The sequence below is a fragment of the Pomacea canaliculata genome, linkage group LG4 (genome assembly GCF_003073045.1).
Source record: "Pomacea canaliculata isolate SZHN2017 linkage group LG4, ASM307304v1, whole genome shotgun sequence".
NCBI lineage: Eukaryota > Metazoa > Mollusca > Gastropoda > Architaenioglossa > Ampullariidae > Pomacea > Pomacea canaliculata.
The window spans coordinates 21714572-21836467 of NC_037593.1; the positions used below are offsets into that span (position 1 = coordinate 21714572).

General features: G+C 39.8%; 9 protein-coding genes, 1 long non-coding RNA gene and 1 other non-coding gene across 15 annotated transcripts in view; 7 read left to right on the top strand and 4 right to left on the bottom strand.

The window, feature by feature from the left end:
- LOC112562453 (phosphatidylserine synthase 1-like) overlaps positions 1-100 on the top strand; it is a 10452-nt gene extending 10352 nt beyond the window's left edge. The window contains exon 14 of the mRNA XM_025235739.1: positions 1-100. This exon is cut by the window's left edge and continues 3242 nt beyond it. The gene's annotated coding sequence lies outside the window, so the exon portion shown is untranslated.
- A 1454-nt stretch (positions 101-1554) lies between these two features.
- Positions 1555-8942, top strand: LOC112562762 (galactoside 2-alpha-L-fucosyltransferase 1-like). 2 transcript variants are annotated; one of them, XM_025236233.1, is made up of 2 exons: positions 1555-2026; positions 6561-8942. In XM_025236233.1, exon 2 carries the CDS (start codon positions 6954-6956, stop codon positions 7869-7871), a length of 918 nt encoding a protein of 305 aa, XP_025092018.1. In that variant the 5' UTR covers positions 1555-2026; positions 6561-6953; the 3' UTR covers positions 7872-8942. The 2 variants fall into 2 exon arrangements, with proteins under 2 accessions (XP_025092018.1, XP_025092019.1); XM_025236234.1 differs by lacking the exon at positions 1555-2026 and adding an exon at positions 2432-3418.
- Positions 8943-10046: 1104 nt separating this feature from the next.
- LOC112562761 (aldehyde dehydrogenase family 8 member A1-like) lies at positions 10047-16713 on the top strand. The gene is given in 12 exon segments (XM_025236232.1): positions 10047-10355; positions 11403-11603; positions 11990-12201; positions 12552-12718; positions 13085-13155; positions 14013-14026; positions 14029-14082; positions 14085-14115; positions 14525-14696; positions 14854-14967; positions 15228-15323; positions 15708-16713. Coding segments are annotated over 12 exon segments (1467 nt in total). The 5' UTR covers positions 10047-10167; the 3' UTR covers positions 15855-16713.
- Positions 16714-17709: 996 nt separating this feature from the next.
- Positions 17710-41357, top strand: LOC112561456 (putative extracellular sulfatase Sulf-1 homolog). Its single transcript, XM_025233968.1, is given in 20 exon segments — positions 17710-17875; positions 18058-18176; positions 20567-20978; positions 21476-21715; positions 23465-23690; positions 25453-25502; positions 25505-25547; positions 26308-26458; positions 27267-27442; positions 27872-28000; positions 28510-28575; positions 28865-29033; positions 29343-29538; positions 32531-32623; positions 33135-33286; positions 34657-34772; positions 35271-35452; positions 35890-36032; positions 36221-36332; positions 38269-41357. Coding segments are annotated over 18 exon segments (2610 nt in total). The 5' UTR covers positions 17710-17875; positions 18058-18176; positions 20567-20722; the 3' UTR covers positions 38379-41357.
- Positions 41358-42577: 1220 nt separating this feature from the next.
- Positions 42578-49477, bottom strand: LOC112561458 (MICOS complex subunit MIC27-like). Of its 2 annotated transcripts, none has more exons than XM_025233971.1 (9): positions 49460-49477; positions 48661-48722; positions 48171-48290; positions 46974-47099; positions 46532-46586; positions 46205-46300; positions 43670-43813; positions 43490-43506; positions 42578-43257 (listed from the first exon to the last, which is right to left on the bottom strand). In XM_025233971.1, exons 2-9 carry the CDS (start codon positions 48673-48675, stop codon positions 43114-43116), a joined length of 717 nt encoding a protein of 238 aa, XP_025089756.1. In that variant the 5' UTR covers positions 48676-48722; positions 49460-49477; the 3' UTR covers positions 42578-43113. The 2 variants fall into 2 exon arrangements, with proteins under 2 accessions (XP_025089756.1, XP_025089755.1); XM_025233970.1 differs by lacking the exon at positions 49460-49477 and adding an exon at positions 48833-48983.
- LOC112561457 (ubiquinol-cytochrome-c reductase complex assembly factor 1-like) lies at positions 49299-58429 on the top strand. Its single transcript, XM_025233969.1, has 9 exons — positions 49299-49495; positions 50765-50875; positions 51318-51437; positions 51824-51896; positions 54626-54683; positions 55864-55972; positions 57122-57205; positions 57723-57839; positions 58208-58429. Exons 1-9 carry the CDS (start codon positions 49448-49450, stop codon positions 58343-58345), a joined length of 858 nt encoding a protein of 285 aa, XP_025089754.1. The 5' UTR covers positions 49299-49447; the 3' UTR covers positions 58346-58429.
- Positions 58430-59641: 1212 nt separating this feature from the next.
- LOC112562049 (trichoplein keratin filament-binding protein-like) lies at positions 59642-70005 on the bottom strand. Its single transcript, XM_025235028.1, has 12 exons — positions 69867-70005; positions 69474-69582; positions 69056-69218; positions 68276-68443; positions 67671-67925; positions 67367-67525; positions 66675-66788; positions 66349-66372; positions 65913-65986; positions 64146-65435; positions 62832-63075; positions 59642-62483 (listed from the first exon to the last, which is right to left on the bottom strand). The coding sequence occupies exons 2-10, from the start codon at positions 69521-69523 to the stop codon at positions 65009-65011; spliced, it is 1434 nt and encodes a 477-aa protein (XP_025090813.1). The 5' UTR covers positions 69524-69582; positions 69867-70005; the 3' UTR covers positions 59642-62483; positions 62832-63075; positions 64146-65008.
- LOC112562048 (COP1-interactive protein 1-like) lies at positions 69933-109293 on the bottom strand. Of its 3 annotated transcripts, none has more exons than XM_025235027.1 (19): positions 106356-109293; positions 104316-104474; positions 103276-103746; positions 96652-96720; positions 87999-88263; positions 87335-87603; positions 86478-86743; positions 85442-86214; positions 76067-76302; positions 74856-75005; positions 74461-74631; positions 74005-74103; positions 73210-73368; positions 72506-72652; positions 72099-72233; positions 71573-71755; positions 71286-71447; positions 70675-70932; positions 69933-70072 (listed from the first exon to the last, which is right to left on the bottom strand). In XM_025235027.1, the coding sequence occupies exons 1-19, from the start codon at positions 108144-108146 to the stop codon at positions 70061-70063; spliced, it is 5775 nt and encodes a 1924-aa protein (XP_025090812.1). In that variant the 5' UTR covers positions 108147-109293; the 3' UTR covers positions 69933-70060. The 3 variants fall into 3 exon arrangements, with proteins under 3 accessions (XP_025090812.1, XP_025090810.1, XP_025090811.1); XM_025235025.1 differs by having other exon boundaries at positions 73978-74103; XM_025235026.1 differs by having other exon boundaries at positions 73978-74103; positions 87335-87600; positions 106356-109292.
- LOC112562050 lies at positions 94006-96645 on the bottom strand. The gene is made up of 2 exons (XR_003098775.1): positions 94844-96645; positions 94006-94408 (listed from the first exon to the last, which is right to left on the bottom strand). It is a non-coding gene; the product is annotated as an uncharacterized LOC112562050 (long non-coding RNA).
- A 7094-nt stretch (positions 109294-116387) lies between the features above and the next one.
- LOC112562796 (40S ribosomal protein S8-like) lies at positions 116388-121002 on the top strand. Its single transcript, XM_025236292.1, has 6 exons — positions 116388-116505; positions 117067-117173; positions 117465-117564; positions 118062-118237; positions 119870-119999; positions 120852-121002. The coding sequence occupies exons 1-6, from the start codon at positions 116502-116504 to the stop codon at positions 120959-120961; spliced, it is 627 nt and encodes a 208-aa protein (XP_025092077.1). The 5' UTR covers positions 116388-116501; the 3' UTR covers positions 120962-121002.
- On the top strand, positions 117862-117936 carry LOC112563397. Its single transcript, XR_003099030.1, has one exon. It is a non-coding gene; the product is annotated as a small nucleolar RNA Me28S-Am982 (small nucleolar RNA).
- Positions 121003-121896: the final 894 nt, after the last annotated feature.

Consider the following 121896-nt stretch of genomic DNA (forward strand, 5'->3'; position numbering starts at 1 on the left):
GTAACATTATTTTAATTTCAGTATTTGTTAGTAACCTTTTTCATGTCATCAAACTATTGCTGTTTTGACCAATAAAGACGATGTTCAATCAAAGTGATAACTGTGTTTTAAAGTGAGGATCGTATGTTGTGTGCACGGGCACATGATAATGATCAACAACTGGTAGCCAAGAAGGGTCTATTGTAATAAGGTATTTCTACTTTTAAAGGTACATGACATAAGTTACAGAGCACATTTTATGAAATATCAGGAAAATATAATACTCTGGTAAAAAAAAATAATGGTTCAACTCTTCGGAAGTTTAGCAAATAAAGCATTTTAACAAGACAGTAGGTGAAGGCTGAGCTACATATGTGCGGGAAGAGCTTTGTTTTATTAATCCAATATTTTATTATTATTACTGTGAGGCGAAGCCAATAATTATTATTTTTTTGAAACACCACATTGCAAATATACAGTTTATCTGTTGTTTCTTTGGTTTTGTTTCATTTTTTTTTTAACATTCATAAACTGTTGCATTTTACAATTTCCATAAATGTACATGTGTCAGAATTTATCTACAGCCTGCATTCTCGTAGCTAAGTAAAACAAATGCTACATGAGTTGTGTGAATGGTTCTTTAAATATTACACCGAGTACTTTATGCCCTACTGCAGGCAGCTATAAATGCTGGCAGATCAAACAAACAATTATCTGTAAATTTCAGCGTCTTACGTGCAATTGTTTATACAATATCCGGTTTGCAAAATATATAAAGAGCGTCTGACACATAATTGGGCTGGAGGGCGAAAAAAAGGCACTAGGTCACCTTTGTCCCAGACTGCAGCTATTAGCACGATAGGAATTATCCGGCCAGTCTTCACCATTCAGGATATATTAAACAGTTTTAGTAAGAGCAGAAAGAGTGTATTAGCGACTTCAAACATTTTTTAAATTAAACTTACCGACATTTTTAGAAAATATTAGAGAAACCAGAGCAGGTGAACGACCAGATGACAAGAACAAAGCCCACCAACTGCTAAGTGGATGAATTAATTAAATACCTAATTGTTAAGGTATAGACCCAGCCTGAAGAAAACTTCATGGGTCAAGGGCCCTCAAGGAACCTATGAGTTCTTGCAGGCTGGGTCACCATACGAAAACAAAATTGATATACATTGTAGTTAGATAATTTAAGCCAGGGATGCACAAAATACGGCCCGCGGGCCATATCCGGCCCGCGAAACTTCTGCCCACAGTGCAGGAAATCGGCATGTTAGTAATAAAAGAAGACCTTAAAAAAAACGAAAAAAAAAAAAGGAAGAAGAAGTATTTATCCCCAAGTAGGGGCGTTTCTCAGTCTTTTTTTCGATGGACGAACATTTCGATTCAGTGCTCCGACTTGGTGTCTCTACGATGCAGCCGGACATTCAGAAGTTGGTTTCGGAAAAACAACCTCAAATATCCCACTAATTACCACATAATTAATGGTAAGTACAACTTGTTTCTAATAAAAATGGTATCTGCTCTATTTTTTTTTTTTTCTTTTTTGTATTTTTGCGGTGAAGTGGCCCGCGACACGGCTGTCCGAAATGGATATGGCCCGCAGGCCGAAAAAGGTTGTGCATCACTGGTTAAGCAAAAATGGCTGTAAATTCCGGATTTACCATGACTTGCACACGAAGGAAGTGTAGTTTGGCCGCTGTATCATGTTTGTCACCATTTGTACAGAACGCCATTCAGCAATGCCTGTCTACGATGTGATTTTCGGTCTGAATCCATGAAACATTTTGGAAAGCCGGATATACAGCGCATTATGCGGGCCGTTGATTTTTATTACCTTTCCCGTCCTTATCTTTCAGTCGGCTTGTCTTCCACACATATCGGATATCAACCCACTAGGTTGTGCTTCTAGGTCTTAATGCCCCAGTCAACTCTGAAATGTCAGCATGGCCGGTCACGTATTTGGCAACAGACAGTACATTTCTTCCCTGAATAACAAGCAAATTCCTTACTCCGTCTATACGCTGGTTTACCTTGTATTCAGGTATCATTTAAATTTTTTTCATTATTTTTATTTATGCCTTGTCGTATACACGTCTTTTTGGCAATGTATTGCGATTAGAGTCAATTGTGAGGGATATATGTCTTTAAAATGTTTTATTTCTTATCGTCTTCATTGTTGTTTGTGCTCTTCTGCTACTAGCGAGTTAGTTTTATGTGGCGATACTGATTTCTAATCTTAATACACTAAATACGTGTCACATCTCACTAATGATCTTGGCGAGCTTTTTATTGATTTTATTATTATTATTTGGTAAATAAGACCCGCAGCATTTCGTTACCAAACCTACGAGCGCTGATCGTTAATGGGATGATTGTGGAGATGTTCAGTGCCCCGATAAGTTATAAAGGCTGTTGTCACAGGGAACATTAAAAAAAATATATATATTTACATTATCTAGCAAGCTTTAACATTCTCACGAGATGTCTGCAACCGCTCAGACAATATGGAGGTTCTTATGGCGACGCTACCTTTTCCCTGACTCTTCTTTGATATTTGCTTCTTAACCGAGAATGTGATCGTGACATTAGCTAAGTGCCCTCTAGTTTAAAGTTTGTCAGTGAAAAAAATATTGAGCATAAAACAATTGTCATTGCCACAAAGAAACATGCGTAGTAAAATATGTCAGTGTTGTCCCTGAACTCAGCTGCAGTTTTTCTATGCATAAGTGCATGGATCACTTCTTCTGACTTAAGTAAGAGAGAAAGGTGAGGCTGGAATGTGGTCCCATCCGTCCTAGGGGTCCCCTTCCCCTATCCACTATAACGTCGCCCCTCCGATCGCACCTCCGCCCTCCACTTCCCCGTTGGTTAGCTAGTCACCTCAAACGCCCCACCTTCGTGCCCTCAGGTAATAGCCCTTTCCTAAGACATGCACTGAAAAGTATGAAAGCCTGCGTGGTGAGTCAACCTACAAGCAGAGTAAAAGTGTCCTGCAAATGTCATTCTATGAAAAGAATATTTCCCCCTAACATTTTCATTGCCTAGTTCTCATAATTGGTATAACCGCTCCCTGCGTACCCGTTACAAATACCCGACAGCCCGAGTGTGACCACAAGCGAGAGCAGTCTCTACGACCCTCACCTGCTTTTTGCGCTCGTGCCAGTTAACTTTCTGTGAGGACACTACACTTCTTTGGTCACGACGGGGTATAGCTGGTGTACTTGCAGTTCTTTCATGAGTAGTGGCATACATTTGTATTGACTGTCAAGCTGTAACGCCTGGCATTGCCATCACATGCTTATTGACTGTCAAGCTGTAACGCTGGCTTTGCCATGACACCCGACATACCATGCCATGACTAGGGTTGGTTACGGGAGTAATTAAGGGATGGCTACTTTGCTTGTGAAGTTTTTCGGCAGAAGAGCATTTATAGGTAAGTGACACCTGCTTTGTGCCGCTTTGTCACGAGTGTCGGGTGCGATGTCGAGAATCTTGCTTCAGTCTCACGCAGAGTCTTGTGTCGATGTTATTCCCGGCACCAAGAATCGTGCAACGGAAATTTCGATCCGCACCGACGCAGTGCAACACCAGCAGCACCATTAATTTCTAAATGTTATTAATGTGTCTATAAATTTTTCAGAATCAGGGTGCTAAAACATTTTTTGAAGTCCCTGCAAGAGTTGTTTTCGTCCATAAACTCGGCCTTTGACTCAGAAAAGTCCTCTCGTTCAGTGTAAACATTTAACGAATCATTTTGGTTTCATCCAGATTTCAGGAAACAAATTTTATTAACACAGCACACACCCCTAAGGACGTTTGAGTGGTTTTTTGTAGACAGTCTGATCACACCTGCTGTTTTCGGTTCACATTGCGTGTGTGCTTGTGTTCGTGCATATGTGTGTGTGTGTCCATGCACGTATCCTTTTTTTTTTTTTTTTTTTTTTTTTTTGGTGATTAAAGGAAAAAGGCAAGCAATCAGATATTGCCGCTTGATACCCACCCAGACACCCTTGCAGCAATGGTGTAGACTTTGGGGGTAGGTGGAAAACTCCATGCTGACAGTGAACGATGTTCACATTCTTGCCTCCTTAGTAGACTACAAGTCCTTACAAGTTTTTCATTCTGATATTTCTCACTTAATTCCTGGTGTGTTGGTGGCCTTTTTGGGCTTCACCCCCCTTCTTACACTTCATTTTTCTTTTACACCTTTTTCACTCACTATGTTGTTTTGTTTTTAAAGAAAAATGACTTGAGACGATTTACCCCAAAACCTTTAAACTTAAAACATTTTTATTGCCGTGATATAGCCCTAGTTGCTGGCACGGCATTAAACACCAACCAACAACAACAACAACAAAAGCCTCCTTAGTATCTTTTGTGAGTTGGGGGCTGCTACTAAGGTAACCGGCACGGCGGGTGTTCCGTACGCGTCCACCCCGGTTGAAACCATTCTTTCCTGCGAAACGCATGAATGGAGTCCTCGGTCCTGAGAAAAAAAGACCGACCAGAGGTGGACAATAAAATTTTCAATGACTGGGAAGGAACTAAAAAGCATGAGAAACTGAACATGTAATTTAACATTGCTGCTTACTGTTGACAGAAACCATGGTGACACAGAAAGAGCGACGACTTCCTCGCGCTAGCGATGTTTGAATTCTTTGTGCACAGGGCACTGAACTCTCGCTTTAATCAATAACAGGTTTGATTATACTTGGCAGTAGACACACCTAGTGTGTCAAGATAAGAGCTGTCAGCAAGCACAGTCGTGCCAAGAGAGCAGACGCACAACGCATCCCTAGACTCCGTGGCCATTGGAATGATCCAATACACACAATACAATCACAAATTCTTATTAGGGCATGACAATAAATTATATATCGTCAAATGTGTGACCATCATAAAAGCATATGGTGGGGTGGATCAGTTCTAAAATTACAAAAAGTAATTACACTAAAATTATACAGTATGCCCGTACATTTTCATAAAGACTTTACAGAAGCATTAATAATAATATGTGAGTGATATTAAAAGTAGTATCTTTATCTTCCATCCTTCCTTAATTTGCAGATTTTAGTTAATCCTTATCAAAATTTGCTGATGTATTATTAGGTTGCTATAAATATGCCTGAGCATGAAATCGCAAGGATATATAAAATTCCTGACCCAGTTACTTCACCAACAAATTGCATGAGTGATATATAAAGTGAGCATCACAATGCCAAGAAGTTAATATGACATACTACAGAGCAAATCAAAATTACAGGATTTACAAAAATGCCAGAAAAGGTGTCATACAGAGGGAGCAATGTATAACCATTCAATAGTCAAAAGTGAATGATGAGATAACAAGTCTGCAGTGGAAAATGACTACACAAAGGGTACAGAGTGCACGTACAATTTTGTCTTACAATCTTTGGTTGTGACTTCTTAGCTTTTAAACTGCATGTGCTGCAAAACCTTAATTTTTTGTCTTTTAAACACAAAAACACAGTAATTTATTTTTACAGTTTCAAACACCTTCCCCTTTCATCTCATGATTCGCATTACAAGGAATTCAACGTTTTATTAGTGGCAGGTGAAGTACAGGTATGCAAACAAAATCAGTTGCTGGAGGCACTGTCATTAATATATAACAAATATATACACATTAATATATAACAAAGCAAAATCACCAGTATAACAACGGAAACACAAAAATTAACCACTGCTACTGATCCTACAATTGATATCACAGAATAACAAACACGTAAAGTGAACAAGATAAAAATACGTTATAACATACTAGTGGGTCTTGCAGTTTTAGACTAGAATGAATGAACATGTCTATAGAAACAATACTTTTGTCAGTGTGGAACTGTACCGTGGTTAGAACAATTTCAGTTTTGAAAGTGCAGACATTGCTGGTAAATTATTTCCTCATTTCTCAATGATGGTGGGATTTTGTTATTTAAATTATAAATTTATTATTCGTTTCCAAATCTTCATCAGAACTACTTTTTCCTTTAACGTGTTTACTTCATGTTCGCAATCAAATTTGTATTGTTTAACGTCACATCTCCATATATCCTCTACTAGTTTGTTTTTTTGTTTTGTTTTTTTAAGTGTGTTGTCCAAGTCGTCTGGATGTTTATAGAGGACATGGCCATGAGAAAGTCGCTCAGAAGCTTGACAGCAGCAGGATCAGTTAGAATGATTAGAGGTGGTATATATAGCTATTGCCTGCATGGTGAGGCGTGGTTACACTTGTCATGGATTTTTTGAAAGTGTGTAATACATTCATCCAACAAGTGCCTTCATCTCACAGGGTCGCCTATCGCAATGCTCAATACACCAGTAAACACATGATCCCTGACCGCTGCTGTCTTGTCACTGTCTTGTGTTGTTCCATGTTATTAGTCTCTCAGGACTATCAAGATAAAAATAGCACAGGATTATCAGGTTGTTAGAACAAATTGTATCTGTTTATATTTCTACATTTTATGGGGTTTTACAAAGAGAACAAATCGTATCTATTTATATTTCTAAATTTTCTCAGGTTTTACAATCTGCACAATCTGTTTCTTTTGTGTTTCTAGCCCTCCTATTCATCTCTAGCGTCGCGTGTCTGGTCTTGTACTGGAGCATGTCTTCTCAAGCTCTTGGTCGGCAGCACTCCATTGGCTGGATGAGGTACAAACTGGACTCTTTGGACATTAACATCATCGGCATCAAGATCAACTCGTCAGCCCTAACATCAAACGAAACTGATGAAGCCGTCAATAACGAATCAGCGAAAAGTTGTTGTTCAAATCAGTCGTTAATGTTTGGGATCAACTCATCATTACTCGCATCATCCTCTCCCAAAACGACTTCATTATTGCCTTCAGTTCTGTTGCCCTTACAGTCCACCGTATTCTCGAGGAAGACTAAAGCATCAATCAATTACATCACTGCAGTCGACAACTTTTACTACAAACCCGACACTTCTGATGACCAAGAATTCACAGAAAAGAGAAGAAATGCTGCTTCTTTGTCATCATCTCTCTGGGAGATTGGGGAACCAGTTCTTTCAGAGTGCCAGTGTTCTAGGATTATCGTACTCCTCCAACAGGACAGCCATCATTTTCAGTAGCAGTTTCAATGGTATTCTCAAGAAACCGTTGTTAACACCCGAAGAAGAACAGCTGCATAAAAATAGATGCGCCGAGGCGAGGGTCATTGGCGAGGGGTCGTGCTGTAGATATGAGGAACATATTGTCCGTGAAACTGTCCAGGGACAGACTGATATCAGACTAGGAGGATATCTACAGTCATGGAAATATTTTGACAGATTTAGAGAGCAAATAAAGATCGCACTCGCTTTTTCTGAGCAGATTGTTCGACAAGCGACGGAAATTGTTCAAAAACTACGAGCAGAGCACAACTTCACTCTGATTGGCGTGCACGTGCGCAGAGGGGATTACGCACTAGACTCCAGTAAGAAATCTGGATACGTCATGGCAACGAGGGAATATTTCCACAAGTCGATGACATTTTTCCAAAAACTTTTCCCTAACGCCATATTTGTTGTTGCGTGCGAAACCACTGAATGGTGCAAGTCAAATTTATTGCAGAATGCGTCTACCACGTATCTTGAGACGCATTCAGCTGCTGTGGATTTGTCAATTCTTTCACAGCTCGACCATATCATCATCTCGACAGGCACATACTCCTGGTGGGCTGGGTATCTTAATCCAGGCATGACAGTATATTTTAAAGATTTTATTGTTCCAGGAACATTTATAGGAAAACAGTTTAATGAAGACGCAAAGGATTACCTACTTCCACAATGGATTCGTTTTGACCAAAACGTAAGAACTTTCTTGCAAACACGAGTTTGCTCACTGCTTGGGAGTGCCATCTTATGATTTTCTGTAATTTATAAAGACACATCTCCACTATTCTTTTCTCACGACATCAATACGAAGTCCAACCTCGCGCTGGTGTAAACTTCCAATCGACTAGACATACACTGAGTCCAGCAAACAACAACTTTTCTTAGGTCTCCTCGAGACGGACTTCCAGTCGCTAGCACGCAGATTAGGAAAGTGATGTTTCTCTCGGAGTCCGAGGGTGAGTCGCCTCTTCCTAAACGTGGGATGTTCCTGGTCATCCTTTGATCCTGGACCCAGTCAGGGAAGTTTCGCAGGTACTAAAACTCTTCCACCCCGATGTTCAGGCCAGCGTGTCCCGTGTCAGTGGTCAGATTATAGGCCTCGCCTTGACCATCCTGTCAGGTCATCAACCGGAGCGGTGGCAACTTGACCAGTGCACTGTTGGTGGTCTAAACTCTAAACAAACTTTGCTAAAAGTAGAAAATACGTTTTCTACAGATGGAACATTTTGACATGAGTTAATCAGATAGCTGTATAGAAATAATTCGACGCAGCTCTTTACAGTATGACAGGACATTCTGGACAGCCAAAACACTATTTTATGGAATACACTATGGGATTTTTTTTCTTCTACTCTGTAGAGAAGAGTATATATATAGTCCTAAACTTCACATCAGACAGGCAGGACTTTCCAAGTGATCCCGCATGGTGTAAGCGAACGAGTGAGAGAAACAGTGGATGAGTGAACGATGGACAACTGAACAAGAAAACAAATGGTGGACGGTCTGTATGCGAATACTATGTACAACAGCTCGTGTGAAGACGGTAATGAAAAATCACTGTTTTATAGGAAGACTTTCAGAGCAGATGGAGTTTATGTGAAGAATGGGTCAATGATGTTTATGCAAATCGGGTTACATAACTACAATGGAAACCTTTAATAATAAGAAATAATCGAAAATACACCCTTTTTTCTAACCTACCGCTCACCAATATTTCATACAGTTGAGATGATTACCAATCTGTCAGCCTAAATATCGCCAGTTTAAAAGGCCATAACGTATGGAGATGTTGTCTATAGGTGCATCGTCATCAACAAGCTCTATAAGGTATGTTGAGAAGAAAAATTACTTTTAAGATTACACATAAGATCGCATCCAAAATATTGGGATAGATTATGAAAAGTCTATACATTAAAAATAGGTTTTAAAATAACAATCTTTTTTGCTGTTCAGTCGATTTCACAGATGGATACGAGGTAGGCAAGCTTGTGACTAGATCCATAACATTGAGGTCATTCTTGTGTATATATTTATGGATTACAATGTCCACCGCATGTGTTCTGTGCATGTATGAAAATCCATCGATCTCAATTGGTCGAATATGATCATATTCGATCGAGGTTTGTTTACAACAGATATGAATGAACTACTTAAAGACGTATCCGAGGCACAAAAATTTATAAACATGCGTTATGAATATGGATATCTGTGGTATCAATAACAGCAATTTTATCTGTACAGAAAAAAGCTACCCCCTGTCGTGTGTTCTGGGATACATTCCATTTATTTTATTATTTCTGCGGTCATGAGCTTATTATTCATGACGTATTCTTCATTAATTTATATGACAACTCTCTAATGTAAAACATGTATTCAAAGATATGTACCTATAAATATTGTATTTAGGTCACAATGACCATGGTGCCAGAATCTCAGTGTACAGTATGATATCCTCTTTTTATATACTCACTAAATTCCCCTTGTCCAGGAAATTTTGTAATCGATTTTCACCCACTTCCCAATATTCTAGAGATATGACTTTCTTCATTTACTCATTTCCAGTGACAATTAAATAGCAACTTATTTTCACCAATCCACAAGTGGTAAAATATTTTTAATAAAGTTTGGGGGTTTCTTTAAATTTTGCGAGAACGTATAGACGATTAGGGGAGATAAGTAATTGCTCCTCTAGGACTAGTAAAACTATAGGTTATCTTCCTTATTTGGCCTATGCCAACGAAAAACGAAAAAATCGATAACAAAATCCAAAAAGACTAAAAAGTTTGAAATAAATAGGTAAGGAAAACTGAAACACTTTTATTTAAAATGCATTGCTAGGTGGAAGCCATTTTTACAAGCTAATCACCTCTCATCCGCCACCCTTTGTAAAAGGTTGAAAGTTCGAGGCATGGACGTGTATTTATATTATGTAGTTCATGCTCGAGGGGTGTGTTCTCACGTTCACCAATCAAAAGCTTAGGTTAAGGTCAACCTGCTGTGGCACAGCTGCTGATGTTCTCTCTTAAAACGATATTTTTCAGGATCTCATGATGGTTACAAGAACACAGGGAGATTTATTAATTGTCAAAAACTTTATTGGTGGTGAATTTGTGGAGTCAGAACGATTTTTAGACAGTTACAATCCTTCAACTGGCGAAGTATGGGCCAAAGTTCCAGACAGCGGAGAAGCAGAGGTAGATGGAGCTGTCCAGGCGGCCGATAAGGCCTTTGCGAGGTAAAGAGCACATGTCATATTTGTCTCCTCGCATTTATTTGTATGTGTATGCTTTAATTCCACTCGTACAAGCAATGCTGTAAATCTTTGTGACGACCCGATCATCGCATGCAACAAGAGCAAATAAGATAACTACAGGACAGAACACGTATACATGTTGTTGTACAACAACAATAAAAATGTCTACAACAAAAATCACGACAATGCTTTTGGCGTCTTAGTGTTTGATGTGTTCATAGCCGCGTGATAGAAAAAGAAAAAAGGCAAAGTCGTTTAATTTGTTGGTCGTGCATCCTGCTGTGGTCGAGTTAGAAGAAAAAGAGTTGGTTGAAATATTTTGACGGTCCACTTTTAAATCCTCGCTAACAACTTTTCTACTTTCCTTGCTAATTTTTCTGCTTTGCCATACAGACTGTGCATATCACATAACAATAACTGGAAAATACGGACCATTGGCCATATCAAAGAAATGTACGTACAAAGTACATAATGCATGCTTTGGTACATCCACACAACAAACAACCAACACCACTGCGTTCAGTGTTATCAGTCCTCGTGTAAAGAGCAGAATCACAGTCTACAGTAACGATTGAGTATTTTTTTAAATTTTACTTTAAATCTTCAAATAGTAGCTGTTTCCTTCAGAATGCTATTTGTAGTGGATACTTATTTTGACAATATACATTTATTAAATATCTTTCATTTTTATCATTTTGGACAAAAATTGCTTAAGAGTTACCACTTTAAAGCAACAGCTGATTTGCTTTTGTTTGTGTCATACATTATAATGATCATGTGAACAACTTGAAGTTGTAAAAATCAATTTAATTCGGCTGCCATAAATATGGGAATACCGAATTAAAATATGGACCAGTGAACATTTAACCAGGAGTGGAACTTGTACGAGACAATCTTTGGTAAAACTCTTTGTAATGTTTGTGCATACACAGACACATGTAGGTGTGTGCATGTATTGAGGTCAGAAAGTGCTGGACAGATGAATGATGATCTTATTAGATTGTTTGTTTGTTTGTTTTTTGCATCTAGCTGGGCACATTCATGTGTGTCCCAACGGTCTCAACTATTGTTTAAGATTGCTGACATTCTGGAATCACGGTTGGAAGATTTTGCCAAGCTTGAATCTTTGGATCAAGGAAAACCTATTTGGCTTGCCAGAACAATGGATATTCCTCGTGCTGTGCACAATTTTAGATTTTATGCATCATATATCCTTCACGATTTGAACAAGTAAGCAGTCAGAAGACTGAAGAGCTATCTTATATAGAACTTCAAAATGCTACAGCTAACAATAAATTTCACTTACATGGCACAGTTTCACAACCCCTCGGGCTAGCTCATTGTTTGAGGTGGGCAGATAGACAAATTTCAATTCAAAAACAAGAGGATATTGAAAATATATATATATATGAATAAAAAAATTATTGTAACAATTCATAACATCAATCATAAAAATAAATAAAGCAAAGGCTGACCCATGTGTTACTAAGCATAGTAGATCAGATAAATAATAAATCCTTAACTAGTAATAAAGCAACTGTTTTAGATATTGTGTATTATGAACTCCAATTTTTTTTCTGGTAAAATTTGCCTTTGGCATACCTTCTTTCTTCAAGGTCAAGCCTACAAGACCAGGTGGGGGCAATCCAATACACCTTGAAAGAACCAGTAGGTGTAGCTGGGCTTATTTCTCCTTGGAATCTCCCACTGTACCTCCTTACTTTCAAAATTGCTCCTGCATTAGCAACAGGAAATACTGTTGTAGCCAAGCCAAGTGAGCTTACCTCAGTGACAGCTTTTCACTTATGTGAAATAATTAAAGAAGCAGGTAAACAAAAAGTTGATGTTATACGGGTAAATAAAAAGTTGACATTATACCCTTTTTCAGACATTAGAGCCTTTAGTATTTGTATACAAAGTAATATTGATTATTGCTGCTAATTGAATATGGTAGTTTTTCTTTTTAAACAAAAACAGGCTTATCTTTTCTTTTGAAATTAAACATCTTCCCTAACTTTTGTCTGAGAATTTGCTTATATTATTTGTGTTGCCATAAGAATCTAGTTTTAACATTGTACAGCATTACTACAGATGATTGTCTGCAAACTGAAGAAATCAGTTTCTACTGCTTTAAAGGGTTCCTTCTGTTAAAATTATTAAATGCAATGTGTGTGCCAGGTGTACCTCCAGGTGTAGTAAACATGGTGTTTGGCCTTGGCAGCCGAGCTGGTGAAGCTTTAGTTGCTCATCCAAAGGTTCACCTGATTTCATTCACTGGCGGTACAGTTACAGCTCAGAGAATACGACAGGTGGCTTCAAGACAATGCAAGAAACTTTCTCTTGAGGTATGGAGTGAGTGTGTTTATGTTTAAAGATGCAGCCTTCACTTATTTCACACTGAACTAGACAAAAGCACTTGCTAAGCACGATGGCTACGTGACCAGTTTCTTTCTGAAAAAGCATCTTTTATGTTTTAGGTGGGTAGATGAACAACTGAATGCAAGCACTAGAGGATGAACATGAATTCAAGAATTTCTAGCTGTTCGTGGAGCTATTTAAGTCATAGCAAGAAAGTAATAGCAAAACTAATCTGGGATCTTTTCTTGACAGTAATTTTGCATGGAATGAACAAAATGATATGAATAAATGTAAAGCAGAATTCTATGATTGTTTCTTTATGCTGAAAAAGTTTATATTTTCTCTGCATCCAGCTTGGTGGAAAAAATCCCTCTATTGTCTTTAGTGATGCTGATTTGGACAAGTGCATTGCTACTTCCATCAGGTAGTGTCTAACCAGAACATCACAATTTATGATTATAGTCCTAAGAATAATATTTTTCTCTAGGCTACTCAAATTTATTGTACAGTCATATATGAGGATGGCATCTTCAAACAAATTGCTAACAATTATATTTATAGTACGATCAAATACTATGCCAAACAAGTGTTTGAAATCTTTGCATATATAATGTAGTAGTAGAACAAAATAAAATTTATATCACACTAGTCACTAACATTTTGAAAACAGGCAAGTGTCAAAGATGGCCATGGTGTAAGAAATTCAAACAACCATGATATTAGCAAATAAAATATTGTATTAAAATATTGAACATTTTCAATGTATTTCTAATCAGCAAGTGTATGATTTTTCAATAAGGATCACAATTTTTACAAAGCTGACATGATTCTGCAGATATGCAATTTGTTTTTGATAATCCTTGCAATCCATTCATAGCCTTGATAATTCCTATACTCATTTAACTCTTTCTGCTTTATTTTATTCCGTTTGCTGGTGCAGTATTGTTTAAACCCACATGAAAATTCTAATAAAACAAGAACGATTTTTCTCCAAATCCACCTTTCATTAGAGGCTAGAATATGTGAAGAAGTAAAATTCATTTATTTGCCAAGTGACTTCACACTAGGAATGTGACTTGATGATGGCTGACAATTACGTGACAAATATCCAATTGCACTCACCCACACTTGCAGATGTCACTACTTGTGAGCTGTTTTTAAGTCACATAAATATAAATATATATATTATATGTATATCTTTATGATCAATGATCTTTATGTAAAGAACAGTCATTCATTTCATAAATCTTAGTGATATATGTTAATGTTATTTCTTTACAGGTCTTCCTTCCTTAATCAGGAGAAATTTGCTTGTGTACTAGTCGAATATTTGTCCAGCGAGAGATTTATCAATATTCTTAGAGCGTTTTCTGACAGAAATGAGGTGAGTTTTGTAGGTACACTAGCTTATGAACGTATGCATAAAGATGAAGTTCATTTCTCTTTTCAAACATTATCACAGAATAATAACTATTTACCAGCTGTCCATGCATTCAAAACAGAGACATGTCCCAAGTCATAAATGTTGTGAAAAATCTTCTAGAAAAAAATATAAAGCCAACTTACTGGCTATAAGCAGCCTTTTGTGTCTAGAGCATAGCTTTTGAAAGGTATAATCCAACCCCCTCCCTCTTTCAATCTTCCCTGATAAATCAGCTATTTATTCACAAACATAAAGACTGCAAAGCTGTTAATAGTTATGATTTTAGCTGTATGCTTAGGTTGATGGCTAAGGTTCAAATTAAAATCATAGAGCTACCCTGACATGATTAAGGGTAATGTCTTTCATTCAGGAAGCTGAAAGTTGGGGATCCACGTGATGCTGACACCTTTCTAGGAGCTTTGATCAGTAAAGATCACCTTGCCAAAGTCACAGGAATGATCAAAGCTGCACAAGAAAACGGGGCCATTGTCTACAGTCAGCCAGGAGAGTTAACCCAGCAGTTGCCACCTCAGTGCAAAAATGTATATCATATTATATTCCTCTACTCTTTGGTTATTAATAATGAAAAAGTGAATAAATTTCAGAGATGTTTGTCATTGCCTTGCTAAGTTAATTTCTTCTGGTATTATGTTGTTATGTTGGGGACTGCATTAAAGATGAAAAATGAATATATTTCAGGGCTACTTCATGTCTCCAGTGGTTATAACCAACGTTGCAGATGATGCTGCTGTTATGCAGGAAGAGATATTTGGCCCTGTGACTTGCATTGTACCATTTGATGAAGAGAAAGAGGTACTTCACTTGAACTGATGTTTTACTGATAATGATTATTGGAATCCTGAGAATGATTTTTGGTAGCAAGTAAAACTGTTTGTGGCTTATAATACAAAAAACTCAGGATTTTGCACAAAAACATTTTTACATTGTAATAATTGTGTGGCAAAGAAAATAGTATTCGATTATTAGGTCTTACTATTCAAATAAAAACTAGTTAAATGGCACATTTTAAGAGATTATTTTAATTGTATACCAAACTAATTCTATTTCCACAGGTTATTGACAGGGCCAATAATGTGAAATATGGTCTCTGTGGGGTGGTATGGTCAAAAGATTTGTCAAGGGCTCACCGTGTTGCTGGCAAAATAAAGGTATTTGAAACAAAAATATTTGCCAAACTTCGCAAGTTTTCATGTTTTACGGATGAAATACACTCCCCATGCGTTTCTAACAGACCAGCTGGTCATTTGTTTGATCTTTTTAACCAGTTTGGATGGAAGAATGACTGGTGTTTGAAGACTTCTTGGAAGTAGTGTGTCGATTGGTGCACTAGGTTAGCTCAGTTGTTGAATAGAAAATCGGCTAATGCTGTCAGTCTCATCACTCCTTTAATCATTAATAGTATGCATGCTTGATAAGTGGTTCTTGGTTTTTACTTACTTCTTGTAGTAGGTCTTTACCTATGTCTTCTGAATAAAGCATGTCAACTTAAAAAAAAAAATTTAAACAGACTCTTTCTCGCTTCATCTGTTCAGGTTGGAACAGTGTGGGTGAACTGCTGGCTGGTGAGAGATCTTAATTTGCCATTTGGTGGAATGAAGGAGTCCGGCATTGGGCGTGAAGGTGCAGTTGAATCAGTGGAGTTCTTCACAGAACTGAAGACTATTTGTATCCAAATTTGAAGAAAATATGATTTGCAAATATTAGCTTAAAAAATAAGTTTTATACATTCTATTAAATATTTTATAAAAAAATAAAACCATGGATCGAAAACTACTATGCAAAATCTTTTTAATAACGTTTTGAAATGTAGAATATATTTCCTTTTGCATGACCATATATATCTACTTAAAAAATTATGGACATTTTTGTTTGTGTGATAAAACGAGATAAGAAAGGCCCATACTAACTGCTGGCAGGCTGCTGTAGAAAGCTGGCATCCACTTAATCAGTTGACATTCCTGTTGATTTTCTTTTTGTGGAGAAGCTACAGAAGCTTTCATTTGCTCCAGGATGCCACTTGAAGTTTTAACCATTTCTAAATGATTTATTTTTCCTTTTAACCAATTGTGAAAATAAAAGCAATCTTCCAGTTTAGTAGAAAAGATAGTCATTTAATGGTAGATAACCCTTTAACACAGTTGGCCAAAATTCTACTTTTTTAGAATCTAGTCCAAGTGACTCCCTTCATGCAAAACATGTTCAGAAATAATAAATGCATGACTTACTGCATTTTAAAGGAAATTTTCATCGATATATTTCTATTTATAAACTTTTTTAAAAATGAGTTTTCAGATGATTTTAACATGTATATTTCAAACTAGTTTTGTATATTTGTATCTGTTAAAAGATGTAATTGCTCAATGAATTGAAGCAGGAATTCCTTTGACAAATGTTTGAATTCTGCAGACTGATGGTTTTTCCCATAGATATGTTAAAATCTGTATCTTGCTCTGCATATTATGAAGATTTGATGAAATGAAATGAGGCTTTTGCATTCCTTAAAAGTTTTGCAATTGCACAATAAAACTGTTAATTTTTTACTGTATTATTATTAAATGTTTGTCAGGAATGGAAGTCTATGTTAATGTGCTAGTGTCTTCTCACATTACTGACAGGGGAAACGGGAACAACTGATACAAATTTAAATGTTCCGAAAGAGGCCATGGTATATTTAAATGGATGTAGATGGATTTTTTAACCCAGAAAGTTATTGTACAAAATGGTTCTCAATTTACCAAACTGGACCACTTTGCACACTTCCACATGAAGTGATTTTTATGTAATGTTTGTAATTGCCCCTTCACCCACAAAACAAAAGCATAAAACTATTACCTTCACACGTCATAAAATTTACTAGAATGCAAACATTAAATACTGTACTAGGATGATACATGGAATTATGGATAACAATTTAAACTTGAAGGACTGTAAAGTTAACATGTGTTCCTCACCCAATGCACTGATATACCTCAATACCATTAGGTAATTCATAAAAATATTAAATTGCAGACAGGTTAAAAGCCATAATAATTAACAGAATTACGAAATAAAAGTTGAAATACTGGTATGTTGCCTGTCCCAACCAACGTCACCTATTCAAAATAATAAGTATGCAAATATTGCTTTTCCATCCTAGTATATCTGATGCTAGCAAGTAATATTATTTTAAACCTTTCTTTGAAATTTTAAATATCTTGCGATTATCAGAAACCATATAATCAATAAAACAACAAAAAGCGATCACAAAATGTTCGAAAAAGTAACGAGAATGTAAAATGAGGGAAAGATCTGCTGCTAAAAGTGGATGAGAACAGTGAGAAGGAGTTGAGTGTCATGGAGAAAAACTGCCAGATGAGGATGAGCAAGCTGCTGCAAAGATGTCTTTGGCGAACTTTACTACAAGATCCACAGGTCTGTAGTAGAACCTAGTAGTCTACTTCCACCTACTATCACTTGCTCCCAAGCACTTTCCCCCATTACTTATTACTTCACCGTTTATCCAATCAAAAAGCTCGTTGCTTGTGGGTGTCGATGCACTCATTTCCGCCCGAGGAGGCGTGCGAGTCCCACTAGGAGCCTAGGAAGAGAGTGTGTTTTTTTTTAATCGATCTCGCCGTCTAGACAGATGCTTGCCGTGGCATTTTGGGAAGGGGGCCAGGGATAGGCCGTATGTCTACAGGCGTGTGTCTTCAATAGGGATGTGAGAATCTAATGATTTATTACTGAAAAGTTGTCACTTAAGTGATTTTCGGTTGTATTACCATAAGCGACCAGAGAGCTGAAGAGGTGTACGGGGATGAGGGATGGTGTAATCTACTGTGCTCGAAAATCGATCAGTAAAAATCCAGCAGTATTTACTATTTCTTTCATCTGTGTTTTCAGGTCTAGTTTAGTACAAGGATTTTCACGGTTAAAAGTGCAAGAGCTACATTAACGTACAGCAGTGGTAGCAGAGGAAGGCGCTGTAAAACATAATCGATACCAGTCGTAACAGTAGCAAGGTAAGTCTTTTTTCACGCGACTTTAAACAGTTTTCATAAAGTTTACAATGTACCAGTTTATGTAAAATACATTCTAGAAATTGCAAGAATTCCTGCAAGCACGTTTGCCAAGAAGTGATCAAATCGGGTTCAGAAATCAGATATAAAAGGACAACGAACCATTTCTTCCAGCAAAATTAGAAACTTTGTATTCCTCTTGTTCATAAACAGCTTTGGGGTTAAAAGGGAAGTGCTCTTAAAAGTTGAGCAGAGTGGTATATATACTTTAATACACATACAAAGGAATAAGGATGGTAATACAGAAAATGATTCAGAGACTTGATTTTCTCACATAGTCCTTCTCTTGTTGTAGTTTGACAGCTTCAGATATTTTGGGCTATGAAAATCACCTGTTATACTTTATAACATTTACCTAATCAAATGTAAAAGTAAATCAAGTCATATTTATTTACATCCTTATAGAAACAACTTACATGATCTTTTTCTCTCATTTTGTATGTGCAAGCACCTTTTTCCTTCCATTTTGATCATATTGTGGCAAAGCTGGCGCATGGTATGTTTTCTTCAGAAAAGAAACTTGTTGCTCCTGTGCATACCTATACCATTATTATAAAGCCAATAATAAGATTAGTAAGATGGAACTAGATTTTGATTTTAGTCCAGCTAGGAGAGAGGATTCGTGCTCTAGTATTTGCTACAACAACCTTTTCAGTCCCAGAAAATATTATCATCTCACATAGAGATGGTAACAGGCATAAGGCACTAGGATCAATTAACAAAGAGGAGCTTTAGCAAAGAGTGATATAATGAATTGTGAACATGCTTTTTAGCTTGCTAGATGTGGGTTTCTGGGGTTCTTGGAGCTTTGAGCTTGCTGTTATGATGTGCATAAACTTTTTAAGCATTGTTAGTGTTGTTTAACATTATATATAACAATGTTGCTCTTTAAGGAAAACAAAATGACAAAACTATCTTTTTTTCACAGCTAATTTTTGAAAAGTGGGGCATTTGTTTTAAAGCTCCTTTCATGTTTTGATTGATATAGTTTTTATAGACTAATTGGTTGAGACTTGATAATAAATGCAAAATTTGTAAAGCACCTAGTCACTCTCCTAAGGAGCAAGCTTTTAGTAAGAACGAAACATGGACAGCATACGAGGAACAGGAAAACAAGCAAATAAAATATGAACTATAAAAGCTATAAACAACCGTACTAAACGAAGAATAGAATCAAATATAGAAAAACACAAAGAGGAACCAAATAGCAAGAACAAGAGCTGAGACTAACATGATATTGCAAAAGGAAGGGTGTGAAAAAGGACTAGCGTTATGGGAAAGGGTGTTAGGAGAAATGTTTAGGGAAGAGGTGTGTCATGTAAAGTCAGTCTTTCTATATGGATCTGAGACAAGGCATGTGACAAACACCATCACCAACAAGATTCAGACATTCGTCAACCGATGTCTGCACCATATCCTTAACATCAGTTGGCCCAAGAAGATCTCCAGCACAAACCTGAGGGAGAGAACCAGCCAAAAACCTGCCAGCCAAGACACCAAGAAACGGAAGTGGGGCTGGATCGGTCACACCTTGCGAAAGTCAGCTGACAATTTAACAAGACAAACTCTGGGCTGGAACCCACATGAGAGGCACAAGGTTGGGAGACCCAGACAAACATGGAGGAGATTGGTCCACAGTGTTGCGGAGGCAACTGGCATGACATGGTCCCAACTGGAAAGGGACGCCCAGAACTGGATCCGATGGCGTGGTGTAGTTGCGACCCTATGCTCCACTGGGGGTGATTAGGAACAAGAAGAAGAAAAATGAAAACTATGCTCTTTGGCATTTCCACAATATTCTGGATGCATTCAGTCAAGGTCGTCCTACAAACATGCTGTGCAGCAACATACATCTGGCAGGTTACAAGTAAATGTGTGATGTACGGATTTTCACAATACTTGTTGAGTCAGTTTTGCAGGTATACAGTTATGACTATCTTTTGGTCTATGGATCTCATAGACTTTCTCCAAAATAATAATTTTGTTCTGTTTGATATCTACCATACTGAGTCTACCCAAATTTTAAAAAAAGCAAAGGTATTTAATCATCTACATTGGTCTTTGCTTCTTATGGCAGTTTTGGCAGTTTATTTGATGATATTTCTACTGATGTACTGAGAGGGTTTATGTATGTCTGGCTGAGTACAGTTTTAGGGAAATGATTACTTATGTAGTTTAAATACATGGTTTATTTACAAATTAACAGTCTACACTTTTATTATTACTTGTTTTTGATAACTATCTTTGTAAAGTATAGTGAACCCAACTGTAGCTGAGGAACTGCATGCAATGAAGATCATGATTATTATATTGAAATATAATTTTTTTTGCAGGGTTAATATCATTCTTCAGCTGGAACACTGAACTTTTGGATGTCAGAAACTTTTAAAGCAACAGTTTGGAGAAAGAAAAGCTATGAGTTCAGTTGTTGAAGACTCCTAGCCTCTGCCAGTGATTTACATATTCATTACACAGGTGCACTTTGTTCCATGATCACAATGGAAAAGACATCACATTGGCTGATACATCACTTTAGTAATATCCTAGCATTAGTGTTACTTACAGGCCTTGTGGCCAGTTCGATTTCTGCAGCAGACAATGCCAAAAGAACGTACTTTGAAGAAGAGATATCTCCAAATCACAGACGCCTGAAATTTTCAGCGCAGAAAGTGACAGAACGCCGCACTCATAGTGAACGACCGAACATCGTCCTTATCCTTACAGATGATCAGGATCTTTTATTAGGTAAGCTTTATGTGTCAAGACTTTCTTATGTGAGTTGGTATCAAAAATTGTTGTTGGATGATTTGTCATTGTGTGGTGAGCAAAGAATGTACTTTCACAAACATTATTTAATGTATTTAGTTATATGTGCTACACTTTTGTACGACTGACTGCACAGTAGTTTTGTTTACACCAGTTCCTATGTTACGGGGGCTTTGACATCAATAGATAATATTTTTCATTAAAATATGGGACCGTTGTATATGTGGTCCATCATTGACTGAAATGCATGACTGTATCGTCATTATGCCATGGGGGGAAAAAATGCCAAAATGCTAGATTTTTTTGTGTGAACATTTTGTGTTTTGTGTCCATAAAGGCATGCAAATACATAAACATTTTATAACATAGAATTTATTTCTGTGATATTTGATCATAATATAGCTGCTTCTATATATTCTAAGATGGGTCTGATATGCTTGGATATTTGCTGTTGTATAACTGATATTCAACAACAGGTTCAATGAAATACATGCCTAAACTACAGAGTCTACTGGTACGACAAGGAGCATTTTTCAACTACTCCTTTGTTTCAACTCCTATGTGCTGTCCATCACGAAGCTCTCTGTTAACTGGTCTCTACACACACAATCACAATGTCCATACTAACAATGACAACTGCTCATCTCCTCAGTGGATACAGCAGTATGAACCACGTACTTTTGCAGCATTTCTACATTCATCTGGCTATAGAACAGGTAAGTGTCTTGATCTGCTTGTTACTTAAGAAATCTGCTATGCGTTTCCCATTCATTGTTCATGCCAAGGCAGATTTAATGAATATTCATTATATTGCACACACGGGAGATTATGGAAAGTTATTCAACTAAATGAACTGTATTATGACTTAAAAATCTTTTCACTGATTTATAGTACAATTTTCATGGCCTTGGAGTTCTTTTTTTCCCCCTTTAAAGTATCTGCACATTTCTGTACACGTTGTTCTGTGACTGGAGTGGATTAAGGGTGAAATGCCAAAATATGATGCTGCAGCATTGACTGCTAAAGTAGATATATGTGCGTACAAGTCACATTTAGATGGCAGATATTTCTGAAATATAACTCCAGAATGTTATAAGTTCATAGTCTTCAAAAAAAAAGAGACAACCATTTGTATTAAACTTACTGGCTGTTCATATGCAACAACACTGCACTATGTGACACCAGAAAAGTCAGAAACAGTTCTGAAACTCCATTTTTCTTGTCATCGTGTTATAGTTACTTCAAATTGTAGCAGAAATATATTTATATCCTATTCATCAAACCAATCCAGCTGAACAGGCATTACAGTATGTCTTCCTCATAACCTTATATTAAAGCTTACAGTAACTAATATTTATTTTTGTCAACCACACAGTACTTTAGATGCAAAGCTTGTTACCTATAGCCAACGGTATCGGTACTCAAGGACTACATTTTCCATATTCTATAGTGGGGAAGGCAGATACCGCTGGTGTCCTAACTGAGAGCAAACTGGTTCAATGCTTGATTAGTGTCGAAAATTTCCCCCAGTCAACCCAGTTGGCGGGAATGGGTACCTGACACCATAAAGGGTTGGGAAGGTAAGGTAGCAAGGGAGAAGAGATGGGCACTGCCATCATGTAAAGCTGGACCCAAGAAAAGCGAGGTCTTCTAACACGTCACCCCCCTTCCCCCCCCCCAAAAACGATCAACAACCTGAAAAGGTTAGGGCATGACCTTTACCTTTTTACCTTAGTGGAAATCATATTTTTAATTTCTAGTTCATCTATTTTTTTTCATTTATACAAAAACTTGTCCTACAACAAACCAGGAAAGAATAGTTTTGGTCTGAGGTGAACCAGTATTTTGATTAGGTTACTATATTTCAGCACCAGAGCAGTGCAGTAAATGTTTCAGGACTCTGATGTAGTGCAGGTATTCCATTGTAGATGGAACAGGTGAACTTGCTTTGTACAAGAGGTAGCATTTTCGAAAATGTTTTTCCTTGAATACAGAAAAGACCTTGCATCAATTCTTTTAAGTATTTCTTTTCTGTTTTCCCCCATATCTTTTTTTCTGTTATTTTCTAGCACAGCGATGTAAATTTTAGTTCTAAAAAATGAAAAATGTGGATTTTCAAATTAGAATGTGGAAAATTTAATCACTGGTTATTGATTCCATTTGCAGTGGGTAACCAGCTCTGCATCTAGAGTAGCAGGGTTAGGGTTATGAGGAAGACATTCCCTGTTCTGCTAGACTGGTTTGAGGAATGGGGTAGATGCAAAAACATATGAAAGGTATATTTCTCCTGTTATTTGAAGTAACTGTAATATGATGACATGAAGTTTCATGAATAGTTTTGTAAACTTAAAAGCATCTTTAAAAACACTTACAATCATAGTAAATGTGGTGATATTAATAAATTTTAATCCAACAATAAAAGTAGGCAATGCAAGATGGAAAATTGAATGATTTCCCATTTTCAGGGTATTTTGGTAAATATCTCAACAAATACAATGGAACATATAAACCACCTGGCTGGGATCACTGGGTGGGCTTGATACGCAACTCACGCTTCTACAATTACTCTGTCAACAACAATGGAGAAATTGTTAAGCATGGTGACAATTACTATGCTGACTACCTCACAGATCTTGTTGCCAATGACAGTGTAGCCTTTTTCAAGCACAGCAAGCAGCGCTTTCCTACCAAGTGAGTGACTGCAGTTTTAAGTGACTGTCAGCTTGACTGCATGTTACTTCATACATTTGCAGACATTTTTCTGAAATCAAAAGATTATGAAACTTTGGTGTTTTACTGTTTGTAAACTATAAGACACATCAAATGGTGATCAAATAATTTGATAATTTGAAGATATCCTAATGGTTCACAGATTGATACGCAGTTTTTGAAAAATATAAACTTTGATTGGCATGCTACAAAACTGGCAGCGGCCTTGCAAACTCTGATACCATTGGTAAGTTGTATTTGGTGTGTTATAGATAATATATGGGGTTAGCAAATTGTAGCTGCAAAGAGATGGTTGTCATTCTGCAATACATGGCTGCAGACATCATCCAATCCACCTAACTGTTGGGGATGGGTACTTTACTCCCCAGAGATTTAGGGAAGGTAAAGCAATAAGAGAGAGAGGAAGCATCACCCAAATAAACAGCTGCCCCCAAGAATACTATGGTCTCTAACACCTCGCCCACCAACACCAAAAAGTAAACCCTTTTACTTCAAAGCCTTTGTGAAAATCATCATCAGATACACATGCATTGGTAATATATCTGTACCCGTTACTGATTTTGAAAGTGGTAGATCCAACCCTGCCAATAAAATTACAGACCAAAGTGACACCAAATGCTACTTTACAATCAATAACAGAAATTTATAGAGCAGATTACATATAAATACAGCTTGAAAAACATCATTCTGTAACTTAATATATGTGTTTACACCTAAAGAAAATTTGCTTTAGCATCTTATCAGATAAAACATCTCTCACAGCAGTTGACTAAAACAAAGCATTGAGCAGTCAGTGAGTCGTCTGCTTGCATTGTTTGTTTCATAAAATGATTTGTTTATCAAAATACCTTTCAGAAATGCATGTATTTTTGTATATTTAGTTTCATGATTTCAGGGCTCTTAAAGATTTTTTTCCACTCTATATTCTGAAAGACAAAAAATGAAGCTAACAAGCAATCTTATGATGGAATCTTAAACCATTTCTAGCAAATAACAGCAGCAACTGGTGGCATAACTCTAATGACATAGTGCATACAAATTGTAGATATACTTTGCCTGCATCTGTAAAAAGATTCAAACTATTCAGTCAGTTATTTTAAAAGCCTTTTAAAATCAGATTAAGAAGAAATTAAAAGTGTTTCTGATGTTAGATATCAGTAAAATTTACAAAATTTTATTTTAAAAAAAATAGTAACAAAGTCACTTGAGTAAACTAAAATCATCCAGAAATGAAGGCCACCACAGTCAAGAAATAAAAAAATACTTTCCAATTCAGATGACAGTGCAACTTTAAAAAATTTAATGCATGAAGATTGACTCGGTCGGACATGGATTTACTCACTTTGCAGCGAAAGGATGTGTTTGAGAAAGACTGAAATCTGATTGCATAATGTAAACTAAGGGAAGTAATGAGAAATGATCCAGCTTTTATTATACATTTACTTATCATGTATTAGTTATAGTTGCCAAATTTTAAAAAAAACTAAAAAATTCAAAAATATGTCCAGAACATGCAGTCATTGTTCTAATTTTAAAATGTGACATTAGCTTATGTTAACTGCACTCAGCATAAAGCAACAAATATAAAGAAAAAGGAAAGAAAAGGAAAGAGGCACGTGGCAGTTTAAAAATTTTATGAAAACAATTCAAAATGTTTATGTCAAGCTTTACTTTTACCTCAATGTATTTTGTTGGCAGAATGTTTTTTGTTATTATTGGACAGACCAGTAATGATGGTTCTGAGTGTACCAGCTCCCCACGGGCCTGAGGATGCTGCCCCCAGTATCAACACATGTTTGTCAATAATACAGATCATAGGTAATGTTACCTCCCTTTTGGTCAAGTCTCTTACCTCTGATTCTCCCCCAGGTTTTGTATATGTTAGCCACGCATGGTTATACTGCTGTTTGATGTCTCTGTTGTTGTTATTGTTGTGATGATCTATAAGTGGGGACTAGATGTAGACCTTGTAAATTCACCTTGTAAGTTGCTGCCCTACGGAATTTCTGCATAGACATGCTGTCATTTGTTGAAAGAAAATGAACCTATTTGCCAAGCGACATAACTAGGAATTTGACTAGATGGTCACCACTTACTCGCAAATAGCAATCACACTCATCCATTCATAGTCCCATTGCCACTCATTGCACTATTGTATGTACACCCCCCAAAATTATTCCTTCCTCATACCACACACTATCCCTCTCAAAGCATCACTCCCTTTCTTTGACATGTACTATACATTACTCACACATTTCAGATTCACCATATGTCGAGAGGTGGCTGGTAGTCTGGCAATGTTGGAAGACTAAACTTTCTGTTTTAATGTACTGGTGTTTCTAACAATAGTGTCATGAACCTTTTGGTTGCTTATTTATTACTGGATAAAGTGGAAGAACACTCCCATTCTTGATTATTAATTATCTAAGAGCTTAAATTTGCCTACGTAAGTAATCCTGGTTCTATGATAGAAGGAAAGCTTTATCCTAATTTAGTTCTTCTACAAACAACTTCGCCCCCTCCACTCATCATATCATTGCTATATCAACACTTTATTCTCCATTACTTCTGTGAACAGAACTCCCAGCTGGAATTTAGCCCCCAATCCAGATAAGCAGTGGCTACTTCGACAAATTCAGCCCATGACACCCCAGTATAAAATGTTTACTGACCTGCTGCAGCGAAGACGCTTGCAAACCTTACAATCTGTGGATGATCTTGTTGAGAAGGTTTGTTGCCTTAGTTGAACACATAATGGGAAATGGGATTGTAAATTGGTACAAAGGAGTTTGAAATTATTTTCAGATTTTCTCACACCACAGATACAGCCATGCAAACATGAGTCTAACATGACTGAAAATAGAAATTGATATTGAGTAATTAAGATTTTATAATTGCAGTTTTCACTCCTCAGGGGTTTGTTATAAACCAAATGAAAGTAGAGCTAACATAATTTTGACATACTGGCAAACAGGGTGGCCATTGACATTGATACTGGTGTATTCAGCAAAGACAATTTTATCAATGTGCACAACTTATGGTAAGGAAAACAATGGAAACACTCAATATTATATCTGAACTTCTGCTGTTCAATTTCTCATCATAGTACAGATTTTTTTTTTGTTTTGTAATGAACCCCTACTTTCACCATAATGGCACCTGAAAAACTGAATTTGGTGCAGTCTTGAGTGGGGCATTGTGCAATATCTGTACAGGGTATACATTCAGAGGGGGATGTGAATGGCATCACAAACATTGTCTGTCAACTGTGTGTGCATTGTCATGTGAAGACATGACGATTTGCTTACCAGGCTAACCAGCAATTTGTCTTGAAATGCTATAACTAGCAGGAAAGCCATGCAATGACAAAAAAAGAAAGCACAAAACTAACAAAAACCAAAACTAGCAATGATTTCAAAATTAAGTTATTTGCAACTGGCCATTTTAATGAGTTTGCATCTAATTAATGCAAGTGTAAATTTATAGTAGAAAATAATGATGTTGGATAATTCTGGAAAAAAATCACTTCTTGCACAGGTATACCAAGAACTGAACTTAATAGGAGAACTGGAAAATACTTATATTATATACACATCTGATCATGGATACCACCTGGGACAATTTGGCCTTATCAAGGGCAAGTCCATGTCTTTTGACTTTGACACGCGTGTGCCACTCATTGTCAGGGGGCCTGGCATCAAGCATGGCTCAGTGTAAGTAGTGTCCAGGTAACAGTTTAATGCCAACATTATGGAGACAAAACAGTTTACTGGTAAATATGGTCAGGGAACATGTGGTAGTACATCACAGTAGAGACAGGATAAAAGGTACTGTCATGTATTGTGAAAATTGATGTCTTACTAGGTGCTTAAAAGATGTCTAGTGACCTGTTAGTGTTATTGCCACTACTCTTGGGACTACAATTTGCATTATTCTGACTACTCCCATAAGGACTAGAATTTAAAAATAGTAAGTGAATATGGGGGTGACACTGATATTTTCTGGGCAGATTTATCATATTTTCATCTGTTTATATCAAGATTCATGGGTTAGGGTTAGGCATCCACACATTCACACACTATCTTTTTTTCCTTATTGTTATTTTTAGTATAGAATACTGACAATCTGACTGTGTTTTCTAGGATATCTAATATTGTTGTGAACACTGACATTGCTCCAACAATGCTTGAAATGGGAGGTGCTGCTGTACCTGATTCTATGGATGGACTTTCTTTCTTTCGTGTTCTCAAAGGAACTAAAGAAGGTAACAGGTAAGCAAGAGAGAATTTAGCAACTGTTTAGCTGGTGATGTTATCAAGCTTTCATGCTCTCTTCTTTCTCACATTGTCTCTCTCAGCCATACCACCCCTCCCCACATCCCATACACATAGTTGTTTCTCTCTGTTTCTCAAAGTGCTTTTGTCCTGGATTTCTTTTGCCTTGTATTTCTCATACCTGCAAAACAGCATTGTTCTATGCGGCTAGAAGGATAAACTAAGACTTACTTGTAAACTGTGTTTTTGTGAACTACAACTTTTGCTAACATATATTCTTGACATTCCTACAGAAAAAAAAATCATGTGGATCAGATGCGACGAGTAGAATATTCTGTTACCTGTTGTAATTATCAAATCTACCTTATAATAGCTGAGATCATCATGCAGAATGTTACAGGACAAACTGGTTGTACAAGTTCATGTGCTTGCTTATAAACTTAACATTACAATTAACAGCATCACATATAAGAGTTGATATTCAAGGCTTTGACTTTGTACGACAGCATGGACAGTCGAGGTTTTGTGAAAACCCCAGTTGCGTGGAGAGATAGTATTCTTCTTGAAAGAGGGTAAGTTAATGTCAATAATAATCATGGCTGAGAGTGTCTGTTTTCTCCATTGTATGAGTTTCACGTTACAGTCTATCATTATAAGCGAAACCCAGACTTTTAGCACCTTAATATCATTAATATTTCAAGACTGACTAACTTCATTTATAGAATTTTTAAAAGGTCTACTCTTTTTAGACAAGCATCATTGAAATTTACAAGCATCATTGAAAAAGTATTTAAGTATGTCTTTTGTATTACCAAAGTGCCACTAGATGTTACTGATGAAGCTAAGGATGCCTTTTTTCAGGAAGGTCTCAAAGAAAATGATTAAAGACCGGATGAGAGAGGAGAAATTGACATTGATGCAACAAAGTGGCAATCAGCCTAATCTTCACCTGTACCTGAACCCAAAACAGCAGAAAGTTGCCCGTCAGTGCTCTGATCCTGAAAACCAGTACCCATGTAAACCACATCAGGTATAACAGTCTATCATAACCAAAAGGAAACAAGAAATGTTTTAAATACCTTTTAAGATAACATGTTGCAAGTGATGGGTGTCTGCAGCAAGACTTGTCTGCCTTGTCATAAACTTTGGAAACGACTAACCTTGAAAACCACCATACTGAAGAACTGAGTAAGCCACAACCCTTACAGCTAGCCATCTTATCAGTATTTACAGTTTAAACTTTCTATTACCTAATTTAATGCTGGAAAATGCTTGAAAAAGCAGAATGATGTTTTGAGGCAGGCACTTGGAGCTTATTGTAGCTTTTTCCCAATTGCAGAAGTGGTACTGTGCAATGGAATCTGGGAATGCACGTTTGTACAAGTGTCGAAATGGTGACCATACCGAGATAAATTCCATACAGAGTGACCAACCGCAGCCATGTACTTGTAGTGATGGACGGATAGGCCAGAGAGTATCTTACCCTAGAGAACATATACGCCATCGTAGATTTCTCAGGCAGCAAGCAAAAAGAAGTGAGTATTGTGACTGTTCTTGAAGCTCTGATATTATAAAGCCATAAAATTTATGACATGTTTTGTGCATCATACATTAAAAGTACATGATGCTGCAATTGACTCTTTTCTAAGGTTTTGTTAGTGATATCTACTTTCCCTTGATCTGATCTGCAAACTGCATCAGTGAAATGTAATTGGAGGTTGTTTTTGTCTAGACTTTGCAAATCTGTTATCTCACCTCAGTCACCAAAACTTAGCACCAAAAACTAAAATAAAAATAATCATAGATGAGAGTGATGTCCCTTTGCCTAATTGGCTGGAGGGGACTAGCTCTCTGTTGTTTTGTCACTGGATCTGTGTTAAGTTTTAGTGCATTTTACCGATCTGTGATGTTTGTTGCGCCATTCTTCTCTGTTCTGGACTGTTCTTCACTGCTTATTCTTCATCTTTTCTTTCAGTCAACACTTTCATCCGCTAACGGCTTGGCTTGGCCATCTTTTGGGTTTTTGGTTTATGGCTTAGCAGGATTATGAGCCTTCTTCATGACACTTAAACTTTTCTGATGTTGTAAACTAGGCTGCTCTTCAGTTTTTGGTTGAAAGACCATTCAGTTTGCTACATTTTTAGTTTAGATAATTGATGTTCAATCTTTGCGCTGCTGTGATGTCATCTGGTGATAAGATGCATTTTGTGTCATCCTGCATCTTGCTCCGTCCATGTTTCTGGTCTGTTGTTGTGTTTGGTTGGTTTGGAGAAGCTGTTGAACGTCTGCCAAAAAGCTGTGAGAAGACCTGCAGCTGTGTAGTTTTGGCTCAAGCAGCTGTATGAAAGATCAGAAACAGGACTACAAGAGAAAGAGTAATGCAGTGACAGAGTATCTGGGAGTTGCCAACTTCTTTCTGCCCAACCACAGCAAACAGTTCACATAGTCCATCAATTCCAGACTCTGTGTCTAGAGAGTTTATCGAGATTTAGGTGACATTATCTGACAATGACGTGAAGGCGATGTTCAAAGAAAAGTTGGTGGTTACCAAGAGTCAGAGCTCAAGTTGTCAGTGACACAGCCATTGTTTTGCCGATGCAGGCAATGCAGCTGCTGTTTTCAAAGCATTGCACAGAATTATTCATTAGTTTGGCATGAATCTGTGTCCTGAGGTTTTCAAGTCCATAAACCAGACCATTGTGTTTTACAACAACCACATCGCAGTGACATGTTGGCAAGTTTTATATCAGGCTCTGCTGTCAGTAGCATGTCTTCCATATCTATCTGTTCAACACCCCATCTTCCTGCTGGATCTTAACTATCAGGTTGGATCACTAAAGAAAGGAGGAATGCCTGTTCCATGACACTTAGCAATACTATTTTTATACTTCTTCTATTAATATGATGTATTAATCAATATATTTTTTAATTATATATATATAAATTAATATGATGTGCTTGCATGCCTATGTGTAAAGCACCTTCATTCTGGCTGATGCTGGAAAAAGACAGTATACAAATGTGCTATTTATCTATTATTTATAATGCTGTAATCTAAAGTTGTGACGTTTCTGTCAGTTAAGTAGCTTAGTAGATACAGAACTTTGAGTGATATGTAAAATTGTGGCAAGTATCAGAGTGAAATGCATCTGTGAACAGTCAAATTTTAAGGGGGGGGGGGAATTGGTGTTTTACGCTGTGCCAGCAACTAAGGCTATATTACGGCAAGCAGCCAGCCCTGTAAACAGATGCCACATGCAGAGAAAGAACAGCATGCCCGAGACGAGAAATGAACTCTGGGCAGCCAACCTTCACTGTATTGGTGACAGGCGCTAACCGTTGCGCCACCGGACCGCTGCTGTCAAATTTTAGGGTGATGGGGAGATGATCAAGAAGAAAAGAAAGAAAATGACTAATGACAGAATCTGTACATGTCAGGAAAAACCTGAAAATCAGTATATTTTGAAAAATGATTTCCCTTCCCCTAGAAAAGTTATCATTTGAAGAAATTCATGAAAAATCTGAGAAATGTCAAGAAATTCACTAAGATCATGGACAACCATGGCAACTGAAAGAATGCAAAGTTTCATGATAAATGTCAGGAATTTGTTTCTCTAATAGTAGTACAAACCATGTCAAATGATTAAATTAAATAATTATGCACATGCGACATGAACAAATGACCGAGTTTATTTAGTTTATTGGGCTAACATACAATAGCAAAACAGTTTGGATGATACAACATGTCACTGTACCATAGGGACAGGCTTCTTTTAAGGGAAGGGTATATTTTTGTCAATATACAACTTATCACACCAGTGGAAGTCTTCTTCTTCTTGTTCCTATTCGCACCCAGTGGAGCATAGGGCCGCAAACACACCCCGCCATCAGACACGGTTCTGGGCACCCCTTTCCAGTTGGGACCATGTCATGCCAGGTGTCTCTGCCTCACTGTGGACCGATCTCCTCCACGTCTGTCTGGGTCTCCCAACCTTGCGCCTCTCCTGTGGGTTCCAGCCCAGAGCTTGTCTTGTTAAATGTCGGCTGGCTTTAGTAAAGTGTGACCAATCCAGCCCCACTTCCGCTTCTTGATCTCTTGGCTGGCAGGTTTTTGGTTGGCTCTCTCCCATAGGTCTGTATTGGAGATCTTCTCAGACCATCTGATGTTGAGGATGTGGCGCTGACATCTGTTGACCAGTGGAATTGCTGCTACTCAGTTTTCTGTAGTTTTTTAATAAACTGAAAATCAAGGTCTTGGTAGAAAGTTTGTCCTGATTTCCTGAAAGAATATGTGCTCTTGGTCAAGGTCAGTGAAGCAGAGAACTAGCTCAAATTGAAATGATTTCCTGCCAGCTGTCAAAGAAAATCAACTTTCAGTGAGTTTCTAGATTTTGTACATGACAGCATAATTGAAATGTATTTGCACATCTCATTATTTCATTCATAAACATTGTAAGAAATTTCATTAGCATTCAAATACCTGTTATTGTCTATCATATATTTTTAATAATCGCACTTCTGTTTCAGAAGCCAAGGCCAGACTGATGCGGAAACGCCGGGCAGCGTTACATAGCTTTGATCCATATGAGACACAAGTTCAGCCTCTTGGGGCAATCGCAGGTACACCCTTCTGTCATTTAATATTTAGAGATCAGAATGTTTTCAAATAGGCAAGCAGATAAATGCAAAAAATCCATTCCCTGGAAGCGTCATACAGCATATTGTGACCACTCAGCTGAGTTCAGTGTACCACATCTACACAATACATTCTACATATTAGTATAGGTCCTTAAGTTTGTCATGTGTTCTTGTCATTTAGAAAAAACAAGAAAATAGTAAATGCCGCTTGTCATCTCCAAGTTCTTGGTTCTTCTTGGTACAATCTAAAACACTACTAACAAAGCATGATGTTCAAACCAATCAAAACAAACCAGAACTCCAGTGTTCAAAAAAATTCAAATGGAAACCTTATATCTAAGTAGGAAAAGCTTTAATTACTAAGAAAATAACTTTTAAAAAATTAGAAAGAGAAGAAAAAGTAAAAGAAGGAAAATATGCTATATATTTTATCTGAATTACAGGGTGAAGTTCTCTCTGATGCTCTAAAGCTACTTCCCATTTTATGTGACAGGTGGATTTCAGTTACGACGCTGCCGTGTGCTATCAAATGAAACAGTATTGTGTGATCAGGGTATTTACCGTGACTATGATGAGTGGCTATCACACTGGGAACAACTGGAGGACATGATCAAAGAGTATAGAAAGGTTCTTGATGACCTGAGGGTGAGGGCAGCTAAATACTAATTTGGTGATATGGTCCATGCCTGTCTGCCTTGTGCCTGACACTGATAAAAGCATCATCAGGGTGGAATGTTTGGGAGTCATAATTTTGGCATGGTATTGTGCATCACAATATTGAGGTGCACGTTTGCTGTTATTGTATAATTATGTGTTGGGTGAAAGGTTGTGGACTTGTATCTTGCTGTGGTATTCTTTGTATTTCTGGCATCAAGGGCTGTTAAAGTGGAATATTTCAACCAAAAACAATTTTGCCTCAGCTGTATCAATCCCCCTCCATAGTTGAGTTGGCTCTGCATGGACCATATCGCCCTATGTAAGACCACATCATCCCAACACTGAAAGTCGAATAGACCCAGGTCCTTAGCCTAAATGAATGCCTAAGGAGTAACACCTGTTTCATTTCAAACGAACGTTGCATATACATTTAAGAACCGCCAAACTAAAGAATAATAATGACAAAGGCTTTTTTATAAATTGATCTAAGAGAAAATGGCATCTATGCACGATTGTGAAATTTTAAATGAACATCTGCAGATACATTTAAGCTGAAGAATAATGATGAGAAAAGCTATTTTTTAAAAATATATTTAAAAGAAAATCATGTTATGCGCCATTGTGTGATATGTTCTCTGAATGTCTATTGCAGAGCGGCCATTTTTTGCTTCATACAAAGATAAAACAAAGTAGAACTTGTAGAACTTGTTCAAACAACACTTGACTCTGCTCATAATATGTGATGTTAATAACTACTCCTATCATTGGAGATCAATTCATCTTTTGAGTCTGGGTGGATTTGACTTTCGGCGTTAAAATGATATATAGTAGCTAAGACTGGAGCGATATCGTTGAGTCAAAATGACCGGTAACCCAATGAACAAGCAGTCTCTTTCAAAAGATACCTATTTTACCTATTTTACATGCTACTTCAGAGAGTTGTAATATAGGGTAAGCAGCTGGCCAGAAGTATTCAATATTAAGGTATACTTATTTTTTTACAACACATAACATTTGCCAAAAAAAGTCATAATAGAGCATAAACTGTTAGTCATAAGTCGGGTTGTGGAGGGAGTAGTAATATATATCCACCAACAATTTTTAGAGGGAAACATAATTGGGAAGGTCTTAATAAAGAGGTTTTACTTTATCTCATTGTAGGATTATCATATAAATCCATTCTGAAATTAGTAACCTACAACTCATACTTGAACTCGCAGTAAGATTCCTGTTTGTGCAGGGTGGCTGGGAGCATTATTATTTTATGGCAAATCATTTTGTAACAGATATCATTCAGCACCACCATTTTAGCTTGCTTAATCTAATAGGATTTTATTGTGTGTGTATATATATTACAGGGTATCAGGGAGCACTTACTTTCTCAAAGACCACCTGACAATTCTGATGATGGCATGGATATGGGTAATGGTGATGATGAAGATGAAGATGATTGTGACTGTGACAGTGATTGGAGGTTTGAATTTACAAGTATTATTTGTTTGGATTGTTTGATTTTGATTAGTTTTAGTACATGACTTGCTTACATAATTTTTTTAAAAAATAATTTCATTTTATTGTGGGATGTGTTTGCTAATTCTGCCCACTTGAAAAACCAAATACCTTTTTTATTTTTGTTTTGTTTCTCCTGCATATTCCTGGCCCATTGGTGTTGTTTTTGAGCATTTACAGTCCCCTTTGGTCACAACCAGGTTCCCTCACAGTTAACCATCCCTTTAATTTGTCCATGAAGACAAAGCATCATCAGAAAAAAACATTTCAATACTTCCTTATGACTGTGCACATTCATTCCTTTGACTGCTAACATTTTGTAACCAATCCTTATTTACCAGTTTGTATTTATGGATTTCATTCCAGTTTATTTTCCTTTTTTTATTACCTATTATGGGCAGAAAAATATTTAAATTTTCTTAAATCCCTAAATGGGTTAGCACTGGCATTGAATTTACAACAGCAGGCGAATGCAGCGCCAGAAACAAAGGCTGCAGAGACGATTGAGGAAACAGCAGCGAGACGAAGAACGAAATCAAAGGCGTGCACGCCTTATGAGAAAAAACAGGAAGTCTTGTAGTGGACACAGCATGAAGTGTTTTTCTCATGATGATGATCATTGGAAAACTCCTCCATACTGGACGTGTAAGTTGCTTGATGGTGGGAATTTATCCACACACATTATTTCTTCTTTTTCAGACACTGTTGAATTACATTCTTTAGCTGGAATATGAAACATATTCCAGTGTATCTGTGTTCATGTATGCTTCTATTTATGTGCATGTTTCTCACAGGTATGCCAAAGGTTGAATAAGGGTATTGTTTGCAGTTTGGCTCTTAATGATAAGATTACTCGAGCCTCATACTTTTATTGAAAAGTCTTATCATGTAAATCTTAAAATGCTAGAAAGAAGCAGACTATATACTGTTCTGGTGAAATCATAAGCAAATAAAGATATGAAAATTCACTCAGTTTTTCCTTACATTTATTGAAAGTAAATGCATCTCTTTTATTGATATCTTTGTATCCATATATTCTAGTATATGAGAACTAGTAAACATATGAATCTGACTTATTGCAGATGGGCCCTTCTGCTTCTGTTCTAATGCAAACAACAATACATACTGGTGTCTTCGCACAGTTAATCAGACCCACAACTTCCTTTACTGCGAATACATCACCAGCTTCATTACTTTTTATGATCTGCTAAAGGATCCCTTTCAGGTAACAACAAACATAATTTTATTTAATATTCAAAACAAATGTAAAAACATTGCAGTAAAGAAAATTATAGATGGGAAAATGATTGTGATGGACATGAAAGAAACAAGGTAATGGGTGCAAGAGTAAGAGTTTAGTTCCTCAAAGTAAATATTTTTTCTGTATATTGTTGACTTCTGTCATGGTTGCAGCTTTACAATGTGGCAAAGACCTTAAACTATGGTGTCCTTCAGCAACTTCATGAGCAGCTTGCAGCAGCCAAAGAATGTCGAGGCCGTGAGTGCAGGCACAAGAACCCTCAGCGTGAGTTTCTTCATTTATCAATCTGAGGTTATAGAGTGTCATGTTTTTATTGGATATCAACATGGCCAAACAAGTTAACTCTGTTGATGCTTATCTTATTTTTTTCTTCATCTGAAATGCACAACTTTGTGTCAGGCCCAATGAAAGATACTACGACGTCAATGTTGAAGGTAATGGTTGATGAAGAGTTCTGTAATGGATCTTACTTTTGTATTTATTGTGTTACCTTGGCTGCATTTTGTTAGTCTCTCACCCACCTCCCTTCCCATCCTTTCCCACCTTTCCAGTTTTTCGCCTGGCTGTGACTGTGTAGGTCTTTTTTCTCTACCTCATTTGCTTTACCAATAGAAAACCAGTCCTGTGATAAAGGTTTATTGTGTTCTTTCAATATACAGATTTTTTAAATAATTACTTGTTTTTTACTTTTTATTTATTATTTTTTGCTCATGAAACAAGTTTTTGAGTTTAATGTTTTTTTTAACCAATCATTAACTAACTGTGCTGATCAAGCTGATACTTTTGTCAGTATACTAAAGAATTTGGTACTTCCACCTTTTTCTTCTATCAGTTTTTTTCATATTATGAAAAAGAATTCTCTTTTAGTTCCTGCACCAAAGAGACGATTCAGTCCTGCACAAAATACATGGGAAACAAGCAGAGTCAACACATGCTACCTAGAAATAAGCAGAATCTGCACACACTGCTTCTCCACAATAGATTCAGAACAGTATTTTGACAAAGTCACCACAGAAGTCTCATTCCCAGACAAGGAGACAAATGCAAACTTTTATCAATAGATTTAAAAATATGATAACAGTGCTGGCATTATCCAAAAATAGTGTGTTATTAAAATATTATGAAACTATGAATGAATAAATGTATTTTATGACTGGCAATAGAGTTACCTATGTAAAAATAGTGACACACATCTGCAATGTGCACATATGCTTTGCTGACATATGGCTGTTAGAAAGTTTTTAGTCCCAGGAAAATTTCTGGCTCACATCCAAAAACCTCTCTCTTGAGATGTGCCTCATAGTTAGCAAGCTTCACTGGTGGTACCACCTGCTCAACATGTCACATTCTAGGTGACTCAGTGGCATCATGCATTGTCTGAGTAAGAAAGAACAATAGGCTGTTGGTCTGATTCCTTTTTGGCCTCCCAGTCTGCAGCCTGGCATGAATTGAAGTATGTCTTAAAATTTTCTACTTCAGATGTAGTAACCTCTTTTTCCTTTTGTGACAGCCATACCCCCATACCTTCCCCACCTGCAATTTATTTTGTAAATAGTCATGAGATGTGATACAATATCATTTGGGGTAGTACAATCCTTTGAGCACTTACCCAATGACGTGGCTGCTGGTTTCATCCTGCCTCCCTGCTGTGGATCTCTCCTTAGTTCTGGTGAAAAAAATGAAGGTGAACTCATTGTCTAGATGGGGCAAGATAGGGGTAGGTGTTGAATTTGTGTGCTCCCTGTTCATTTGTAAACTTTGACCAGTCAAAAGTGTCAAACATCTAGAGTTGGGTAGCTCCACAGTCATGTCATCTGGTAAGAACTTAAAGTAATTTTAACCAATAAAAATGGTATTTTATAGATATTCAACAGCCTTATTCTGTCATATCAGTCAGTACCACCCCCTTCATCTGCCCAAGAGAGAGAGAGATCTTTTCAGGAAAGGTGTTATTGATAAAAGTGTTGCTTCAATGAACATAACTGATCAAATGGACATGCCGTGAACAGTCAACAGAGTAAGGAAGATCATGCATGCGTGCCATCTAGATATTCAGAGGGTGGTGCAGTAAACGTAAAGAAGAAATGTCTGGCCAAATATTAAAAGAAAATGGTACCAGCATTGTGAGGCTTTCTTTTTGCCAAGGTAAGATTGCAGCAGTATGGTGTCTCACTGATCTTTATTTCTGTTGGGGTTATAGTGCGACATGATCCAGGATGGATTCCAAACTCAGGGGATGATGACAACTATGAGGAGGATGAGGATGACTTTGACGAGGATCCACCTGAAGAAGATCCAGATTTCTTTTAAACAAGAGAATGTGTCAAAACTTGGAGTTTTTACAGATGAACTCAACTTTTGGAAAGACTTAAGTCAGGAGCCACTGGTACTTGATAGTGTTTGTCTGGCAGACGTGGGAGATGGTGGGGTGTGGAGAATAAAACTGATCATGCAAATTGTTGATGATGTATGACATAGACCAAAACAAAGTGTGCATATATTTGTATATATTGAGCTAAATTAGGTTTGTAGAAATGTATTTTTGTGCAGCATGGTAATATGTAATCTGTTGCAACAACTCAGGTGAAATTGCTTTAAAAATGGTATTTTAGAGACAACTGTCATTTTTTGTGCTAAAGGCTATTGTTTTCAGGGTATGACTTTCTTACTTCAAAGCTTTCATGGGCAGATTCAGCCAGCTGATAGGTACAGCTATAACCTTTCTTAGGCAGTGTGTGTCTATGTTTGTGTGTGTGTGTCTGAGAACGAGAGAGAGAAAAACCACATGTTCATCATTCATTTTGTGTAGCATTTATTTACTATTGCTCCAAGTGCAGCAGTTTGTCATACATTACCATTGTATTAGTAGCATAACCTTTTTTCACCATGATTAGCTTTTATTGCTTGTAGATATCATCAATCAACAAACCATTACCACTGTACTGTTATTACCACTGTATTGTTAGGCATATGCCATCCTGAAAAATCATGATGACTGATCATTAATAATGAATAATAAAAGTATGATTTGTATAGCACACACTTATGCTTATAAGGAACATGCCATTAGCGTTCGAGACAAGAACAAGACATGGACAACATATGAAGGAACGGAAGGACAAACAACACTATTAATGACTAATAAAAGATAAATATAGAAAATGCAAAAAAAAAGATTCAGCTAACAAGAACAAAGTGTTGGGATTTAGCAGAGGAAGATGAGTAGGGAAGTAGCAATAAACAGAAAAGTGGGGGTGGATTGGTTGAAAAAAAAAAAAGAGTAGTATTCTGTGGACTGTTGTAGGAGTAATGCTCAAGGAAGAGGTGCGTTTTCAATGCAGATTTAAATGGATTCAGTGGTTGATAGGTGGCAGAGAGAATAAAAGGGGGAGAGTTTTACTGCATAGTAACTTAAAAATCCTGTGACTGTATGTTGTTGTTTTGACGGAATAGTGAGGATATGTTCATCAGACGAAGAAGGCAGTTGGCTGCCTGGGATGTAGGGGAAGAGAAGTTCAGAGTTCAGGGCAGGAGCCTGCAAAGGAATGAAAACAGCACAGTTTGTACTTGGTGTGAGAACTGATAGGTACTAATCTAGCAGTGTTTGGGTGATGTAACTTGCATTGATGTTCTGGTGCTTAAATTCACTAAAATTTCAACTGTTACTTATGGTTTTTCCAATTCCTTCATTCCATTTTTACTGATCCCACCAAATGCAAATACTTCAAATATTTGCAGCGTGTTCTATCTTCATTTGAATCATTTTACATTGTCTGTGACTTTAGTGTTGCAACAAAGACTATACTTACCACATTTAACCATCATAATACAAGCTTTGTCAGCATGCCAGATGATATGCAAGTGAAGTCTTATGTGCTGTATGTCATCACTTTCTGCTGACAGCTAATATGAAGATAAGATTCTTATGTTCAGCTTAAGGACACTATTGTGACTTCAGTAACACTACAGATTTTGTCTTCTTGGCCAGTTGTGTAGGTGTGTGATAAACTTCTTAGATAAGTATATTCATATAAATACATACTAAATTATGTGCATTTTGTACTTAAGGCAGTAGTGTCATTTTACATAGAAAGTCTTTTGTGTAGGATTACATAGTGTCTTCAGTGCCATGCAGATGCTTACAAAGAAGCAGAGTATAAATAGCCAGGCTTCTCTATTGTTTTGCCCTCCTACTTAGAGATGTCTCAGTGGTGCTACTGTCATACCAGCTTGCCATTTTGTGCTCTTTTACTTCGCTCACATGAATTTGTGAAAATATACACAACATATTCAGGATTTTATTCTTTTTTGAGTTCTTGTGTACACATTACAAAATTTTTATCATCTGTGTAGTGTTTACAGCTTTTTTTCAAAAAGTCTGTGAGCCAGGAGAGAGATCGCTTGCATGTCAATGCTCACATTTGGGCCAGACATTCATTCATTATAAACAAGTGCAGGCTCAAATGCTCGAAACTTGTCTGAAATGAACTTTCCATTATAGAAAAATGGATACACGTTAATGAGGATTCCATATTTGGCAACTTTCATGCATCTTTGATTTATGAAGTTGTAACTACTGTATACCTTTATGGAGCAACAATTATTGTTTCTTTTTTTGGCTTTCCTGTAGTTTGCAAACTTGGATGTAGATTACTAGATGTAACACACTTTGACCCTGTATATATGATGGTTATCCATGTAGTTTTTCCTGCCAGTGTATGCAGTAGTTAGCTATTTGTTATTATGATAATGTAAAAATATGCAGTAGCTAGCTGTTTATTATTATGAAAATGTAAAATGCATAGACAGGTGCATATTTTAGTGTATGATTTGCACATCTGCAAGATATTTTATCCACCTAATCAGCTGTTTAGGATATAACATTTATCAATAAGTATTAACAAACTAAAAAAAATACAGTTGCTGTTTGGTCTGGTATCTACAAGGATACAAAAAGTAACCACATACCATTTAGACCAGAAACTGCTGTAAGAGGCAAGTATTGAAAATGATCTGCAGAAATGTGTAAAGATTTAATATTTTCTGGAAAATATCCCATGTTTTCTAGGATCATTTCTAGATGCTTGGTATGTAAAGTAACAACTGGTAGACTCCCCTTTGAAAAAGGATCCGGGTTACTTTTTTCATGTTGTTAACAGCAGGATGGTAATGGTATGCAGCTGCTGCCAGATGATTCCCCAATCATATTGTATTCTCTCCATCTAAGCACATAGCCCCTTTTTAAATGTATGATTTTCATTTGGACAGCAAAGTGCATATTTCAGTTGATTCAGTGTAGTGGTGTGTTTGTTACAGATTTTGTAGATATTTTTTCTAAAATTACAGATGAAGATTCAAATGCTTTTCACATTTAATAGCAGTATCTTATAAAATGACTGTCTGTCAGTTAATAGTACACACAAAACAAAAAACAGATTTTGACATCAGACTGATAAAAACTTCTTCTTCGTGTATATTTACTACAAACAAAAAAACACCACCATCTTACATTCATAAAAATGACTTGCATAAAAAATAAAAGGCTTTCCTAAATCATAAATCATCTCTGTTGAAGTTATGCAGATATAGATTTTTGAACCTTGTGTAAATTTAACAAAAATGTATAATTCATTCATTTTTTAAGCACAAATTAGATACTAAAGAAAAGCTAGGGAAAATTAAGTATTGTAATATATATCCTCAGCTCAGTCACTTAATATTCAATAAACTGAATAAGTACAGAAATGGCTCTAGTTTCAATGGCATTTCACGAACACTGAAACAAACTCCATGTCACAGAATTTGGAGATTTACTTCCCCAGTCTTTCACAGGCAAATGGTCAACAAAACAACAGCATACCAAATTCTAGAATGAAATGTTACAGCATGTCACATAGCAACATCACTTTGCAGACAAATTTTAGTTAAGGACCAATGTCTTTCGAAAATATTCTCTGTACAAAAGCAAAGGTTTGGAGGGGGAAATGTGTGCATTCTGTTTGCCCTGATTACTCTTAAATGCTATATTAATGCTTTTACCCTCATTCTATACTGACAAGTAAAAGCATTTTTCCTCAAGACATCAAGGGTTGTTGCATATTGCCTCTGGTACACATTCTTTATGAATGAGTTAGTCATCTCTTGATGGTGAAATAGCTCTACGGTAAGGATACAAGCGTAAAACACAGGTTATCAGGCCTCTCCATGTGCACGTTTGTGAGGCTGCTTTGCTTGTCAAAACTTAGTTATGGACAGTGTACGAATTAAAGATCTCAAAGTGATTATCCAAATGAGCAAACTTTTAGGGGCAGGAAGACAGAATTTTGAAAGGTCAACAAAAACCTCTCCGATTATCTGAGAGGTTATCTTGTAATTATTGCATCTTGATTAGCAATCTGTTAGGAAGGAATCCAACTTGCTAGAAGTGTCACTCTAAATAACCAAAGCAGCATAACATGGTACAAAACACTAAGTTATCCATATGGGATTAAAAAAGGGCAGCAAATACCTTTCACTTCTTTGATTTTATTTGATAATGCGTGCACATTTTTTTTTTTTTTTTGCATCTACAAAAACATAATCTTACACAAGTCCTTGCAAACAAGGCATATGAACAGACACTGTAAAACACTTGAATGATGCAGCTGCAAATCAATTGCATACATTAGGTATAATTTTGAGAAATGTTTTACTGTCTCACAAGTTGTCTAGATCAATTTTAACTAATCCAGTTTTGCAGTTCTTGATCTGTATTAAGTTTTATTACTTGCCCTAACAATGTTTCAGATGAAAGAGCAATTTACACATCCCTTACGACCAAGTCATTTCATTATTGCTTTGTATTGAGAGCAAAATGCAGCCTTATGTCAAAATTCACATCCTACATATTATGTGAGCTGGTGTTTCGGAAATATTTCAATTTTATCATTTGTGAAGAATCTGGCTAAAACTTGGACCTTATCATGTTTTGCATAAGATTAAACATTAACATATAAGCTATATGACAGTACAAATTTTAGATTTTCTTTCTTGGCAAACTAAAGAGTTAGCTGCTTCTAGTTGTGTACATGTCTTTATCTTCTTCTTTAGACTGTCCAGGATCACCTTTGAGTGCAGTACCTGATTGTGTCTTTTCCCCATAGGGTGTGGCATCTGGAGCTGAGCTTAGAACTGAAGGCCGTGTTGATGCCTAAAAATAAATATGTGGAGAGGATAAAATAAAAGTTAAAATAGAAATGAGGCACATTCACAAAGAAAATAAGAAGTGGAAAAGGTAACCATTTTAGCTAGTTTCACATAACTGTCTAGAGTAATTTATACTAGTACTGATTCTTATGTTTTTATCAGTGATACATTCTGTACACACTCCTGCGTGCATGCATGTACAGAAGGGTGCTGTATTAAAAAAAAAAAAAACTTACCTCTTCTGTAGCTGACCCTGCCAAAGAAATTAAACATTTTGTATAATTCATACACATAAACATAGTGTATAATTTAAGAATAAATCTGCAAAGATATTTTAACCAGAAAGATGTAAGTTGGCAGAAAACTGGTCAGAACAGAAAGAATGGCACCATGGAAAATGGAACCGTCAACATTACCTTCTGAGGACCAAAGAGGCTTTACAGAAGTCTGGACAGATTTGTATGCTTCTATTGCAAGAGCTATGGCCTCCTCAGGGTAGCATATTGCTGATGCTGCTGTTATGCTGGCTGTACTGTACAATACTTTGCGAAACATCCCACCTAACACAAGCAAGGAAACAGATGATTAACAACACAGCTGCCTATCCAACAGTGATTAAGACAGCATTAATATTAAAATAATTGCTTCAAGCTCGTTGTCAGTTATACATCATGGAAGGTAAGCAAATAATTTTTTTTTAATTGTCACAAAGTAGGTTACCACACTCAAACATGGTTCTGTTACCATAAATCTTGCCAAAAAATACAGTTTAGATGTGATTTAGTTCATACAGAGTGAATCTAAACAGACAACACATGACAAAAATGATGTGCTGCATATGCTTCATCACCCAGGCATGAAAACGATGGTAGTCCTTGTGTGAAATGAAAGAGGCAGGCATTTCCTACCCTAAGGTCAAAGAAGGAAAAAAGAGCAATGCTTGTCTCACCTTAAGTGAGACATACAGGAAAACCACATGAACAGACTTTACTGATCAACTTGGCTACTGGGGCAGCAACATCTGAAATATATATCCTGGGGCCAGATTATAAGGCCAACAATAGCACTGCACCACCACCAGCTGGTGCAACTGACCTTGTAGTTGTGTGGTGGCTTGCGCGCCTTGTCAATCCACAGAGCTATGTCGGCGGGAGCCTTGTGCTCCTGGCAGGTCTAACCAAGTCAAACAGGTCTGTCAGGGGAGAGACCAGACTAAAATGTTGCACCCTGGCCCTCCAGGTTGGGGGTTTTGCTTTGGGCTCACAACCCACTCATGTAAAAAAAAAAAAAAAAAAAGGTGTTACAGAAACCACAACAAGGGCCTGGTTGGGAAGATTCCACTCTAGAAGAGCTTATGATGCATGCTGGTGAAAGCCTTAGGGAAGCCAGCTTGACATCGAAACCACATGGGCCCAACTGAAGGGGGCTGCCCAAAACCAGGTCCGCTGGTGAGGTGGTGTTGCGGCCATATGCTCCTCAAGGTAGCAACAAGGAATAAACTAAGCTAATAGCACTGCATGGTCACTTTGTAACTGAGGCAAGCCCGCACTGGAACAGTGCAGTTTGCAGAGGAGAATGGTCAGTAAGCATCTTGGGCTCTTTGAAGCTTGTGCTTTGGTTGTTGACAGCTAGAAAGGCCAAAAAATAGGGAACTGTATTCATGCATCTGGTATAGAACAAGTGCAGACAAGAGCTATTTAGTGATGGTAACTGTTACCATAGGTTGGATGTGGCTGATCTGGTGAATACTGAACTTATGTGGGTTACAGAGGCTCACTATTGCAGTGTCTTGGTACTGTCACCTGTCTAAAGGTTTGATTACGGCTGTTAAAATATCTACGCATTACATTTACTGGGATAATGTGCATGCAAACATAAATTTGTATCTAGTCTCTGCAGATTATTTTCACTCACATTTTCATATAAGTTACAGTGGAACCTCAATTGTCTGGTTTAATGACCGATGCTTGTCATCCGAATAATCAAAAATCATTCTAAAAATATGCAAATGCTAGAGTAGGTGCACCGATTGATTTCCAATGATAAATTTCAACGAAAGCTTAGCACCTGATTTCCCATAACCCTTTTCAACAATTTGTAGCAACTGGCAAAACAACCTTTTCTTTTCACTCCCGCACCAGACCCCAACATTACGGCACAAACTTACGAGAAGCCGCTTTCTAACCTCGAGGTGCAGACATCAACTGAATTAACTTGGAACAAGGTGTCACATACACCAGTGGTTCTCAAAGTTTTTCGGACCGCGGACCACTTACTTGAGTAAAAAATATGGCGGACCACCAAGGCCTAAAAATCACTCTGTACTATGAATTTCAAATTTAAATTGCCGCATTTGTTTCATAACAATTCAAAACTAAATGTACTTCTGTGACAGTAGTATAGTAGTAAGTTGACATAAAACTACCTCGTTCTTTGCAATTAAAATGTTAATGCGAGGAATGCATCACTTTAAACATCACTTTGCTGACATATGACGGACTGTCAGCTGCGGACCACCTGACTTATGCCTGCGGACCACACTTTGAGAACCACTGACCTACATGGACAATATGATTCATACACAATCTTTTCCAAGAAAAGCCTTGAAGCAGAAGACAAATGACTTATTGGCAAAAGGCAGTCGTCAGATTTTGGAAAAAGGGGAGGGAGAGTGTTCACAACGAGTCGTCTGCATTGAATTAAGATTAATGATTTGTTCACAGCAGGGGATCGCCTGCCTGGTGCAAGGATGCTATACTTTCAATCCTTTTAGAATAATTCTCAGAAACTCATTAACAAAAAAAACTCAAGCTGTGATATATGTAGTGTACATTCCTGGAATTCTTGGCGGTCTTTGTTAAGTCTAGCAAATTTTTTGTTTTAAAGGTGATGCCGGATAACCAAATGCACGCGCACAGTTAATTGAAGACCAGGGTTATTTCAATTCTCACCACGGTATCCAGCAATAACACCACCAAGCCCTGCCACAGCTATGACACCAGCTCGTGGTAGAACACCAGGGTCATTCTGAATATGGTTTAGCATCTCTGTGGAATCAAACAATTATAGTATTAATGATATGGCAGTCTCAGTTAATCAAAAGTAAAATATTATTAATTCCAATATTAAACTTTTAATGCATAAAACTAAAGTTACTTTTAGCAAAACATAGCAGTCAAGGTTGTAGAAGCATGCATCATTCACGCAATACATGCACTACACTCCCACAGCTATACAAAATGAAGATGCTGAATATTTTTTACAAAAGCCAATCTGACCTTGAGTGTGAGCATTTCCAGTTTCATATACATTCCTGATTCTGTCAATGGTGTCCTGCAAATCACAGAAACATGCCAGAAGAGTGCCAGACTCTGCACAAGTGTTAGCATTTTAACATTAACATACAAGTACCAAATACAGAACAGAAATTTCTGTGTAAGTAAAATAAAGTACAAAAACTGTTCGTCATATTTCTTGGTTTTGAATTTTTAAAATATATTTTTAAGCTGCTTTTTATGCTGAGCTAGCAATTACAGTTATATCACAGCAAAGCTGCCAGCCTTGATAACATGCTACATTTTTTGTAATATGTCAGTGAAAAAAAACCTGCTAAAACTATGCACATTTTTAAAAACTAAAGCACTTATCCCCATTTCCAATATTACCCACATAAATCTATGCAAAGGTACACATGCATCCCTACAAACACACACTTCACACCTGGCAAGAGTCTTTGAAATCCCATACAGTCTTCCGGACTGTGGACACCCATCTTCTGACAAAATTTATGTCTTCTTCTGTATGACTATAAGATGCTCCTTCCTCTGGATTTTCATACAGTGAAAGCTGTTGAATACAACATCCAACACACATACAATTGTAAAAATAAATGATTCTCCTTTAACTTTTAAAGATTTCGGAATTTAATAAATTTAGGACAAACATAATATACCAGTTAGCATATGTAACACCACCAAAAACAAAGAAAGAAAAGTACATCTCTAAATGGAAATGCAAAACAGCTGCAAGTAAATGTGAACATAAGGAGCATACTGAAGAGAAGCAGATATGAATGCAACTAAAAATACAGTGCATAGTATTCACAAACAGGCTTGATTGAAAGCAAGATAGTAGTTCATGTCATATTTAAATTTATAATGTCCAAAGTGAGAAAAAGGTGGGAAAAGGATGCAGTCATTTATAAGAGACAATTCAACTACAGCTATCAACAACTTGACCCCAGCTACAGAAAATTATTGAGTAATCTTGCATGTGGTCAATTTTGTCTGGATAAAATTAGAAAATGTAATGCAAAAATTTTATATAGGGTAACCAGCAGCAGAGCATTATCTGTCATACACTGCAGCAGTAGTGCTAAGTGGCCTATGGAAATAAGTGCAATGATGAATTATATTACATGTCAAGTCATTTCTATGCAAAGGTGGTTTTATTGCATCAGCTCTCTGCAAAAAGTTGTCTGTTTGCGTTGAAGATGGAATGCATAGAAGTTGTTGCAGTACATTACAAGTGAATTTGTTCCATGGTGTGTTACTTCTTGAATGGTTTCTTTTTGGTTAAAGTATGACAAGATAAATTATTCTTGCTGTTATGGAGCGTTCTGGAGGTATTTTTTAAGTTCCTTCGTGACTGTTGTTTAAGAAAAGATGCTTTATGATATGTGCAGTATTGAGAAAACATTACAAAAAAATGAGTTATAAAGTATTGTTTTAAAAGAGGTATCAGGTACAATCCCACTGAACATAGGGGAGTGAACAGAGAGGAATGGTGTGTCATTAATGAATAGAGTGATATGGATATTTTACAGGTTTTCTAAAGTTAATTAAATATTAACTTTAAAGTATTATGGCTTAATTTGAAGTTCAAAAATTATGACACAAAAAGAAGTGCCATAAATACCTCAGACACTCGGACTTTCCTCTCTTCATTGTCCACAGCACTAACAGCATACACTGTAAACGACATCACAGGTGCGGAACTCAGAAGGGCTGCTGCCCCGGCTTTAATAAGCCGCGATACCTGAAACACACATCACTTACTGCTGTAAACAGGATAGTAGTAGCAATTATCTCTACATGGTTGGTTAACTGTTGATGTAAATGAAAACACACAAATACAGAAAGAATGAGAGGGGTGAGTGAGAAAGTGTGTTTTTGTAAAGTTCCATTGTCGCTAAGACCAAAAGTATGTGTATGGTGGTGTAAATGCCAGCCTAAATAGAAACGATCAACACGTCTCAAAAAAACTTTTACATCAGCACGCTATTAGAAAGATCAGTAAAATATTTGATTTCTTAAAATAATAATCATGCAATAAAGTTACTGGAAGCAAACTATCACGCTATCACAGTTATGTTGAAGAATCTCTAGAGGGCAACGCGGTGACTTACCCGATGCGACGCCATATTTCTTGAGTGGTCTATGGGTGGCTTCCCTTTGGTTTTCCGTTCGCCTGTTACGTCAAGTTTCCAAACAAAAGTTAAGAAATAGCGAATCTAAGTATTATTTTCTTTACACTTACAAAGTTATTATTGTGTATGATAGTACTTAAGTATAACTTACAATTTCCTTTTGTGCACAGCCGCAGTCCGTAAAACCACCAATATCCCTGGATTGCTTGCAGACGATTTTTTTTTTTTTTTTTCAATCAACTACTAGAACGAGGCTAGTTGTTACAACTCGATCACTACCAAGCTGTTGATTGTTTACCTCACTTCAGTAACGGGCGTGACCCTATACACTGAAGTCGTGAACAAGCCACGCGCGCAATCCCTAAAGAACATTGTGTGGTGATATCATCGCATTAACACTTTAAATTTTATCTGCGTGACCTCCTTGTGCTTTAAAGTTCATTTGTGCATGCGCCTATTTGCAGCTGAAATAAGGTGCAAAACGCCGTCCCGATTTAGACGGAACCATCCCGCCTTTGACTGCGTATCCCACCTGCTTATAAAATGTCCCGCTTTCATTTATAAGTAGCTAATTCTGTAACCGGGGGTCGAATCGACTCATGTGGTCGAGTCGGTAAATGGTGGAATCCCCATACCAGAATACATTTCACAATTTAGAGAGTTACTTGCGAGGTAACCACAGACATATATCATCTCTGTCTTCGGATAACTCCCTCGAAAACGACAGCCAAAGAAAAGTAAACTATCAGGTTGATATCGAGGAATAATGAGTTCAAACCTTGTGCAAAAGTTGATCAGAATTTTTCCAGTAGCGGTAAGTGATAACGTGCATCTGCAGGTACTTTTACGGTAATTGTCAAGGGCATCACGCGGCTATAATCCACAGAGTGGCGACAACCGTAATGCTTTATATTGGTAATGTAGTGCTGTCACCAATGTGAAAGATATTTATATTTTGATGAAAAGGATGAGAACGAAAATAAACGATCTTATTTCTAAAGGAGGGTTTAGTCACTCTAGCAATTGTATGGGTTTATAGCTGGCAGAAAAAAAACACCAAATTATTAAGGACATCATACAGTGACATAAGAAAAACAGCTTAAAAAAATGATAATTTGTGGAAACATATCTGATGTCGATATATTTTGTCAGAAGCAATCATCATAAACATACTATACTTCCTCCATAAACCTTTTTTAAATAATAATTATTGGGTCATGGGAAGAGATCGCTCATGGCAGCTCATATAGAGTCCATGATCACAAGTGAATTGCTTATAATTGGTTTAAAATGTATAATTCAATTCACAGACTAAAACGCTTGATAGTTTATTTTGTCATAAGAAAAGACACTTAGAATACCTGTTTCCCTAACAGGATATTGTTATAGTATTTATGTTATGCTATCAGGCCCATTTTTACCCCCCATATGTGTGGGGCCCTCGACACCATGATCTTCCTCAAAAGTTACAGAGAAAAAGCTAAAGGGAAATATGACTCTTTTAAAATCCTGCTTAAAAGATAAGGCATGCAATGCATCCTTAATTTGGAGCCAAAAGTGCAGGGCCCCTGACGACTGTCAAAACACGGAGCCCTAGACAGATGCCTCGTCTGCCTGCCCCTAAGCATGGCCCTGTGTGCTATATTATTTTCATCAAAGTATGGGAAAGTGTCAGAGTATGGAAATGCATTTGACTTTGGATCATAAAGCACCAGTTGGAAGCTCAGCAGTCCTACCCTCTCCCCTTCCCCAGCATTAGGATTCTGGGGAGGTAAATGGTGCAGAGTGGCAGAAGAGTGGGCTTCAGGTGTTTTCATGTACTGTTCACTGCCTATATGGCCACAAAAGTATGGTCTTTTCCTTTCATTGCTAGATACTTTTCCTCCCATCAATAATCATACCTATTTCCATGTATGGCCTACACAAGAAAGCTGTGTCATTTACATACAGTTAGAGACTATTGAGTACCACAATGTCAAAAGAATAAAGCAAATCGATAAGCTAAAGAATGATCTGTTATAAGATTTTTGCATTCATACATCTTCTATATGATGTTATCATGTGTGGTGTATATGTTGCTTAGGGAAATGCAGTAGCTTCAAGTCGTCAGATACAAGTGCCACATCTTTTAAAGGTCGTCTCATGCTCACATTGCATACATGGCATAAGATGGTCTTCGAATTGCCTCAGAGTGGTAAGTATAGTGTATGAAAGTGGTAAAATGAAGCTATAGTATAATAAAGTGCAGACTTTATTTTCACTTTTAACCTTTATTAAATAACTTTATTTTGTGGGTTATTTCCATGAAAGCATAGCTTTATCCAATGCCAAAGTTTGTTCTTATTAATATATCTGTAGATTTTTTGTATTATATTTATTACTTTATAACTGAAAAAAATTCTAAGGGGGAACTCATAAAATGTTTTCTGTTAAAAATGATCATTAATAAGGCTTTAGTAGGAATTTTGTAGTCAGAGCTAAAAAGTGATAACCTTAATGCTAAATTATAAATTTAGTATGTACATAATAGAAAAATAATCTTACAGAAAAATTAAACTGTGCGTGTGAATTGTCATGTGCACATGCATAAGCATGTCTGCTGTTATTTTTCATGCTTGTTCGTTTGTTTCTTCTAGCGTGCTCAATACAGTACAGTAGCTAGTGGCAGTGGAACAGCATCAGAGAAAAAAGGGAGCTTATGGCAGAAGATCAAGTGGGATTTAGGTTTCATTTCAGGCCTGAAATACAGTAAATCTGTAAGTAAAGGTTGAAAGAGGACTTTATATAGCACAGGGATGTATGGCTATGGATGTTCAAGCATACATGAGTGATGTCAAGACAGATAATGCATTTCTTATTAAAGTTTAATGTAAAATTTTTACTTTTTATTCTAAAATGAGGGATCTAAAATATCTTTGATTGGATGTTCCTGTTTGCAAATAGCTTCCAAAATAATTCCTTCTAGTTACGTTCAAAGTTCCTTCATTTAAGTTAAAGTGCTTGGTTTTTAAGCAGTAAAACTCTTTTATGCATATACCATTTGTGTACTTCAAGTGGTCAAACAACTATGCACAGATAAACAGCTCCTTAAATGAGTACAGATTCAGTCAAGGTGTACAAATGTAACATGACATTCTTGCAGTTGCTGAATGCCTCCAGCTTCCGGATGTACATATGCTGCTCAGAAATGATTCATCACAATCAGTTTTTTCTAGGTATGAAATCTAGCCAGATCATTTTTTGTGTCTTTTGCAGACATAGACAATCAGCAATAACTTTTCTATAAATATTAGTATTTTAAAAGTTTTTGTTGTGTTATGCTACTTCCATCTGAAGTTGCTGAATAATCAGCACAGACAGCCAGTTCCAGTATGTTGTGAGCCACAGAAGAGATGACGAGTGAGAAAATGAGAAATCTGTCACTTGTTGATTTGGCCATTGGGCAATTCAAATATCACACTAAATGATTTAACTGAATCCTAGAGTGGATTTGACTACACACAGAAATGATTCAACCACATCTGTGATCTTTTCAGTCAGGAACATAAAGAAATTTTTATTTAGTCTGCTCTATTTTGTCTATGAGTTAAAGAGATGATATTTACTTGCATGTTTGTTAGTTGCTACTACTTTTTTTCAGGGCTGGCAGCCTACTTTATCATTATTGGTTATCAATCTCTTTTTGTTTTGTTGTAAGTGTATGTGTGTATAATGATGACTCTTGTTTAAACACCATGATGCGTAGAGAACAAAAGAAACTAAGAGTAATGTGTGCTGACCCACTCACTTTTGTTAATGAGCTCAATACTTTTTGCACACAATTTGATGTGAGAGACTTCAGCAAGGAAGTACATAATATCTGCTCTTCACTGTCAGCAGCCACTGTCACTGTCTGTGAGGGAGATGTCATCAAAATTCTCTCTCATGTTAACCCACTTAAAGCCCCTGGACCTGACAACGTGAGAGGCAAGGTTCTAAAGGAATGTGCTAGTCAGCTAGGGGATGTCTTTACCAGACTTTTTCAGCTTTCGTTTGACTCTCACAGTGTCCCCGCTTATGGCACATATCAACAATAATATCAGTGCCAAAGAAGCCAAATGCTACAGACTTGAAAGATTTTCGACCTGTGGCTCTCACGTCTGTTGTGACCAAGTGTTTGGAGAGGGTTGTGGGAAGTTTGATAACCTCCACTGTGGCTGATCGTCTGGATCCTCTACAATTTGCCTACAAGCCATGTAGGTTGTGGTGGGGGGAGTGTCTGATGCCACTCTCACTCTTGTAGATGCTATCATATAACACTTGGACACTATGGCTCCTATATTTGGGTCCTGTTCATGGATTTTTCCAGCGCCTTCAGCACGGTCCAGCCACACCTTCTTGTAAAGCACTTACTAGACTTGGATGTCAACACCAGCCTAACTCTGGATACAATCATTCCTGAAGGACCGACCACAGGGTATCGGTTTCAGAGTTCCAACCAACAGGTACTGTAGGGTCTGGCTCATCTGAAAGGGTAAATTTGTCAATGGATGAAATGATTTTGTCACACGAGCAGATCCTCAACACAGATTCCCCTCAGAGATGTGTGCTTTTCCCTATCCTGTTCCCATTGATAATGCTATTCTCAAACTTGTAAAGTATGCAGAGGACATGGTCCTTGTGGGCTGCCTTAAAGACGAGCAGTCCCTATCACAGTACCTGGCCTGCGTGGGGGAACTAAAGGACTGGTTTGACTGCAGCTTTCTGGAGCTGAATGTTGAGAAAACGAAGGATATGGCCTTTCGGAGAGCAGATGCTGGAAGAGATGGAAGTACCCCCTCTCCCCACCAATCCAAATCAAAGTACAGCAGGTGCTGTTTTAAATACCTTGGTACAGTGATAGAAAGAAGGCTCTCCTTTAGTGAACACAGGAACCAAGTGTACAGACAGACCCAGCAAAGACTACCTATTGAGGAAACTCTGCAGCTTCAACGTCAGCTCTGGATGCTGGAGACTGTTTACATGTCTCTTGTTGAGAGCATTCTCACATTTAAAATCAGCGCCTGGTAAGGTCACCCCCTCATCAAAGACAAGACAAGGCTGACCAGAGTCATCCACCAGGCAAATAAAATTACCGGTACACTACAGCTGTCACTTTCTGGACGTACCCTAATGCAGTCAGGAAGATGGCATACATCTCCTCAGACCAAACACTCTCTCCATCCCAAATTTCAGCTGTTGCCCTCGGGCAGGCACTAGAAAGTACCAGATTTCCTTTATGCCAGCAGCCATCACCATCCTAAATAAAAATCACAAGGACTTGTAGAGCTGCCATATTACCTGGCATCCTCCTTAGGAGGTTTCACATGTGTGTGTGAGAAGGTGTAGGTGTGAGTGTACGTTGAATGTCTTGGTTGAATGTCTGCCCATTATGTTGTGTATATATATATACACTCATATTATGATTGTATATGTGGTTGGGTTTGTGAGCTAAAGAAAATTTTCTGTCTTAGACTTCCTTGGACAGACAAAGTTTGATTTGCTCTGTTCATGATTAACTTAACGAGCCACTTTTGTAATTGGCGACAAAATAGACTTCGGCTGTGCTCAAATCAATTTAGGGTTAGTCTGACTCGGTTAAATCAGTGCATTTTCAAATAACCAGCCTCCAAAAATGTCTATTAGACAATGATCTAAAAATGCTAATCCCATTATTACAACTAGAAAATTAGTACTAGTGAGAATGATAGCTAGAAACTAACCTTTGGTGAGGTGAAGAAATTGTGTGCCAATATTATAATGTGCTTCTTCCAGGACAAATCTAAAAATAATCTTCATCATAGGTTTTATTTTTTTCATTTTCAAAACAACAAAAAGATGTCATCAAATCATTCTCTTAATCTATGTCTTTTAATCTTTATGTCTTCAGTAGTCTTAATGAAAAAAGCATTTTTTTTTTTTTCAGAACTTGATTTACCAGACACATTCACCTCCTGGTTTCTTGTTACTGATCTCCATGTTTGGTAAATAAAAATTTATATATATGTTTGTGTGTGTAGATGCATATATATAATCTTTTTGTCACGCACATATAATACATGTCATATTTTCATTGGCTTGTCTGAGAGCATAAATTGACTATTGGTGCATCTTGAGTGCGTTCACAGTCTCTCCTGAACTAAGGGCTAGGCTACCCATGTCTATCCAACTCATTTCACTGATTCCAAGGATATTTACATTGCATTTTCTCATTTGTATATTTTACTTTGTCCTCGCATTTCAGGCTGCTCTCGCTTCTTTGGATTTCACTAAAGACTCTACCAGAGCAGTTATTTCTAAATTTTGTTGCTACTCTTCATACAAGACATTATTGCCTTACTCCTCCACTCATTACCTGAAGTCTGATGACTCTAGTGATTCTGTAAAGGGTTTCTGTAGCCTTAGTTTTTTGTGTTCGGTTACTAGTTCTATGCACAACTCTCTTTCTCATCCTGGACTTGGGACCAGGCTATGGTGAAGATGGTGAAGTGTAAGGACTAAATGATTGATTTTAAGGTTCATGCAAGTAAGTGGAAGAACAATAAAACTGTTATGTGTTCTTAGAATAAAAAACATTTATATCAATAAATGCTTTCTACCAGTAGACATGGGGAGGCTTTGTAGCCTGGTGGTGAGGGCACTGAACTGTGTACAGTGACCTTCTGTCACTTCTTTTTTGAGGCCATCTTGGCCTTGTGGCTCAAAAAAACCCTCTTGTGCATTAAGCATCTGCTAAGCACAAATGGTTGATTTATGAGAGGAGGTAGAGGTAGCAGAAGAGGTGTGGGCTCTACCATCAGTATGCCTTCACTGTCCCTGTAGCCACTAGGCTATGGGTCTACTTTTTTTGGTGCTGCCAATAAGGAGAGAACAATATTGTTGCTAAGATATGTGTGGCTGGAAATAAAGAGCTGTTAATAGTAGGTGGTCATGATGAGTAGCAGACATAATATACCTTGATATCTGCTAGAATAATGAACCTAATGAACATGTATTAAAATTTCAAAAAAACAAACCATTCACAATTAGTAATAAGCTTCTAAAATATAATTAAGCTATATCAGGCTTGAACATGCAACCACTTTTGATTTATACCTTTACAGCTATAGCTGTAGTTATAGCATCAAAAAACATTATGAGATAATTCTTTATCTTTAACTGCAGGTTGTGTATGCAGCGGCTAAGTTCCCTAGGGAAAGATGGACGCCTCCTATGTAACTTCTTAGTACAGGCATTGTGGAATGACATGGAGGCTCGCAGCAAACTTCTGGGAGTGTGTATAATGTGATATATATAATAAATATGTATTGATATATATATATGATGTAATGCATGTGTGATATGATATGACATATATGTATGATGTCATGTATATGTGTATGATGTGATATACATGTTTTGGCAGAGCTGACACTTTTCATATTTTCATATTTTTAACTGTATGAAGTAATATCTGTATTAATAAGGCTGACACATACCATGCACTCCACATCCTTGGCCTTTATTTTAAAAAAAGAGATCTGTGATCCATTCTCATCCCTGTTTCACTTAGAACTAAGATATTAGAGCACACATAAAGATAAATGTAGAAAACTCTTCTTGTGTTTCATTTGGTACTTTGCAATAATCTTCAAATGCTGATACAGAACAGGGAAATAGTCTAGTGGTTAAAGCAATAGTGTCAAGACCTGAAGGTACACACCAGCCAGTTTGATTCCAGTATGATGCAGCCAGTTGTGGAATGAGTTCCTTTATGCCCTCAGTGGCGCAACGGTTAGACTTGGCAGCCCAGAGTTCATTCGGGCACGCTGTTCTTTCTCTGCACGTATTGCCGTAATATAGCCTCATGGCCGGCGCCCTCAGTGGAGCTGCAACTACACCTGACTCTTTAGAGCAGGGGTGCCCAACCAATGGCCCGCGGGCCACATCGACCCTGCTCATTTTAACCAGACACAACATACCCTGATATAGAATATAAACGTTTACAAAGGGTTTTCTACCTTTTGCAAATGTTTATAAAAGTTTAAATGCTATCTGGGTAGTTTCATTTTTAAAGTCATGTTTCTGACAAAAGTGCCATGGTTGGTTGGGTTATTTAGTAGGAAAGTGCTTCAATTTTGCACTATGGAGAGGGGAGGGGAGGGAAACGAGTACCCAGAGGAAACCCCCGCCATGTCCAATGCCGCCCTCGAGCAAGTGCTGTAGAGGATGGAGAAAACTAAGGCTGTAAGTGAGAGGAGATGGGCCACCCTTTTTCTAGTGACCAATAGGTTAGAGAACTATGTTTTAACATATATGAAACTGTTGTTGAACTTGCTTTGCTTACTAACCTGACTGTAATAGCAAACAATTTGAATCATTGTCATAGTTGCTGAAACAGCTGAAACAAAGGGGCTTAACTTTCTTCATCACTTTTGTGCAGAATGCCATATCTCTTACAAGCCGCTCAGATGGGATCCAAGAACTGGCAGGTGTTTTCAAGGCATCTCTTTTTGCATATGATGAGGTTAGCATTGTTTTCAACTGTTCTTTTTCAAGAATGTTATATGCAGTGATGCACAATAGTTCCCAACAGCAGGATCTTTTGTAAAGGTAACACTTCTAAAAGCATGAGTATATTTATTGAATGTCAGGCTGAAAAACCATTTTACTTTTTAATTAAAGGGTTTGAGCTTTTATTTATTTTTTTTAAGTTACAGCAGTAAGTAAAGAAATGTTTTTTTACACTGTCTGTCCTTTCTTTTGGGTCAAATTTAATACGATGTAAGAGTAGTGATTCTTCAAAAAATATTACCTGGATGTGTAGAACATTGGTGATAATGTTTTCATCTTGTTTTTTCTCATTTGGTGGAGGGGTAATTTAATATTTAACCAAAGACAAATGAAAGGAACAGTCTACTAATGTAGGTATGTTGGTTTCCCGACATTGTATTGTTATATGTATATTCTGGTGCTTTTTGCTGGAGTATAGGGCATGACTTCATAAAAAAAATAGGGAAAGTTATGAGTGTAGTTGTTTGCAGGGCTTGCTGGGGGATGACAAGGAACTGGCAGCAGCTGTCTGGCGAATTCTCTTTGAAATGCGTAAAGATATAGACCCTCAGAAGCTTGAGCTTGTTGTACATTACATAAGGAAACAGGTGACTACTCACTTCTTCATTAACATTTGGAGGTGTTTGTAGATTATGCTGGTAGATACTAGTAATAGCTGGTAAGATACAATTATATAAGTAGCCTCAAATAAATTTTAAGGAGATAGCATACAATCATATAATCATACAAACGCATAACACTGCGTAACATAACTAAATACCTTTGAAATCAGAAAGTTATCTTAATGACTTGTAGTGACAAAGACAAAGAAATATGCAGAAAGCTTGGATGTCAAAAGAAATTTATGGATGTACACGGCATCCTGATATGATTTTTGTGATTTTTTTTCCTCCCTTTGATGGCGGAGCTTGCGAATTTAATTCTTTAATTTGATTTTTTTTTTTTTTTTGGAAAGGTGGCTCATCTTGACAGCCAGGATGAGAAAACTATCTTGGGAAAAGGATTTGTGACATTTCTGCCACTGCATGGTGAGAAGCTGGATGAAAGTACGGTTCTGAGACAAACCATGAATCTTTTAGGGAAAAATGTTTGAATTTGTGATATTTTCAGGACTAGACTTTATAGAACGTATAAATGTTTGTGGGAAAAAGTTTTTATTAAAGACTTTTTACATTGAGATCATTTTGGTTTTATTTACCTCTCTGGTTTTTATTGTGCTTCACAAGGTTTCTTGTAATTTGGTCCTTTAAAAGACCTAATGCAGGAACATATTCCACTTTAATGACTTTATTTGCAACACTTATTAACACCTCAATTTCAAAATCACAAGAAAAGGATTTTCAAGAATTTTATAAAAGTGTCATTGACTACCCTGCTACAAAGTAGCTGCGGCAAAAGTATAGAGACTGACATCCGTTTGGGTGAACAGCCAGTCACAAATGTATTTCGGTACGTGTAGAAGGTACAGAAAATGCCAGCATATATAAATTCATAGAATGTGCTTGCATGCTTATATATAAAGCGCCTTTAGTCTGACTAATGCTGGAAAAAGGTGCTATGCAAATGTGCTATTTATTATGCCATTTGAGAGAACTCCGCAGCTTCAACGACAGCTCTGGGGGGCACCTTAGACTGTTTACATGAGCATCCTCTCATTTAACATCGCCGCCTGGTCAAAGACAAGGCAGGGCTGGCCAGAGTCATCCACTAGACAAATAAAATTTCTGGTACATCACAGCTGCCACTTTCTGATTTGTACCTTCATGCAGTCAGAAAGATAGCATGTAACATCACTCCATCCCAAATTTCAGATGTTGCCCTCGGGCAGGCACTACACAGTGCCTCGTACGCGAAAAACGTCATCACCATCCTAAAATAAAAGCACAAGGACTTGTAGAGATACCATATTACCTGGCATCCTCCTTAGAAAGTTTACATGCATGTGTGAGAAGGTGTAAGTGTGCGTGTGTGTTGAATGTCTCGTATGGATATGTGTGGCTGCCCATTATGTAGCGTATAATTATGTATATACTTATGTTTGTATATGTGGTTTGGTTTGTGAGCAAAAGAAAAATTTCTGTCTTGGACTTCCTCGGACAGACAATAAAGTTTGATTTGATTCTTCATACACCAAGATGTTTTCTGAGCTCTGTGTGTGTGTGTACCACCTACCGATCGATTAGTTAAATCCCTTGTGGTAATCGGATGACAGTCACGTTCAGCCCCGGAGATGACCCCAAGTGACACTCATGGAAGAAGATAGAGGAGGCGTGGTAAAGAGATGGAGAGAAGGAAGTGGAATGAGAGAGAAAGTGAAGCAGAAATATAAAGAAACACAAAGTACTCCAGCCATTGGAAGTTGTCCAAAAGACAAGCCAAAACTGCAAAATATTCTTCAAACACGTTTATTGCTTGATAATGCAAGAAATGCACACGTTTGACAAATTTGTCTAGTGGAATTGATATAGGAGTTGTGGCATGACACTCAAATGCGGCGCTGCATATAACTCGCTGCGCCATGTTGGCTGAAAAACAGTGGGACTAACGGGGGGATCGGGAAGACACGGGCAAGTGCTGAGGTCAAAGGTTAAGAGGGGAGAAATTATGTGATACCCACCTTAGAGATGAACAGAAAGAAAGCTGTCTTTTCAACTTTAAGGTGAGCATCCCTTTACACGAACCACTCAGAGGTAGCAGAATTATTTCCATGGTACCTTGGGCGATAATCTATTCAATTAACAACTTATTCATTTAATAAATTAAAAGCAACTGTGCCGCAGTAATACACACCTTCCTTGCCTTGTGAATCACATCAAGGGCCTTGACAAACACTAAGAGTAAATGTTCACTTAATGCTCATGGTGCCCGCGCGAAGCTAATTCTATCTCCTTCCCTGTCTCTGTTTCTCTGGACTCTCTCCTCTCTCTCTCTCACGCTCACCCGTCTGTAATAATAATATCCATATTTATACCTTTTGTACGAATGACATAAATTGCATACTGCCTCTCGTCAACGTGTTACTATATGTGGGAGCGACACGCTGTTTTTAAATGTGCAGTCGAAACGCACCACGGGAAACTGGCCAACTGGTGTATGTCGTGGTGTCGGTGTTTACTCTGACACCTCCATCATCTATAGCTTTTGGTACTTGCCGAGACTATAGTAATAATTTGTCTTTGGTGTGAAATACAAATGAATAAAATCAGAAGAACACAATTTTTTTTATAGTGTGTCCTTAGTGTTTTAATGTTGTCGAGAAGATTTAGAAGTATGTTCAAGATGTCTGTACTACAATGTAGGAGCAAGTAGCTAACGCAAGGATAGTAACAGGACTAAGTGCATTTGCCACCAATGTTTGCACTTGTTTCTATGTCAGATTATGTGTTAATAAATACTGATCTAGTTGTGCTATACAGACTAGAGCTAAATGGAAAAAATGCCTATTTCTCCCCTGCAGCCCCCGATCTAGAGGAAGTGTGTGGTTCCGAGGCGAGATGTGAACTTAACCCAAGGTCCTTACTTTCTTGGTGACAAGGACTCGACCAGTCTGCAGAAACTATCTCGTCATCGTGTTAAAATACTGAAAAATCTCATGGAAACTGTCCAAACATCTTCATTGATTCTGAAGCTTCATCGTGTACACGAATGAAAATGATTTCTACAGTAAAGCCTTCTACTTGTGTACACACCATGCGGTACTCAATGCGCCGTCAGCACTGAAGTGGACAGGAAGTGATGCCTGCCCTGAATATGCAACAGTAACTAGATAGCAGTGTTAATGACCAAGTCTGGATAGCACAGAAAATATATGGGATATTGGGAAGATTTGACATTTATTGTTGCCTGAAACATTCCTTAAGGCTCAGCGTCAACAACCACTCACAAATACTATCCGCTGTTACAAGACAACGTGCGCTGAACGGGATTCTGTGCATCGACGAAACGGTTTCTTGAGCATAGCTTGGTAATCACACTTTAAATTATCTCTTCACTGTTAGCCCTAATTCTGAATAGCAAGGTACATATACTAAGGTCATGACGGTCACTTAAGTGCGTGCACCAAACGTTTAGAAAGAAATACAGGTGAGCAAACTGGAGCAAAAAGGCATCATCCAATCGTCATTTTATATTCTTGTCTTCTGTGATATATATATATATTTGTAGGTTTTTTGAGGGAACGATAGTCTCTAAATTTTTGTAAATGTCTTCTTATCGGAACTTCCTTTATAGGCCCAAGTGAATTTTGCACAAAAGTTTTTTGTTTTTGATTAACACGTCTGACAGAAATTACAAAGTCTAACAAAAATAATTCTCTTAAACAAAAATATTTTTAAACATAAAAGATGTTTGTTAGCCTGAGAGAACTTTAACGAGTAGACATCTGCTGACAAATTAGCGAGCAATAATAACAAGAAAGGTGTGTAAGAAATAGAAGTCTGAAATGTCTAGAACGAATGGAGAGTTGCGTAACGGATAGACTGTTCTATAATAAATAATCATATCAAAAATGTTTTAAAAAATTTAAAGGAAACTAAAACAAAAAAATAGAAGTCTGAAACAAACATGAGTCCAAAGAGAACAGACTGTTGTGTAATGCACACAGAAGTGTGAGTATATAACCCTTGTATCCAAGTCTACTTAAGTTCTTCCGGACAAGAATACATGAATGAGGTGGGGGTTGATAGTAGGAATGGAAAGACACCCATGCAAGGGGTTTGAGAAACACGGCAAAATCAAACTGACAACTGACGAGTTCAAATGCCATGGCAGTGATGTGGAGCATTGCCAGCCACAGGTTCAGATCCACTAATGTGTTCGTAGGTCCTCTGTACTCCGGGCTGATAGCAATGTGTCCGCACCAACATTTCGAGCCATTCGTTACAGCAGGACATTAGCCTGGTCTCTCTAGCCAGAGGGTAGGTCAGAAAATGGATGAAATCGTTTCCTCTCTAACGATTTTCAGTCGTGACACCACAAACTGTTTCACAATCTGCGGGTTTTTCAAACTTGTCCTGCACACGTGACAGGCAAGGACAGTCCCGAGCCATGTTGTCTGAGTCGATGCTCTGTCAAACAGCAGTTTCGCTGAACTGCCAGACCTGAGCAGGTACGAGGACATCGCTGTGCACCAGAGGAGGACGTGTGGCGCGGTCTGCCGACTGGGAGCGCCATCTTATGTCACGTGACTCGTGTCTCTCGTCTGGACGTCTGCTGTCTCTTCCTCGAGCAATCTGCCGATAGTAAAAAGAAGTCCACTATAATACTTTCTTTTCTTTATTTTACCCTCCAGTACACCTTGTGAAGGTCTGTGCTGTTCTTTGACTACTAACGTTCGTTAACGCCAGCAAGAACTGATCGCTAGCAAAACATCATAGCACAAAATGATACGAAATCATGTGTACAAGAAGACCTTCTCGAGACCCCCAGCTTCCTTTTTCCTTTCTACGTTAAAACTGTTCATTCGACAAATCACAGGTTAACCCTAACAAGTTGGATCGCATTCCGTGGTGTTCACCATACTCTCACATACCGATTATCAAATCTTCGATGATGCTAAAAGAAAGCATTATCAGTCTCACCTCTGTCGGAGAGAAACTTCTATTTGATTGGAAATTAAGCTGTCCCTCATGAAGGGTAGGATTTTCTGATCCAGGACTTCTTTGAGAAGACGTGTCGGCTGTTGCTGTCGCTGGTAGATTTGAGGAGTTCGTTGAAGAAGCGACTACAGTGGAAGGTCGAAGGGGAATGTCAGGTACAGAGGTCTGGATGAAGAGAGGGGAGGGAGGGCGTGCTTGAAGGGGGTCGCTTTCTTTCCCGGTTTTGCTAAAAGAGTATATGAACAAAGGTAAACATGTCAAACAAACAAAACTGCAGGAACTGCTCCTTCCTGCTGTCTAACCCTTACATTTTCATAAAGTCTATGTAAATCCGTGCGTTTGTGCTTGAAAAATGAAGGAACGAAACCGGAAAATGTTTTTTATTATTTGTAGATTTGTAATAGGAGACTGCGAATGCTACCTTATCAGTTTAAATGGCAGAGAGAAGTGGTGTCGGTGGTTGCGTTCGCTAACCCTTTTCCCAGTGCACTGATGTTATATCGCTATTGTCCTTGTGCCAAATGCATTACCGTGAGTCATTCATGTCTCTCATGTCAAAGCTGAGCAATGAAAGAAAGTTTTGTGTGCTGTCTTATGCTTGTTTGTGTCCATGTGAACGGACTTCATCCCCTAATATCAATCAAAAGCAACTGTCTACGCCCATATGTACGGACTTCACACATTTCCTTCTCCCATATCAGTCTAAACATCTTTTCAAAGATTTCTTGCAAACGTTTTGCTGCACTGTGTTGTCATAATGTAGTCCATGTGTTGTCCATAGTGTGAGAAGCAAAATGAGTAATCTCTGTATCCCAACCACATAATTCTCCCTATGGGCTGGCATTATTAACAATCAGTTTATTAATCTAATAAGTTATTATAATATGTAAATTATTATAAAAATGAAACAAGTACACATAAAAAAATAAATACATGGAATTTTAGAAAGATAACATAAGTGGGAGTCTTTGCTTGGGGTAGATATAATATACAAGTTTGTTAGACAGGTGTCTGTGGTTGGAAGCAAATGCTATTTTACATAAGAAGATACGAAGCCATAGGAAGATAATGATTTCCTCTAGTCCAGGAACAGACACGCCTTCCATTTAACCAGCCTGATGCAGTTTTGGCTTCTGCACCAACATTTAGGCTCTGTAAGTCTCTCGTGGTGTCAGTCATACTACACTGCGTGCAGATGTTAGAACACAAACATGAGTCGGTGTCAACAGAGGGCTGCTGGCTGTAACACCGAGAACTAAGTTACAAAGGGAAGGGTGTAGTGGAAGGGAATCTTACCTGCGTATTACAGGTGTCAGTTTAGCTTTTACAGACGTCAACATGTCTGAAGGAGAAAAGGCTGCAGGGACAGCAGGAGGTCCCAAGGCTTGCATTCCTGCACGCGCAATGCACGTGCCAACAGTAGAGTCGAGGCTGTTGGATTTATTAAAACGTCTCCTTCTGTCCTTAACACTAATTTCTTGTCCTGCATGGAAGGGAACTCCCACATCTGCCAAAACTTTGGGTGACTGAGGCAGTGGTAAGTCCGTTGCTGGCAGCTGGGACTTCAAGTGACTGGTGTCGGTGGGCGTGGCCACCACCTGATGGTGAATCTTCTCGTCCCACGATGTCGACGTGCGCATGAAGGACGGCGCTGCGACAAGTCTATCATGCGGGACAGCAGACTCTCGTGCTCCTCCTCTGCCACCCGTCTGACCTCACTCGGGTCAACTGTGGTATTACCTCCCTCCCTATGACCGCTACCCACGCGCCCTCGCTCTGGCCAAGAGAGATAACCCATCTGGCCATGGGGTTGTTCTTCAAAGAATCGCTTACGAGCAGATCTGGGTGACCAGCCGCCACTACCGTGAATGTTTTTGGCGACACCGGCACACGAAGATTCGTCGTCGCTTGTAGGAAGCTGAATGGTTGGATATGGGTGCGTAGGCGTGGTGCTAGCGGAAAGACTTTTCTTGTGTGACGTTACGGCAGTTGTACTTGACCAGAGTTGAGGAGAGTCTACAGACAGGCTTTTGGTCAGAGTATGCGGGCGTGTAGCCCTAGGAAAGGTCTGTGCTGAAGCATGTGATCCATCCTTGCGGCTAGTGGTCGTGACACTTCCAACTGTAGAGAAGCTTTTTTCTGGCGTCGGCAAAACCCGATTAGTCGAAACGCCCCGCTCCTTTCCTTCCAAAGAGTTCAGGAGTTCTGAAGACGCTTTTCGAGATGAAGAGGAAAGAGAAGCCGGAGACAGGTCTGTAACTTTCGGAGATGTCTGGACGGCGAAACATCGGACGAACGCTGGTGGCCCACTTCCGGTGTTGTTGAGCGCAACGCTTGAGAGCTGCTTGGCCACAAGCGTAGGAAGAAGACTGAACACGTTGTGATGACGTAGTCAAGGGCGAAATAGTCGCAGGCAGTGAAATGTCCCCGGCGATCTCACTTGGCGAGGCAGCGTGTTGTGGCTGGCTCGACTCTCGGCTCTTCGCCATAGAAGTTGTGACATCTTGTACAGAAGATGCGTCATCGCCCTCGTGACAGATGACTGTGACGTCTCGCAGAAGTTCGAGCTCTGAATTCGTCAGGTTCCTTGGACAAGAATTATTAAAAAGATTGAAATTCAAATAAACTAGTAGAAAAGTCAGAATAAAGGAAAGCATTTTCTCCAACGTTAACCAAAAGAGATGCCAACGCTAGTTTACTTATTTAAGGTCGACTTGGTGATCTCTAAGACATGGGATAGGGCACTCACACCTATACTCTGACTCTGAAAACAGCTTCTTAAAGTCTATTATTAATCGGAAAACCTGAAGCGACAAACTGGTCAATTTATTGGCAAACAAGTTTGGACTTAGCTCAACATGTTGGCCCAAGTTAAAATATCCTGAGCGTTTGCCCCAAACCCGTTGGTTTTCTGTAAATTCACAAATAACTTTACCAACATCTCTCAAGCATTTGACGACTTTTGCTGTGATGAAAAGGTTTATCTGTGTTCACTATTGTCACGGGTTGTCTGCTGCTGAAGACATTTGAAAAGATGTAAGACTTTGCTGACTCTACACCCACCTTCCAACTACTCCGTTCTCTTGGTTTCCATGCTTAGCGAGCTGGTCTGCGGCAGCACAGATCTGAATGAAGGTCTGCAATAAAAAGCAGCATTAGTTGAAGGTGATAACTGTTGGTTTTTACCTAGTTACATCCTTCTCAAGTCCTGGACATACATTTCCAATTTACTTACACGCAGGCATACACATACACACTCCCCTGCACGCACGTACGCACGCACTTCTATCAAGTGGCATAACATCATTCAAGAGTACTGACGGCCAAAGAGAGAGGCGGCGAGAGTAGTTTGGGTGGTCTAGAAAGACATGAACATTTAGTCCAGAAAACAGCAACGGAAGCGAGAAGATAAGTAAATGAGACAAACAGACAAGCAAGTACACAGAAAACTAAGGTTGGGGGAGCTAAAATATTGCCGTGATATCCAGGATAGACTTGCCTCTTTGACATACTTCAGCATATCCTGAAACACAAGAACACAAGAACCACTTGCGATAAACTCAACTTCAACCTTCAACGCTACTTATATATATACACACAGTGTCAGACAGATAAATAGAAGGAAACCGAGAGTGACTAAATAAGTTAACATGCACTTTGCAGACTCGAAAATCAAAGCAATGGAAAGTATATTCATCTTATGAAGAAAGGGAGAGCAGCTGACTGAAAACTTATTGCTCTGACTTCCCAACAATCTACTTGGAAACCTTTGATAATATCGTGGGCATAGATGCCCCATGACTTGTTAATGTCCCACGTGCTTACCTGGTCAAAGTCACGAGTCGCCCTGCTGCTGCTTGCTTTCTCGTCTGAAGAGGTTGACTGCTCTTCAGTGCCTTGTGACATCAGTAGACCACCAAGCTCACGAAGGCGAGCGAACTGCGACAGAGTCGTGGTGAGGTTACATCCTGCTAACCCGGGAGTGATGTAACTTTTACAGTCATTTATAAAGAGCTTTGAACATAAACATAAACAAAGTAAGCTTGATGGTGAAACAAACATACCGTTGTTCTTTTACAAACCTGACACATACTAACATCATAGAGATGAAACAGTATCAGAAAATACATGCCGAGAGCAGGAAATTATCCTCGAGGATAAACAGTAAAAGGCAGGAGACAGGCAAAAGCTGACAGTATATTCTACGGTTTCTGTGCTTGCTGAGATAAGCTGCAGACAGTTGATTTGCACACATGAATAATGAGAAGAGAGGCCAACAGCAGAGAATGTAATCTACTCACAACGCCACACAATGAGTTCTGAGTAAAGTAGAATGCACACAACGGGCGCTCGCAGAATACATTTAAGGGCTGTCAACAAAGCTCAACATCATTTACAGTAACCGATGTTTGTCCTGCGGTGACAAGACACGAGAAACCTGGCATTTTGGCAAGTGTGTTCGGTGATTACATATTAAGTCTAGAGTTGTAAGTACATAAACTATTTCTGTATGTTACCCCAGCCATAACGTCATCAACAGCCTTGACGTCACGTGACAGCTGCTGACGGAGCTGCGCACGATCACACCGCGCCTGGTGAGCCTCGCGCTCTGCACGCTCTTGCATCTCTAGCACCTGGCGCTGCACTGCGCCGTGCTGCTTCACCCGAGCCTCCAGCTGCAGCAGACGACATGGAAACAAGTTGTTACAGAAATGCTTAAAGGGGCCTCCGAGCGCCTCTCCGAAACCGAGTAAATGCGTGTCATCTTACAAGCGGTTAACAGAAACATTATAAAATGAATTCATGAACTGCTTAACTCACCTCTGACAACAATTTGTCTTTCTCTCTCCGCTCCTTGTCCCAAGCCTGTTTCTCAGTCTCCAGCTGTTCTGCTAGTAGTCGCCGACTTTTGGCTGCTTCCTGGTCACGTGACTGCAGCTGTTTTTGGAGGTCGAGGGCCAGGTCATGTGCTTGAGCTAAAAGTCGCTGCTGGTTAGCCCTCTCCTTGGCCCACGCGGCCTCGAGGGGGATGACTGTTCCGCCGTCTTTACGACCTCGCGCGAGCTGCTCCTCGAGCTGCCACCAAACATATCACGAGCTTCATTAGCACGATGGTTAACTGACCGTTTGAAAACAACTCTGTCATTTTGTGCTAATTTAAAGGACTAGTGGGGTATCTGTTCCCGTAATGGAAAGGGAAATTCACTCAGATACGAAAAAATAGCATCTTGCTGTGAACTTCACCCGATCGTTAGGTAAAAGTGTTGTACCCCACTAGAACTTTTAAAAAGTTGAATACGATGCACAAAATTTATAAGAAAACGTGAAAATTAAAGCAGCCAGTACATCCACAAATCAAATGTAACCTAAAGCAATGTGCATGCTTCAAAGAAGTGGAGTGTTGTTTGTTATTGTTAAAGGCGTGCCTGGTTGATCTTGCTCTGAAGATTGGCCCGTTCCATTTGCCAAGCGGCTCTGTCGGTAGAGAACTTGTTCACCAGGTCCACGCGCGCATGTTCCTGGATGCACACCTGTTCCTTCAGCTCGCTGGTCATCTTCCTCAGCTTCTCCACTAGCAGCCGCGTTTCTGCCATCTAGTCACGTGATATTAGCCAAATCAGTGCTGGAACTACTTTGAAGGGGAGCATAGTAATCTCGCTCTAATAATCGGCAGGTCTTTCCTACTCTTTCCAACTCACTGTCCTATTCCTTGCCTGTATTGGACAGCCATACCATTGACAGTACATGTGTATTTGTTCTCCAAGGCGTGTAACCAACTCAAGATGTTAGGAAGTGGAGGTTTTAAATATTTTAGGGTTTCAATTGGTGAAGTACAAGTGAAAATAGGAGTAAGAAGACGAAATTCGTGATCCATGAGCCCGAAAAAACTGGAGAGAGAGAGAGATCTGCATGAAAATAGAGAAAAAGCTAAATGTGTAATTACGATAGCCTTGCCTTCCATATGTCATTTCTATGAAAGGGTCAGCTATCGACAACTAATTGCCCCCGTGACCATTGGCCAATGTTTACATGACAGAAAATTGACAATGGGAATAGTCTTAAAACTTTATAAATTTGTCATATTTTAAAGATTGCTTTACGTGTCGGTCTACTCTTTATCAAGTAACCTAGCAGTTCAGGTCTGCCACTCAGACTGTCTGATGCTAGAGCCACACACCATCCCGCAGTGCACGTGCATTGACTACCTCCACCAGCTGTCGCTCCATACGAGCCTTGTCTTCGTCCCACCGAGTCTGGTCCTGCACATGAGTCTCGCGGATCAGTGTCATGGCCTTCTGCACGCCGGCAACCATGTCTTTGTCCAGCTGCCTCTCCTTCTGAAGCTCTTCCATCATCCCCAGCATTTTGCTGTTAAACAAACAAACAAACAAACCCATCAACTGTGCGCCCGATATCTACTAGGTGATAGCCAAGAAAACTACTGGTTTTCAAATACAAAGTTACTATCTCATAATCAGGAAAACATTTCTGTTCTGTTATCACAAGTTTCAGCATGGACGACTATATATATACTCATATGCTGGATGTTTCTGTCTATATATATAGTGCTCATGTTTACGGCAGTTTTTCCTTGCCTGTATTATGTTGACAATGTGTCCTCACCTGTACTCCACGGAAAGTTTTTCCAAGCGGGTCTCATAGCGCATCTTCATGGCCTGGTGCTCGCGCGCAACACGCGCTCCTCTTGCTGCAGACGGTACGCGCGCTGCTCCTGAAGCACATCATCACGTATCCCATCACAATACACCACAACGCAGATGTTAATATAATCTGTTCTCTAACTTGACAAAGCCGTTAATACTTTTAACTTGATTTGCATACACTGTGGCTGTGAGAACATCAGAACACTAAAAGCTATGAGCTCTCTGGAGCGTCCTCTATGTGCTGCACAAACATGTTTCAACTATCTTGAAACAGCGAGAAGCAGGAGGCTTTTGTGATTGGTGGATACCGTCTTTATTAGTGAAATGCGTTAGCTTTCGTCATCAAACCCACCTGTATTTTAAGTCTCTCAATTTCCGGTTGAAGCCTACTGTTGGTATCCACTTCCTCTTTGAGCAGTCTCAGCTTGGAACTCAGCTCGCCCTGCAGGCGCGATATTGTCTCCCTGGCTAGCCGCTGAGATGTGGTCAGCTCCGTGTGTAGAAAGGCCAGCTGCGACTTGAGGTTCTCCTTCTCCTCAAAGTACTTCATGCTATCGCCTGCCACCAAGACATCACTTTTTATTCCTACAGTTTTGTAAAAAGGCTTTTATAAACGATTGAATGCAAAACACTCCTACTGAGAGCTGTAACAGACTCGTGCAAGCTGCAACAGGTTTATACAATACTACGGAGTGTGGTCGGCTCATGCAATACTGTGAGGTCTAGATTTCTGTAATATTGTGCGATGTAACTGACTCATTCAGAGTCAACTCAGGATTCATTCAATACTCCGGATGTGTCACAGGTTCATAAAAAAATTAAAACAGGACTGCTGCATCTGATTACGAGCAGAGACTTAAAGCGCACACTTTTAACTGAACACCCAACTGTTCATTGCCAAGAAAGGAAGCAGACAGGTGTTGTCTAGACTAGCGAGCAATCAGGTAATCAAATGATCGCTGCTAACTTTAGCTCCATGATAGATGTGAAGTAAACCTTTGCCAGCAGGTAGGAAGCTGAAGCAGCCCGGTGTTGCAAACTTCCAAATGTATCTAACCTTCGTATTACAAACAATCGTAGACTACTAGATGCACACAAACGCTGCAATTAAAACTTACAAACAAAAGGTAATACCCATATAAATGAAGGTGAGATGTTACCTTGAGACACTCCATGGTTTCGTTGACACTAGTAGTTGTAAGATTTTCGTAAAGACGAAGTTTCTCGTCGGCAATGTTGAGTGATACATGGAGTGCCGCCTTTTCCTTCTCCCAGTTGAGGCTCATTTGTGCCATGGACCTCCGCGCCATGTCCACTTCTTGTCGGGCCGCCTCCCCCTGCTCCAACTCTGCGCGCAGTGCACGAGTTGTCTCCCGCAGTTGAGTGTTTTCCTTTTCTAAGTCTGTTTCTCCGCCACCCTGAAGGAACATTACCAGTATTTCTATTGAATCATTGCCTTTGTGCACTCGAAGAACAAATGAAGCGATGTGTTTATTTATGTTCAGCACTAAACTAATTTATCTTTTTCGTTGCACTAATCAGAATAAGTGTCTTACTATAAATTTAATTTTTTTTTAAAAAAGTTTCTACAATTTGTCCTGCAGGTTCTTGGTCGATAAATAATTTACACAATTTTATAATTTTTATAGACAAAAACTGCAGAAAAAAGTTTTTAGGTGTGGCAAATAATGCCCGTAAAAAAATGGGTTTAAGGCCCTTCTTCTCTTTCCCCACCCCACCCTGTAACAAGCGATAGGAAATACTGAAGAACCTCTTTGACTGACGGCACGAGGGTGATGTCCTGCTGGAGCTCTGCCAGACTCGAGGCTTGTTCAGCCAGCCGTGACGACGTCTCTGCCAAGCGCGCGTCCTGTTGCTGGATTTCCTTCTGTCGCTCCTCAAGACAGGTGTTTAAGTAGCGAATAATGTCGTCCTGAAAATCCAAAAGAAGTATTTGATAATGAAGATAATAATGAAGATGAAATAGTAGAGTAAATAATGTTCACAGCCTGTGGTAGGTAGAGGGGTCAGTGACAAGTTCTGAATCATATCACCAACCTTCTCTTTCAGCCTCTCGTCTCTCGTGCTAACGGACTCGCGGAGTTGGCGCATTTCTGTGTGGTGTTCCGCGGTTTGAGCCTTCACCTCCTCAACTTCCTTCTTCATTTCTTCGTGGTGCCTTTGCACTTGCGCATACAGCTCTGCGCAGGATCTTGCTTTCTCAACTTCCGCTTCCAACAGCTATCACAAAAAAAGCGCGTTCAGTGCTATTTACCATTGCCATTCTAGACACATACTCGTGCTATATGCGTCTACCCAGAATACATTCACATACAGATACACATACAGATACACAACCAAAACTTTACGCATTATGGTCAACTAGAAACATTTCAAAGACTGAAAATTTCTCGTTCTAGCAACAAAGATGACGAGGATTATGAAAACAATTGAGGATATTCTTCTTTCACAGAACAGATACATTTAAAATATAGATGAGAAACCCACGAGAAAGAGATAACGAAGCACTGTCAGGAGGAAAACTGTGTCAGAGATTAAACAAGAAAAAGAATAAAAAATATACCTTTATCTGCTGTTGAAGCTGGCTAATCGTCTGGCTCATCTCCGCCACTTGGCGAGTCTTATCACACAGGTCTGCCTCCAGCACCTTCTTCTCGCGTTCTGTGGCGGCGCTCTTCGACCGCCAGATGTCGCTGATCTACAATATATGCCAGGTACCAAAAATGTGACTTTATAGTACAGCTTGTAGAAATGTAGAACTGAAAACGCATCAGCAGCTTTCGATATAACCAACCCCAGCACTATCACAACCATTATTTATCACTATCATGGTCGTCGCAAAGACTGCCGTTGAGAATGGAACAAAAACAACGTACATTTAGCCACTCGAAGCTAAACTTTAACAGTTACAGGTGCAGCTGTGCTCCTAAAATGAAGCATCAGCATGCTTGCTGTCATAAACTTGCTGACCTCTTGAACCTTGTACTCCATTTGCTCCGCCTTGAGTTTGTAGAAAGCCAGCTCCCGTTCCAAAACCTCACTTCGTCTGTCTTGAGACCCCCTATCTTCCCGAACGCACTGCTTCTTCCCTCCAGCCAACCCCGCCATTTGCTTGTTCTAAAATAACAATAAACGTGTCATTCATATCGGGCATTATCACGCTCACGACGGAGCATGCTCTCAGCGCGTGACAAGCAGGAGACATGGACAGAACATGAAGGAAGGAGAAACACGAGGATAGGAATTAGATAACCTTTTTATTCTCATTCTCCTCTCCAGACCATCTCACTAACAAAAAAAATCTGCTTTGTACTCGTTAAAAAACTTCTCTTCCACGAAACGCAGCTCAATTTTATTCCGTGATGATGACGATGACGATGACGATGATTAGGAGGATGATTTCCCAAGATGAAGGCGAGCACGTGGCCTTTACACGCGACCAAAACCAAAACAAAGAAAAAATACTAATACTAATGTAAGCAGCATTCACTCGCAACTGCTTGCAACGCCAGTAGTATTAAAGAAAGCAGAGTGATGGGGAAGGAGGATTACAGGTGTTTCTGAACAAGATGTCCGTAGGTACAGGGCATGGCATTCCAAACACTGTGCATAGAAGAGGAGAATGAGCAATCGGCAAATTTCTAAAGTTGGGAAGAAAGCATTGTGCAGCTGACCTCTTTATTACTGGCCGCCAGCAGGGAGGGCGACTCTTGCTCCAGCAGACTAGCGGCACGAAGAGCGACAAGGGCGTCCTCTGGCTCCACACTGTTCTCAGGAGTCTTATCCGAGTCCTCCGCCGTCTGGTCTGAGTCCAAGTCATCTCTTTTGTCCAGCTAGTGCAACAGATCATCATTTGCGAGATTTCAGATACACATAAACGCGGAATGAATTTAATGCTTTATTTTTAAAGGACTTCATTCAGCGTACGTTTAAGGGATGAAGAATACTCTTCAAAAGTCCAGAATACAGAAAATACTTTAGTTTATGAAATATGTTGATTGGGCATGTTTTTATTGCCAAGGTATTTTTTTTTTTATGTCTTCTCATATATACTGTTGAACGGTGAACGCAAACTGTTTGGTTAGATGTATTTGAACAAGTCTAGCCAGGTCCATTGTAAGATCAAGGTCATCAAAGCAGGATGAGGGTGAGTGGGATACGTCTGGTAAGGTACGATTGAAAGATAAAAATATATTAGGCAAGAGTAGGACAAGCTGAACGATGTCAAAACAACAAAAGGGAGATGACCAAGTGCACTATGCAAGCGAAAATTTGATTACAGCACAAAGTCATTTTTATCGCTTTCTGCATTCCGAGGAAGAGCTTACGGATGGTAAGATGTGAAAAATGAATGGAAGGAAACAGAGAGGAGAAACAAAAGACATACAGGGGGGAAGCGGGCAAGAAAGACTACGCTAAAAGCCAAGAGCCAATGGACTAACTTCACTGGCCAGCCGGCCATAATCCACCTTCAGCCGGTGGTGTTCCTCCTCCATGGCGTGAAGGCGTTCTCGAAGTCCTTTGATCTGGTCCGCCGCAATGTGCAGGTGCCGCTGATTCTCCAGGAGCTTTCAAATCAGAACGAGACCACGATGTTAGTGCCATATTAACTGACTGTTAGCACGGTTTGAGAGAAATCGCTGCATGGTGGTGATGTATGCTTGTCTTCCGATACTGTGCAAGTTGCAAATTCGATGGTCATAATTCGTACAGTAATTCTTAAGAATTGCATGTTTTTCCTCAGCAGGCTTGCTATTATTTTTCTCTCATATCGTTAAGCTGTTTTATGAATATCAGATTTAAAATATCACATATGATTTTGTATATTAAGTATTTAATATTGCTTATCTGAAATTGTCTCGCAAAAGAACTGAAGTACTACGCAACAGGAGCTGACACACCAACAGAGCAGGAAAGCAACAAACCTCTTCCTGTAGAAGCTCTTTCTCGCGAACCCTCAGCTTGATGTCATCGGACACAGAGGGCGCTATTGTCTCAATGTAGGCCATGCGCACCTTCTTCTCCGCCATGCTAACCTTCTGCCGCTCTTCAGCCAGAAGGCGCTCCAGAGACTCGATGCGATTCTTTAGCTTAGCCTTCCAGTCACGTGACAAAACGCAGATAAAACAGTTTTCAGGCAGATGTTACAATCAATAATTATTGTTGTTTCAATCTCTTATTGTTGTGTTAAAGTCTAACGCCGCAACCTACAACTCAATGCGTGTATGTGCTAATGCGGAGGAAGATCAGACTTGTTCTCAAAAATGTTTCACTGCGAACTGTAAACAACAACAAAAATTGGTACAAAAATGAATCCTACCTCCCAGTCTCTGTGGATTATCTGACCCTTTTCTCCGACTGTTCCGCTAGGGGGAGACAGAAACACCTCGTCACTTCCGCAGCTCGCGTCACTAAGAGCAGAGACGGCTGACACTGCGCTGGCACTTCTTGTGCTGGGGGCTGAATTTTCCTACCAACAACAAACAGCAATGTGTCAATGGCATGGTGAATGTCCTCTAATGTTCCTATATGTAACGTCTGGTGAAGATCCTCATTTGTTTTCGTTATTTTTAGACGGTAACATTCATTTTGATTTATTTTCTTGTATTCTTTTGAGACCAGGTATTAGTAAATATGTGATTTACACCTGTACAAACAATAACAGTAATGAATAGATTTTAATAGTGCTGCTCTACTTTCAGGTAGGTATAATGCGTTGTACAGTAAAAGTAAAACATACAAACATGCAACCATAAACTCTAAATAATTAGAACACACAAATATACAGACAAAACAACGAAGTATCACCAGGAGCAACATCTCCCAGTCATGACAAGGTGTATGATGGTTAGTGTAAAAACTTTGTAGGAAGCTTTGTTTTGAAAGAACTCGGAGCAACACGGTTGAGAGCAGAGCACAATCATGTCACCGAGGACCTAAGCACCACAGGAGTCTAGAAATATTCATGGAGCAAGATTCAGGATGGTACGAAACACACTTATCATCAGACGTTCAGTCACATCGTTGAGACGAATAGGTCCGAAACATACTCTGCTCAAAACGTAGCAAGAAAGCTAATGGTCAGTAGAGCAGAAAATGGAAAGAATGTGTGGTCCACAAAGTTAAAAAAGTTAAATTTGCAGTTAAGAGGAGACAATAAATTCCGTAAAGCGAAAAACTGCAGGCAACATGGCGACACGGAGAAAAGGCTACAAAGACCGTTAGCCGACGACTTGGCACAACGTAAAAGAACAATCCAGAACATATATATAATGCGAAAACAAAAAAAATATCTAAAGGAGACATCAAAAGTCAACGAAGATCCGCGGACGAGACCAAATGATGATGATGTCAAATGAGAGAAAACAGAAATTTACTACTAATGTGAAAAAGGGGTGCCCTAAATAATTTCTTTGAATTAACTGGAGGACTTATGTCAGCCCTTAGCTGCAGAGCTTGGCATTTCATATTAAAGATGGCCTCCGGTCAATCAACTGCCATCTGACGACACACTGCTTCACTGCCGCTCACCTGCATCAGTTTCTCCAGCTCCTCCTCCGCAGCGGTGGCTCTCTCTTGCACGATGTCCAGCAGGTTGGACAGGACTGAGTTCTTGTCGTGCAGCATGTCCAAGTCTTGCAGCAGCTCCAGTTCCGTTCTCCGCGCGTGGTCCTTCGCGTTCTGGAGTTCAGTGCGCAGTGACGTCAGTTCACGTGTCAAGGCTGCTTCTGTCTCCTCCTGTCGCCTGACGAGGAGGAGGAGATCGTCTGCAAGATAACATTCAACTAACCCAGTGACTTTGTTCTGCGTTGATTGCTAACCAAGTTATGCTTAAGCTCCTTTCATACAAGCAGTTCTCTAAAAGTCAGATTGAGAAAAAAATACTTAGACAGGTAGGAGAATGATGTGATAAAATATGGAGGTCGGGGTTAGGAGAGAAGCTCAATGCATAAGAGGAAGAAAGGCATTTAGACAGAAGAGTGTATTAGAATAGTTCTCTTGGCCACTTGCTATTTTGGAATCAATGCCGGCTGCTGCAGTCCTCATCTTTCACACTACTTTTCTCCAAGCCTGTGAAAGATGTTCGAGCTTACGCTCTAAAGCTCTCATCGCGGTGGTGGTTGTACATTTTCACTGACTTTCATACCCGCGATGTAATATTGAGATTTAGCTGATTGAACAAGGGTAATTTATCTGAAATCCTGACACGAAATATTGCATATCACTGAGTTTGCTTTCAGCACGAAGATTCCTCTTCGTATCGCTTGCAATCACAATTTTTGTCGTTGGAGTTTTTTAGTCATTATTGGGAAGCAGAGAACACTAACTGTTCTCCTGCCTTTTAAAAATTTATCATTGCACCAGTTTATAACACAACGGTGATCTTTCCCCCATCTCTTTACAGTTCCTAAACAGCATAGAGGTACCCGCGGGGACAAGGGTGAGCTGGTATCTTTCCATAGACAAGCAGTTGATCTATAAATAGCAACAACTGGAGCATCACGAAAATTGTCCTTAAAACTCAAAAATGAAAATGTAAGCGAGCATGCCCCTATGTTGTACTACGCTGTAGACCATTAATACAAAAGAGATGCTTGTGTATAGCCATCCAATGTTGAAATAGGCTGGATGGTCTTGCAAAAAGGAATGGTTACATAAATTGATTGATTGATTGATTGATTGATTGATTGATTGATTGATTGATTGATTAAACATGAAGTTGGCATGCAGGATATTATTGTTGCTCTGTTAAAACAGTCAACATGATATGAATAAAGCAATGTTCGGTTTTTTGGTTGTTGTGTCTTCTTTATTTGTTTGTTTGTTTGTTTGTTTGTTTGTTTGTTTGTTTGTTTGTTTGTTTGTTTGTTTGTTTGTTTAATCCAGAAAACATTTCACGGAATAATCCTTTCGTCTACAAACATGTCGTAGAATGTGTTTGGTTCATGAGTTCAGGAGCATTTTTAATGTTCATGTTTATATTACCTTTACAAGCTGCTACTTGTGGCTCCAACTGACATTTTTTTTTAATCAGCAAAACTTTGGCAAACATTTTGACATATCACAATTTTTTTTCAAGTCACTGACGTCCGCATCATAGATTACACTGAGAGATAGAGAGAGAAAGAAAAAAAAACCCTGAGATGTAAAGAGAGAAAGAGACAACGAACTAGCATCATTTGATTGCACCTGTATATTGAAGAAGAGTTTATTTGGCTACACTGAGCCCAGTACTAAACTGAATAAACTTGATTTATACCAGGCTGAGAGAGACGAATAAACGATCGCAATGAATGGAAAAGAAGCTGTCAATCGCACATCAGCGTAAATCTCAACTCTGGTGAACCCACAGCAGTACTTGATGACAAGATCCCATTTTCCCAACAAGTATTTCACTACTTTATTGACACCATGTCAGCCAATTCCAAATGCTGAACTCGGGATTTGAAACTAACAATAAAATCGCAAGTGGTCGAGTATGAGAGCAATCAACCGCGCAACGCAGGGTAGTCGTACCCTGAATAAGAGTTCAGCCTGATGGGCGAAACACGGGAAGTAATGACTGCAGGGCAAGGTGATCAAGTCTGTCCACGTAACAAAACCTCCATAACAACCAAATATACCAGCTTACAGCTTGTGAAGTGGGCACCTTTAGTGCCAGACAAAATTTTATTTGTCCGCTGTAAGATGGTGCACGAGATCTTACAGTGGAGAAGAAGAAGAGAGGAGAAAGCGCTTCTTCCTGGAAGTGAATGTAAAAATATTTAAGCGACAAGTATACATGTTATAGGCGAGAACATCGGTTCTTCACATTGGCGTCAGTACCAGATCAGTTGCAAAAAGCAGCTCACGGGGTTATGAAGTGTTTTCTGGCTCAACTCCAAACTTCTGAGATGCAACATTGATACAGGTTCTACACTTCTGACCTTGGTGCTGAGCCACTCACTATACAACTCCGGCATTTGTTATTTTGCAGGAGCAGGAGCAGACTTGTCTCCACGGCACAAGCTTTGCCGCCAAAAATGTCTCATTCTGCTGCATCAGCAGCTTTCTGCCGGGGCTTTCCCTGAGACAGGTTTTCGTTTGTCTCACTGAAGCTTGTCTCATCTCACTTGTTTCGTCTCGTCTTCTGCGTGCTCACTGTTATCTCGCTCTTTGTAATGCTCTCCCCTCTTTGTCATGAATGTAGGAAACACTAGGAGAGCTTGTCGGGCTTCAGACCTGAGCAAAGCCGTCGAACTCTGGGTTATCTCAACGCCATACTTGTCAAGAGTCGGTTTCATGTACATGGGGAACATGAGCTTTGTGTGGATGGGGAACATCGACTGATTAATTAATGTCTCTCGGCGTTTGTCCCTCACCTCCGTCCTAAGGTATCTTCAAGTTTGTCCAGCCTAGGAATATTGGACGTCGTCTGACAATCGTTTTGATGCCAGTCGAGGCTGCACAGACAAGAACCCTCCCCCTCACAGTCGAAACTTTATTGAAGATTGACGCAGGTGTGGGTGGGAATGCGGCCAAAACCAGTTGTAAATCACTACGTGACTAGGACGTAATCAAGCTAACACCTGTCTGTCTACTGCCCTAGAGGAGTTCATGTAGCGTCAGCACATATGTTCTTACCTACCGGTCCCGCACCGGTATTCTGCTTCAAGTATTCCGGGAGTATTCTAAATCGCGCGTCGTTGACGAAAACTACTTTCTGGCTTTTTTCTTATGATGACTGGTGGAGAGAAAGAGTGTAATGTGTGTGTGGAGGATGGGGTTGGGGACGACGAGGTTAAATTGGCTCTGTCCATGTTTAAAGAGTGCGTTTTTGTACCCAGTGCACTTTGGATGTTGCCCAAATCGGCAGTTTAGTTAGCGATGGGGTAGGTACCTGACGTCATTATGGAAGCAGATATCACAGCAGATGGCCTGTGTTATACTGAGTTTACACTGCAAAGCCACCTGTTGCACGAGGTTCATTCGTAGACTATTTTGTAAAGCTTGGCATGTATATACGGTGTGTTTATAGACTCAGTGTCAACGACTCTCTACAGAAACACGAAATTAGAAGAGACATATCTGTCAATCTGGATAGAACAAAATTTTGTTTATTCTGAACTTGTGAGAAACTGGCGTAAAAACTAACTTCTTTATTCTAAACTTTTATAAAACCTCTCATATCATGACAGAATATTTACAACCCGTGAATGCGTACAGCTCTTAAAGGAAACATTTTTTAAACAACTTCGTTTAAAGGACTAGACGGGCTCTAATTTTTGCAATAACAAGGTTAAGCTAAGTACAAATTGAATGAATATCCCCGGAGAGAATATCACAAAATACAATCCAACAAATCCACAATGCATATGAGATCGATGTCGGACTTGTAACATCCTAAATGTCTACAGATGCGCCTGTATATTTCTCAGGTCTATGTTTTTGTTGTTTTTTAAACTTCTTTCTCTGCATGGCGACGTCTCCCTGAGAACAGATTTTGAAATTTTGTGGAATTTCAAGAAAAAAAGGGATGTACTTCTGTCATGCCAAGCAGAGCAAAGAAGCAAAGTCTCGCTGAGTTCTCAGTTCGTCTTAAGTCGCTGAGAAATGCCGATTCAGCATGATTGTTCTTTAGTAAATACAAATATCCTCATGCCTCCATAGCTGTTTGACTGTGAAGAGTTTCATTTCTTTCAGTGTTCGAATGTGCCATATACTATCAGTATCGTACATACATTGTCAGTGATCTGTTAACATTTACTCTCAGTGTTATATAATGGTAGGAGGTGGTTGCAAGATGTCAGTGTCTTTGTGACATATATATATATTGTAATGAACATTTTATTGCACTTTTTATTTACTTATGTGTGACTGTGTTATATTTGGTGTCCACATGGTTGTAAGGTTTATGCGTTTGTATTTATGAGAATATCTGAAATGAATAAAGTTTACATACAAAAGGCATATTACATTCCTAAACTATGAGAGCATCTGTGAGTTACGATCACTGCCAAACGTAATTTCATGCAACTTTTAAAAAATCTCCAGCTTCAGGTGAGAAAGGGTTTGTGGGTCTTTTCCTTTTGTCCTTCTCTCCTATGTGACCTACTTCGTGCACTTGTGCATTGCCTTCACTCTTTGACTTGCACACCACACTCCGCATGGCACACCATGCTTCACGAGGCAGCTCCTTTCCAGGGACAGAATGCTGAAGATTCTGACACTTTGCCAAAATTGCAGACACCAAGAAAAACTAAATAGCGATCTGTCACAAGGCGTCTCGTGATAAGCAGACTCGCAATCTGTCACGCAAGCTATAGTTTCATAGCACTAACAGCAAGGGATACATAAGTCTGTAGTTATATAGCACTAACAGCAAGGGATATAGAAGTCTGTTGTTATGTAGCACTAACAGCAAAGGATGTATCAGTCTGTAGTTATGTAGCACTAATAGCAAGGGATGTAGAAGTCTGTTGTTATGTAGCACTAACAGCAAGGGATCAATAAGGGATGTATCAGTCTGTAGTTATGTAGCACTAACAGCAAGGGATGTATCAGTCTGTAGTTATATAGCACTAACAGCAAGGGATGTAGAAGTCTGTTGTTATGTAGCACTAACAGCAAGGGATGTATCAGTCTGTAGTTATGTAGCACTAATAGCAAGGGATGTAGAAGTCTGTTGTTATGTAGCACTAACAGCAAGGGATATAGAAGTCTGTTGTTATGTAGCAAGGGATGTATCAGTCTGTAGTTATGTAGCACTAACAGCAAGGGATATAGAAGTCTGTTGTTATGTAGCACTAACAGCAAGGGATATAGAAGTCTGTTGTTATGTAGCACTAACAGCAAGGGATATAGAAGTCTGTAGTTATGTAGCACTAACAGCAAGGGATGTATCAGTCTGTAGTTATGTAGCACTAACAGCAAGGGATGTATCAGTCTGTAGTTATATAGCACTAACAGCAAGGGATACATAAGTCTGTAGTTATATAGCACATAACAACAAGCAATTTTTGCAGCACTAGCGATAAGCAGATTCGTATTTTCACAGCACAACAACTAAGACATAGCCTGTTCACCACAAGGCTAATCACACAGAGCAAGAGTCAAGAGCTGCCTTCACCAAGTTAACAATTAAAATGTGGAAGCGCTTGGAAATAGACGCAGCCTGCACTTCAGCCCTTCAGCACCTGCTTGTAGTTAAACTGTGACGTGGTAGCACCAGTGTTTGTTTTGAGGATTTGATAATTTTTATATTTTGTCAGCAGTGCATTTGTGCGATATAACATGGCTGACATTTTTCTTTTTTTGGGGGGGTTGGGCGTTATATTTCCACATTAAAGACCAACCTGAAAGTTTTTTTTTTGGGGGGGTTTTACTTTTGCAGATATCAGTAGATACAGGCGATATTAACCAAACCTGCAAATTTCAGCCTCCAAAACCGATTGGTTAATTAATTATCCGCTACCAAAGTACGCGATTCGCACCTGCGACCAACGAGCGCTGCTAACGGTGCACTACGTCACGTTGGTACACCATTCACAACATTGCCAGCCGTTCACACCAAACAGAACGAGAGAGAGAGAGAGCACGCCAGTTTTGGGTTATTCGGACGTTGAAAGTCTGCATTTCTTGTGCTAAAGTAGCAGTTTTTCAGAACCACGAGAAATGCAGACTGTCAGCGTCCGAATAATCCGAACGGTCGCTCATTCTCTCTCTCTCTGACTGGTGTTGACTGCAGGCAATGCTGTGAATGGTGCACTAGCGTGACGTAGTACACTGTGTGGTGTTGACTGCAGGCAATGCTGTGAATGGTGCACTAGCGTGACGTAGTACACTGTGTGGTGTTGACTGCAGGCAATGCTGTGAATGGTGCACTAGCGTGACGTAGTACACTGTGTGGTGTTCACTGCAGGCAACCTTGTGAATGGTGCACTAGCGTGACGTAGTACACTGTTATCAGCGCTCGTTGATCGCAGGTGCGAATCGTAGCGGATAATTAATTAACGGATGGGTTTTTGAGACCGAAAGGTTAGTTTTATACCGCCTATATCTACTGAATCTGAAAAAAAATGTAAACCGTTCAGGTTGGTCTTTAAGCATCTAGCCACGTTTATGCTACAGCCAAGTCAACAAGCTAATATCTAATACACTTTTCGTACGTTCAGGTATCAAATCTCCAGAACCAAACATTCAACAGACCCAGTTTTGAGCTGAGGAAGAACTGTGCCGACTGTGAAGACGCAGTGCCAGAAAATTAATGGACAACAATATGCGATAGCAGGGATGGTAAATCTGAACAAGATTCTGGAACAGGAACATCCAGAAATTTGCTACAAAACTATCAACTTGTCGTCTCCATCACACTTAAAAGGTGCGATACTGTTCTTGGTGACAGAAAAAAACATCCAAGAATTCTAGAGTATGTTCTTGAGGCAACTGTTGTGAATGTTTTAAAAAAATAAAGCAACGACTGTGTAGGGAGTACAGTCACGTGTTCCCCACCTTCTCTGTTTGCCACCACACACACACACGAGCTTCTTTCCTCACCTCTTTCCCATCAACACCATCAGTTACTGACGTGTAACCAAGGTTACAAAGACTCGTCATTTTTTCACTGTTACTATTTTACTATCTGGGATTCTGTGAAAAAATGTGGTGGAAGTGGCTCTGTCTGTGATGAAGGTTCGTGAGTCAGGAGTGCTGTGCTGCAAGACAAGAAAGGGATGGGCACCGAGCTCATGTTAGAGACGTAGACATGGGAATGTCACTGCCTCGGTAACTAGAATATTTCAGATGTCACAGGAGAACTACACCACAGCAGCGACTCATAATTTCGTATATTTGTACTGCTCACTTGCTGCAAGTCCAATATCTTAGGTCTAGATAAGAAATTCTTGTAGCAAAATTTTTTACCTTTTTGTGGTGAGCTTTTGCAATTTTGTCTAAACCATACACGTGTAATTTGTGCACCTGTTGAAAATGAGAGGGATTGGAAACATTGAAAAGGAGTAGAAGAAACTACTCTGTACCAAGAGTGTCTAACCGGGTTCTGTGCCCTCTTCAGAAGTTCTAACTGCTCGGCTGTCTGTTTCCCCATTTGTACATGCGCGTGTATGTGTTGATGTAAGTGTGTACTCCAGTGTGTAGTATTGTTCCAGTCTCCAGCATTGGCCCGCTGTGGTAGGCAGACGCTAGAGCAGAAGCAGGAGCAAAATAAATGCCTCACCTGCTTGAAGGGCCCGTGGAACAAATTAAAATCAAGATTAATCTACCTGGCGAAGGGCTGTTAGTGTGCCTTTTATTTTTGGCTCTTGTTATTTTGGATTCAGTTAGCAAATAGGAAGCTGGATGACACAAAAGCGAAGCTCTGGAGAGTCGAGGAAGCCCCATATTCCCAAAACAAACAAAAATAGAGACATGAAAATTAATGCTGCGCCAGTTTAGTCTCAAATCGACAGACGTAAACGGCGAAGCTCTGATGTTAAGAAAGAAACTGAACTATCACATGAGTTGTAAGGCTACTGGGATAGGTAACCGGGAAAGAAAATGAGTAGTTCCAGATGGCAGTCGTAATCAATTTTTTTCGGCAGCATACGCAAGTGCACTGTTAAGAGACGAAGAACAGTCGTTGCTGATGTCCCTGGTGATGTCGTGCTAGCAATTACAGTTGTTGAGGAAAGTCTGGGTGAGCTTTTCATTTTACTTCGACTACTTCGTGACTGCCGGCTCCCGATTCAAAAGAGTAGTGGGCACTGAAAATGGGACGACAGTAACACTTTCGGCTCTTATGGGCAACAAAGGGAGGAAGAAAAGAGAGGCAACCTGAGGAAAAGTAAAGCCATCATGACCTTTCAAGAAACCATGTTGAGCACAGCTCATTATGTGTAATGTGGTCTTCAACACTGTCTACGTCACGGCAAGGACTTGTAGTTATATCTATATCTAGTGGTGGAAGGTGGTACTACTTTAAACACAATGTCTGTTGGCGTTCGCGGCTAGTCCTTGCGAGCTGCAGATTATGTACAAACTTATGTTTCTGTTTACCTGATGTTTATATATAATGTTTCTATTCAAGAAATGTTTTTACGTAGCTGTTATCTATTGTTTCTTTGTTTACTCTCGACTTCAGCCATACGCCAGTGCAAAGAGTTTGGGTAGACGTCGGGTTTGTTGACAGCGAGGCCGGTAAGCTACTGATTGAGCGCACTTCTTCCTAAGCTATGTATGTTCTCTTCCTCTTTTGAACTGACACCGCCACAAAAAAAAAAAAAAAAAAACAACCCGAAAACTACTTGATGAGCGAGTCCTAATGCTCCTGAAGGCGGCACATTCGGTGTTCCTGATGTTCCTGCTTAGTCAGGGTATGAAGTGTGTATGAAGTCACTTCTAGAAGAAGTACTTTGCCAAAATGTACACACATTATAATGTTTGTGTGCGTATGCGATTCATTGGACAACTATGCGCACGTCGGTGAGTGTGACAGTTTACACGTTCTTCTGTTGCTCTGTGATACAGTTAACGATGATTGACATCTACACAAACAGAGCGGCCTGCTCACAGTAGAAAATGCTGTGGATGACCAATAGAATGCCAACCACAACAGAAAATAAAATCAACAGCCAACACAATTGCCAGCTCGCCACGTGAGACAGTATGGCGTACAGGAGAACACTTTAGTAGCGGATAAGAAGCATCCGTAAATAAGCAGAATGAAAAATGATTTATATGAGACGAATGTGCTTTAAAATTATATTAATAACTACGCTAATTCACACAGGCGTAAGCATCACATGTTAGAGTACAATTCACTTACTCTCATACACTATGCACACTCATGTAAACACACTCTCTCATACACGTGCGCTCTTTCCCTTTCACACACACATTACATTTAAATCAGGGCTTCCCGTGACTTACCGTGTTGCTCTTTCATGTCCAGTTCCCTGTCCACCAGCGCCTCGTGACTTCGGCTGACATCTACTGTCTCTCTTGTTTCTTTGTCTGTTCGTTTCTTTTGGCTTTCATCCTCCGTTTCCGCGACAGCCACGCCCCTTATTCCCAGGGGTTCGGATCCCAGGGAGGCGCGGAGCCTGGCATTCTCCTGTTCCAGTTCCGCCATCGCGGAGGCGAGCACGCGCCGCTCCTCGTCTGCCTCTCGAAGTAGTTCGTGCAAAGCATGCGCATCATCTGGCACGTGAAGAATGCCAGCGCTATCCACAGTGCTGGCGGAGGCGGCGAAAAAAGTAGACGCGGGGGTTGCTGTGGCAACAGCAGGCGCGGCAACTGCGATGGGGGCGGCAGCACTGGAGAGCGAGTCTGTGGCAGTCACTTGGCTGTCACTCACACCTGATGGAGGGAACACGGGAGGATGTGGGGATACCTGCGGGGAGGCAGCCCCGTTGCTACCCAGTCTGGGGGAGGTGGAACGCGAAAGTGTGCGAAGATTGTCTGTCAGCGTGCGCACTTGATCGCGCAGCGAGCGCACCTCGTCTTCGGCTCGCCGCAGTTTGTCTTTGAGTTCTATGTTCTCCACCGCCGCGTCATCCGCATGGACGGAGGGGACAGTGACCAGCAACGGACGACTAGCCAATCGCTCTATCTGCTCCTCTAGTTCCCGCACTCTCTCTTGCAGTTTCTTTCTTGTTTCATCCGCCCTATCGCGCTCGTCGCGTGCTTGTGTAACCTGATGTCTGAAATCACAGGTTGAGGTTGTGGAGAAGATCGAAAACTTGTACCTTTGTCTGTACATTCACTGCTTTTAAGAAATACGCTATTTATAGAACTACTGCCACTATTTAAGAATGTATTTGCTGTCAGCTGAAATGCAAGTACTTTCAGAAACATAACTGCATTAAAGAACAACATTATCTGCCATTTTTCCCGGAACTCCAGTGTTGCTCTATCTCTTTGCCTCCTTCTGTCCCTCCCTCTTTCCTGTGTGCGTGTGGCTTACCTGAGGGTGGTAGCGTCACAGGCAGCAGAGTCCAGCTGGCGGAGCAGAGTTTCCACGGCGTGGTCACTGTCCAGCGACTTGCTCTTCTTCAAGCGCCCTTCGCGTGGAATCTCGCGGCCCGCATCCCTCGCGTGGTGTCCATGGTGACCGTGGTGTCCAGAATGGCGCGCGTGAATGGCAGAGGTCGCCGACAGTCGCTCGAGCTCGCGATCCTTCTCGATTATCCGCCAACGGAGTTCGTCAGCTACCTGCGTTAGCTCACGGACCTGTGTGACCACATAAACAGAGAGCCATGGTCAGGAAGGCGTGGTCACGGGGAGGAAAAGTTCACGTTTTACTGTGTTTGACGTCACACTGCCAGAGCGGGCCAGACAGTACGACGTAAACAATCTGATAAAACATCCCAGGAGCTGCACGTCTTTCCCGGGCGCTACGCGATAAGACCCTCGTCTTACTCTCATAAGAAACGCGCGAATCACAAGAAAATCTGCGTACGACTTCCGTTTTGCGAAAATTCCTACACCTCTCACGTTAACACTGCAACTTAGACAGTGAGAAGAGATCCTATTCGCATCTTAGTAATTCGGAAAGCGTTAGAACAACATTAGGAAGCATTGATGAACGCGTACACAGCTTTAATACAAACGTTAATACAACGTTATGAGACATTAGTGAACGTTAACACGTTATGAATCATTGCTGAACGCTTATTCCTCCTTTCATTCTCCTTTCTTGCTTATATTCTGACTGGTAATATAGTTATTTATATTCTGGGTGGTAATACAATTGGGACTGATTATCTGTCAATGACCTTTACATGCCATACGATGTTGCCACACAGAAGGGAGGAGACTTACCCTGTCCTCGTAGTACGTGTCTGGGGTGGGCGGGGCTGCGGGCTCTTTGCGCATCGCTGCTTCGTACTCGTAGTCTCTCACGCGCTGCTCCAGTGACGTAATCTGAGTTCGGAGATTTTCGCTGTCCTTTTCAGCTTCGGCTTGGGCTCGGTGGGAAGTCATCAGTTCTTGCTCCATCATGGCGACTTGCAGTTTTAAGGTGACGACGCTAGATTCGTCATCACTGGAGTCCAACCGTTCTCTTGAAGAATCTTGGTCCGAATCTCCTACTGGCGTTAGAAAGAAGATTTAAGTATCTTTCGAAAGTTAGAAGACCAGCTGTAACTGATTCTACAACCAGAGGTAGTTCAGGAGTGTGAAAACTGTGCTTTTCAAGCATAAATGAATACAAATCGAAAGAATTATTCATACAATGTAATAGCCATACCTTTTGTGTTGAATAGAAAGGGATGACAACATCATCGACTGTATCCTCTTCATTTAATTTGATGTTTATAATCACGACAGTCTTTACATTAGTTCATCTAAACCAGGTACCGTTTATCACATCCTACTATCTTCACCAAAACTCCGCTTTTCGAACAAGACATTACGTTTGTTCCACCATCATCTTTGCTCAGCCCATCCCCTTTCTATCTAGAACAGACCAACCGACAGTACGCACCGTGGTTGTGAGCAAGGCTGTGACCTTTACCCTCGCTCTCCTCCTTCCATCGGCTGGCTTTCAGAGATAGTTTCTTCAACTGCACGCGCAAAGCTTCGTTCTCATCCTCCATTTCCGAGAGCTTCTTGCGTAGCATTCGAGATTCCTCTTCGATAAACTTCAGTTGTTCCTTCAGGTCGGTCTCCCGTTCCACGCTGTCGCACAGGTCCCGCATCAGCTGCGCGCTGTCGTAGTCCTGACTGCCCTGGCGCCCCAGGACATCGGGCTGCACACAAAGCAGATGAGGTCAGCGAGGTCAGCGAGATCAGTGAGGTCAGTGAGGTCAGCGAGGCCCACGTCAGCAGGAGCTGAGAATCGAAGCACTTAGAACTCAAGTGGAAGGACACCCTTCTCAGTTCCTCGCTTAATGCACAAGTGCATGAATGTCACTCAGCTTTCTCAGTTACCAGGACAACTGCAACGGCGCGTCAGACAGGTGCAGCTCATCTTCAAATGTTCATCAGTTTGTGTACGTGAGCACGAGGCATGCTATGATGGTCAAGTGTTGCTATGCGTTGTGTCGGATACCCTGGTCTACGCCTAGTACTTGTAACCGAGGAAACCGGTCTGTGAGTATAATGTTAATAAAGAGATTTGTATCTTCAGCGTAGATATAAAAATGACTCTTTTCCTCATTTACAAACGTGGTTAAATGTGCTACATTGCTTCAATGGGTGAACAAAGAAAGAGGGTCAGATGTTGCAAAAATTAAAAACGAAGAACAGGTTAGTTATGCCGCAGCATGTGTTGAATTGTTCAATAGCTAAGCTGAGTTGTGTTAGTAGCTATGGGTGTTGTGACTATGTCGGACTATGTAAAGTGGTATAGTGTGTTAGTGGAGCTTGATACTAGTGGCTTTTGTAATTCTCGTGAGCCCGTACAATCTGCTAGTGGCTTTGTTAAATGTCTCACTGACGGTGGTGTCGAGTGATTTGAAATGGTGAACTAGTTGCTGTGCATTTGTGTGGACAAATATCTCCGTGTACGTTTTTGTGCTCGTGAAGGATCCCTGTCAGTACGTTTCGCAAACCGCTATTGTGTAAGGACTTCTCTCAGCTACCCGTACCCAAATAGAAGTAGCCGCCCCTGCTGGAGACGGCATACACGCAAGATAAACGATGTGGCTGGAGATTACAGAAGCTGCTGCCTCCGCCCGTTCCAGTGCAGCACGCCTCTTAGTGCTTTTGTTTACTGTAGTAGCAGAAGTGGAAGATAGTTTTGAGGGTGAATAACTAAATAGTTATTATCCTTTACACATCAATGACAATGGTCTTTGATGTAGAGACATCAACATAACGGGATCAATTCTTCATTCTTAGACATTGATTTGGTGATGGAAACCCTGTACATAGATTACTAGAAATATAGGTCACAGGAGTTAGTTTGGTTGGTTGGTTGGTTGGTTTATTTAATATGAAAGTGCTTCTACCTTGCGATGAGACGAGAGTCGAACTTTGAGGCGCTCACTGCAGTGGTGACAAGCGAGTGTTTTAACCACTACACTGCCATGCGCCCCTAAGGATAAGTATTTTTGTCAGCCTAACTCTTGTTTATTGCAGACCGCACGTGTTAGCATCTTATCTACAAATATCTGACAGCAGCTTAGTAAGTATACTATTTAATATATAAGCTGTTTAGAAGAAAACTGCTGCTTATATTTTCTTCTTCAATATCTGACAGGCGGACACGGTTCATGATCGGCATTTAAAATGTTTGAAAACTTTCGAGGTGTTACCGCTGGCAATATCAAGAGTTTAAGGGAGGCAACTTTTGGCTGATATAATAAACAGGTCAGAAGAGCAAGAGTGCTGGTTCCTGCTGTTCGTTGCGCCAAGACGCTAGAAGCCATGTGTGCAGCAGTTACTCAGCTACTCAGACCTTTACCTCCCTTGTACTAACAAGCTGTGGAGCCATAGTATCAGCAAAATACTTCGGCCTGCTTTCTTCCCTTCCTTTTTTCCTTCAGCCATTCAATGTGTTTCGTGACTCTAGATGACAGCATACCTCCCGACACTCCACTTTAATACTGTCATTATGTTAAATAATACGTGTGGTCACTTCTTCAATCTTTACCTACTAGAACACATGCACAACATACATCAATTATCCACGAAAGGGTGGGGTTTCCCAAAGCGAGGAAAAAAGAATAATAATTTTTTTAATGCGAAATTTGTAAAGCGCATGCTCACACTCCTAAGGAGCATGCTCGTAGTGCTTAAGAATATGAACGAAACATGGACAGCATACGAGGGACAGGAAAACAAACAAATAACAAGCAGTACTAACGAAGAATAAAATCAAGTACAGAAAAACATAAAAAGGAACCAAATAACAAGAGCAAGAGCTGAGACTAACATGATATTGCAAAAGGAAGGGTGTGACAGAGGACTATTATGGGAAATTGTTAGGAGTAATGTTTACGGAAGAGATGTGTTTTCAGTGCACGTTTAAAGGATTCAGTAGTGGGTAGGTGGCGGGTATGGAGAGGGAGAGAGTTCCATTGTTTCGCTGTACAATAACTAAAAATCCTGTGGCCATATGTTGTTGCTTTGGTGACAGGAAGAGTAAGGAGACGATCATCAGACGAGGAGCGGAGTTGTCAGGCTGGGGTGTAAGGGAAGAGCAGAGAAATAATCAGGGCAGTTGCCAGCAAAGACATTAAAACACAGTTTGTACTGGATTCCAGAACGGATGGGAATCCAGTGTAGAAAACGAAGGAGGGGGTGGCGTGGTCCCTTTTCCTAGGTCTAAGCACCAGAGGTACCAGTTCTGTACTTTCTAAAGTTTGTGAAGAAGGTATTCATGGCATCCAACAAGCAAGGAGTTGTAGTAATCAAGTCTGAATAGAACAAACGAGCAGACAAGAGTGTTGGTAGCGCGCGTAGACAGAATGTGACGGATGGCGCTGATCTTGTGTAGTTCATAATAGACAGACTGACAGACAGCTGTCACTTGTTTAGCAACAGTCATGTCTGCAGTGACAATGAATCCCAGATTCCTGATGGAGGACACAAAGGTGATGTTGGTTTCACCCACCTTGTTGTGACTTGGTGGACAAACGAGTGAAGATGGATTTCTTCTTCTCTCACATAGGAGGTCTTCTGTTTTATCATCGTTTAGTTTAAAATCTATGATGACCGTAATGTGGTACGCTGTCAGACACATATGTTTGTACGTTTGTTTACTTTGCAGGACATGGTTATCTTTATATTTGGAAGAGAAATATTTCAATTAGGAGCAATCCTAGAAATACAATTTATAATCGAAATTCAATTTGTCAACTAATTTTTCGTCGATCCCACGTTTTTCGGTTTACTGTTATTAGCAGTAAGGGTGCATCACTACACGAACTTGTATTACTGGACTGCTTGCAGACGATTTTTCCAGTTAACTTCTAGAACGAGTATGGTGTATACAAAGCTTCCGGTTTAGTCACATTCATTGTTCAGGCTCGCCGAGACAAACAGCGGAGAACTTCGCAAGAGGCTAAGCGTTTGTCTCGGCAGACAGACAGCAGTCCACCTATACACGTCTGTAATCACTGCCAGCTGCCAACTGCCAACTGCCAACTGCCACGTCCAGAACGAAACCATAGCGTGACGTCACTGCAGTCCTTCACTACGAGCGGCTGTAATGCCCACATCACCTCAACTCCCTCACTACAGCAGCACCAGTGATATCAATGAAGTTACTGTATCTCTCCCTCTCTTTCTCTTTTTGTTTCTACTGATATACCTGCTATGAAATTTAAAGTATGTCTTTTAAAAGCTGTCTAGTGTATAAAAAGTCATTGTATTCTGTAAGGTATATTGTCCAGGGAAGGGAATGTACATAAATTTTATAGCTATAGATAAATTTTAATTCTATCTGGAGCATGTTTGATAGTTACATTTTAAAAAATAAAACTAGTATGAAAATATTCACAAAACAGACAGGCTTTTCTGTTGACTACATCTTTGATGTAATTTACTTTAGCCATAAGCAACTTGTTAGCAATCAGTAACTTCTTGTGGTATTTATTAATTTTTTGTTGTTTTTGTTGACTCATTTATTCGAGGATCAACATTTTGGGTTTACTTTAAAAAAACAGGCTAATGGGAAGAATAAAATAAGTCTCTAGTGGGAAACGCCAAAGTAAGTGGAGGTAGTAACATAACCCATTCTTACATCTTAGGGGGATTGAAGTAAGACAAGCATGTAGCACTGTGGTTGTTTTCGCTGCTCATTAATCAGTGACATGACCAAAGTGACAATGGTAGACATGGAATGTAGTTCACGAAGAGATTCTCGAAATATTCATGGCTTTAGGCATTCACTGGCCTTCAACCTCAGTTTAGTGTTCTGAGGTATATTTAATAAAGTAGGATTAATAGTCAACTTAGATAAACATTATTAAGTTTTAGAAATGGTGGCTTTATTGTTGTACTTGAGACACGGTTGTATGGAGCTCAGTAGATATGTTGTAAATGAGTAAACATCTTGATAGCTATGAGTTGAAATTCCCTCATACCTTGGATGGTCGTACCTGAAAAGGAGTTCATGTAATTGTTGTAGTTTGTTGGTGAACACGCAACTTATAATTATGTTGTCACTTTCAAAGCAATGGGAGATTGGAAGACAAAAGAATTGCAGTCAACATTTCTTTCAAAGTACGATAATAATTGTACATCAAAAATGTTTTGTAGATGATTGTATTTGATCACATTATGATGGAACGTATATTTGACAAATTTTTTGAAACGCATAAAGCCACCTCGTATGTCCTTGTTCTCAAAATGCATCTCGATGATGTGCTGTGTTTATGTCGTCTGTGACGAGATACGAATAAGCAATATTAGGTGCAGACGAGAGTTTTGAGGAGTGTGACACTCTTCTTTCCGATTTTTCGACGGTACATTTTGAAAAATATTGTGTTTGTCAGCTGCATATTTATAAATTTCAGAAGTTAATGCTTACAACTTAAAATTCCACAATTTGCTTTGATAAAACAGACTATTTTGTTTAATTAATTTACACAAGATTCGGAACTAATGCTTAGACTGCGAGATGGCAGACGTGCAAACAAGTTCAAAAGCAGGAAATGTGTCTCCGAGACAAGTGAACAGCTTTGAAAATATCCTTTTCCATTTCAGCAAACATGAGCGTGGTCTTACTATTATAACTGCACTTCCATTCGCAACATCTCTCTTGTCTACAAATTAACGTGGCAGGTGAAGTCCTGAAACTTTGTTCTGTTTTCGAGGCTTGTTGCTAGTCCGGCTGTCAGGTGGTTTGTTTGCCTAGCTGCTGCTTGAGCAGACATTTTGTCAGTCACCTTACGATGCATCGGTTGCAATTCTCAATACATCTTCAGCCCAGCAGCCAGCTTACGAATCTATCAAGTCTATCATCTCCGTTGTGTGTAACATAGACCCGACATGAACACAAGAAGCCATTGAGGAGAGAGATAAGCGGCCTGTACGTGACATTACTTCCACCAAGATGCATCATCGCTAGCTCGGTCGCTCATATGCGTTGAAATCAAATAAATTATTTTTTTCTTCACTCGATACCTCATGTATTCGTTGTCACTTTTTCCCCGCCAAGTGTAAACTGTTAGCTAATCTGTTATAATCATCGAAGAAGAATTCGACCTCAGGGATAACTGATCTCCACGGCGTCGACTACCTCCGCTCACCACTCGCCTGCTGCCTTGATCCTGGGTTGGCTGAGCTCACATCATCTTATTTATCTTTCATCACAGTCATTTCATTGTCTTGCACAAACTGTTTCATGGTTTTCGTGTATTTTTAGAATAAACAAGCACTGAGACAATCAATGAGCTATAGATGTGATGCTTTCTAACCTTCTATTACACAACTGTGGAGTGAGAGGGAAGAGCTGCAAGTCTTTGATGATGTAGCATAAGAACATGCACACGAAAACACGCGCGCGTGCACACACACACACACAAGCGCGATGCGTTGAGTTTGAGTAACGACCACCTTTATTTGCCATACAATCTCACAAAGAGAAAACTTTCATCGCCAGTGATCAATAAGAAAAAAATCGGAAGAAATATAATTACAAGCAGAAACCGAGAGAAATGGTAAAACCTCTGTACAAATTTACAAAAAGAAAATGTGACAGAGTTAAGATATGAACATCTGTTATCACTGCACAGTTCGGCCAGCCAAATTCGCGTGACTACATGCCATGTACTTCAATCTTGCATTTACCATAGAAACTAAGATTAGTAGCGATTTGAAACAGGTCAGGGACTGAATGGAGCGCGCACAGCAAACGTTATGGGGAGAAAAGCTTGGATTCCTGGCGTAGATGGCGCAACTGAGGGACTAGTCTATGGAGCGTGTATAGATGCTAGATATCACCTGCAAATTAAAAACAAACCCAAAATATTTTCAGAATAAAAACATCTGTGGAAAGGGTGTTTTTTTATACTAGTAACCAGTCCTTCGACAACGTAAAATTACGAAATACTGAGCAAAGAATGATAAGGCAGCGAAAGCAAGGGCCAGAGGAAACTGAAGACGAGGGGACAGAGGACAATCAATTGGTCAGTTATAGCAAGGCAAGTAGATAACTTAGCAGTTAGATCACTGATAGCAAATGCACTGGCGTAAATCAAGGGGAATAACGGGAGGCTATACCAATGCTGGTTAAAAGAAAGTGTTTCCTGTATAGGAGGATGGAAGGGGATTGGGGAGTTACCGCAGGGAATTAGCGTTAAACGGGGAGGGCGCGGAGGTCTACGAGTGCCATTGGCTACCTTGCAGTACTCGACAGCCTTTCCAATGAATTCTTACAGACAAGTGAGGCCTGGCTGAACAACGCAGTGGATGTGATGATGCCTTGGCATCAAGAACAGCAGAAAGTATGCAGACACTGTACACAGGTCGTGGAAAGAACTGAGCAGGCCACACTTGGCAGACACGGTCAGATCAGGTGACGTACGGCTCAGACAGTGGAAAGAAAAAAAAGATAAAAGCTCCTGCCGACTCTAGCACTGTGCATGTAAATACACCTTTGTTTTGGCATATGTTTAGGTCACTAGCGCAGTTAACGACAAACACAAATTTCTCTCGCTTCCAAACTCAACGCATTGCTGTCTGGGTAATGAGCATGCTGCAGACGAACTAGGGATCACGATAACTGGGAGGAGGGTCTGTGGTTACAGGTCAATTGTTAAGAGACAACACTTTCATTTGTGGCGACTAACAGATCAAAGAAATCTCAGGAAGAGAAAGAAGATAGATGGTGATGTCAGCATGTCAGCTACATAAAGAAATGTCCACATACGAGCTACATGGAAAACGAACTGAGGGGTCTCTACACACATATCACGATGTCGCATGTCCTTAAGATGTGTGTGCAGGCCTTGAGCTAGGTGGTTATTTCGACTACAGGCCCTGCTTGATGGAACTGTAGGTGACTTGAAAGTCTGAACAATTTTACTAATGTATGCACAGCCCGTCTTTTTTTTTTTTTTCTTTTTTTAACGCCGAGTGCATATGCGGTCTTTATTGTCATCTATTGATAGTTTACTAATGAAACTGCCATGTGTGTGTGTGTAAGGAGGAGGGCATACCAAGATGCCATTAGTAATGTTGCGCATTACCTTGGAGACAACTGGCCCTGAACATGAGCACAGCCCTTATTTGTGTAGAGCAGCTGAGTGAACTGACAGACTAACAGGGCAGTCCAACACATTATTGGAGATCCTCTGCCATGGTAAAGGAAATATTAAGAGCAATTATGATCTGCTGTAATTTGTTGTACATTCTCACACAGATATGTCAGTGAGTGAAGACTGCTGCTTTACGTCAAACCGTGCTTTACGTCCTTTCAACGTCGTAGACGTCCAACTGTTCCTTCCCCGTCGTGCTAAACAGTCCATCAACTCACTTCAGAGGCAGCACGCAACTGCGTTTAGCTACTCAGATATTGAGATACTCAGCTACTATAAGATGCATGTAGCTATTCGGTGTCGCTGGTAGCGACCTCTCGCTACTCGAGATCTCCACTAGCTCCACCTCGCTACGTCCTGATAACGTGCACCTTGTCATTATTTGTTGCTGGAACCGCAACATGAAGACAGGGAAGGCAACACCATGGGTGGAGGGAAGGGAGTTTATATTGCTTGTGATTTGCACGCTTCAGTACCCGGACCCTCTCAAACTAATTGTCTGTTGGAAATGTGATTATCTGTGGTAGTATCAACTGATTTCCAAGAAGTTCAAGTCATCTTTCAGACAAAGATCATGGCGAAGGTATTATTATGCTACCACTAAGCTCTGTACCTGTTATCTCCACCTCCTCGACTAAGTTAATTCAGACTAATCAAAACTAACCCAAACTATAAGAACTTTGTGACCAATTCAATAAATAAACGAATTGACAGCTTGATAATACTTAGCATACCACATCGAAAATTGAGTTATTTTGAGAGAAGAAAAAAAATCCCCCTAAAGTAAGGGCATGTCAGAAGGTCTCGATCTGACATGTTTACAGTCTGCAGGTGTCAGAAGAAGTGTGAAGAAGACACTAGATGAATGGTAGTGGGTAGCAAGAGCTAACTTGCGGGCAACGTCAACAGAAAAGAAAGTGAACATACCTTTCTGTCAGGTGTGCCTTCTTTACGGGAAGGTGAGCGGTCGCGTAACTGCTGCCTCAGGTCAGCTATCTGCAACCACACACAAACGCCTACAGTTAGTCCACCTGCACTTGTGCACCTCTGATTTAGTAGCAAGGTCGCCGACATCATCATCATTATAATAATAATAATAATAATAATAATAATAGAATAATGTAGTGAATTCCTTTCTTATACAAACCATCTCAACGCGCTTTAACATGGTACCCTAGGACGACAATGATAGCCATTTATGTTCTCAAATTATGCGTGATGCTCGAGGGTATTTTGAAAAAAGTGTGAAAGTATGTTTCAGCTCTCCTTCCAGCTGTGAGTGCGGCAGGTAACTCAACTTGTTACTCAGCGAGTGGAAGCAGACGGACCCAACTCGGCTGCAAAGATGTGGATGCAATGATTTGATGTGTCTACGCGTTCAATGCATAAGTGCAACCATACCCATACACTGAAATTATCTTTAATACAATAATATGTGGGTGCAACTATTTCGTCTAGTGAGGGAAATCCCCTTAATCACTTTAGACGGAATTTCGGTCTCTTGAAAAATGTGTGGGTAGCAGCAGACGATATCGGAAAACGGCAATGAGGTTGGTTTGAAATGCTCGTTTACTATTTCAGTGTAGGTGGAGAAAAAGAAGACGACGGCATGTTATATCAGCCACTCGTTAGCGCCTGCAAGTCACGGATTTATTCATATGTCAGTCTGCACTCCAACGTGTTTGTCAAAGGCGAGATCTCAACACACAGTCCATCAGGAACCTCAGCTGTGCGTCCAGCGGTCATGGCGGCACAGTTCCAAAGCAAAGGAAGAAACAGGCGTCGACGTTTTCAACCCAGAAATCTTTCGTAATTAATAATTCAAATTAAAGTTTTATGTGGCTAATTCGACACAATTGTTGACTACGTTTTGAAGGCTGATCAGTATACTTCGATCAAGAATATGTCAAGTGAGGGCAGCATTGCTGTTAATGTCATTACTTTCAACTGACAAAATAGTTGCCATCACTGTAATGAAATTGAGCTTAAGTACCTGCTGATTAGCAATATTTTATGGCAGTCTAACAACATTATGCATTCAAGAGAATAATCTTTTTCAGAAAAAGAGCTTTTGGAAACCCAGTTGATTGGGACTGGCAATCAGATATAATTTTTTTCCTTTGACAGAACAATACTTTCTGTTTGGTCACATTTAGGTTTTTTTTATGATGAAGGCACAGTTTGCAGTGAAATTAACTAAATTGTATAGCCAAACACGGATAAACAATGTAACATACGGTATTATCCTTTAAAATTTCTGAGTGTTCATTTGGTGAGCCAGTAAGATAAAAATTGAGTGAACCAATAAGTTTTCTTACTTGATCCCACCTTTCTCGCTTCTTTCATTCCCCTGTACTTTGCAATCAAAGTGAACGATGTATTTTCTAATCTCCGTACACTAACGTGTGTTCAAATAACCGATCACAGCTCAATGCACATTTATACTGATGATCACGTTTTTCTTGAAAATAATTCTGTCAGTTTTTACTAAATTTAGAATCAATTATCAGTTAAGTTTGACCTCTATGTAACATTGCATTAAACTATTTATTAAAAAAAAAACACGACAGCTGGTGGCTTTATTTTGAGTATATCAAACATCGAAAATAGTCAGTCATAGTTTACTAAGGAAAGCTAAAGTGTAGGGCAGTCAAAGTTTATTAGCAAGGAACATACAAAGTAGGATAGTCGGTTGACTATCAAGGGAAGCTACAGTGTAGAGCAGGAGGCTAGCGGACTACAGAATGTCTTCACTGGCTAATCATGTTGCTAGCTGTGGCTCGCAGATAATCATCGCACGCACAAACACGATTAGAACAGTCACCGACATATGCTCCACTCAAGAAGTGCAAGGCACATTCTGGAACACACCATGCCAGCGGCGAGGCGGAGGCATGGGCAGGACTCCAGAAAGAATACAGTTGCCTCTCTCTCTCACTCACTGTTTGTCCCACGTTTGTAACGGGCACGATCGACGCATAACTCCACTTGGTGCTGCCTGGCATTTGTTTCCATGACCACCACAGCGTTATTTTTAGGAACTATTCGTGAAGCCTGCAACCTACACGCGAGTGAAGGGGGGAAGGAAGGAGGGAAGGGAGGAGTAGGGGAGAGAGAGCTGTTCTGTGCACGAAACTTGCTGAAACACAAGCCTGTCATGTCAGGATGTATAAAGCCTTAGTGGGGAGTGTGATTTCTAATAAATGTCTTGCACTTCCAAAAGTGTTTATTATATGTTATACCTAAATGCGTTATAAATATGTAACACCATGAATTCGTGCAGCCAAAAGATTCATAATAAGTGAACCATAGTTCTTAAAAATTCGTTTTGATATGTGTTATAAAGATATTACCGATCCATCCCCGACTGATCTTAGTGATGTTAATTCATTTTTGCCATTTATTTTCGAAACTTCAGAGTTTACCCAGTGTACTGTTTCATTGAGCATGGGTTAACCACGACATACCCGATTCGGTTTTTCAAACACCCGACTTCTCCCCGCATCGTGTCCATCGTTTGCCGAAACTCTTTAGCGAGAACGAGGCTGTGTGCTTCTTTATAAATAATAAATGGTGCAGGGACTGTGGTGTTCTGTCCACGCACTGCTTCCGTGACATCGAAATATGATAGCTCTCCGCTGCAGACCATCCTACTGCCGAGGGAGTTAAGCTCCCTTGTGTAAGTGGGCATGTGCATCCACCCATGGCAGGCAGCTAAGTCAGTCATTTGTCCCTCCGCTAGTATAAGGCCGGCCACTCAGTCCTGTTTTGGGCGATAGCAAGCATGTCCTGCACATGACGACCAGTCCAGTCTTTGACGTTTGTAAACCAGTTCTTCCTCTGGCCATCACTGCACCGACCATCCTCCTAGGTACTTTTAAGGACAGTCTTCGACAAGATGTCGTGCCGGGTCACACAAACCAACCAGGCCAGCTTGACTGTTGCAAATGGAGGTTCCATGTGTTCTACAAATGTTACAATCGTGCTTAGTTCAAAGTTGTTGGTTTTATGTTGTTCTATGTATGAGGTCCAGAACAGCCTCCTCAGGCGCTTGCTCTTGAATGCCAGGATTCTCCTTTCCGTAGCGGCAAGCATGTTCACATCCGTAAATGACGATCAGTACTTCAAGGGATTAATACAGATTGTACTTTGTAGTAAAACTTTATATTGCGGTTGTGCCAGATCCTGTCCATCCCAGCTATTGCTGCTGTTGTTGTTGCAATCCTGATGCGGATGTCTGTCTTGGAGCTGCCTTCCTCGGAGATGGGGAGTCCCAAACACTTAAACATGCCGAGCTCTTCGAGCTGTATTCTGTTCGCATAGACATCTGCTTTGCCGTTGCCAGTGATCATAACTTTGCTCTTACCAATGCTGGTTTCTATTCCATATGCCTTCGAACTGTCTATCAGTCTGCTGGCATAATATTGGATTTCTTTTTTAGTACCTGCTAACAAATCTATGTCATCTGCAAAACGTAGGTTGCAAAGGGGCCTTCCACAAATGGAAATGAAAGTGTGATGGTCTTAGTAAGGTGACCAGACGTCTCGCTTTAGGCGGGACAGTCCCGCTTTTGACCTCGTGACCCGCCTGCTCATTGGGTGGGACGCCCAATGTCCCGCTTTCCTGGCTTTCACCAGATCTGCCGTTGAAAGCACCACTACTCTGCAAAGTCAGAGGAGACCCCCCACCTCCTTTTTCGGGGCTCTTTGTCGGTGACGACACCATCATCGGCACGTGTCCCGCTTTCGCTCCCGAAACGTCTGGTCACCTTAGTTTTACGCATGTTCTCTCCAAGAAGAAGCACATGTTATAGAGGCCTCCTTGACATCTGCCTGGTATAGTGCCAAAGTGAGCTCATATTTGATATACAGCAGTACTGCGCTTGCTTAGCTATTTATTATACAGCTCTTCTGCAACTTCAACAAAGCCTTCTTTGATGTTGAATTTTTGCATCACATGCCTCTCGTGCCACACTCTGTCTAAAGCCTTCTTGCAGTCTATGAATCTGTGATAGAGATCCATCTGATGCCGAAGGTGCTCTCTATCAGAATGCGACAGTTCTGCTCAACTGTTTTCTTACTGGTCTGAAGCCAGCCATTTCTTCTGCTAACAGCTCCTCCACAGTGTCACTGATTTGGTTCTTTATTACTTTCAGCATTACTTTGCTGGGGTATCTGATAAGGCTTATGGTTCTGTAGTTTTGACAGTTTACTGTTTTCTCTTTTGGAAGGGTATGACTAGTGACTGCATCCTTTCTTTGCGTTTCCAGACTCTTTGGCAGTTTCTTCCCCACCCTGCTTGAGCAGTTCAGCTGGAACGTTGTCAACTCCAGGACTTTCCTCCCTTCAGACTGCGTACAATTCTTTCGACCTTTTCACATAGGATTGGTAAGTCTGCAGGTTCACTGTTTCTAGTCTGGTTGTTTAAAAGAATGTAAGTGTCTGTCTTTAGATGGAAGTTCTAGAGGTCTTTGCATTTATTTTTCAGTCCCTCAGTTGAGTACAGCTTTGCTGTCTGTGAGAAGGTGGCCATTGCTGTCTTTGATGACTGGAGGTCTTGCGTTGATCTGTCTTAGTGAGGGTCATTAGTAGCTTATAGCTCTTTTTGCTGTCACCCCATGTCATTCTCTTCTCATTAGGATCAGGAGAGAAGCTACACTTTATCACTGCTATCAAAACATCAAAGGCGCGTAGCGGAGGTCATCATTAAGACATGTTCCTCGCACATTGTCGCTCTGTAAATAAATGAATCCTTCTTTTCCTCTCTCTCTCTCTCGTTTATGGTATTCAGGCAACAACAGTTAGCGCTGCTATCACAGCTACCTTCTTTCCATTTGTCCTGTGATTCCCGAAAACAAATTAGAAGCATTTTTGTCGTGGTTGAGGGGATAACATTTAAAAACTTATACTAAGTGGAAGTTTTCACAGATACTTCCCTGAATGATTTCTCCCAAGCGTTTGTTCGGTTCGAAAGAAATCTCTTTTGTGTTTGAATGCTTTAGGTCTCGATAATTTATTCAACAAAGACTATTTATAACATAATAATAATAATAATAATAATAATACAGGTAGTCCTCGGGTTACGACGGTCTCGAGTTACGTCGTTTCGTGGTTACGACGCTCATTCCGACTTATGAGGTAAGTAATCAAAGAAAAGGATGGCCATCACCATGGGGGTGAAAGTGGATATCTGAGGCAATCTGATAAGGGGGAAACAGCAACAGAAATTAGCAGGTCATTAGGACTTAGTCGTTCGACTGTCGCTACGATTATCAAGGATAAAGATCGCATCCTTGAACACGTGACAGGATCTGCTCCTAAGAAAGCGACAGTGATAACAAAGCGTACTGTGCTGCACAATATTTTACTGTACTTCTGCTTATTGATAATTATGTAGGGTACTGTATTAGGATAGGTGTATGGATAGGCTAAGTGTTTGCAGTACTGTACTGTTATTATGGTACAGTACTGTATGAACGTATGATCCGACTTACGTCGAAATTCGGTTTACGACGCCGCGTTAAGAACGGATCCCCGTCGTAAGTCGAGGACTACCTGTAATAATAATAATAATAATAATAATAATAATAATAATTGACTTGCAGACTTGTAGAGCACATCATCACATTCTTGTATGTGCCCATAGCACAGTTTTAATCAGTAATGTTGACAATGCACTGAAAGCCAGAGTAGTATTCATTCAGTCTACGATATTTCTCAGAAAACAGAAAATAGACAGATGAGACAGCGGAAGAGGACTCATGATTGCAGAAGATAATTGGGCTAATGATTGCAGAAGATATCATATTACACGAAGAGTTGTTCACATATGAAAGCTAGAAAATAACTTATTTCATCGTTTAATTTTGTTTCTCCTTTGAGAGTTTTGTCTCTTATTATTCTTAATTTATTTTGGTGATAGTCCGATACCCATTAGCTAATTTCCAGTCAAGAAGGAGTAAGAGGAGAAGACTGGGAAGAAGAAGGAGGAGGAAAAGAAGAAGAATGAGGAGAAGAAGGAGAAGGAGGAGAAAGAAGAAGAAGGAGGAGGAAATTAAGTTAATATATAAAACATCTGTCCATTTACATGGAAGCATCAAGTACAATGCAATCGCAAATAACTTGATGTATAAGAGGAACAAGCAAATAAAATGCAAAAAACGACAAAGCATACCTGAAGGGGGAAAGAAAGGATAAACACCCATTTTCGCACCAGTTATAAGAAAAAATAGTTAAAGAATGATTTAAACCCTACTTGAAAATAGAACAAAAATTGGCAAAGGAATTCCAAACAGAGGAACTGTCATAAGAGATCGTGATGTTCAGATTTTTCGAGTTTTGTGCGATGGACGGAAAGGAATATCTGCCTGTGCAAAGCGAAGAGACACATGTAGGGTGTCAGCAGCTTGGGTCCGCTGTGAGTCATGCAAAAATCTGACATACATGAGTTGTTTTTTAAACAATAGAAATTGCTTTTTTGTATTTCCTATTTTCTTTCCTACTTTCTATCTTAATCAAGTACCCAGCCTTCACTAGCTAATCTCTGTCTCACCTGATCTCGCAGCTTGTCAATCTCCATCTCCATGCGAAATTGCTTCTTATCGGTCTGCTCCAGAAGTTCCGTCAGATGTCTGTTTTCCTCCAGAGCCTTGTTGCGCCGCTCTTCTATCAGATCGAGCTCGTCGTGCAGGCGCACAGACACCTCCTTGGCCGTGCGCAGCTCCTCCTCAAGAGCCTCGATGTGGCTGCGGGCATCTCCGCTCTCGAACTGCTGCTGCAGAGATCGCAGCTTCTCCTCGTAGTGCTGCCTGTCGTGCTCCACCTGGTCGTTGCGTCGCTCAGCCTTGCGCAGCTTGAACTGCAGCACTCGGCAGTTCTTGGCTGTCAAGTCCAACTCGCGCTGCAGCTCGCGGAACTCGTCCAGCTCGTTCTCACGGAATGAGTCGTACATTTCCTCCATCTCGCGCTTCAGGTCTAATAACTCGTGTCTCAGCTCCGCGTTCTCCTCCCGCAAGTTTTCCACCTGAGTGCGCACAGTCACCAGTAGACTGATGATGCTGATGCTGATGCTGATGCTGATGCTGATGATGACGATGACGATGATGATGATGATGATGATGATGATGATGATGACGACGACGATGATGATGATGAGGAGGAGGATGCAACAGTGTCACCGTGATTCCATTAAATAAAATTAGAGCAAAAACGGAATGTATGCATCGATAGTTTTGTGGCTTGATGGACCCGCTCTCAGCATTTTTGTTTTCTGCTTGGATTTGTGGTGCTTTTAGTCTTGTTGTACCGACCTGCAATTTTTATGACATCATCAGCATTGTGATGGACTGTTTATTTGCCTGTGGCTTTGTGTTTTTCCTCTTTTGATATCTCATCGCCATTAGTCTTCTCTGGCTCACGCTATCACAGTTTCTTCATTTTTAATTTTCAAAAAATATTGACTTAAATATGCCGAGACTAAAATATATGACAGGGGAAAAAAGAAGTACAAAGACAGAAAAGCTTTAATGTTGTGCGACTGCGCGCTGTCTGCAGACTGTTGGTACATTGCTCTACACTGCAATAGCAGTATACCTCCATCTCGGACGTCAGCAGTTCCCCCTGCAGCCCCGACATCTTACGCGTGCTGCTACCGTCGTCGTCGGCAGCCTGCTGCGCCTGGTCACGCAGCTTGTGAAGGAGGGTCTGGTTGTCGCTCTCAAGCTGAGAACACTGTTTCTCCATAGCTGAGACCTGCCACGGTGAGCAACACACACAGTCCGTTAACGACAAATAGCACGCGAAAAACAAACAAACAAACAAACAAACAAACAGCATTTGAAACAATAACAATAGCTAGTAGCACGGATGCGTCGGTTGACTGTAATGGATGTCTGTCCTGTTGACGCAAAAGCAGCAGTAAATACTCTGCGCTCGACAACTACATCGCAAGCAGTCGTCATCAACGGACAGATTTTTAATTCCGTTAATTGCTCGTCACAGTCGCAGGATTTTGTTAAGTCTGCTGATGGCGTTTCACTTGGTTTATGAATGTTGAGGCTTGTCATTGGTTATGTATGTTCACCCCACCCCCCACATCATCACCACGTGAATCTGTAAGTAACAGCAGGAATAGCCACAACGACAACTCAGAAGAGAACTGCACAAGGTGAACCCATTGACGGAGTAGGTCCCGTGCACATGCACAGAGGAGCGTGGAGCAAAGGATCGGCAACTCGGAGTCAGGCACACTCAGAAAAACTACAACAGGAAGGCATAAGTAAGAACTGGTAGTCAGAGAAGACTATACCAAGACTGTTAAGCCAACTGCACTGGTAGTAACGAAAAACGAATTAACATAAAGTCACCGACAGTAACGGGAATGCACAGCCATTGACAGACAGAAATGCGTGAATTCAAATCACAACTATAAATGATTTCCATTGTTTGGGGGAAATTCATAAACTTCTACCTGCCAACGGTTTCTTAAAGCACGATTGTTGATTCCCTTGTATACATTGGGTAAAAACAGAAAGATCTTGTTGATAGAAGCTGTTGATAGAAATCTCCTTTTCTGGGAGAGGTAGTTTTTTCTTGGTGTACAAGAAAATATATGTACACAAAAACTGAACGGTTTGAGTTCTGTAGAGAGTACGATGTATACACTGTAATAGAAAAATAACACTCAACCATTCCAGTTGTTCTTAAAAATTATACAGAAGAAATAGAATTAGGAAGAATGCCACATGGCACTGTTATGTTAAAGTACAAAGCAAATCTTGTGTTTACCCTTAATTATGACATTAAAAATTTGTTTTCTAGTCGTTACATCAGTTTTTAGTCATTGTGTTGTGGTTTTTTACTTGGTTGTTGCTTTAAAGTCATTATGACTTTGAACATTCTGGTTTCTAATCATTGTGCGATGCTGAAGCGGACACAGGCTGGTGGCTACTTTCCTATTTCCTTCCTTCCTCTTCCTCCTTTTCTCTCTTTCTCTTTTACTATCCAGTTTTCTCTTTCTCTTTTCCCTCTCATCTTTTCTTCCTATTTTGTATATGTTTATGAATAAGTGCATATGGCTATGAGTGTACATGATGAGGTGGATTGTATTTGCTGAGAAAAAAAAAAGATGCACGAGGACTGGCACTGACTGTGGCTGACTGTGAGACAGAAGCGACAGGGAAGGAGGACAATGCGATGCAATCGGGTGAAGAAAACTGGCACAGTCTGCTTACCATCCTACAGCCATTGTCAAATGCTGTGCTATGGTGTTGTGAAATTTATCATGCCCACAATAAGAGCTAATAATAAATAACAAACTCACGAAAGACAGAGACCGCACAGTTTTGTCATATGCACGTTAAATTATAAGAATGAAGACTCTGGAGTATATCTGGATACCTATCACATTTACTATTTAGTTCTGGAATTAGAAGTATTACCTCTGATTGATCTATGATATTCCTAAGAGACGTAGCTAGTTGTATTAAGTTCTCTGTGCGTCATGTTACTGTATGCACCGTTTGAAAGATACATATATATATATAGCGATTTAAATAACTGTTTATTATAGTAAACAGTAGAAGGTATCGTGTCAAATATTCACACCGTAGTAAACAACAAAAGAGAGACTACCTGCTGACGAAGTTCTCCCAGTGTTTTTTCCAGCTCTTCCCTCTGTCCCTTCACCGAAGATTTTCTTGCTTCGTCCACCTGATTTTTCAAATGTCCACATTCTGCTTCCATAGCAACAACACGGATTTTCAGAGTGTCCACCTCCTTTTCTTTAGATGCAAGCTCTTTAAGAAGGCGTTCTTCTTTGTCGGCAAGTTTTTTCAACAGAGTTTCTTCCTTTTGCCTCAGTTCCTTCTCGAGTTGTTCCACTTTGGTTCGAAGTTCTCGGTGACTGGCGTCTTCTTTTTGCTCGGCCTGCTCTTTGACAACCGTTTTTTCTTTTTTCTCTTCAGACGCCTTCACCGGACATTCTTGTTTCTTGTTTTGCTGTTGTAGCTCTTTGCCGTCGACTTTGGTTGTCGAGGCGCTTTTGGTGGTGATCTGTGATTTTGTTGCCACATCTTGCTTGGCAACAGCAGCGCTTGATGGAGAAACAGTGGCAGACGCCTTGTTTGCAGAAAAGGATGATTTCAGACAACTGGTATCACTACTGACCGGAGCAGTGGCGCTGACTGTTGTACTGCAGACAGTGGCAGTGACAGAAGCAGTGGCAGGAACATGTTCTGAAGATTTCGATTTACTGGTCAATGAGACATTAGTTGATGCTGTTGATGCTGTGGCTTTTGAAGATGGTGTTGACTGCTTCTGCTCGATCTTTTCAGTCGCTGTTATCTTTCCTGTCGTTACACTGGAGCCTGCCGCTGTTGTAGCTGCAGCAGATACGGTACTGTCTTCAGGCTGACTCGTCTCCTTGCCGACCTTCTTCCCAATGTCACTGGATCGACTCTTGCTGGCCACGTCACCACTTTCTGCGCTCTTCACCTTCGCATCTGTTGCCTTCTGACCTTTCTTGACGTCAAACCTGGCCCCCAGCTCTGCGCCTCCTCCCCCGCCACCCCCGGCACTCGCTACTCGTTTCTCCCACTTGCTCCGAACACTGTTATCGTGCAACGATGACGAGGAGGAACTTGGCGGTGACAGAGGTGTTGCCGACGAGGGGGAAGTTGGGGAAGATACACTTTCCTTAGTACTGGGGGATTTGCTGGAAAGTCCCTTCTTGTCACCAACACCCTTCAACTTGCTGTCCGATGCTGGCGACTGTTTGCTACTGCTGGTGGCAGCAGTAGGAGTGGAGGTGCCGGCACTGCGCTTTGGCTGCTCGATCTTACCGGCGACAGAAGAAATTGAAGTCACCTTATGATCAATGCCAGGTTTACCTGCACTTGCCGAGCCACCATTCGCTCTCACTCCCGCCGTCCCTTTCTTGCTCTCGTCTAACTTACTCGCACCTCCTTCTTTTGTCTTGGCCAGCGAAGGAGCCGAGGCTTTGCTAGACGTGGGGGATGTTAGTGACGAAACTTTTGTGGCTGTAGCTGTAGATGTGGTAGTGGTAGTGGTTGTCGGGTGGACAGTTGTAACAGGAGGAGAGCTTAATGGGGTGGTTTTAGGGACGCTGGCTTTGTCAGACTCGGGGGACAACGTAGATGGCGTGTTGGGTTTGGATGCCGATGATGGGGATGGTGCTGCCGGGATGGAGGGCACTGTGGCTGCCGTGACATCGGGCGAGGTTTGGCTTGAATCTTTACTGTCTTCTGCTTTCGTGGGTGGACTCTCGTCTTTCTGCGTCGACTCCTCCGTCGGAAGTGACCCTTCATGCTGTTCAAAGGTTTTGAAGCAGTTGCGACACAATGATTTTCTCCAAGCTTGGGGTTCAAATACTACACACACAGGACACACGGTAGGTTCTTCCATTTTTTTAGGGTTTTACTCAGATTAGTCTTGCGCTGTATCTACCACACACGGCATCAAACGTTTAACACACTGCAGCAGCTGTAGATAAAGAAGCTATTAGACGAAGCCACAAATGAAATGGAAGAAATCAAAAGCAAGTTAGCAAGATAGTTTCAGACACTCGTTCTTTGCTGGGACAAGACTTGCACTACAACCACCGTTGGTAGTCTTGACTTGTCTGTTTTCACCACTGATGAATTGTCGGATATCTTGCTTTGTGTACACGCTACAAATAAGTAAACATTCATGTCAACTACAAAGCTTAAATCTCAGTTGCGCTGCTCAAAAATAACTTTTCAAAAGTTTCCATGGGCTTGGCCCCGATCTGGCTCGGCACTGACAAGATGGAAGGATATGAGATAAGTATAGATGAGTCGTGAAACGCAAGCGCTGAAATGAATGTCCAAACGCCGTTTCCAGCACTTCCGTTACCTCACGTTGTATCCTTCGTTTCGAAAGTCGAAAAGGTAGGTAAAGTAGTCCAGGAAAGGACACGAAAGTGACCACACTTGGTCTCGGGGTCAGTCAGAACAGAGAAACATCGTGCCAGTCTGAAACACCGGCTGCCAGCCGACGGGAACAGTGCACTGCGCATGTGCAGAGACTGCGTGGAATCAGTAATGATGTGTCCCTGCAAGGCTCCTCCAGCCAGGTGGATGTCTGTATCCCTCAGGTGAAATAATATCTACTTTAAGCAGGTAGCTGACTTCACTGCACCGTGACACGTAACACCGCGAACAAAATTCAACAAAGTCGTTACGAAAGGCAGTTTGGCGTACTTTAAAAATGCAGCTGCACTTATCATCCTTACCTAAAGCGAAGACAACGGTTTACCTTTTCATGGTAACCAGACCAAAAGACTTTTCTGACAGTCAGCTTGAGAAACTAATTTGTTGCCTTTCTATAACTGCGTTTATTTGTTTATATTTCTCTTCAATTCGTTGTACCATTTCATTCCAACGATGGCTTATTTTCTTCGCTCCCCTGAAAAGTTTCCGCGAGCTGGAAGCAAAGGACGATGGGGAACACGCGCAGAACACACCTATTCTTAGCTGCGCGTGAGGAGGGAGCACACGCACGGCACACGAGCAGCCGGCACTGCAGTTCCGCCAAGCACGATCCTGACACAAAACACACACACAAAAATACCTTCACTCTCTCACAGTCTTGGCCATGTAGAGGACTGTCTTCAAATGTAAGTGATTTCACTTTCCGAACAAAGGACTGATTACTCAAGTGATCAGCCAGTCCTGGTTACTCTTTTCTTCCTGGTAGCGCCATTGCCAGCATGGTGGAGACGTCTGGCTGTCGGCCATTCCACAGAAAGACCCAGTTGTGAGCCCCCTCGCTCCCCTCCCTGTATCCTTATCCTGCTTCACATGCTGCTGCACCAGTTAGGCGCTCACGTGTGTAGGCAGGGAGATGTAGTCTCTAGCCCAGTCCAGTCGTCTTCGTCTGCGTTCTCGTCTACCTCGCTTTGATTGTCGCCCAGCTCTCTCTCTTTTTCTTTCGCTTGCTCTGTGTGTGGGTGGCAGGGAAGATGTGAAAGAAGACGCATTTTACCCCTTTTTTAATTAATATAACCGTGTGTTCATAGCGAGTAGTATCGTTATCAATACTTATAAATAAATAACATACGATGTTTATGCATTAGCTACTGTGGAATAGGTAGATATAGAGTGTCATAACTATTAAAGGTCTAGTATAGTGCAAAACCCTTTAGCTTCTGGACAGAGTTCAGTACAAGGTACTTATTCTCAAATAAGGATGAGTAACTACCATCCGTTCTAGAGAGACACGTCTGCCAATATTACCATGCACAGATAGAGTCCCCACGGATCTTGGAGTTGTCGAGTTGCCGCTTTTCTTAAGTTCAAGAGTTAAATTTAAACAAGATTTGCAGGTTTTAAATCTGAATCACATGTTTACATCTTAGAGAGAAGATATCTGCCTATGCTTTCTAGAGCCATTCCACTTGTGGTTAAAATAAGATTACAATAGCTCAAACAATGAAAGTACTCAAATGAGTAAATAAAACTGTCTACAAGCATGTATACTTTCCAGTCCACTCACTCAAACCCAGTCAAGCAGCCACTTCACACGCAGCAAATGCGTGTGTGTACGTCCACAGATGCGGCATGAAACTACTGCAGTGTGGATGCTGCAGAGTCAATGAGCTGAAACACACAACACACAATCTACGGATCAGAACAGGTTAAAAAAAATCTGGAGTCAGTAAAGTGCAGCCAGGCGTGGATGAGTAAGCTGATGGCGCTGTTCACTGTTTTCTTTGGGAGGAGTATGACGAGTGATTGTGTTCATTCTTTGGTTAGCCTTTGTCACCAACATGTGGGTATTGGCCAGTGAGTTCTTCGTGGAAAACTTTTCGCCCTTTATACAGTATTCGCAGGGTTACTCGGGTAGCCTTTATTTTCCCCAAGATTGCTCACAAGGTACTGGGACCATGAGGCGCTGGTGAGGGCAGAGTTAAAAAGATGCCGGGAGTTGGCCGTCCTCTTATTCAAGCCAGTCCTCTTCCCTGTCGTACATCAGGTCTTCTGGTGCTAGCCTGTTCGTGTCTCCACAGCACCTTGCCCCTCCCCGTTGAAATACGTCTGAGGCGGTACCCTCCACCACGCCACATGATACGATATTCTTTAACAATTTAGGACTTTGGCCCAATTTCATATGGGATACAAAATGATAATAAAAGATAACCTTCGTCCACTAACCTTTTTCATGTCGTTTGGGGAGTGATGTGTTAAACATCTCACTTTACTCTAGGTCAGGTGAGGGCGGTGCCCATCTCTCCCTCGCTGACTTACCGTCTGTGGAGTTGGGTACCAACTCCCGACAGCTGGGTCGACTGGAGGAAGAGCGAGCATCGTATCTCTTTCCTACTAATTGTACGTATTTACCAAAATCAAATGTTAAGAGCACGAATACGACTGGCGGAAGCAACATGACAACCAAGTGCATGATAGATTGAAATTAACTAGTGAAGAAGTTTAAAATTAAGGGCAAATCTCTCTCTTCTCTCTTCTCTCTTCTCTCCTCTCTCTCTCATTTGTTTACTTTTAATAATTAACTTCGAAGTTGAAATAATTGAAATGAACTTATTGAACCATGCTCGAAATTTGTCGTCTGCTTTCTCAATAACCTTGGCGCGGCTGGGTCTGGTTTGTAGCTATATTCATCATGCAACCATTGTTCACTCATCAGCGGAGTAGGGTATTTATTTTGCATTTGTCTTGTAATTCTTCACATGTTGGAAACAACTACAGACTTTTTTAACAGGTACAGCGCCTCGCGTGTATGGAGAATTTTAAAATGGATGTTTTCTTCAGAGCTGGTCAAAAAAACAATTTTAATGGAACCAAAGGGGAAAAAAAGTTTCCAGTCTCAGCTGAGAAGTATATTAATTGGTGCGTAGTTTTTAGTTTGGTTTTTATTTCTTTGAGGTGTACGTCAATATGTACTTAAAAGGACAAAGTTTCCGAACAATTTAAAAAAATAGTGAATCTAAGTATTATTTTCTCTACATTTACAAATTTATGATTGTGTACAATAGTATTTAAGTCTACTTTACAATTTACTTTTGTCCACAGCCGCACAAAACGTTTAAACGTTTGCCGTTACGTTAGAAGTTAAAGCAGAAGTGGATGGTATTGGCCGTAAATGGTTTGGGGATGCAAGACACATGAATTGAGGAACGATGCCAAGGGCGACGCCATCTAATGATGAGTGGAATTACAACAATGAGTTTTTGAAGTTTTAATCATTAATGTGAGCATTGTTTTATTCTTTGTGGATTTATTCAGTAGGCCTACAGTGTTCCCTCGCTACTTCGCGGTTCATATATCGCGGATTCACTACTTCGCGGTTTGTTTGGGTTTTTTTTTTTTGAGTGAAGTATCTATCGATACCTCCGAGCTGGGAATTATCGTTCTACAAAATACCATAGATAGGAAAAAGACGAAAAATGTTTCTATTAAAATACCATGGTTATTGTGTAGATAGAAAGAAAGAAATTATTGTGTATGAGAAATCCATTGCTATGCGTAAGCGATGAGCCATGATTGCTATCTCCCATCTCGCAGCCAGTTCGCATCAGTTTTTTTAGTTTCTCTGAGTACAGTTATAATTTTTGTTTACACTAATTTGTTATTGTACTGTATTAATACCATGATTACCATATCACTTTACACTCACATGATATTGTTTTACATGTATTTATATTATTATTGCATGTATGTCCCTATTTCGCGGAAATTCGTTTATCGCGGCTGATCATAGCATCTATCCCCCGCGATAAACGAGGGAACACTGTATTTATACCTTACGAGCTTTTGTACTAAGGATAAATTGGCTACTTTCAAATAGCATCTAAAACTTCTTATACACACAAATGGCCATCAAGACATTAACATTTAACATCTTTTTATTCGACTCTTGTTCATCTTCTTGTAATCTCACTAGTAATTACTGTAGTAGATTTATGAAAGCTTGAAGATTTCATCTATGTGAGAAGTTTGTTCGACATAGCAAAAATCAAAATATGTAAATACATTGTAATTGATGATTTTTTTTTCTACAGGGATTCCATCACTCATGAATCGATTTTTGGTGTCATATTTTTCTAATTATCTGTAAATAATAAAATTGTTTTATCATATCTCTTACCTACTATTTGTGCGTTGTGAAGAGATTATGAAAAGCTGTTGATTGTTTTCTTCATGGTGTGCCAGCCTGAGTACCAGTGTGAGTAAAAGTGTGATTGGGTGAGGGATACAGCAAGCTGGGAGCAGGGGGAGTGGGGAAGTTGATGGCACTTTCGTGGGAAACGACGAATTTTCATGGGCGATTGGTGGATTTGCTATGGGGCTTTCGTGGGAAGGTTGGTGAGGCTTTCGTGGGGAAAAAAAAATTGGGAACTCGTGGGAATTCCCAGCAGGGTTAGGGTTGAGGGCCCCTCTTCCAAAACCTGGGGCCCAACTTTCTCTCCACGAGGGTCTCATGAGTTGCAGGCTGCTTATGTGTATATGGGGAGATTTGCATATATAAGCAGATATGTGTGTTGCGGGTATTAGATATATTATAAGTAGATATGAGTGTGTGGTGGTGGTGGGGAGTACACAAGTATAGATAAGCAAATACAAGTGTGCATGAAGGAGGAGGGGGGAATTATATATATATGTGGGGGGGGGGGAGGATATGCATATATAACCAGATGTGTGTGTGGGAGGATGTTTACATATCTATACATAAGCAGATATGAGACTGTGTGTGTAAGGGGATTATTTATGTATTATATATGTACATATGAGTGAGTAGGTGTGTGTGTCAAGGGGTATTAGATAAATATATATGTGCAGATATGAGTATGTGTGTAAGGGAGGTTATATATATAAAAGCAGAGATGAGTGTTTGTGCATGGGGGGGTTACATATATATAAGCAGATATAAGGCTGTGTGTGTGTGGGGGGGGGGGTGGTTTACACATGTATACATAAGCAGATATGTGTATATTATGCAGATATGAGTAAGTATATATATCTGTGTTTAGGTAAGAATGAAAGAGTGGGGCAGAAACATCCCCTCCCTCCAAAACTTTTCGCTTGTTGAGATTGTCGGTGAGAGCATACAACCCTGCCTCACTCGAGTCCTCACTGCTAAGGGGTCAGTCAGCTTTCTGTTGTGGATCACCTGGCATGTGGAGTCCTCATACAGCTGCTGGATGATGGCAATGAACTTTGGTGCAAATCCGTAGTGCTGTATCAGGTTCCAGATGGTTTCCCTGTCTATGGAGTCAAAAGCAACTATTAACCCTACTAAAATTCAACAAAAGTATGTTCATCTTTTTGCAGCACTATGCTCCTCGAGGAGTAACAAGGAATAAACCACTAAACTTCCAATCTGAAATATTAACAGGCAAACTTCCCCCTAGACTTCCTACTATCTTTTCTACCAACATAGTAGGAGAGTCTCTTAAACTCAATATTCCCATACCGAGAATTGACCTATTCAAGATGAGACTGAAATATTCTGGCAGTGTTCTTTGGGCAGTGTTCTTTGAAATAACCCTCCCCCAGATCTCCAAAGAATGGACTGCAGTCTGTACAGATTCAAAGTGGGACTCCAACACCATTTCCAAACCCTTTGACTACCTACAGAGGCTTTCTACCCAGCTTAATCATCTACACCTGCACCGACAAAACAAACGTACCATACATTGCCAGTCCTCTGGCTAAGAAAAATAACCCAGTCAATTCAGTTATCAACCACCATATTTGTACATACCATTATTTCTATGTTTTTATTGCCTTGTTTTGAATTAATGTAAAGCTACATAATCTGAGGGCTAGATGTAAAAAAGCATAACTTTTGCTTATTCAGTTACTTTCATAAATAAAGATTTCTCATTTGTAATGCATGTGTTGCATGCCTTTTTACATAATACCATCATCTTTTGACAATTTAATGCTGTATTCCACCATGCTTTTGTTTAGCTCTCTAAAGCAATGATTACTATGTGTCTGAGGATTTAGGTGTCATAAGCTACTTTCTCAATCCCACATTAGCCCACAAATACATCTTATAGATGTTGTTCAGGATCTTAAAACATTTTATTGAATTCTCTCAGAATTCAGGCCATTTTGTAATGACATTTATTAACATCACTAGCCAAACATAGACAAAAAGTTTGATAACCAGTTTTTGACACATTATCTTAAACATATTATTTCTTTAACAATATCTTTATATGAATTGTAGGAATAAATTACTTAATTTAGTAATTGTTTTTATTTCTATATGGTCATACAAGTGATATAAGAATAGGTGCTTATGTACTGACATCAGCTTTTTTTTATATTAAGACTAATGCAGATTACTTTTTGAACTATATGGCTGCATGTGTTTTTCAATGATTATGGTATATATGCCTTTTTAAAATTTGTGAATGGCAAAATATTTCAAAGCAAGATTATTTTAGTAATGTTCATTGAATGAATTTATATGTATGACTTAAGAGATGTCCCAGTAATGAAGACACCAACTCCAACACTAATCACTGGTCACACACATAATATTATCCAAATATTATTTGCGCATTTCCCCACCTCCTTATCTTCCATTATACACTCATATGTTTTCAAAAGTTTTACGAGAATGTATCTATGTCATAACAACAAACACCTGAGATTATCTTTCAAGCTCCCCTATCCCTTCCTCCTTAAAGCTAGAGAGTAGGTATAATTTGCCATTTACAAATATTTAAAATACTTTTGGTTCTTAACAAAGACTTTCCAGATTCTATCTATTCCTCATCGTGCATCAGGTTGCACATAAGGCTTCAACCAGAGTCTGACTTTCCAGATTAACAGAACATTAAAGTAAACGAATTTTCCTACCATCAAAATGTTCGAAACACCTAAAATAACATCATTACGTTGGGGGTGACCATACCAACCGGAACTATTTTTGTAAGAATTTATGTTGTGTTCAGTAAATGTTATTTTATTTTCATAAGTGATTTGTTAGCATATTTCTTGGAATCTTCGAAACATTTTACTCTGTGTGTGTGTATGTGGGTAGAGAGGGGAGGTGCATACTAGAAGTGGAGGCTGCAGTTACGAGAATTTAATGTTAATTTTTGTTGAATATACGGACAATATTAAAAAGTCACCGAAACATGCTAAATCCAGATCATGGTTTCCCCCTACACACATCTTTCCAAAAGCAAGTTGATAAGTCAGCCTTGCCTTGAAGTATCAAACTCAACATTTTTATATTATCGTCTATTAACTTTAAAATCTAGCTCGTTCCAAAACTAATTATCAAGTTTCGCTACAGTAAAAGAATAGGTGATGTTTGTTGCTAAATTCTGATCTTTTATTTTAAATATGCTTCGTCGCGATCAAATACGGCTTCTTCGCTCTTTTGCACTGGGGCAGTCGACTTACCCCAACATTTTTATAGGGGCAACTTGCCTCCACCTTTTCTCACCGCTTCGTATCAAAATAATTAAGGCGCTGACAGCGCCTCGTAACTAAGGCCCCTACCCGTAGCAGATGCGACCGCAAAACCGATGACGTCAAATATCAAGAATGACTTACAAATTTTAAAAAGAAGCAGTCTTTTGGTCGATATAATATATGATGGTGCAATAAAATTGGACAAAGATATTTTTCTTAAGTTTCTAGATTACATTTTTAAAAATTCAGAAAGTCTTGTTATCTCCCTTCAGGAAGTAGCTTTCAATGTTTTTCCCAGCATTCCCAGCTTACTTCCTTTTGATCACCATCCTTTTCCAAGATGGGTAAGTGGAAGACTAAACGTGAAAATATCATCTTTCATCTTATGTTTCGTTTATTGAACGCGCATGACAAGTAAATCAGCGAACATCTGGATGTTGTAGTAATACAACTACTATGTTATTTCTTCTCATAAGACTCATTATGTCTAAAATAATGACTTTTCAAATGCCACCTGGGTATATCGTGATCAATGTGTAGGATTTTTCATTCAGTGTTTCCGGAGTACGTACGCTGGCTTTGACATAGCAATGTTTTTTGGTTTTTTTTTGCTTGATTTTATCGTTCTAGAGGCGAAGAATTCATGTGTCATAAAAAAGAGGATCAAAACGGGAAAGCGAAGTTGTCGGGGAGGGTGGTGCTATGCAAAGTGATGAATAAAATACATGCACATTTTTCATGCGCCTATATCATCCATTATGTCAGCCAAAGCCATCTTTTAGAGGTTACATTTGTAAAAGTCTAAGGGTATTCTTTGATCTGTTTTTACCTCTCTATATCATTGTACATTAATTTTTAAAGCACAATTCAACAAAGTGGGCTACATTACATACATTGTTTTGCAGGTATCTCACGAGATAGATGGCACAAGAGGAGAAAGACTGGTGGCCGTATGGCCCAGATAAGAAAAAAACGAAAGTTCGAACTTGGGCGACCTCCAGCAATGACCAAGGTCCAACAATGTTAGAATATAATTAAACTAGAGTTAATTAAGCTTCAGGAAAGCTGGTCTATCACGATAGATTGCTGTTGACAAAATTTTTCAGTGCCAGCACTGCAGGTATTTTGTGAAGCAGGGTGCTAGGGAGATGATGAACCAAAACTTACACCATCTTTCGGCTGATGCCTGATGGATCATTTATTTCTGATACTTCCTACAGCATCCTTATTCCTTTTTTTTTCATAACAACCCACTACAAAGATTTGTATTAGTGACCACTTTGTGACTAATGGTTTGTTGCAGCTTGGACCCAAGAGGATCCACACAGTGAGAACAATGGGTGGAAACAAAAAGTACAGGGCACTTCGTCTTGATCATGGAAACTTCTCATGGGGATCGGAAAGTAAGTTTATTTTATCTTTAGTTGCACTAGCTGCACATGTGCTTACAAGACCTTGTAGTTTAAAGTTGTATTTTGTGCTGCTGGGCTGCACATTGGTTACCTGCAATTGATAAAGGTATTTTCAGTGACATGGATTAAGTCGTGTTAATGGTAATTAGCTTCAGCAAATTCTGTGAGGAATGAGGTAGCTACTGTATACTTCTGGAGATGAAGCCCGACTGTATTTACTCCTTCCCATTCCTTCCAAGGTGAACGATAGCCTACAAAAGTTATCAGCTTCTAATTTTAAATCTGTGAAGACTATGATGATTTATGCATTCACCATCTTTCAACTGATTTGTGATGCATTGAATTTTTTTACTGAAGTCTTTATGTTTAATGCTACAACCTAATCCTGCTGCATTATCAACAAAAAACTTTAAATATTTTGTGGTTAAGGTGCCTTGAGTTTTTTCGGTATTTAAGATGTATCCATTTTACATTGGCTGCTCATTTAGGTGTCACCCGCAAGACCCGCATTATTGATGTTATCTACAATGCTTCCAATAATGAGTTGGTGCGCACAAAGACGCTTGTGAAGTCCTGTATTGTCCAAATCGACTCAACACCTTTTCGTCAGTGGTATGAGGCACACTATGCTACACCTCTTGGGCGCAAAAAGGGTGTCAAGCTGGTGAGTACTTTTTTTTTGGCCTTCTAATTCCCAAAAACTGATAAATGTACCTACCCTTGTTCTTAATGGTTGATTGGTTGTCTATAACTTCTACATTACAGTCACAGCTGGCCAAAAGTGCGGCTGCCCTAGAATACCCAGAGTAGAGTGAGCTGTTAATGCCATACATAAATTAATGAATACACAAGGAAGGCAATATATAAGGAATTGTGTTCCTTTCTGGATTGCTTCCCTTTAAAGGCTGAAAAAATAAACCAGTAAGGTGTTTCAATATGTTTGAAAGTAGGTGAAGTTTAGGTTCAGAAGTGACATACAGTGGTACCTCGACTTACGAGTGTTTTGAGATATGAGCCGCCGAGCGAGCGATATTTTGCTTCGAGATGAGAGCAAGATTTGAGATACACCGCTGCACACGACCCCAGCATGCAGGGCGGATGTTGGTGTCGTGTACAGCGTCAACAGTTTCTCCCACCTTAGACTAGACCTTGGTCTGTGTTGTGTGCTTTGTTTCCCTCGTTTTCGAAGCATTTTTGATAAGTTGGGTTCACGTTTTTTGCTTTTTGTATATTTACAAAAGATTAACACATTTATTTTTATAACCATGGGTCCGAAGAAGAAGATGATGTCTTTTGAATTAAAGCGTGAAAAATATGAGCAATGTGTGCGAGTAATTGACTTGGCGAGGATGTACGGGCGTAGCACATCAATGACATGTACTGTGCTTAAACAGAAGGAGTTGATAAACGGTATAACGCCAGCTAAGGCGTTACAATAATTTGTAAGCTCTGGACCTCTCTCCATGAAAAGATGGACAGTTTTTTTTAACGATCTGCAGGTGAAAATGAGCAAAGCGTGACGAAAAAAGCAAAGGCCAGTGACGAAAATTAAGCGCTCCCATAAGCACTTGACTTAATTTTCTTTTGTTGTTTTTATAGAATATGTATTTGTTACTTATAAATAAATGTTTCTTCTTGTAAATACATTTTTCTTATTCAAAAACACTTAACAAAAACAACTGAGGTGGTGTTTTGGGAGCTGGAACGGATTAGTGGCATTTCAATGTGGAAAATTGCTTTGAGATACGAGCTATTTGACATACGAGCAAGGTTACGGAACAAATTAAAATCGTATGTCGAGGTACCACTGTATTGACATTTATTGTCGGTTACTCAATTCTATGTCAATTTATACTCCAACAACGGAAAATGAGAAGAAGTCAGTAAATAATATTCTTTTGACCTACTTTCCAATCTGTGAATTCTTTGTCCTATACAGTAATTGTCTTTCAGTTGATTTTACTACAAGAGCAGAACATAAATTTAATTAAGTTATAAATATAAATTTTTAAATTGCTGGTGGAAATTTTATTTGCGTGCACTTGTCGCTGCGCATACCAGGGGAGCACATGTTAATGCATTGTGTATGGATGGCATTAAGCCTTTAGTGTACAGCTGTTCAACTCATTTCTGCTTGAGATGTTTTCATTTTTTTTTTTAATTTACTGTTAAAAAGGTGCTTGTCTTTGCCCCATACTTTCATTGTTGCTGTTAAGTTCATTTATGCTGTAGTTAAATGTGACAATGTTTCGGCAATGTTTTATTGTGTTTTTGTTTTTTTTTTTTTTTTTTTAAGTCTCCCCAAGAAGAGGCTGTTATCAACAAACCAAGATCTAAAAAGGTGAAACGCAAGTATGAGACTAGAAAAAAACTTGCCAAGGTAGAGGCTGCTCTTGAGGAGCAGTTTTCATCAGGACGCGTTCTTGGTGAGTATAACAGTATTACTTTATAGGATTGTAGTGGTCTCATCTCTAATTAATCGATGCCACTTCTGGAAAGATATTATCTCATACATAATGGATTGTGTTTTGTTGTGGCCTTATGCATAAGCTCACAGAATGATGACATTCAATGTCAATGAGGAACGTCCTGTGATCCTTGTCATAGTTACCCTGACTGTGATAGACGGCCATTTTTCTATGAAGATTTGCAAACAATCCTTAATCATGTTATGATTGACCATAAGGAAAGCATTTCACAACTTGAGATGTCTAAATTTACATGTTAAGAACATAGTACATGTAGTTGTCTGCTTTTTGAATTGCCTTTGGAGATCAGGCTTAAGAGTAATCAGTCAACAAATTTTACTGACTGCTGCTAAAGGTAATAAATCCTTGCCTGTTGCACTAATCAACTAGCAGTCTTTTTCAGTCTATTCAGAACATGGAACGAATGTTGGTCTGTTAGGAGTGTTTGGTTTTTTTTTTTTAATATTAAAAAAAAAGCCTATATAACACAGATAGTGCTGATTATAAGTTAGTAGGTGGTCAGTAATAAAATATGGTTCTTAAGCTTGCACAAATGTAATGTATATGGTTCATTGGTTTAGGAACTTTTTTAAAGCTCGAGTCACAGAATGATGACATTCAAGGTCAATGAGGAACTGTCCTGTGATCATTGTCATAGTTACCCTGACTGTGATGGAAACATTAAAGTAGACAAAACTCTTAGGGAAGGTTACGTTTAAAAAGTCATGAGGGTGGTGTCGTCTTAAGTTTTCAGCTGATTAATGGCATGTTCTTTGTGTTGACCTTCATAAAGTGTTCTTGGATTTTCAGCAAAGGTTGCCTCACGCCCGGGAAGAGATGGTCGAGCTGATGGCTTCGTTTTGGAGGGCAAAGAGCTTGATTTCTACCTCAGAAAAATCAAGTCTAAGAAGGGAAAGTAATTCAGCAAAAAAATCTGAAATATATTGGACAGTTTCCCACAGATGTGTGTTTGTTTCTTTTTTTGGCATGGAGAGTTTGAGAGCTGCAAGTGCACAGTTACCATTTAATAGCATTGATGATCCTGTCTCTAAAAATAGCACATTAATAAATGCATTGCAGAGAAGCATCAGTAACCTTGTCAATCTGTAGTCGCAGACGATAGGCAGGGTAGAGATCACAGGCACTGCCGACTTGCCTTAAAATAAATGTTTTTCGCCCAACTAGTTCTTCCTGCAGGGTCTGAGAGCTGAGGAGAAAAGGCTTCTCTGTGAACATGCTGTCATGATCAGGACTGAATGTGTTCTCCACAAAAAAATAAAACACGCCTAGAGAAGGATGAACATACCATATTTCCTCATAAGCAGGGATTGAGCTAGTGCCATGAAAGTATTTTAATTTCCAGTTTTTTTTATGTATACTTTGTTTCTTTGCACCCTGAATCCGGGTAATCTGAAAATGCACAATATAAATCCAAGGCTGAAAGAAAGAGGGCAGGGCTTGCATATACACCGCCGTTAGTGTGGCTCTTGATTGTTTCGTTTGGACAGCAAAACCAAAACTAGTAGGAGGGAGGGAAAGAGCAACAAAATATCGCTTGCAACTGAAATTCTTAATTTATTTTTAGTTTCAAACACCTTACCATTTTATCTTTTATGATTTAGGTAACATTGAAAGGAATTCAACTATTATTTGCATAAGTGAAGTACAGATCAAAATCAGGGCTGCATGTAATGTCATACACATATGTGTTCAGAATCAACTTGTTCAAAGATAGATCAGACATTTAAACTTGAAACATAAATGTGTTCCTGGACAGCGTGTAGTCCTCTGGAGTACGTGGCCATGCAGAAAGTTGCTCAGAAGCTTAACAGCAGCACCATTAGGGAAGGTATAT

Excerpts from the sequence above, each read along its gene's own strand:
- LOC112562762 (XM_025236233.1), top strand. The coding sequence starts at position 6,954 with ATGACCAAGAATTCACAGAAAAGAGAAGAAATGCTGCTTCTTTGTCAT.
- LOC112561458 (XM_025233971.1), bottom strand. Across the intron at positions 46,587-46,973 it reads ATTTCAAAGACTCTTGCCAG|GACACCATTGACAGAATCAG; the intron begins GTGTGAAGTGTG and ends TGTGATTTGCAG. Across the intron at positions 43,814-46,204 it reads TGTTATTGCTGGATACCGTG|GTGGGATGTTTCGCAAAGTA; the intron begins GTGAGAATTGAA and ends TGCTTGTGTTAG.
- LOC112561457 (XM_025233969.1), top strand. The coding sequence starts at position 49,448 with ATGAGTTCAAACCTTGTGCAAAAGTTGATCAGAATTTTTCCAGTAGCG. Across the intron at positions 51,438-51,823 it reads GCCTGAAATACAGTAAATCT|TTGCTGAATGCCTCCAGCTT; the intron begins GTAAGTAAAGGT and ends ACATTCTTGCAG. Across the intron at positions 55,973-57,121 it reads CTCGCAGCAAACTTCTGGGA|AATGCCATATCTCTTACAAG; the intron begins GTGTGTATAATG and ends ACTTTTGTGCAG.
- LOC112562049 (XM_025235028.1), bottom strand. The coding sequence starts at position 69,523 with ATGAAGATGCGCTATGAGACCCGCTTGGAAAAACTTTCCGTGGAGTAC. Across the intron at positions 66,373-66,674 it reads CGACTCGTGACTTTGACCAG|GATATGCTGAAGTATGTCAA; the intron begins GTAAGCACGTGG and ends CTTGTGTTTCAG. Across the intron at positions 65,987-66,348 it reads TGCTGAAGTATGTCAAAGAG|ACCTTCATTCAGATCTGTGC; the intron begins GCAAGTCTATCC and ends TTTTTATTGCAG.
- LOC112562048 (XM_025235025.1), bottom strand. The coding sequence starts at position 108,146 with ATGGAAGAACCTACCGTGTGTCCTGTGTGTGTAGTATTTGAACCCCAA. Across the intron at positions 86,744-87,334 it reads ACACGTACTACGAGGACAGG|GTCCGTGAGCTAACGCAGGT; the intron begins GTAAGTCTCCTC and ends GTGGTCACACAG. Across the intron at positions 71,448-71,572 it reads ACGAGAGGCTGAAAGAGAAG|GACGACATTATTCGCTACTT; the intron begins GTTGGTGATATG and ends TTGGATTTTCAG.
- LOC112562796 (XM_025236292.1), top strand. Across the intron at positions 117,174-117,464 it reads GACCTCCAGCAATGACCAAG|CTTGGACCCAAGAGGATCCA; the intron begins GTCCAACAATGT and ends GGTTTGTTGCAG. Across the intron at positions 117,565-118,061 it reads CTTCTCATGGGGATCGGAAA|GTGTCACCCGCAAGACCCGC; the intron begins GTAAGTTTATTT and ends CTGCTCATTTAG.